Source organism: Colius striatus, chromosome 5 (genome assembly GCF_028858725.1).
Source record: "Colius striatus isolate bColStr4 chromosome 5, bColStr4.1.hap1, whole genome shotgun sequence".
In the NCBI taxonomy this organism is placed as follows: Eukaryota; Metazoa; Chordata; class Aves; order Coliiformes; family Coliidae; genus Colius; species Colius striatus.
Genome location: NC_084763.1, coordinates 33781652 through 33925830, shown reverse-complemented (window position 1 = coordinate 33925830; position 144179 = coordinate 33781652). Strand labels below are relative to the sequence as shown.

The 144179-nt window shown below is 39.8% G+C and overlaps 4 protein-coding genes across 5 annotated transcripts; 2 read left to right on the top strand and 2 right to left on the bottom strand.

Moving 5' to 3' along the window:
• Window positions 1-26299: 26299 nt before the first annotated feature.
• On the bottom strand, window positions 26300-32619 carry TFPI2 (tissue factor pathway inhibitor 2). Its single transcript, XM_061996839.1, has 5 exons — window positions 32423-32619; window positions 32147-32326; window positions 31527-31706; window positions 30147-30320; window positions 26300-27864 (listed from the first exon to the last, which is right to left on the bottom strand). Exons 1-5 carry the CDS (start codon window positions 32502-32504, stop codon window positions 27761-27763), a joined length of 720 nt encoding a protein of 239 aa, XP_061852823.1. The 5' UTR covers window positions 32505-32619; the 3' UTR covers window positions 26300-27760.
• A 3384-nt stretch (window positions 32620-36003) lies between these two features.
• LOC104560486 (guanine nucleotide-binding protein G(I)/G(S)/G(O) subunit gamma-11) lies at window positions 36004-39691 on the top strand. Of its 2 annotated transcripts, none has more exons than XM_061996624.1 (3): window positions 36004-36146; window positions 36278-36381; window positions 39254-39691. In XM_061996624.1, the coding sequence occupies exons 2-3, from the start codon at window positions 36286-36288 to the stop codon at window positions 39377-39379; spliced, it is 222 nt and encodes a 73-aa protein (XP_061852608.1). In that variant the 5' UTR covers window positions 36004-36146; window positions 36278-36285; the 3' UTR covers window positions 39380-39691. The 2 variants fall into 2 exon arrangements, with proteins under 2 accessions (XP_061852608.1, XP_061852607.1); XM_061996623.1 differs by having other exon boundaries at window positions 36005-36148; window positions 36283-36381.
• An 830-nt stretch (window positions 39692-40521) lies between these two features.
• Window positions 40522-123638, top strand: LOC104553535 (probable acyl-CoA dehydrogenase 6). The gene is given in 12 exon segments (XM_061997406.1): window positions 40522-40557; window positions 52314-52434; window positions 90232-90370; window positions 98454-98560; window positions 104323-104424; window positions 104427-104489; window positions 110716-110739; window positions 110742-110823; window positions 110825-110889; window positions 115027-115188; window positions 115331-115481; window positions 123548-123638. Coding segments are annotated over 12 exon segments (1143 nt in total).
• A 2799-nt stretch (window positions 123639-126437) lies between these two features.
• Window positions 126438-136182, bottom strand: BET1 (Bet1 golgi vesicular membrane trafficking protein). Its single transcript, XM_061997291.1, has 4 exons — window positions 136007-136182; window positions 132540-132649; window positions 128243-128299; window positions 126438-127672 (listed from the first exon to the last, which is right to left on the bottom strand). Exons 1-4 carry the CDS (start codon window positions 136023-136025, stop codon window positions 127517-127519), a joined length of 342 nt encoding a protein of 113 aa, XP_061853275.1. The 5' UTR covers window positions 136026-136182; the 3' UTR covers window positions 126438-127516.
• Window positions 136183-144179: the final 7997 nt, after the last annotated feature.

The window sequence follows — 144179 nt, the reverse complement described above, 5'->3', positions numbered from 1 at the left end:
CACAATTATCATGACCAGGAATGAACCACATCCCATCTAACCCTTTATTTTGCTCTTCATCTGAGGAAGGCAAGCATTCATCATGTGTTCAGAACTATGCATGGCACGGTGTTCCCCATGTTAATGCTTGAGGGACCTGGCCTGACACATCAGGACCAATGCAGCCATGTCACTGAGTTGAAAAGCTCTGCCAAGCAGCCAAGTGAAGTCATTCAGTTCTTCCTTGAGAATACTATGAAGTAAATAACACGACTGAATTTGGGCTGTGATTATTCTGGGCTTCCCTGAGACACTGGGATGAGGGGAGCCAGCAGCAGTCCCTGTGCTGTGGCTGAAATCCAATAGAGGATTTATCAGCAGAAGTTTGATCCAATATGCACATCCAGAGTGGTAGTTCTGTAATAAAAGATGCAGCATGGCTCCCTGTCAGGAACTGGCCGTCATCATTGGCAAAGACAAGTTAAGTCAGAGAAAAAAGTGCTGTTCTTCCTTGCCTCTAACTGCCTCATATTCCCTCATGGTCAGGTAATAACCAGGGAGAAATCAGCAAGGAGGAAATGTTATGTTCCCATGACCTTTGGCCTTATTCTGTGGACAGGGCTTTTCTGTCTCCCACTATCTGCATCTCTACAAGATCTAGGCAGAATCATTCCCTTACTACATGATTTTCCATGAAATAATAAGGTCAGTCTGTCAGTTACATCCCACTGATGACTCTGATGAAACTCAGATTTTCTTGTCATCTCTACTTCTTGCCAGCAGCAATTTTTACATGTTCAAAATGTTCACATTTGGCTGCCAAAACTGCATTCCTAAATTGAGACATAAATACCCAAATAAATACAGGCTCAGATACAGAGCTGTCACTTCTTTGGGGAGGGATGCTGTCAGTTTATGTCTGAGTTTATGTCACTTAGTAGTGAACCTCATGTAGAGTAGCCTGATTTCTTTGAACATATTGCCCTGTAGATGTAAGACCACTGCTAATGCAGTTAAAATATTATTCAAAAGACACAGGATAAATGTTACAGATCCTGGGTTTTTAAAACCTCTCTCCAAAACAAAATGTGACCTTTAACTTAAAAAAGTGACTATGTGTACTTGGACTCAGAATACCTAACATTTTTTTTTTCTTATAGGCTGCTTAAAGGGAGAATACACCTGTGTTTTTATTCTTTTCCTTTAGAGCTTAGGGAAAAAAAAACCCACTATATATAAATGGAAGGAAAAAAAAAAACCCAAAAACCTCAGCAAGCTTTGTAGATCCATCACATTGTTTCTGTTCTATAGACTCAGCTATTTATTTTTAGTGATGTCTTGTCTAGGTGACAGAAGACACAAAGTACAAATAACAACAAACAGCACAGAGATTGGCAGCTGTCTGCATCAAATATGACAAGGTTTTTGCAATCAGCTTTGGCTCTTTTCTCATTTTTCAAGAACTGTCACATATTGCACCTGTATGACTTCAGTGACCAGCAGGGTGCATTTGGATCATTGCCAGGGGCTGAGGACCAGGTCTGCAAGTCATCCAGGATGGCAAATCAGGAAGCTCAAATTCCATTTCCTTACTGTTTGTGCTTCCAGTTCCTTGTGGATGAGAGGGAATACAATAATTCTTACTGTTTGTGCTTCCAGTTCCTTGTGGATAAGAGGGAATACAATAATTCTTAAGTAATTTGTGCACTGAACGGGATTAAAATTGCAAATCCATATCCTTGGCAGTTGTGAGAAAGTACAAAATACAGCATTTTATTGTTCTTTATTTACCATTTTCCATTAAACAATACATGTTCATTGCTACAAGAACTTTTCCTACCAGGAAATATTTTTTACATGGAGATTTGGAGCAATTTCTTTTTAATATATACATATGGAAAGATGAAGAGAAGTGAAAAAAAGAGAACTGTGTTGACTTACCATAATCATAATATCTAATAATGCCCCCTAGATAAAATATCAGCAAAACAATTCTTCTGAAATTCAGTTTGTAGACTGGTTGATGGGGAATGGGCTGTACAGCTGAAGTGTCATAATATTACACGGAATTACTTACATATTTGGATAACTACTTGATGATTCAATGCAAGAAGCTATCTATATTTCATACCTGCCTTTCTTGGCCACAAATACATTCCGAGCTGGACCTAGCCCACAGGGTTGGATGTTGGCCAAGCACTGGATCCTGATGAAAAGTAAAATCTAAAATCATTCACCCTTTAACACATGAAGATGTTCAGGCAAAAAGTCTGTAAGGTACCCAAGTCAAGCTTCCTCCTTGACTTGTCTGGCATCATTTCCTGTCAGGAAGTGTATGTTTTGTAGTCAATGGGCTGCTAAAGTGCATAATCTCATACCCTATGTGATTTAGTCATTCTCAGACTCTCAGAGAATTGTAGACACAGTCAACAGTGGCTTAATGCTGCACTCAGCCTGAATCTCCATGTTTAACATAAAATACCTTTTTCTGCGTAGATCGTTTCTAGAGACTTGTACACTGATGCCAGCAGATAACAAATTGAGTCGCTTCAATATTTACAGATTCTGCTCCTTTAAGCCAGTTGCAGTGTGAAATGCAAATGCACACTGGCTTAACTTTTTGATCCCTAGTTGCATATTTGGTATGGTAGTCAAGGTCTGGAGTCCAAGAACAGTAGTATTTGCAGGCTTTGCCCCAGAGCTGTTCAACATCACTGAGTAGGTGGTGACATTACATTTGTAACATCCAATTAGTGTTAGCAGTGAACAGCAAGACCCACACAAGTGTATTAGAAAAGCAAAACAGAATGACTTGTTTTTAGAACAGTCTGGCTAGCAGGTCGAGGTGATTCTACCCCCCAGCCCTTGCTGTTCTGGCAAGACCCCACCTGGAGTAAAAGCTGCATCTAGATCTGTGGTCTTCAGCACAGGAAAGATATGGACATGTTGGAGTGGGTCCACGGGGCCCAAAAGGGATCAGAGGGCTGGGACATCTCACCTATGAAGACACGTTGAGAGATCTGTAGTTGCTCAGTCTGGAAAAAAGAAGGCTCCAAGAAGACCTTATTGAGGCCTTTCAATACATAAAGGCTGTTTATAAGTTGAAGAAAAACTTTCTTTTAGAGACTGGTGGGATAGGACAAGGGACAATGGCTTTAAATCAAAAGACAGTAGATTTAGATTAGAGGTAAGGAAGACATTTTTTACAATGAGGGTAGTGAGGGACTGGAATAGGTTTTGCAAAGAAGCTGTGGATGCCACATCCCTGGAAGTGTTCAAGGTCAGGTTAGATGAGGTTTTGCCCTGATTTTTCTACATTCTTGAAAACATTTTATCCCACTGTCATACAGATGAAAAACTATGACAAAATTTCAAGTGATCAGTATAATCCTCTGTGTTTGCAGCAGGAAATGACTTTTCTACATCAGAAATGTCATGAAAAGTATATGTGTGGAGAAAAAAATGTGTGCTGTCAGTCATCTGGTAAGCAGAGAAAGATCGTCAGACCTGTGGTCATGGATAATACTACATGCTGAAGAATTAAGCTTTGAGGTGAGAATGAAGAAAAGATTATATTTTATTTATGCATTCTCAGGTGCTGACTGATAACTGCGAAGCTTAAGTACATAAACATCATAGGTACAGGGAGGAGAGTTGAAAACGTCCCATGAGATTGCCAGCTTTGTGTTCCCTACCAACTATCGAACTCACGATTGCCCCCTGGTGCATAAGTCAATCCCTTCTTTCAAACCCCTCCAGGCCGCTACAACACTTCACAGGGTATTGAATGATCGTGATGAACTGAAGCTGTACCAAAGCATTGTCTACCGTGCCAGCAGCAGCTCCTATTGCTACTGCCAGGATAAGCCACTGATTTGGTCCAAATTTTTTCTCTTCATGATTTTCTTTTTTAAAACTTACACCTTAACGTAAAACAATTACATTATGTTATTTTGAGCCCTCTATGTACCATTGAGGCTTCAACAAATCTACTATACTGTTAGCAAGTTTCACTGAATCTAAGCAGGTGAATAAATATTTCCGATCACTCCTTGAGACCTAGCCTTGCCATGATTTTTTTGCAAGATGACAGAATTGCTCCAGCTTTACCTTTTCTCTAAGGTCAAAAGGTCTTTTTTTTTTTTTAATTTTCAGAGCTTTTTTGCCAGGGAGCTTCTGTTCATGGATCTTTTGTTCTGTGCCTTTGAGAGAATTTCAGAAGCAAAAAGAAACCGAGATGACTTAGCTCATTAGAAGAATCTTTCCTAAATAACTAGTGGGACTGATATTGTAAATCATGCTGCTGGTGTAAAATGCTTACGTAGTTCTGTTCTTTCACTCCTAATGTAAGATAAACCAGTGGTTCCTTATAGGCCTCAGTTAATGTAAAAGACTACTAGCAGTTGCCAAACATAAAACCTATGTTTGTATCAGCGCTCTAAGCTGTTTAGCATCATAGTTTAGAAGGTATTTTGTGGGAAAAATTACAGGAGGGATAAGAATTACCACGGAATGCCCTGAGGGGTGTCAGAGCTGAAGAAATAATGAGTAATCATAAAAATACTACAATTTCCTTCTCTCCTTGCTTGTTTTCCTAAGCAGGAGTGAGTTCAGCACTCACAGTTCCCATGACAGCTGCATTTGTGCAGCAGTGTTTTCTCCAAAATTGGACTTTTCGTTCTCAAAGGTGGTATCCCACTTATTGTCACACAACTGGTTTAAATGATGAGGCTCTTCTAACTCTGATCCCTTCTCTGAAAACCTAAATTGTTGCCATGAGAGAAGTAGTGATAACACCTTTACATCTGCCAGTTAAATGCAAGGTATGGATATAGTCCATGTTCTAGACTCTGTCTGTTCCAGCCAACTGCATTTTATCACTAAAGTTTTTTGTTATTATTTTGAAATTTAAGGCTTCTTAAGCTATTGTTGACCTACCATTTCCCAACAGGAAGCTGTTAAGAGTCACATTTATACAATGGGAAACAATCTGTTAATCTCTAGTCTGTCATTTCAAGAACAAATTAAATTTATCACTGATAAGACCCATCTCAGCATAATAAAACATCTAGGAAGATGGGCATATATATATTTTTCCCATGATTATGCTGACAAAAAAGGAAGTTATTTAATAAATCCTTCTTTTGCTCAGTTTACTGCAGCATTCAAATAAGCTGGTGGTCATGATTTTCTAGAAATTAAGTGCTTTTACAAAGTCCTACTTTTTCTTACTCAAAAGTCTTGAAGCATGTTCCTTCACCGATTTCCCTTGCATTGACTGTCATTTCATTTGTACTATTTTTCTTAGGTTTCCTGTACATCTGCAAAGAGTGCCTTCTGGGATATAATTCCTTTAACAGCCTTAACATCTGAAGTTGCTCCTTTGGTGGTTCTTGCCCTGTAGGACCTGTTTGCACCACTGGTGCTTGCTCACAATCCTTCACTTGCAAATCCAAGGAAACAGCATTGATCCTGCACTCCAACAAACCCTTGTAAATAAGTTCAGGAGCAGTACTGCAGGTCCTACTCACACAGATTCCTCTCTTCCAAGGTCCATAATGTAGTGTCCTCTGCTCCAGAAGGTGAAAGGCACAGAATCCAAGCTGGTATTTCTCTTATCTCTGCTAGCCTTTCCTCACATGTAAATACATAATTGTTCCTAACTCCCCTGATCATTGGCTCCTAGTAGCATATATACTCTCTAAATGATAATTCTCACTGACCTTAGCAAACCACGTCTCTCTTCTACCTTCTTCAGATGCTCTCCAGAACAAAATTTTGGGTGCAAAACAACTGGGCTTACACCAAAGCTGCTTTCTGTACTGTCCTTCTTCTGCTCTGTGTTGCTATATTATCCAAACAGTCTGTAAAATGTTAAGTCATTCTTCACTGTTTCACTAGTGACCACAAAGTTTATTTGGCTTTATAAAACAGGAGGAAACAAACATTCTTTTCATCTGCTCTGTTCATATTAAATATTTCTCTTGTTTTTCATATGCAAAGTTTTTCAATTTCGTATTTTCATCTTATTAATTCCTTAAACAGTTATAGCATTGACAAACAATACATTGAACCTCCTCCACATATTTGCTGGAAGCATTTTTTCAGGAAACCTATAAAACTGAAGTAGAAAAGTGGTCCCAGATCTAGTAAATGTAAGAAAGAATGCCTAAGGATATATCATTGTTTGCTATCAAATGGGAATTAATTTAATATTCAACATTCCTGTGGCTGGTTGTAGGGTTTTTTCAAGACTCTAGTGTGCCTTGGAGCTCTCACCAGAGCAGGGCACTGGTGTCAGAGGCACTGTATAAGCAAAAGAGAAAAACAACACCCCAAAAGCCAAGTCATAGAATACACTACTTGCAATTTGCATAGATGCAATTAGTGGAGAAAGAACACTCACTGTTTTGTCTGATTTTATCAAGTTGACACAGAGGCCCTACATCAAGAAGGCATAGTTTTTAACAGTACTGAGCATGAGCTCATTATACAAAATATATTCTTTAAGTCCAGTCTGAACTGTGAAATCCAACAATTGATGTTTTCTTTTTTTTCCAGTTGCTATCAAGATGACATTACAAAGCAAATCTACAAGAATGTACCTGTAGAAAAAAAAAATAAGAGTGACAATAAAAAATAATTCTACTTAGATGTGGACATTGCCATTGTGAGACCAGACTCCTTTACAGGACAAATGTGATAGCCTGGATAGAACCTACAACTGCTGGTGGCTGTGGTTTCCATCTACCCAGCAGTAATAGTGATGGGAAATGAAAGCCACTTCTATTTGGCAAACAATATTAGGGGTTGCAGGTGATGTTTGATACTAAGTATTTCAACAGCTTGATGTGGTTTGGTGTGGGTTGCCTCCTTGAGACCCAGAGCTAGATGTGAGTACTTTCTTGTCCAGCAAAAGAGACAAGCTGCTCTTCATTTAGAGTTAGAGGAAACTTTCAGTAGAAACAGCATCTTTCTTAGCCTTTTTTTCCCTCTGTTGTAGTTTGTTGGAGGTTTTTTCCTATTTGTACAAGTAAGCATGTTTTACTCTATTCAGTTTTTTCCTGTGAAAAAGAAAAGTTAAGAAAGATTTTTTTTATATACACAAGTCAATTAGTGACTGAGTGCAAGTTTTCTTGAAGAGCAAACTTCACAAAAGGTTTGCATCTACATATTAACTATCATTAGATATTTAAGTCTGTTCAGTTGTCAGACACAACCTTAGAGGTAGAAAGTTGTTTCCTCTTTCTTTTCTGCCTCCTTGTGCTTTAACACATGTCTCAGTTGAAGTAAAAACGTAATAGCATAAATGTGTATAAAGGAAGAAGGAAAGGGTAGAGAAGATTATTTCCATTCCTTCTCTAGATTAGTCCATAATAATATTTGTAGCAATGGCAGGATATTATTAAGAGCCCCACACACTCTGTTTCAGGCAACTTGTTGTGCTTAAGGTACAGAGCAAAACTACAGGGTTTGAAGGTCTGTGATTAGCAAGATAATTCCATTTCTGTCACCCCTCAGCTTCTGAGATAAACATTGAACTACTTTTTGTCTATCAAATTCATAACCATTTTACATACATTCATGATCATCAGCTTTCAAGACTGAACATAGGAATCAATCAGTAAGAAGGCATCTGGAGCCTGTTTGGACACATGAGGCAGTCAGCTTTCCTGGGAGCATGAAGAAACGAGGTGACTAAACCCAGACTGTGTGGATTGTATTCACCTGCTGCTTTCAATAGGAACATTTAATCCATGACCTTATTTCTGTACCAATAAATGTATTAATTACTTCACTAATCTTTATTTTAAAAGTCATTTGAGAAAAAAAATTAACTGGGACATTATTTGTGCCATTATTAGAAAGATGCTCTAGGATGAACTCATCATGGCAGTATTTCGTTTGCCAGAATGCTATTCTTAGGTATTTTATAACTTCTCTGTCTAACTCTAAGATAATTTGCCCAGTGAATACAGCTGGGACTACAGAATAATTTAAGAAACTATTAAAAAGATGTATTTTATACTATGCCAAATTATTTTACCCTTCAAAACCAAGAATCTTTCTTACAAAGATGTTGTGTTCAATAATTAAAATAAGTATCTCCATAAAGGGATCTGCACTCATCTAAACTCACTATCTTCTAAACTGATTCATTTAATCTTCCCTGAGTTCTCACAGCAGGCAGAGGTGCAGCCTAAGAGACAGTTCGCTGTGACATTGTAAAGTAATTGAAATCAAAACATAAGATGACTCTTCGTTTTCCATGGGACAAGGAATTGGTTTAGCAATTGTTCTGAGAATATTGCCATAAAAACAGACCTTTAAAGCATGATGAGGAATCCTCACATTAGCATAGTTGCCCTTACCTCTGGGAACTGATTAGCTGAAAATTTCCTTGGCTATTACTCTGCATTGTGTAACGGTTTAGTTAGAAAAAATAAAACAGAATTGCCTAGCAGCTGCAATTATTTAACCTATGGGATTTATTGCATTTGAAAACTGAAGTCAGTCTGATGATACTCTCTGCAGAGAACATGCAGTTATAGAGAAATACATGTGAAATATTTAGAGTGAAGTAATTCATCTGGCATGGTGAACACTTCACCTCTGTAATTTAGTACTTGATCTGTAACTGCACTTTGAGGGATTATTTTATTTGATAAGCAATATAGAAGTATTTTTAACCTGAAAATGTTAAGAAGAGGCTGATGCTGGAAAGAGGCTGATGCTGAAGGCATTCACTACAGAAGTACAACTGAAATAGATGTGACAGACTCTACCAGCCAAGTATACTGGTATAACAGCAATGGCTCCAAAGGAGCAGGTGAGCGGAAATCAGATCAGGAAAATGTGATGAGTAAGATTAAAGGACACAGACAAGAAAATGTTTACAGCTCTCTGCATTGCAAATTAAATTTTATTGATTTCTAGCTAACTTAGGAGAGTCTAAATTCTGTAGATAACTGCATTTTTTTTTTCTCCAAAGACTGTAAGCAAATAAAGATCTTTTGATTATGGTTGGAATTAAACTTACATCTCACTCATAAACAACCTGCCTCAAGACTAACTGCCTAGGCATTGACATTCTTCAACCACATACATGAGGAAATCCTTGAACATACAGGGCCCAGAAGAAATGAGATGAACTAGATGCTGGAATTTTACTGCGAAGTTGTTCTTTTTTTTTTTCTTAGAGGCAGAAATTCATATGGCAGACCCTTAAGTTTTTCACACAAAATGTTCCCCAAAGCAGGTTTCTGGAATCCAGGTCTCTCTTTTTTTGTGTATATTCTGTTGAAATATAGTCATTTTTAATAACAACTTTTTATTTCAAATAATACTGAAATATGGAATAATTTCAACAACAGAGATCGGGAGAAACTCAGCTACAAAGAGTATGTATTGTGAGGCTAGATTATTTATGAAGAATGTGTGGGTTCATAATTTCTTAACAAGGGAAGGAACTGACTGTGGGTCTTCACATCTAATGGCTATAAACATTGAACTGATGGATGAAAAAGTAGGAATAATATTATTGAGTACAGACTTCTCTCCTAGGAAAAGTTCAAGGAGAGGGCTCCTAACTGGAGTGATAGGCCAGTCCTCTGATGAGATGGAATCAAGTCCCTGGCTCATTTGCAGCTGACTTTTTACTGGCTAGCTTAAATATTGGCTTTGGTGGATGCTATTTACTGGCAGTTGTCCTTCCCTGTGTACAATTTGGGACTCTTAAGATTGCCATTTCAGGTTATTAGTTTCTATATTTGTACTGTGATGAAGCTGAACAAGTATGCTTGTGTTTATTTTTCTTTTTGTTTGGTGACTCACCTTTTAGCTAAAAATGAGAATTTTGAACATAGCTGAATCTTTCCTGTACACCTCAAAATGCAGACAAGCACTCATCATGGTATCTGGCCAGCCAGTCAGAAGGCTGGGACACACAGACCCCCCCAGTGGCAACATTCAGAGCACTTCATCACTTACTCGGCCAATGGTTGTAATGTGTTTGTGTTGTTTCTCTAGAATGATCTAAATCAGTTTCTAAATGTTCCCAAATTCTTTTACTTGGGGAGCAGAAATCTGACAGTGGCTCTGACAGACAAGCCTCTCACAGGACGTTATACTTCAGCCTGCCGTTGGGTTCTTTGGACGGAAGTGATTCTTGCTTGTTTGTCTTAAAGCTTTACATGGGCTTTTTGCAGTCAGTTCAGGTAGAAATGTTTATTTATCTGTTCAATACAATAAAGAGATCCAGGGTTAAACACTATACATAAAAAGGAGATTGAACTAGCCCGCATAGAGGTGCAGCTAATACCTCTAAGTAAATGTCATGTTGATAGGTTTCTGGGTGAAATGGCATTAACCAGAAGAGTGCAGTTGCTCTTATCTGTTCCCAATCACTGTTCCTTTCTAACCTAATATTCTTCCCATCCTCTTGTTCTTGCTCTTAGTGAGTCTGTAGCTCAGTAAACTATTAATTGTCCAGGCGTGCCCTCAGCAGAATTTCTTTAGGTGGGCTGTTTACAGATAAAAATAGATAAAAGAACAATTTTGTCTTACCTTACTGAAGCATTTCCCTCACTCTGCCTGTAATTCATCTGGGACAAACATGCAAGGGGTTGAAGTGAAGGGAGAGCATGGAAATGTCTTAGTACCTCTCCATCCTTGGCATATTTCTTGAGATCCTAGATGCAGTTACTCAGAAAATCAACAGTTCATGAAACAAAGAAAATGCAGCTTACATCTGGGAAAAGGCAGAAGCTCAGGTGCTATTACAAATTTTGAAGCCATCTGCTTTCAGAAGAGATCAAAATTATTCAAAACGATTAAGCCACTGAGTCACTAATTTCCTCATTAGCAGATGGGCTCCTCACCAGTCCTCCCTGCTCCAGAGCAGGGTCCCTCACAGGCCAGCCAACACTGCACGGGCTGCTCCAATGTGTGTTCATCCCAAGGGCTGCAGCTCCTCTTCGCCTCCTGCGTGGGTCCCTGCAGCCCTCAGGCTCTCCAGCATGGCCTGCGCCATGGCCACCTCTCCTCACAGTCTCCTGCCTGTCCAGGCGCCCTCACCCAGAGCTGCTTGTGGCTCTCAGTGCTGCCATTGCCCTCCATGGGTTGTAGGGGCACAGCCTGTGCTCTTGCCACAGGCTGAAGGGGGATCTCTGGTCTGTCACTCCTCCTTCCTTCCGCCTTCTCTGACTATGGGGTCCACATGGTCTCCTCCATCTTATATTACTCCTACACCTCCTCTTCTGGCTCAGATTTCCTTTCTTAAATTGATTGGCATGATTGGAAGATTGGCCCAGCTGGGCTGGAGGTAGGTCCACCTCAGAGCCAAAGACTGTTTCTATAACTGTTTACTGGGACAGCACTGCAGCTCCCTCCCCCTGTCACCAAGCAAAAAGTGGCTCCACACAAACGCATGACAATCCCTCACATGAAAAGAGGAATTTTATTTGTCTGTACAAAAATGACCTCAAAAGCTTTGGGACCTCTGAAGATAAACTTCTTGGTCTTTCTAACAAACTGGAAGGAGAGCAGGAGAAAAAAATTCTCTTAGTATAATTACAGTCTTGTCATTTTTAACTCCTTTCTCAAGCTGCTATGTCTCAAGATCCAGCAAATGTGGGCTTCACTTGTACAGCAGACACATGTGCAAGGAAGGAGTCTGTGGGACATACAGGGAAAGGTATATTTTCATCAGGTTTTGGAAAGTGTAGAACACGATCAGGATGGACACACATGATGGACACTGCAGAAGTTGGGGCCAGGTGCCTACTACGCTTTTTTGAGAAGCAGCATGTCTCACAGAATTCCTGCTCTGGAAAGGAAGGATACAGCCCAGCCCAAGACTTCTGGAAGGTTTACAATCCCTGCACATTGATAGAGAGGCACTACACAAGAAGCTGTATGTATAGGAAACTCGTCAGCTAAATACTTCTGAGGTTCTTGTTGTATTATAATGTGCACCTTGGATCCAACAGAAAATTAGCTTTCCTGGAAGATAAGGAAATTTGTGCTTGGCACTAGATCAGCATTTATCAAGAATCATCTCTGATTGTAATGAGCAATGAGATAAATCTACTTCTTAAATTATTTTAATGATTTATGCAATTGGGTTTCATTTTATAGTCTTAAAAACTTCTCAGTCAAGCTTATTGAGTGTAAGTTCCCCTTCTATTTTCTGGCAATTAACAGAATGGTATCTCATTGTTTTGTCACCTCTGACATCATGTCATCTCTGTGGGACATTGGAACCAGAATGGAAAAAAGAAGGAATTGTAACAGGGACAGGGCAAAGTCTGCTCCATAGTAGAAAATCAGATTGTGTGGTTATCCTGCAGTGCTGTGTGACTAGCCTGTCCAAATGCAGCCTAGCGTGATGCAAACCTTCTTTCTAATAACACAGATTATCACTTCCTCAGCCCAGCCTGCTACCAAACCCCAGCAGGACAGAAACAGTACCACAAGAGCTGAGCTTCAAGGTACTCACTGGCAGCAGGACCTGGGAAATCTGATGGACATCTTTTTCTAAAAGTGAATTTACCTCCCTTCTGAGTCCCAAAAATGGTTTCTCAAAAACATTAATGAAAAATAATGATTTATGGAAGGAAAAGATGTATTTTGGAGACTATGCTTTAAATCTTTTTGAATCACAACAATAAAAAAAGAAAGAAAATGGACAGTCCTCAAGACAATCCAAAGGACCTTTTGAACTCAGAAAGATAACCTTGTTACAGTACCAAAAGAGTTATTTTAGCACTTGTTTCTGCCTGCTATTTTTTAAGAACATTTCCTGGTTTAATCAGCATTGCTAAGTGGTTTTCAGTTTTTACCAAACATGTGGGAAGAGTTCTTAAGTAGTGTCTATCAATAGTAAAAGGCAGTAGAGTATGAGCTGAGTTGCAGTGGCTACAACAGTTCAAAGCAAAAATTTAGGGGAAGCAAGCTAATGGAGCAAAGCTAGTACGATTTTCTGAATGATGTTGTCATCGGGTTTGGTTGCAGTAGGACATGCCTGATATTAAAAATGCTGAAACAAATGGAAAAGTCAAATTAGCTGAAAAGATTTTAAAGCCTAATCCTACAGTATAAAGTTAGACTTTAGTCAACTGAAATTCCTAAGAGTTTCAGTAGGAGTATTGTCTGGAAGAGGGCTGTGGGGTTAGGTGTTTGGATAATAGGAAAAACATGATGGGATGGTTCTGGGTTAGTTTTACAAAACATTATAAAATAATGGGCTATAAAACCAGAGGTGCATAATGGAAGCAAATAGAAAATACTATAAACCAATATTTTTATTTTAACTTCGGGAGAAAAGGTGACTTAGGAGGTAAAGGAACCATCTATATTTCTTCCAAACACCTCTAACTAGCCAGTATTTTATACAGTAAAATAAGTGGGGGAAAATAGCTTCTTTCACACTAAAATAGAACCTAGGGGTGTTGATCGACAGCCAACTGAACATGAGCCAGTGTGCCCAAGTGGCCAAGAAGGCCAATGGCATCCTGGCCTGTATCAGAATCAATACACTCATGAACCTCCCTGCTGTTTTATTAGCATGAACCCAAATCTATGACCTTTCCCATAAACCACTACAATGCCACTCTGCAAGAAATTTCTGATTGAGCTCATGTTCCAGGAACTAATACAGGAACCACTACACAACACATAAAGTGTAGATACATTTTCCCATGCTACTCTCTACCCATCCCACTCACTAAGTATTAGGTATGACAGAAGACGTCTTGTCAGATATGGGCAACTGTGACATATTATTCATCTTCCTTGTCTTTACTTAAGCACTTATAGCTTCTTTTTTTCATCGGTCAATAGGATAATTTAGTTCTCAGAAACTGAAACCCTACAGATTTCCAAAATAAGCAAGGTAATGAAGAACACAGCTGGCATCTAAATTCTCTTTTGAGTTGAACTTTGAAAAAAACAATTGAGAAATAGTTTCCAGTTATATCACAATCTGTGCCAAAAACTGTTAGAAAATAAGTCAGTTAGAAAATAAGTCAAGAAGTCAGTACCAGAAAATAAAATCCTCCCTGTTGGATGATGACAAGGACTAATTTAGTGCAGGAGCACATCTATTATGTGAAAGGACTTAAAATGTGGGTGCCATGGCAGAGACCTTGACAATTACTATACGCTCACCTCAGTCTCATTTCTGAGATTTTGTGACATGACAACAGAGTTGGACATAAACAGGGAAAAAAGACAAGCCACAACCTAAGGGCTAGAATTATTAAAATAAGAGATTAAAACTAGCCCGTTTATGGTGGTTAATCTTTCTGAAATATTTAAATCTAATTGTATCACTGGGAATAGAATGGTAATGTTTCTTTTGAGTAATTTTTCTGGATTGTCTTTCAATTGGGTGGTAGATGTACTCAAAATTCAGCTTCAGGCCTGCTCTGCCCCGCCCCAAATATCACCTTTGCTTTACACTGCCTTCGGCCTCTTGCCATGGTATAGCTGCCTTAAATGAACTGACAGACCTGTCTCTGTTTACATTCTTTACCAGGCAGTCTGCTTCTCTCAGTTCTCCTCTTTCATGTACACAAATATATGTATGTATGGCATGAGTTACTGACTTCTTCACTGAGTTTTAGTGCTCATGAAGAGGACAAATGACAACACTCATATCTTTTAACATCTGCGTATTTTTCGGTCAACCATGTTTAGGGCTTCCAGCTAGAGACACTTGAAACTTCAACTTTCTGCAAAGAGATCTGTTCTTTGCATCCCAGCCTTGGACCATGAGTTCCTTCCATATTGTGTATGAAGTAACCTTCGAGAGCAAAGATGTTCTGATCTTGGGTCTTACTGGAATGGGAAGCAGCAAGTGAAAGGCTGTGTATTCACAGAAATCTGAACTATTCAGTATGTCAACACTATTTGAAGAGCCACATTTGCGTCATGTTCTTGTTTGCAAGCTAATTAGAGTACTCGTGTTGAAAGACGGATTCATGAATTAATCACAGGGTGTGGTGGATGTTTTTTCTTAATATTCGGAGACAAACTTATTATGAAAGCTTTTTTTTTTTCTTTTTTCTGTGTATGATTCATTTCAGAACTGGAAAACACAGAAAATAGAGATGTGAAAATATTGATAATCATGTTAAAAAAGGAAAATGATAATCACTGCCATCTTTGTCACAGCAAGCCTTCTTTTATGTTTCTGAAACTGTAGATAGTACAGGAAACCATGGAAAGAGGGAATGATATGAGAACTGGATGGAAAGAGGTGTGGTTTGGATTGCACAAAATGCCAGACAGGTTTCTGGTTTGCAAAACTGAAACCGGGAGTGGTTAACATCTTGATATCTTATCTTACTGCAGCATTTATGGAAACTCTGCATTTTTTTGTCTTTATTAAAATTAATTAAAATTTGCACAACTCCTAACATTAAAAAGTGCACTGAGCCAAATGTATTGATTCAAAGACAGAAGGCAGCAGAGACCAGAATCTGACCCTAGATTCTGCATAGGTGGAAACACTCATTTATGACTGGTTCACCAAGTCAGGCATTGATATGCGCACTTTTCACAGATTTTCCCGATTTTCAGCTTTTCCATTCTGGACGGCTGCCTACCTAATGGACCAAATTCTGTACATCCTTTTCTTGTTGACCTAACCCACTGAGCACTGCATGGTGTAAACCTGTCACTTGGCACACAAGAAGGGAAAGAGTCTCAGTGTTAGACAGCACCAAATTGTGTGATTCTGAGCAGGACGATTTGCATGTACTGTGAACCATCTGGTCTTCAATTGTTTTGACAATGAGAGGTGGAGACAGATTTTCAAATCTATTTACCTTAATAAATAGAGATAAGTGTCCAAGGAGAGAGTCAAGGTTCCCTAGACACTTTTTAAAAGCTCCTGGGAAATTCTTACTGTATCAATAGGAGTTAGGCAACTGAACACATTAAAAACTCACAAATCAAACACCATTGTAAATATGGTCTTTGCTTCCTGATCCCTTCTGTTTTCACCTTCAGCTGTACACTTACCCTCTGTACAGATACAGGATGTGCAGTTCCTTCCCCAACAACCTCCTTTTGGTTCTTCTACATTACTAAAACTAAGGAAATGACAGAGAACAAAGTAGAGACTGCAAAATCTGCATTACTAGTAAAATGAACATCGTACAGGCCAAACACATCCAATAAGGTTTCTCTGAGACAAGGCAGAGTCCCATACCCGTTGATTAGGAAAATAAGCATTTTTCTTGAACATTGGCTAAGTTTTAAATGGCAATTTCACAGACAAAACAAATAGAAACACGGAGTCCCCATATTTTGGGTTGTGACTATACAAGTGTCTGAAAGGCAATAGGATTTGGTTTGTCAACAGTATATGAATGCTACCAATAATCCATACCATTGCTAGGTATATGTTTAGTTACGTATCACAACTTTTCTTCACATCTGCTTAGTCTGAATGCAAAAAAATACAGAAAAGGGTGTCTCAGTCATTCAGTAGTTGCAAAAATCATGAAGACATGTTTTGATGTTCTTTACGGACCACTCCAGGAGTGATGAAATTTATTGCATCATCTGGAAAACAAAATAGTTATTATTTTATGGTTTTGCATGTCTGAAGGAGAAAAATACTACTTTTAGGCTGTTTCCCAGTACAGTGATGTATTTCAAAGCTATGTTAATAGTGTATGCTTCCACCTAAGAGGCCAGATAGTTAAAATTTTATTTCTTTTGCCTTTTGTACATAGTTGGTGTATGATAGTGCTGTAATGTGACCATGTAGCCAACAAGTTTATCATAACACTGTAAATCAATATTGGTCCTTAGAATAAAATCTGCTGCTTTCACCACAGACTGCACTGTACAGAAAAGGCAATGGGATGGATTTGCTGGAAGGTGCCAGAAAAGGAGGGCTGTTGCCAGCCTCAGCATACTGGCAGGCCAGGTCACATGGTGGGAGTCTCCTGCTCACTCCTGTTCTCCCCCTACTCATAGCCACCTCCCCATTCTCAACCAGAGTGATGCACCCAGTCTTGTGTCCCTCTCCATACCCTGCCCCTTTTGCTCTGTACCTCCAGCTCATGTACCCAGCAGGGAGCTGTCTGTTGCTCTGCATAACATTAGGACAGACATCATTCCCAATTCAAAGCAAAGGTCCCAACATGGGCTATGACTTGCATTGGGAACCGGGATTTCCCCAGGTAATGGCAATAGGAAGTGCTACAGGTGCTCAGAAGGATAAACTCAGAAGAATCCTTAGTTTTTCTGGAATGTTCTCCAAAACTTTATTTGCATTTCCAACATTCAATTACTCTTCACTTAAGACAGATATTCATACTCACAGGAAAAAATGGGCAGAAGGAGCTTGGAGATCATATGGCTAATAGCAGCAAGGACACAGTCAGATCCAGCATTTCCTGGCTCATGCACAAACTGGGTGTGAGCAGAAGCTGTTCATGAAGGCTAAGTGGGGACAAGTGAGGAAGAGCTCCCTTCCTCCTTCCGGCTTCGTATTGCCTAGCCAGGGAATGAACATCTCTGCACAACTTGGAAAAATGTTTCTCATGAACAGCAGAGAGCCTGCAAGAGTGTGACTGACTATTTTATTTTCCTCTGACTTATCTTTCTCAAACGCTTAAGATATGTGTTACCTCTTTTCTTTCCAAGGAGGCCTCCAAGTTGTTTCTCAGTGGTTTCTTTACAGGGCTAAGAGTTTCAGCAATAAACAGTTTGAGGGTGTTTTGTGGCACTGAGTTCTGGAACCTCATCTTTTGCAGCCAAGACTCAGTACACTCCTCCCTAACGTCTTTTGGGATGAAATGAAAAAGCAATAAACTGAGAAAAAAAAAATTAAATAAAATGAGGTTTCTAAAGCATAAAACCTCAATCCTAAATGCTACTGAGTGCTCACTATCACATTAAAATGCATAATTCAGTCTGATGGAGATAGAAATATTAATTACAGGCATCTGTTAAAAAATGAGGCAACAAAGAGTTGAATGGTTCTCTGTCAGCTCCATTGCAATAGGTTTAGAAAGAATTTCTTTATTATATATCTGGAGATCAAGAGCCAATTTCCATCAGCATAATTGCAGAGTACAGTCTGTAATCCTTTTTTGATCTGGGTTTAAAAAAGAAAATACAAAACTGAAAACCAAAATGAAATGACATATTTACTTTTTTTCTGGTGTTTGTAGCTTTAAACTACAAGAATTAGAACCTATTGTGATTCATACTGTACAGTTTTGTTTTAGAACTTCTTGGATTAACTCACACTAGAAGGATGGAAAATTACAGTTACAAGATCAGTTAAGGAACCCAGTTTAATTGCCAGTACAAAAGTGCCAGTTAGAAGTGTCTACTAATGTATAGTATATCAAAAGGAAGAATATCCAAGCATTCTGATGACTTTAAATCAATTTTTAAATCAATGTTTATTTTCTTGCACCCACTGATGAGCATTGACAAAGAAGAACTCAGACAAAGCAGCTACATGTGTGGCTGCAGGAGAACACTGCCATGTGCAAATTCATGTTTCTGCACTTAAAAGGAGGTAATGGAAGTGTTTGGATTTGCTTCAGGTCATGTTGAAAGCATGGTAGAGTCCCTCTGGCTAGCATAGTGAGAACTGCACAGACTCCTTGTGCTTCAGGGCAGCAGCCTGGATCTATGAGAGGGCAGTAAATACCATTTCTAATCTCCATTTTTGTCATCAGACTTCCCTCCTATTTTCAGAGACGAAAAAAAGGGAAAAAAAAAAAAATCACATCAGTCTTGCTACTTTCTAATGGAGGTATTTTTAGAAGGTATTCTTTTTTAACATCAGCAAAACTCAAGATTTGTCCTTGTTGAAAACTACTGTGGTGATTCAAAGCTATTTTTCTGGTTTGATAATGAGGGATATTTTTCACCCTTTACTGTCTTGACTCCTTAAATAGATTTATTATTATAATCTATCCTCTTTATCTTGCCTCCCATGCACAGAGAAAATTATCCCAAAGAGAACAGTGTTAATATGTCTTTATTAGTTACTTTAAGTTTCACTACTGCATTTCAGCTTAAGCTTTAAAAAAATTAAACTTGCATTGCCCTCTTAGAAAACATGCTGCACACTTTTTCAGTGAGTAGTACAGCAAGAAAGCTCACTGAGCAATATCACAAAATCTTAAGGGTTAGAAAGGACCTCGAAAGATCAGCTATCACTGTAATTCAATACACTAAGGTCTTTAATGAGGATCTACCATGAGAAAAAAATCAAGGCTTAATATAACGTCAGGTTCATCAGCTTGCATTTGACTCCCACCAAGACAATGTGATGTACTTTGAGTTCAAATTGCGTTTAAAATCCTTTACACAAAAGTAGTTAGTCACCTAAGCAGATGTGTCTGGTTTGTCCATACTCGTGAAATTTTTGTCAGCATTGCCAATTCAAAGGGAATCTTCAATAAAAGGGATTTGCTTTATCCCCACATAAGAAATACAGCGTTTTACGTTTCATTGTCAACTTGCCTGAACTCTTTCTTTTATGAATAGTTCAGACATGAACTAGGAATGATCATTTCTCTGACATTCATTTACAAATCATAGCTCATGATCATGTCAATTGCTAATACTTCAAACAGTATGCTTTTATTCATCTTGTTTACATTATCTTTTTGTAGTAGCATTGCTGTTAATTAAGCTTTATATACTTATATATACAGCAATTAGGTAATTTATCAGATGATAGCACTGTAAAGGACCACCACACACTGAAAAATCAAGCTAAATTCAATAAAAGCAAGGTTCTCTGTGCTAATTATAACCAATGATAGTCTTTCTAGAAAGATAATGAGACAGATTTTGCTTTCAATAACACTAACATAAATGTATAATAATTCTGACATATTTTCAATGTGGTTCTTCTAGATTTACATAGCTATAGCTGAACTACATTTATCTAGTGGAACAGAATTATTGTCCTTACCCGTATCCAGAATTATTCTGTGTCCCATCATGTCTAATAAATGATCTTTTAAAAATTGAAAACTCCATGTCTTTCGCCTTCTCAGCTGATGAGAGGACATGGACGAAAAGAGACACTTCTGGCAGTTAGTGATTTGACTCCAGGGATACAAGTCAAACTCAAATTATGCTCCTAAATTATGGAATTGTGAGAAAGAAATTTGTTAGGGCTAGTCACTGTTAAAATGAAATTAGGTTAAATTTTGCCTGCCATTATTTAGCTAATCTTGGCTGCAGTGACCATGAGATGATAAGAGTTCAAGATCCTGTGTGGAAGAAGCAGACCAGCAAGCAGGATTGTGACCTTGGACTTCAGGCGAGCTGACTTTCAAAGACCTACTTGAAGGAATCTCACAGGATAAGATCCTAGGTGGTAGAAGTGCCCATGAGAGCTGGTCGATCTTCATGTGCCACTTCCTCGAAGCCCAGGCTCAGTGTGTCCCCACAAGTAGAAAAGCAGGAAAAGGAGGCAGGAGGCCAACTCAGAGGGGAAGTAGAAATTTATGAGACATGGAAAAAGGGCCTAGTTTCTTGGGAAGAGTATAGGAACATTGCCAGAGCATGCAGGGGTGAAACCAGGAAGGCTGAGGCCCTTTGAGAATGAAACCTGACCAGGAAAATAAAGCAAAATAAGAAGTTTTTTTTCAGGTACATCAGCAGCAAAAGGAAGATTAGGGGGAACGTGGGCCCACTGCTGAGCACAGTGGATGACCTGGTGACAGAGGATGCAGAGAAGGCTGAACTAGTGAATGCCTTCTTTACTTCAGTCTGTAAAGCGCCAAGGCTGGCGCTCAGGAAGCTCAGTCCAGCAAGGATAGTAAGATAGTCTGGACAACAGAGGATCTTCCCTTTGTGGATGAAGATGAGGTTAAATCTTGTTGGGCAAGCTTAACTTTTGTGAGTCAAGGGGACCTGATGGGATGCATCCAAGAGTGGTGAGGGAGCTGGCTGATGTGATTGCTAAGCCTCTCTCCATCATTTTTGAACAATGGTGGAAGACAGGTGAGGTGTCTGAGGACTGAAGAAAGGCCAATGTCACTGTAGTCTTCAAAAAGGGCAGGAAGGATGACCCAGGAAACTACAGGTCGGTCAGCCTCACCTCCATCCCTGGTAAAGGGATGGAATAACTCATCCTCAATGTTGTTAATAAACATATGCAGGAAAAGATGGTTATCAGGGGGAGTCAACATGGATTCACCAAGGGAAAATCCTCTTTGACCAATCTAATAGCCTTCTATGAGTGCATAACCAGCTGGCTAGATGAGGGGAGAGCAGCGGATATCATCTACATTGACTTCAACAAAGTTTTTGACACTGTCTCCTGTAACATCCTCATCAGAAAGTTCAGGCAGTGTGGCTTGAATGAGTGGATGGTGAGGTGGATTGAGAACTGGCTGAATGACAGAGCCCAGAGGGTGGTGATCAATGGCACAGAATCGAGTTGGAGGCCTGTGGCCAGTGGAGTTCCACAGGGATCGGTTCTGGGGCCAGTCTTGTTCAACATCTTCATCAGCGACCTGGGTGAGGGGTCAGAGTGTATCCTCAGCAGGTTCACTGATGACACCTGTGCAGAAAAAGTGAAGGAGCATGGACATGGATCCCGGGGTATAATGCTAGGCCCGTTGGGGCAAGGCAGCCTGGGCTCTAGTTATATGGATTTGGTGCACAATCAAGACCAGAGTCAGAGACATGGTTGAAGTAGTTGCTGTCACGTAGACAGCAGGTCGCTTTCTGTTCCCTCAAGGTCAGACTGTTCTTGGCTAAAGGTAATAAACAACTTTGAGGAAAAACAAGATGTGAAAATATGAGGGAGCTTGCTTATCGCAGAAACCGTAAATAGGATGAACATGAAAATGTAATCTATTAGCTGCTGTTGCTGAGCTAGCTTGAAGCCTGCAGTGTATATAAGTTAGAGACTGCTTTTAATAAAGTTGAAGATTTCTGCTATCACTCACATTGAGTAGGACTGGATTTCTTCCCACCCAGTTGAGGATCGGACCCTAGGCTAAGAGCCACAAAACTTCGCAACAGACACCCAACTGAGAGGACTGGCTGATTCACCAGAAGGCTGAGCTGCTGTTCAGCATGACGTAGGAATAAAGAACTGGTAATTGGTAAAAAATGTATACTGACTTTTAGATTATGAGACTGATTGTGGGCAAATGAGGTAAAGTTACAGAATGTCCTGTTGCAAGTGTGAGAAGCAGCAGAGTAAGAGTGCTAAAAAGACAAAATCTGAAGGCCAGCAGAATGTAAAAACAAGAATAGGAATTATGTTATTCTTTATAATAAATTGAGAGCTTGCATACAGCATGGTAGCACTTGCTCATAGAAATGCTCTCCTTCAGCACATCTGAGTGGACTTGGTATGTTTCGGCACATTGCCCTGATCCTAAGTAGCCTTAGACTGACACAATGAGATCTCAACCAGCTTGAGGGTTTGTAGGCACAAATGTGACTTGGACTAGCCAGTTTGAATAAAGATGGTAGGGACAAGTTAATGCAGCTGACAAGCTACTTCTAATTATCAGAAACAGGTGCTGCAAGTTAATCAATTGGGCCCTGGCTGATCACAGGGGTAGAAGCAGCATATAAGGAAGTAGCTAGCAAAGGAAGGGTGGCTTTGAGTCAACTCTGTTGGTTATACTATGTTGCCTGTGTATGTCTCTGCATGTGCACTACCTAGCCTCTCTAAACCTTTGAATGAATACAGCTTGCACCACTACAAGAGTTGGGCGGGGAAGAACCTCATGAAGTTCAGAAGGGGCAAGTGCAGAGTCCTGCATCTGAGGAGGAACAACCTCATGCACCAGTACAGGCTGGGGATTGACCTGCTGGAGAACAGCTCCACAGAGAGACTTAGGATTTCTGGTTGATAATAACATGAGCCAGTAATGTGCCCTCATAGCCAAGAAGGCCAATGGCATTCTGGGATGCATCAAGAAGAGCGTGACCAGCAGGTCAAGGGAGGTTCTGCTCCCCATCTACTCTGCCCTGGTGAGGCCTGTATCCAGTTTTGGACTCCCCAGCTGAAGAGAGACAGAGAACTTCTGGAGTGAGTCCAGCGTAGGGCCATGAAGATGTTCAGGAGACTGGAACATCTTCCTTATGAGGAAAGACTGCAGGAACTGGGGCTGTTTAGTCTGGAGAAAAGGAGATTGCAGGGGGATCTCAATATTTACAAACTCATTAATATTTAGAAATATCTAAATGGTGGATGTCAGGAGGCTGTGGCATCACTTTTTTCTGTTGTACCCAGTGATAGGACAAGAGGTAATACAATGAAGCTGGAACACAAAAAGTTCCATTTAAACATAAGGAAAAACTATTTTACTGTGAAGGTGAGGGAGCCCTGGCACAAGCTGCCCAGGGAGAGTGTGGAGTCTCCTTCCTTGGAAGTTTACAAGAGCTACCTGGAAACATTCCTGTGTGACTTGATCTAGGTGAACCCGGTTCTGCAGGGGGGGTGGACTAGATGATCTCTAAAGGTCCCTTCTAACCCTACCATTCTGTGATTCTGTCTGCAGTCAGTAAAAAAGATTACATGTTTCCATATGGATTTTTTCTTTTATCTCTTTACCATTTTAAGATTCCACTGAAATATAAAGAGAAAGTCATTCTCCTGCTATTTAAATGTTTTATAAAGCAATTCCCTGAGTATTACCACAGCCTAAGGATGAAGAATCAGCACAGATTTTCATTTCTATAGAGTCTTTGTTATAGTTCTTCACAACATACCACTAAGAAAAGAACTGGAATTATGGATTGTAATTGAAAGTTAAAGAGCAGTGATGGTATTTGCAATGCAGTTTAGTTGAATCTGCATATTTTAGCAACCACTCTTCAGCAGCAGGTATGACTGTCTCATGCAAATTATTAGTCATTAGTTTCAGCGGCACTTTGCCTATGCAAGTCAAGATGCACCCAGCCAATTATAATCACAGCTTCACTCTTCTGCAGTAGGAGTTTGTGCCATGACACAATATCAGCTGCTGAACACTGGCTACTATAATAAAAGTTAATTTGCATGACGGTATGGGCTATATTAATGTTCAATGTAGCAAAATGCTACCAGTTGCCCTAACCTTGGGTCAATGTTGTTTCATCAGTAAACTGGAAAAGGAAGCAAGTAATGAGTCATAGAAAATACTCTAGATGATACAGAATTATTTAGATTAGTAAAACCCACAGGAATCTGGATGAATATTTGAATAACTTTACAGCATGAAGCAAAGCAGCCCAGTAGTAGATTAAACACTTTTCTGCTAAAAAAAAACAAAACAAAACAAAACAAAAAACTAGGGCATTTACCTGGAAAGTAGGTCCAGTTTATACAAAGTGGAATAGTTTCACTAAGGAACTCAAAAAAACTTTCATGGCCTACCTCCTTCCTCTTCCTCTCCAGTCTTCCAGAACACCCTACAGCCTCCTCAAAAGGAAAGCTGCAAGAATTATGCATGGTTTAGGTTAAATTTCTTATATCAGATAGGTAAGGGATTAAAAACCAAGTCTCTGTAACTACATCTAGTAGTAAGCCCTTGGATTTTGTGCTACGGTTTAGACCCATCAGGGAACAAAAGACCACGATTAGCCACAAGTACCAAAGACCTGAGGATTGCCAAAGGGCAGGGAGAGCTTAATTGCCACTTAAGGTTCAGGACAAAACAGACCAGGCTACTCGGCTTGGGGAAGGAAACAGAAAATAATTTAATGCAACATCAACTAAAGCATAACCTTAAAACCTCAAAACATAACCAAAATAAAACAACACAGAGTGGTACAAAAACAGAGAGTCCGACCAGCCTTTTAAGACCACCTTCTCCCCACTCCTCCCTTCTTCCCGGGCTCAGAGCCCTGATCCCTGTGTTTTTACCTACCTCCCCCCCACCCCCACCCCCGAACGGCCCAGGGGGGCAGGGAATGGGGGTTTCAGTCAGTCTATTCCTGATGGCTTCTGCCATTTGTCTCTCCTCAGGGCAAGTGGGCTCCTCAGTACCAGTCCTCCCTGCAAGTCCATGGGGTACCTCACACACATGGCAGCTCTGCACAGGCTGCTCCAAATATGCATTTATCCCAAAAGCTGCAGCTCCTCTCTGCCTCTCATGTGGATCTGCTCTGTGGTCCACAGGCTCTCCAGCACGGCCTGTGCCATGGCCATCTCCTCACACAGTCCCTCACCCGTCTGGGTGTGCTCTCAGTCCTACCATGGCCCTCCATGGGTTGCCTGCATTTTCGCCATGGCTTGCAGAGCGGTCTCTGGTCTAGTGCTCCTCCTTCCTTCCTCCTTCTCTGGCTTTGGGGGTCCACATGGTCGCCTCCATCTTTTATCACTCTTACACCTCCTGCCAGCACTTCAAATTCCCGTCCCTAAATAGTGATGGCAGAGGCGCCAGATTGGCCCAGCCAATTGACCCAGAGGTGGGTGTGAACCCAGGAGCTGGGAGAGAGTCCAAAACCTCTTTACCAGGTCTTCACTGCAACCCGCTCCCCCTGTTACCAGCCAGAAGCTGCTCCTTGCTAAACCATGACACTTTGAATTATATTTAAATGCAAAGAGCAGCCACACTGTAAAGAGCTGCAGTGGCCACTGTGGCATCCTGGCTGCAGCACAGTCCATCAAGAGGCTCTCGCTGAGCCCTGGATGGAGCATGAGCAGAAGATTATCAAACTCTTGGATTCCTTCCAGGATAATAGCTGGGTGTCACATTGCCCAAGCTCTGTCATTTATTGGGACCAGGCACCCAATTCTGAGATGAAAAAGTCAAGTGAGATGGAGCTGCTCTCACATTTTGGGCTCCCTTTAAATCACAGGTCCACTTGTGTACTGAACCCCAAAATGCTCCTAAAAAAGCTGAAGATCCAGAGGTGTAAGGACTTATAGTCCCTTTCTCAAATGCTAACTAAGATTATTCCCTACAATGACAGTTTAAAAATGGCCATGCACTACAGTTAAAAACAGTGTTTAAATTGAACTTCAACTTGTGAATGGGTTTGTGGGTTTTTAAACCATGGTCAAAAATCTGCAACAAAAGCAGCTGGAGTTCCCCAAATGATAGTGCTAGATATGAAAAAATATTCATCCATGGGTAGCATGCCCTGTCTCCTCCAGGAAGACTAAACTGGGCCCTTTCTGTTTGAAAGCTGGTTATCAGAGAAGAGATTTGGTATGAGACAAACACACAAAAGTGTGTTTGTCACTATTTGCTTGCAGTTTTCTGTCACAGAGTGTGCTCATTCATCTGCACCAAGAGATAGATAAATCAAAATAGAAAGGTTTATTGAGATCACAAACCAGAAATGGAGTTGTAGAAAGACAATGAAAGCAAGCCAACTGCTTTAACTGAAAATCCAGGGGTGAGAGAAAAATCAGTAATAAAAATCAAATCTTGACTACTTTCCCCATCATGTTCCCTCTCTGAAATATGGATAAAGCACACACTTGGATTTTTCTAACTGAAATTCAGTGCCATTTCAAGCAAATAGCCTACTGCCCTCACAAAAGCTCCTCAGGTATTGCAACATCAAAGAGGAGACCCACAAGCAGACAATCAGCTTAACTAAGCACCCCTTGGAGAGTGGTTCTTTAGGGAGTTGCAGCTGAGCCATAAAAACTGCTGGGGATGAATGACATCAATGCAATTTTATGGCTTTCTTCAAATAAAGACCTCAGTATAAGGAAATTATTTAAGAGATAATTAAACTCTGCTACAGCCATAATGAGCAAATAATAGGTACCATTACACATATTAGTGTGTACAACTAATTTAGGATAATGACAGAACAAGTTCTCCTTTTGTATTCAAAACCATTTTATTAACATTACCTATGAATTTAGAAAATATTGTAGTGAAATTTATTGAAACTCACACATGGCTCAAACACAAAACATAAAAGAAGGTGCAATAATACCACCATAGGTATAATCTACCATAAGAAATACAATAGCGCCTCAAAAGAGGGATTACATGAAATCTGAAGAAGATTCTGCTTTTCTGCTTCAACAGCCACTGCATAAATGCAAATATCAGGATCCTCAGGAGACGCAATCAGCATAACTCCATTAAAATCAATAAAAATATGCTGATCTATGCCATGCAAGGATCTGGACTATAACTTAGCAAAAATGTCAAATGTACATTTTAATACCTAAGTAGCTTATTCATTGTCTTTATCAGAGGTTTTATTAAAGTATCCCTATTCCCCATTTTCTCTTGTGGGATGAGCTAGATTTATGTTTATAGTTCTTTTACCATTATGAAGGTTTCTGAAAGCCTTGATTATGAACAGAACTGTAAAGGACAGTCTGCCTACATAATAGTGCCAAAGTATGTAAAATGGCAGGGCAATAAATCTCTTAAGACACTTATGAGAGGTACCTTTTCTTTAACAAGCAGAGGATGCCAGAAAAATCTATGGCAGAGATTTAGCTTAATACTCTCCTTAGGTATACTAAGAGATGAATGATTTTTCAAATCTTAATTGATTTGTAACTGCTGAAATATTCTCCCAAGGCAGTAGTAACATTCCCCCATAAAAACATGGAAATCTAAATACCTGGCTTTGCCAAGGTATTACTGAAAAGACAACAGAGCAGAAGAACCCAACTTAGGTTCACTCTCCTTACATTAAATGCAGTTCTTTATAAAAAATAAGTTGGAAATAAAAAGCAGTCCTGAAAGACAGAACTACACCAGTGTGTCAAACTATGTGGAAACCATCTTACAAAAGAAGAAAGCAGAATCATAAGGTGTTTCAAACAGCCAAGTGCACATCAGCTTTAAGACTTCGGGTTATACACTTGAGGTTTTTTAATCAGTTTTCTCATCATTTTTCTACGGAATACATTCATTGGCTTGTTGATTTTTGGTTTCGGAGTCCCTGCTAAGAAAACAAAGGAAGCAGTTAGGGAAACATATGACAACATTGTTGCTACTCTTTATTGTTTGATTTTGGTTTTTTTTTTTAATTGTGTTATGCTGTTTAAGCAGTTAATCCAATAACAACAAACACAAAAGAAACTGTGAAATGTGTTCTGAACACCCTATCCTCACACTCTTTAAGTTCTCCAGCTTGTCCACTCTTGGCATTAGAGTCCTACTTTGCTGTTCTTTTTCAGAGTAAACATTAAAGTCTTTTCTAGTTGTCCTGCAGTGACAACAGAATGGAAATAAACACACTGCTCTATCTGAAAAAGAAAACCCAACAGCCAAACTATTATTGCATTTCTTGAAAAACAGTGAGGTAAAGTCTAAAATATAACCAGTGCTTATGGCAGATGAAAAGGTAAAATGACTTGGGTTTCTGCAAAATACTGTGTTTCACACAGAAGCTGCAGATTGGCCAAAGATGGGATTATCTCCAGAAATGCATGAAGTCTGAATGAAGTGCATGAGTGCAGTTTAGAAAATAAGAACTTTGCAAATTTGTCTGAAAATATTCATCCTTATGCTACCTATTTACCAGTATGTGGAGTCTCTGGACAGTTTCCAGGCTTTTTGCTGTAGCCCCAAAGTGTCTATTTTCTTTTCCAATATATACTTTTAAAAATGAAATTAATCAGAAATGTTTGCACTCCAAAAGCTAAAGATCAATTTAAATAACAGTTGTATATTTGCACAAGGTCAACTGATTCAACTTGAGACTCCAGAAGGTAGCAGGAAAGATGCTGGGAAGGGAATTATGGGAGAGGAAGAGGAGTGACTTAAGTTGCTTGAAAGATTTGATTAATGTTGCTGTACATTCCCAAGCTATAGAAATGAATATGTATAGCACAACATTAATTATCACTAATTATGCTCTTAACTATGGGCTTTGGTAGTACCAAGACTTACTCAATCATGAAATCCACAAGTTGGTGAAAAAGATTGTAACTGATCCTTTCCATTTGGCTACCTGGTGCTGTCATCATGAGACAGACAGCATTTTCCTTACTTCATTCTTCCACAAAAAAAAAGATTGAGAAAGGGAGAATTTCCCAGGTGTATCTGCTGGGTGTGGGCAGGGGCAGAACGCAGAGGTGAGACACTGAAGAGGCAGTTTCCTTCCTCCTCTTTCTTTGCATACTTAGGCTAGAGCCTGGGCCCACCATTTCCCAGGTAGTAACAGATGCAAATTAGATAATCACAAGCATCTCAGACATAGCATGTTATTAAGGACTCCCTTACAATAGAGAGATACACTTAGACTTATCATCTAGAGAAATATTATGCCATGACTAACTGGCACACAGTATTTTTACTTCTGAGGACTGTGCCTGAGGTGCAGTCCTTGCCCCAGCCCTAGACTTCTAGCCCAGAAATGAAGAATCACTTCCTGACTTAAACATTTTGACTACACATCTTAAATCCTGAAGTACTCAGACCTTGTGCATGTCTCATGTTTAAAATAGAACTACATTTTGGCACTTTTTTTCCTTAAAGTACCTTAATTTTTTTCCCATTAGTATCCATATTTTTAAATATTGTGCTGTATCTGCTCCCTGAGTGCTCTGAAGGCCATCATATAATTAAGCTTTTCTCTCATTCATTTACTTATTAAATTAATTAGAGTATGGTATGAACACAGGACTGCAGGTACAAGCACAGCTGTTTTGACTTACAAGCATAGTCGGTAGCTGATTTTAATAAAACCATTAAGAAAAATCACTTATTATTCCCAGTCTTTTCTCCCATAGTCACAGAAAAAGTCAACTCAGTGCAACTGATGAGGCAGATAATCTTTAGTAATGGGAAATGAAGACAGGCAGCATGGAATCAAGGGAGGATGGTAACTGCTGAAAATACAAAGTAAAAAAGTAAATTGATTTCCCAACTCACTTTAATCCTACTTAATATCTAGAAGAAAATGATACTTTAACTAGCATTCATGCTGGTACTGAGTATTTTAGAGACTGATTCCTTTTAGCCTCTAGCAAGTCAGTTAGTCTTTTTGTGTGCCCTTCTCTACATTTTGCTTGAAAATGGTGTAACCACCTCGCATCACATTGTTCTTGTCAGGATTTAGTGTTTCATCTCAGTTTTCCCTGCCTTTGAAAACATCAAGTTTAAAACGCAAAAAGTATGCACGTGTAGCAAGCCAAGGTGAGTAAAGGAATACTGTGAACATGTTACTGGTATTTTGATTGCCTTATCCACTTGGAACTGACAAAATGTAGAAAATCTTACCTGTTCTGCAGACCTTGTAGCAGTCTGTTTCAGTAACAAAGTTATTGGCATTTCCACCACAGCCAGTATATTTGAACTCCTTACATGACTTAGTCTTGGAGTCATAGTAATAGCGAGGCACAGAAGAAGAACACAGTCCTTCATCTTTTGGGCTGTGGCACAGCAAGGGACCGGCTTAAAAAAAAAAAAGGTTAAAAAAAGAGAAAGACAAATTACATACATGTAATTTCTAGACCTGGCTTCTTAAAATTTACTCTGCAACAAATTTTGTGGCTAAACAGCTCTTGTTCCCATTGAATTGACATGACTGTTAATGATGACTTCAAAGACTTACTGTATCTTATTCCTGTGAGTTTTGAATCTGAGAAAGCAACAGCCAGTCCCAGAAAATTAGATGACTATTCAACAAGTGAAATTCAACAGCTTTCTCCTTTTGTGGTGCTATACATGGAGCAGATATTTACATAGTCTGACTAGAAGTCTTATTCCATATATATATGACTACAACTATAATTCCAGTGGAATTACCTCTGTAGAGGAAAAAGACACTATTTTGCTTTTCATTACTATGATTTTAATAGCAAATTCTGCCTGCCTGCAGTAAAAAGTACAAACCTCACCACTTTCCTTACAAGAATCATGTTTCATTTCACCTCAACTAGATTTTACTTTTACCTAAGAACAGGTTTGACAATCTATCATCAGCCCAAAATAGCTGTCTCATCAAGCACTAATAAAGCTTGGGCAGTGACAGCTTTTATTCATTCTGGTGCATTTCTCCTCTGCAAATATCCTATCTTGCATTGGATATTAATGTGCTGTTTATGAGAACACTTAGCTATAGTCACCTGCTCATAATTACTACCTCTCTTCTTTAAAGCTTATACGGAGAGACAGCAAAAAGTTACATCAGGCAAAAAACTTACATCAGAAGTTGAGCTGGCGAGAACCAAAAAACCAAGCCATCTGATACCTCCACTCAGGTCTGAATTTTAGAATGGTATTTCTGTTTTATCTTACACTATCACTGTCCTGAACCTGACTACCACAACATCTCAAACACCTGCCTCAACATTGAACCTCCAACTGTACACTCCTTCAGATTACACATGTACAGCTCTACAGAAGTCAAGAGACGGGTTGGATGTAGCTGTGGGCATATTTAAGGTCACAATATTAAAGTAACGCAGAATTTTTACTCTTTCAGTAACAACTGAGACAAGTTACATATGAAAGACTGCAGACAATATAAACATCTGTTTCACAAAAGTCTCCAAAGCCATCACTATATAGATATCCAGTGGAAAATATCAAACAAAGTATCATCTTTGTGTCGCTTTCAAAACATCTATTTCATTAAAAGTTTGGAACAACCATTACTTTTCTCTGGCAGACAGTGGTCCACACAAGATTGCAAGTCTCTGAAGTTGTTGCCATTTCCGTAACAGCCACCATAGATGAACTCCTCACACCTCATTGAGCTCAAGTTAAAGGCATATCTTTTCAGGTGACTCCTACAAGGTCCTCCATCAGCCTCCAACCGGCACAATTTGGGCACTTCTGCAAAAAAAAAAATTATCCTCTGTAAAATCAACTCTTCACGCTCCCTGTACTGAGAGCCATGGTGGTGTAGACAAAATGTTATTGCACGGGCAAGTCCCAGCTTGTTGCACTACTTTCACTCCTTAACAAAGTAAAGTAAGATTTACACGAGAAATCTGATGCATTAATTAGCAACTAGGTAGGATATTACATTGCATTTAAAATATTAATAGTTAAATTCGACATGTCACCTCTGTGACAACTCACTCCCGTTTCTCTGCATAAAACCGACACTAGCAAGGAGCTGCAAGAAGCCGGAGGGACAGAGAGGATAGATGCAAAAGCGTCCCGCTGGCAGCACAGCCTCTCCGGGTGCTCCCACTGTCCCTCTCCACCCGCAGGCACTCCGCGGAGCCAAGCCCGTCGGATTGGCCCTCGAGGCCAGTCCCCTGACTCACTCTTGATGGCCCAGCAGCTCTTCTCACAGTCGTCGAGGGTGAGGAAGTTGTTGGCGTTGCCGTGGCAGCCCCCATAGGTGAACTCCTGGCAGGTCTGCGTGTACCTGTCGTAGTACCAGCGCAGCACCAGGGCGCGGCAGGGGCCGTCCTCGGGAGGCAGCAGGCAGCCACGTTGCTTCTCTGCGGGAGACAGCGGCGACCGGGGCTGAAGCTACCTCGGCGGCGGAGGCGGCCCCGGCCCCGCTCGGCAGCCCGCGGAGTCGTGCCAGCTCCTACCTGTGGGGGTGCGCGGGGCCAGGGCCGCGCAGGCCAGCGGCAGCAGCAGCGCGGGCAGCGGCAGGCGGCGGTCGACGGCCATGTCGCGGCGGCAGACGGGAGGAAGGGAGGGAGGGCGGACGGGAGGGCAGGCAGGTGACAGCCGAGTGCCGGGAGCGAGGAGTGCTGCCTGACCCGACGGCAGCGCTTTATATGCTCCGAGACGGCTTCGCCGGGACACCTCCCTCCTTGCGCATGTGGTGGGAGGGGAAGGTCTGATTCAGCGGGGCAGCAGGTCCCCGCTGACCCAGCCGTCACTGGGGCCAGGCGGGCTGCACGCCTGTGTGAGCCCGAGCGTCGAGGGGGCACCGGCAGCACCCCGCCCAGCCGCTGTCGGGGGTCCTCACTGCCGAGAGGAGCATGCAGGGTAGGAGGAGCTGAGACGGACGCAGTAGTGGCTCGCTGTCCGGCTGTGTCGCCCATGGCGAGGCTACGGCGAGCTGGCCGGGATCCACGGCTGACCATCCAGTCCGTCTGCCCCCCCCCGTCCCTCACGTTACGGGATGATGCTCAAAGAGCATTTCCTGTTAATCACGGCGAAATCCGGGACGGGAGAAATCCGGGACGGATCACTTAGCGAAAGTCCTCTCCCGCCTCGCCCCGTAGCGGCCGCTCCCGGTTTGGAGGCTCCGTGCAGGGGGCGGCAGGAGGCTGAAAGTGAAAGGGAAGACTCCGGCAGGTCCTGATCCAGACGGGTCGGGCATAAGCCTCCTCGCGAGGGCTTCGAGAGATAACATCAACCTACCCGCCTCGTCAGTTTAGTGCCGTTGTGTATAACGCTGATGAAGTTGAGAAAACCGGATCACCGTCAGCAGATTTTAACTCCTGGGAAACCCGAGGGGCTGAACGGATGAAACCTCTGGCTAATTCAGAGAGCACTGTATTTCAGATGCCATGACTTGAGCTGTTCCGTAGATTTAACCCCATCAGGCAACCTGGCGTGACCTGAGGGAAGAGGGGGTGAGCAGCAAAACAGCGTACTTTCCCTCTCTAATCTATTAGAGCCATTAAATGAATCAGTGTTTACTTCAGATTTAACACAGCAAGAGAGATAAGAGTGGTTGCAAATTAGGCATGCCCTCTATAGATAACAACAAACTAATCTAATATCCTATTGTTCTTCTCCACTCCCTTTACCACCAACCTTGTTGAGCCCCAGTCCTTCAGACAGGTGCTGCAAGGGATTGGGATTGCAAAACAGGGCCCTGGAATTCTGTTGCTTGCAGGAAAGAAGCTACAGTCTGTACAGGCTGTAAAACAGAGGAACTTCATAGTAGCCTGAGTATTTCAGGAACTGCATTTCTCTCTGTGACTTCTTTGATTTTCTTATATCATGGAGGATTGTGACCCATTTTTTGGACATAATTTCATTTTTTCATGAAGGTAAAAAAAGAAAAAAACTTAATCCCTACCCCACCTACACAGCTTCTGAGAGGATATGAATGGAATGTCTTCTCCCTCCTTTTTCAGCACTGTTCCTTTTTTTTTCCCCAGAATCTCCAGTTACAAAATGATAAGTGGATGCTTTAATGACAAGAAGAAAACAAAAAACAAACAAACAAACAAAAAAACAACCCTTGCTACAGTTTCAGGCATCACCATAGCACAGATCTGTCATGTTTTACAATCTTACAACTGTTAGTAACAGGCATCCTCATTTTTAGGGGATTTATTCAGCTTACTAAGCACAGCAATTGTAATAAAGCCTACATCCCTCTGGTAGGAAAGAACAAACTAAAAAACAACACATATTTTCTATCTGCAGAAAAAAACCCCAAAAGGACATTTTTCTAATATAAGGAAACTTTCAAGTGATTTTAATATAACTAGACTGATATTTAGTTTTTATCAGATTTTGTATGAATTGTAAAGTCATTAAAATATCACTTTAAACAGTAGCAGAAAAATTAATGTTGTCATGCAAATAATCATTTTCCTATTTTCCATTTCTCTGTACACACACACATACAAATCAGTTTGAGCTAAACTCACCTATCCATCAATGCTGCAGCACAGTGCAGTATTTCTTTATCTGCTCCTTTGCTGCAACAGCAAATAAGTTCCCTTAGATTAAATATCTGTAAAAAAATATATGAACACAGTAAGTGGCAGAAAGTCCTTTACTTTCCATCAGTAGAGCTAGTCACATCAGTAGACAGCTCACTGCAGACTTTCCATTGCAGGTTTATTGACACCAAACTGTAGCTGCCCTCCCACTCTAACCATGTTAACCATGTGCCAGAGCCCACTCTCAGCGCACTCCCTCACCCATACACCTGACATCACCAGACCACATGCTCTCCCTGCCCCTCCACATAGCAATGCTACTACTTGCACCAACAGCCCTGGCTCCTCTGAGCCTCTGGCTGGCCACATCCTTCTATCTGTTTTGACTGGATCGGGGACCAGTAGCTGTTGGGGGTTGGTGATGCAGCTGCCAGTGTATATTATGAGGGTGTAGAAATTGCGTAGTAACAACAGGAAAGAGGGAGATAATAGCCAGAAGGAGGGGAAGGAGAACTGATTTTACTGAATTGGCTAAAACAAATACAAACCCGAGAGCATTTAACCCGAGCAGCACTGGAGAAGAAAGATGTAAATCTTACATATTGCTAACAGCTGCTAACAGCTGCTTGCCTATGCTAAGTGGGGAGAGGAGGAGATAGGAGTGTCTTTAAGGGGAAAAGACAGAGATAGAAAGAGGAAAGAGCGACTGCCTATAGGGACTTTTGTAGTGTCAGATAACAGAAGGACTCTTAAAGACCCATTTTAATGACTTGCAGTTGGGTTCAGTGTAAGAGTCCTGACTTCTGCTTCTGCTGGTATTGTAGGAAAGCAGCTGCTAGGATCAAGGATGCTAAGTGCTGTACAAGCACACACGGAGGAACCACCCTGTTCTAAAGACCATAGCATTCTATTTGGCATCAAGACCTCAAAAGTATATACAACTACTGGAGAAGTATCTCCTAGCTTCTCGTGTCTTCTGAACCCATCACTTCTTTTGCTCCATTCTTAACATCCATCATAACTCCATTACTCCAGAGACACTTAGTGCATAACCGAGCACAAGAGCTCTCACACAGATCTGCAATTTTACTTTGAAGACATACCACATAATTACCAACAAGAGTTGCTATGTCTTGCCATTGATGGGCTGGCCACTTACTGGGACACTTAATCCTCTCTTTTAGCCTGGTCCATTTGTAGTTGTAACTCACAAATATTGAGGAATCTACCTATGCAAACCACCTGCTGCTTGGCAGAGGAGCACAGAACCCAGGAATGCTGGTGGCTCAGGAAAACCAAGATCACTCAGCCAACCTCACTGCATTTGCCCCACTGTAGTGGCAAAGAGGTAGGGGAGAGGCCGTGACGGGAGAGTCCCTGCAGCTCCTTGGTCCTGCGCGTGGCTGCCCCTCGGGATGTCGGAACGATGCTGCCGTGGGGCTGAGCGCCCTGCCCGGTGCCGCACAGGGGCGGTGGGGCTCGGCGCGGCGCGACCCTCGCTGTGCAGGAAGGGCCCGTGTCAGCGCCTCGTAGCCCTGGCAGCGTCGCCAACTCGGGCGCGGGCTTTAATCCGGTTAGTGAGGATTAGCGCGGCAATTTAAAGGCCGGAACTGCGCGGGGAAGAGGTGCCCAGCTCTCCAGAGAGGAAGCGGCCGCCGTGAGCAGCCGGGACAGCACCGTGTGAGTGAGCCTGGGGCTTGGCTGAGGGTGGCTGTCCTGCCGCCCTGCTGCGCCCGCCCGGGAGCTCCTGCGCTCTGGCTATCCAGAGGTAACTTTTTGTTCTCTCTCCTACCCCCCACGTTTTGGCAGTGTAGACGATGCCAGCTATCAACATCGAGGACCTGAGCGAGAAGGACAAAATGAAAATGGAAGTAGAGCAACTCCGGAAAGAAGTGAAGCTGGAGAGGCAGCCGGTGAGTGGCTATGAGAAGGGACTCGGAGCTACTCGGCCGCAGGGGCCAGAGGGGAGACAACCCCGGTATTCCCTGGACAGGGTTGCGGGGTCTCAGGCCGTGGCACCCGAGTGCACGTCGGTCGGGCGGTGGGGCCGGGCGTGGCCGCCCAGTGCGGAGCGGGAGCGCCTCGTCCCATTATCAAGGGCCCGGCCGAGGCAGGACCAGTGGGATTTCGGGAGCCGCACTCCGGAGCTCCCCGGCTGGTTTGGGAGGACCGCAGTTTGCACCGACAACCCCGTCGGGACAGGGACTGGGATTGGCACTGGCGACATACCGCCGCTGGCAGCCTGTGGGAGCCCCGATCCCTCGCGAGGGCGCTGAGCAGCCCGGGGAAAGGGGCGCCCTGGGGGTCCGGCGCAGGCCCGCCGGCTGCGACTGCTCTCACTGCACTTGGCTTCACTTTCCCTGCGAGTTTCTGGACCCTGCTGCCCAGCAAAAGACAGCCTCACTTGGCGAGGGAGGAACACACCGAGTTCAGTTCTCCTCCGCTGTAAAACGCATTGTGGTCTGCCGGTGCCAGGCGAGGGCCGGCGGGCCGGCGGGAGGCCGCGCTGCGGCACGGCTCTCTGCCCCGGCCCGGACAGTCCCTCACCGTGCCTCGCCAGGCTGCGGGGTAACCATGGCCACCCGCTCGCCCCGGCACCGCTCCCCAGCTCCGTCTGCTGTGCAGTGCCCGGGCAGAGGGCGGGAGGCAAAGGGCCGCTGGGGCAGAGCCGTGAGCCATCCAGCCTTGTCCGATAGAAACGTTGTACTTGTAATCATTTACACTGATGGCTCGTTTCCACGAGTGAAGTCTTTTCTAGTGAAGTCTTTGTTTTTAGCATGTTTTCTAGACATGAAAGATATGCAGAACTCATCTTGCTCCATAATAAGACTAGTATTTTTTTATATTTGTACGTGGGAATCAGTAACATTAATCATGCTAATTGCATTGCAGGTCCTAGGTGTTTAGCCCAGAAAACAAGAAAGCCACAGCTATGTTTTAGCTGTCCATTAGGTATCAATGATTGTATATGTTATGATATAGTCTAAAGCTCCAGCAGTATTGAGAACTCCCCTTCAAAGTACTATAGACATCCCTCAGAGTTCCCAAGCAACAGAAATACACTGTGTAGAATGTACTGATTTTGATTTTAATAATAATAATAATTTTAAATCCTTCCTTAATTTTTTTTGGAATAAACTGAAAGCCTCATCACTTCAGGGAAATGCATATTTTCAAATCACCTGTAGTAAAGCACAGACAACATCCTCAATTTTACCAGTGTTTTGTAATAGAAGTTTAACTGTGAAATGAAAGCTGTGTTGTCACAGTCCCCTGGTACCTGTATGGGTGTTGCAAAGACAGGGAAATGCAGAAGCCACACTTCTGTCATCAGCAAAAGTAAAAACATTTAGCCAAAGTTTTCTTGACCCTTTCCTATACCTTTACAGTGCAAAGGGGAATCATCCTTTTGGATATTTTTAAATAGATAAAAATGTCTGAATGTGTATAATGTGTTTAAGGAGTCTTTTTTTTGTTGTTGTTGTTACATGTGAGAAAGATCCTGATAGTACTGAGTGAAGTGAAACAAATCCAGCTTCTGCAAATACTTTGGAACACAACTTTTGAGAGGCACAGAAGAGGCACAGAAGAGCTATGTGTAATGGCTTAAATCCCATGTGTGCATTTGTGCAAATTCTTCTTCGCTGTAAAAGGCAACTAGAGATAGAGCTTATTTGATACAATGTTTAATTGGGAATGAACTCTCACTTCCTTGTGATGCATTAAAGACCAAATTTGCACAGGTCCCGCTCTGTTGATCTGTGATACAGCAGTTATATTAATTGATTCTCTTGTCATAATTTTACCTACAGGATAAAATACAATTAATAAAGCAAGTCAGGGGTCTTAAATTAGAAATGCTAGTCATCTAGTGGCCTGGCCAACAGCTGGTTCCTGCTGCTGACTCTGCACTCCTGTACCTCCTGCCAGTTCTCAGATATCTCAGCTATTCAAGCACCTACGGACAGTTTTGGCTGACACAGAGAAGTGAAACAAGAGAGATGTGTATGGACAAGGACCCTCTGGAGCTGGTGGGATTTGCTTGTGCACCTTTAGGCTCAGCAGACACTATCACTGCATGTGCTGCACATGCTTCTGTGTCAATGGACACCAACTAAACTTGTTTCTTCACTGGTGGGTTCTGTGCAGGCTTACCTGGATCAGTGCTGTTTTGCTAAGAACGTCATGCAGAATGTCATGCATATCATGCTCTCTCATAGTACAACAGGCTGTGTTACTAACTGATGTGCAATATAACCCCAGGTAACTTGTCAGTAAATTGTTATTCCTAGTCAGATCTTTATTCCCATTCAAGATGCATGGTTGCTGTTGTAGAACTATAAGATGAGAATTTGTATTGCTGCTGAAGAATCATTACTGAATGTTTTGTTTGGGAAAATCACATGAAGTCACAAATATTTTGAAATTGAACTGAAATTTACTGACATCAAACCCATTGACTATAAGCCATGCTGATGCCAAGGGAAAGTATGATTTACAGCTTAGTAAAACTATATTGGCTAATTAAAAAAACCCTCACAAAACAAAGTTTAACTGCCCAGCAGCTGCTATTCAGTGGCATACACATTCCCTGTGAATATTCAAAATTTTCTGTGAATATTGGAAGCTGAGTCTGCACACACTTACTGCTGGCTCTATGGTCAGATATTTATATTTTATGGGAAGGTAAGTAAGGGCAATAACGTGAATTCATAGGTTTACTCTGCTGATGTGCACAGTGAGCTCTGGCCATAACACAGCCACTTCTCTGTTCTTTCTCTTGAGGTGTCCAAGTGCTCCGAAGAGATCAAGAACTATATCGAGGAGCGGTCGGGTGAGGATCCGCTAGTGAAGGGGGTTCCCGAGGACAAGAACCCCTTCAAGGAGAAAGGGGGTTGTGTCATCGCTTAGGAAAACAAACCCAGCACCTGCCACCGGAGCAGACACTCTCATCGTACCCGTAGGGAGTCACTAGTGTGTCCCCACCGCCGCCGGTCCTTGTTGAAAGAGCACAGGAGCGGATTGGTTTTTATTTTTTTTTCCTTAAAAAAATAAATAAACCAAGCAGAAAGTAGCTGAGACCCGCGTCGGTCGCTGGGCAGAGGCAGTTGTTAGCCGCTCCCCGGCATGGCTGACTCCTTTCGCTCCGCAGAGCTGCTTTTGCCATCCGTCTATTCATCGCTTCCTGGCTGTTTGCTGTCATTAAAGAAATCCTGCCTGTAACCCGAGTGCCTGCCACGGGCTCGCTGCAGGGGAGAGGAGCTGGAGGAGGGCCGGGCCTGGGTGGTGCAGGGGCCGCCGGGGCGACCCACGTCAGGCTGCAGGCCCTGTCTTAGGCCATGCCGGCGTGGCGGCGGCTATGACGCTGTGGTGTGGCGGGAACTGGGCACGCTGGGCTTGGGCTCTGCACGGCCCCGCGGCATAGCAGCAGCTCAGAGCTGCATGACGGTGGTGACACGCCGCAGACCGCTACTTGCGGGCGGGTCTCAGGAAGGTACCGAGGGAGGGAGGTGGGACAGTGGGACACTGGTGAAAGCAACAGCGGCAAGGCCACCATGCCGCCCAGAACGGCTCGGGATGGGTTGAAATAAGTAAACGGTGTGCCACAAGAGGACTCGTGCTGCTGCCCGAGGAGTTCTGGTTGTGAGCTCCCTCCCAGCTGCTGAAAAAGACAAGGTCACGGCCCGTTTGGAGATGCAAAGCACAAGAGACAGAACAGAGCCCGTAGGTCATTGCACCCTTTCTAGGACAGTAATGAGAAATTCCTGTGAAACTGAATCATAAATGAAGAGAGAAAGAGGCGCTTCTGGTAAGGTACCGTGTAAAGTGAATGCCGAATGGCAGTCTGCAAGTAATGGTGGCGTTGATGAACTCCCAGCATTATTCACAGTGAGGTGAACATCACCTGTAGAAGACTGCAGTGCAGTGAAGTACACCTGTTACAGAATTAGATGGTTAGATTCTAATTACAGTTAGAAAGCCCTGGCGAGGTGCACGCTGTGGGGCTGGGGCCAGCTGTGTGCCAGAGAAACCATCCTTTAGAGTACGAACTGATGAAAAAGATGCTGAAGTTCAGTACCTACTGCCAGGTAAACAACATGGTTGTGGCAGCCACATATAAACAAGTAGGATGTGCGTTTGTGGGTAGGTATTACAGAGCATGAGGATTCGTCCCTGACTTAGCTGGAGGTAAGTTTACAAGCCCTAGCTGGTGGTGCAGGGATCTGCTGTAGCTGTTTAAAAATAGTCTGCACTGGATTGCCAAATATTAACTAGTTTATGTGACTTTGGAGCTCTGCTGTCATATCTTTGATAGGCACTTTTTAAATTTACTTGAAGATTTTCATATATTCACAGATAAATGTAACCTTTTCCAAATTTCACTTCTTCCCAGTTCACTGAGGGAAAAAGAGAGTGAAACTACTACCAAGTCATGTGACGTTTACTTGTCTTTATTATTTTTTGAAGTAATTAACTTCCACACTTCTAGGGTTAAAACACAAAATCCATGTAATACTATTTAATTAATCAAGTTTTCTGATGCTGAGGCCTGTTGTCCTTGAGCTTTAGCCATTGGGGGGGGGGTCATCCTCTGTGCTACAAAAAAAAGGAACCTAAGCGGTAAGGAAAAGTGATGCATGGCCAGTCTGTTTCCTGAGAAATTAGTTCATTAGTCTAAATTGTTGGACCTTCTGCATAGCAGAAATGAGGTGACAGAAAGGATCAGCAGAAGAAGTTGAAAATTAATCCTCTTCTTTTACCTGGATTAATAATACCTGATTTAGTTGCTAGTTCTATAGTGTCAAATCCTGCCTGGAGCAAGCCTTTGCTGTGTGTATCTGCAGAGTCACCTGCACACTGAAATAGTTCTGTGGCACATTGCTCCCAATTTCCTGCTCGGACACTTGTGAAAAATCTATATCCATCTGAGAGAGAGAGGACAGGGTCCATACCTTGTCAAGACAGTAATCTGGAAGATTTTAAGAGTCCTGTTTTGTTTGGGATAGGTTAAGGCATACATTGTTTTCGTATCTTGGATATTTGCAGATATGTATTACTGGGGGTTCAGAGAATAGGGGCTGCTGTTGATGCAGTGTTTGCTGCTCTGCTGTGTGTCAGTTTTTTGGTTTTTTTTTTTTTACAAATACTTTTTTTCTTGTACCTTTGTTTTTGTTCTCCTCATGTCTGTTGAAGTGTAGCTAAGAGTACGCCCTACCTTGCTCGGTATAGTGCAGGTAATTGCATCATGTGCTAGGAGGGAATGTGATGCTACATATCAGATATAAATCCCTGAGATGAATATGTTGTAGAAGAAATTACAGCGAGTAACATAAACCAAATGTTATCATTGTCCTGTATTTTACAAAATATTTATATAGTGTGTATTTTAGATTTTATCTGATCATACAGAAAAAAAAATCATCAGTTTATGTCAAATCCAGTCTAATGTTGTTCACCCCAAAAGCTTCTAACAAGTGATGTTTGTTTTATTGTAAGTTAAATCTGTCCCCAGTGACTTCAGGATAAACTGCAAAGTAAATTCTTCAGCAGAGAATGATAACTCACCATTTGTAACACATTCTAAGTGGGCCTGTTGCATAAAGTGGGGCACTTTCTCCTCTAGCTAAATTCAAATGCAACTACCAGAGAAATTGGAGAAATGATCAATGTAATTCCAGGAGTGAGAAATGGGGGGGGTTTGTCTCCATTCATTTTAATTTTTTAATCTATGAAATTATTTTAAATGATCTGTGATTTTCCAATTGTTCTGAGCAGGATGAGGAAGAATCTCTTATAATTTCAGGCAATTGTTTTTAGCAAGGGTATTGAAATAAGCTTGTGAGTGGTTTCCTTTACAGCTTTGTAGGTCACCACCCTTCCTCTTTGATATTGAAAATACAACTTTTCCTTAACTTCTTGAACAATGCTTGCAATGCAGTAATATCCCACAGCTAGCTGCATTAATTAAATTATACTATTATTATCTTGAAGGAAAAGGAGGTAACCTACTGTCTGTATATAGATAACAGTATGCATATACATATAGGATACATATATGCTGTCTATTTTTCTTTTCCTCTGGCATTTGTAGTAAGAAGCTTTGCAAAATAGGTTTAAAAAGTCTTGGCATATATTTTGCTGGAGTCACGTGTAATATAAATGAAATTTCATTTTATATCCATGTTATGTTGTTGCATTACTGTCAGATAAGGAGGATTTCCCCTGTGACAGTGAGACTTCAACAAAGGACACTGCTACCTTATTTGCCACTCTTGGCTTGTATGTCTGGAGTTTCTATTTGTTAATATAGGTATTTTTTACAAGAATTAAAGCCCCTTCATATTAGAGCATGCAGAAACTGAATTAGGCATTGAGATTAACTTTCTAGTAAAATTACTGTATATTCTCTGTCAGAAGACTATGTCTTTCTTTGACCTTCTGCAAAATACTGAAGGGTGACCACCATTGCCACTGGAGCACATTGGATAGAATTGGTTTATAGCAGAGTTGTAGCAAGTTGTAAAAAACAGTTACAGAATAGCAAAGTAGCAGTTTGCTGGCATTACAAAAAAAAACACTCAAAAAATGGTTTCTTACTGAATCAGGATGGAAATGAATCTGCAAAATACTTGCATCTGTAATTGAGAAATTTTAGGTATCATGTACCCAAGGTAAAATTTTAGGAAGGAGACAGTTAATAAATGTGACATTGCCAAGGCTCACAGATTTTGCAGAGAGTACCCTTCTGCCTAAGGGAACCAAAACATATTCCTAGATTCTGGGGTATTTGCAATAGCCTTTGCCATTTGTGTCTGACAGAAGCATCATATAATAGTATGATTCAGGGGCTAGTTCTCTTGCTGATATAGATAAACACAGAAATATCCTTTACTACTGCCAAAAATTTTTGGTGACAATTTAACAGAGAGGAAATGTTCGTAATTGATTTTTGTTGCTATTGGAAAGTGCAGCTGGGATGTATCTCTGTAGTAGAAGGACTGTCCAATATTTTTAGTAGTGCCCTACCAAGAGTTGATTTTAAATCAGTTTAGGAGAGTAGAAGGGGGGGAAAAAATGAGCTTCAGTATAGTCAAGCATGCTCTGTAAAAAGCTTTTTCTGATAATCATAAAAATGGCACTTAATTTACAAGTGATTCATTGTGTAACAAAAATGCAGTAAAAGAAGTTTTGTAAACAATAATTTTATTTGTCATTCAATGTCAAAATAGTGCACACATCTGAGATTACAATTGCTGTGTCCAAACATTGGATTTTTTTCCTACTCCATATTCAAGTTAGAACAAATTTCCGGTGCATCTAGTTAGACTTTTCAATGACCATCTTTTAGTAGGAGAACTGGGCCTAAGGGATATTTCTGTGGCTTACATCTTGCTATTATATTGCTTTTTTATTGTCACACCTGATTGGATTAAGCAATACAGTTATGCACATCTGACAACTAAAATTGTGTCTTAATAAGCAGTTTATGACTGAGCAGATGTCTGGAGTTTATATAGATATTGACATGATTGTTCAGAAAATGTAAGTTTTAAAACTTTTTTAGGTCACATTTGCTTGGTAATGTGCAATTAAATCTCTCCCTCTGCCTGTGTACCCAGATTACTGGATGTGACATCTCCCAGTCAGGCATCAGAGTGCTCTGAAAGCTGGTCTGCATTTCGACTTGTCTTGCTCTGCACTTTGACTTTCTGTGATATTTCTTACTTTTTTCTCTCTCTGTTTGGGCTCAGAAGGAGTGTGAAAGTCTACAGTCAGCTCCAGTACTTGAAGTTGAAATTTGACAGATGAATGCTGACAGATTACATGTGGAGATTTCCAGGATACTAGGTGTGCTGGTTAAAATTATTTGCTGTCATGCAATCAGGCTTGTGCATCTAGACAGTGATTGTTATGTTTTTAACATCCTTTAAGAGCCAAAGATCTCTGGTCAGTAATGTTGGTAGCACCACCTGAGCTGTGTATTTCCTGAAATAGGTTTCAATGACTAAATTTTGAGTTCTCATTAAAAAATTAGAGCATTAGTTTCTCTGCAGCAGTAAGCTTAATAATTTTAAGTATTTCCAGAAATGCCATTATATCTGCAATCTGTCCTTTTACATATGGCAGCCTTCAAAATATGCCATTGGACAAAGTGCCATGGGCAGCATACTGCATTCCCGAAAGTGCCAGAAGTGTCTGAAATGGTGACATGCAGACATCCTAAGGAGAAGGGAGCAGTGAGGAAGCCAGATTGTTGCACCTAAAAGCTGTTCTTGGATAGTGAATGTTCTGCTCTTTGCCCTCGCCATGTGCCAGGCCACATGGGGAGAATGTGCTCTGTGAAAGCTGAAGGGTAGAAGGGCTGGAGTATGAAGTATACTCTGATGTGTTCTTGACTGTGCCTGCTGGTATCTGGTCTCTGGCACTGCTACAGAACAGGTAGGATTTTGTCTGTCAGCAGGGGCCTTCTTTCTACTCTGTCAGCATCCCCAAAGCCTGCTGTGGGCAGGAGGCAGGGTTGGAGAAACACTGCAGTGTTTGAAAGCAGAGCTTCTCTTAAGGCAATTTTGGGAGGGTTTCTTGGTAGAGAGTCCTCCCAGACTGCTTGTCACAGATATTGTAGTTAAAAGTGTACAGTGGAATAAGCACAATGGTGTATGTTGTGATGGCATTTTCCAAGGCAGAAAAGGAAATTATAAACTCCTGTCTTATTCCTGAAAATAAATCAAACTTTACTGGGGAAGCCAATAAAATCCTGGAGTACCAAGTGCTGTAGCAGCTTGTATGATTACTTTGTTGCCTGCAGCGTGGTTTGGTTGAAGGTGCAAAAAGGTCCTGTGGTGCTTTAGTTAGTCAATTTTAAATACATCTTACCATTTCAGCCATATATTTTCTAGCACTCAGGAATTTTTTCTGTTTTTCTTGTATGTAAGTCTACTGAATATTAATTTTGAATCCAGTGGAAGCTTCTCTGGATGCTCATCTCTGCAGCTATGTGCAATGGCAGTGGAGAAACCCAGAAGTGAATCATGCCTTTTTACTCTCACTTTACAGCATGGAACAAGAAAAATAGAAGTATCTTAAAGATAGTCAGGTTGGTAGTGATGGTATCTGCCCCTTTGAACTAGCTTTATAGTGCTTTTGTTCCTGAGTGTCTCAAGCTTACATACCCCCCACCGGTAAAAAGAAAAGGGGAAAGTTAAATAACCTGAATTCTCTGTGTATTTACATCTAAATGCTTATACACAGACAAGATAGATTCAGGATCTATCACATACTTGATGTAGCTGATGTGTTTCTTTCTTTATTCTTTCCAGTGCTTAGTACATGTACAAGCAAAATAAAAGGTCAGCCATGCAGTCCATGGTAGAAGAGGGTGCCTGCCATGGAGCCCATGCTCAACCAGTTACTTCAATGTGGTTCTTCACCTTATGTCTCTGTAATCCCACCAAACCACAGGAATTGGCAGGGCATTTAAATAGGCTAGATGGAATGGTTATTTTTGCTTTTAAACATCTGTTTAAAGTTTTGTAGATTTGAATATTTTACTATTTTTAAAATTTTTTATTTTTTTAAAGAAAATACAGTTACCTTTGATTTGACTTTCTTTTTTCTCCTCAGTGATTTCTTCTGGCTGGCTTGAGGTGTCCTTTTCATCCAACATTATTTTTTCACTGGGCTGGTCACATCTTGTCCTGCAGATGTCATACAGAGCCGTTAGGTTCTGCACATGAAATGCATAAAAATTTGAGGAGATTCAGAACTGAAAGGTAAACACAGGAGATCATCATCACCTTCTGGACCTCTTCAAGGGGTGGGCATTAGCAACCATCCTGCCTGGAATGTGTCACATTCTTCAAAGTTTGGGAATGAAGGGTGAAGTTTTGAGAGTGACTTTCTTACCTTTTCTTTTTAAGCAATCCTGTAACTGCTCATTTCTTGTTCAGAAGTGTTTATTTAGTGTTCAAAAAGATATTGACGGGAACAGCTCAGACCACTGTTAAATATAATTTATTTACCCAGGGCTTCTGTGTGATTACTTTTTAGTCCTTGAATTTGAGTCTGTATGTTTCTCCTCTACTTGGGAGAGCTTGTTTACTGTGCTTGGGGTGAGCTTGTTTACACATGCTAAATTAATCACATTTCAGATTAGACCTGTTAGCCCTCAATTCTAGTGGGGACAATGTAAAAAAATGAAATGAAGAGTAAACAAATGATACAACTTGGGGGACATTTTTCTCCTTCAAATGCAGTAAAGGCTTTTAAAAAGACATGGGTATGTGTGGTAATTCTTAATTTGTTTTTCATTTTCATAGAAGGGGAAATAAGATTGAAAATTCTAAGAAGAGTAACAAAATGTTTTGAAAAAAAAAAATGTTTCCAGTAATAGTAGAAAAATATGGAAAGAAATCAAATCAGGTTTATTTCTAACCTCTTTGTGAAAGTTTAGACCACATTCTCTAGATTCATTGCTGTTAGCTGTAAAGTTTTAAGTTAGAGCTTACACACTTTGGGGTTTTTTCTGCAGCTTCATGCATCTTTAAAAAAATTCATATATTTAACCCCCTCCCCCCCAAAAAAACCCCAACTCACCCCAAAACAAAAAACTAGACCCAATCCCCACTTAATGGTCTTACAAAACTTCCTGAAAATCTTCATCCTGTGGTGGTGATGCATCCTGAAACAGGAAGCAATGGGTTGCAGCTTTGTCTAGATCACTTCAGACCTCAGGCTAGCAGGTAATTTAGGATTTTAGTTGCCAGAAGAATGTGAACTGAATAACTGTGTATGACCAGGCAAAGTTAGCACTGCAGGAAAAATTTTCTTCTTGCTGTGTGGTTAAATTATCATCTTCTGTGATAGGGTTGTTTTTAATCTGTTGTGATCTTCCAAGTCACGTGCTGCCTCTGCTTCTGAACATTGGAAAGCGACCGATTTCCTCTTCTGTTGGAGTGCCGAACCCCTGCAGGCCCAGGCTCACCACCACCACATTGCGTGATCCTGGCACTTGGGCAGTTCCTGGCATCTGCTATGGTCTCCTAATTTGTGTTGTGGGGAGCGGAAGCACAGGGGCATCTGCCACCCTGCCAGCACTAGTGGAACCTCACAAGTGCAAGAGGGCAGCAGAACCCTGCTTTGCCCACCACATGACAGTAGACATCCTCATCAGCAATGAGCCATAGCAGAAGTGTCAGCCTCTCTGGTAAGTAGCAGCTACGAGGAGCTTACCTGCTTCACTCACCTGCCTATATTCACACCGATTCTGTCCTGAATATGATTCCACGTGCCAGTCTCCTTCCCTTGTGCCCTTTCTGAAGAGTATTACCAAGAGAGAACTGGCCACCAAATTTTGTCTAGGATTTTGGAAGAATTATGAGAGAGGGCCATGGCTGCAAAGCCCAGAAGTAAGAAGAAACAGGGAAAATTCATTCTGGGGCACTTGGGATGCATACCTTGGGGGGGCCCAAATGGAGACTGACCTCTGGGAAATGAACACCTGTGGTATGGATGTATAAGGCCTCCCTGAGGAGCAGCTGAGAAGACCTGTGCAAGGCTGTGGCATGGTGGTCAGCAAGGAGCTCATCAGTACGGTCTTGGCTCCTTGAACCTTTGGAGGGAGTTTTGGTAGACAGCTCTGGTAGCACCTGCAAGAGACCTGCAGGTCTGACCATCATATCGCTGCCTTACATCTTGGCAAAGCACTGCCTCATCATCAGAACCAGGGTCCTTAACATGCTGAGTTGTCTTGTAGTGTGGTCATTGCTGCCCGTGGTTGTGATTAGAACTGCAAAAGAAATGTTATTTTGCGGGCTGTTATTTTCTTGAGTTATTGTTGATGTAGAAGGCAAAGTGCTCTCTGGTCTGCAGCCTTCTTTCTCTCAAGTCAATGTTATGGTAATGTCTAGATATAACCACTGAAGAACTGCCATTTGTGGTTTGTTGATTATTTATTTGCTTTTGTTTACATTAAAGATCTCGTTATTGGGTCATCTATGGCTATTATCATAATAGTGCTAAAGTCCATTACTGTAACTTGATTTAAAGGGAAAAAAATGCTCCTCATAACATAATATGGTATAGTTATATGGTAACACTAAATCCATTTAATCTTCTTAATACAAAATATCTTTTTCTCAGATATTTTCTCTTGCTTTTCTAGTAAGTAAGTCTAATCTCAGCTTAGGTACAACTCCCAGGAAGCTTTAGTAAAAAAATCTGTCCTTTTGTAAGACTTCAGCTTATTGGTTTTTTTGCAAGATTCATCTTTTTAATTGTGTAATGAAATATACCACCACTGTACAGTATTATAAGGGGTAGATATGAGAGGTATTGTGTGTAGGAGCGATATGGACTTTCATTTCTGATTTGAATTTCTTGTTAGAAGGTAAACTTGATGGTTAATAATGGAGGAAATCCTTTAACTGCTATAAAGAACATTGGTACATGCTTCCAGCACCCGAACTAATGCAATTAGAATTTCTGCTGTTACAGAGATACTGTATTTATTTTAAAATACATTGAAAATTAAATGACAATTGCTAATGTTTCTGCATACAATATCAGCACAAAATACTGAGGATTATGTGAAGGAAAATCTTCAAACGTATGGTTTTGTTTCTCTTTCTCATTTAAATTGTATACCAACTTCCAGTGGAAAACAATCATAGCGTGGAACTATATGACAGTGTTTTGGGGAGATATTTTCTTTGATCCATTTTAGAGAGAGATTAGAATGATCTGTAACAAAAAAATCTTAATTTCTGTGTCTATCCCTTCCCCAACCCTGCCACTGCATTTTACCATTCCTGTGCAGGAAACTACAGGTGCTGTTTTCACAAAACTTTGTTGAGACCATTTGAAATGAGAACACTGTTATTTTTCTTACCATCATTTAACTCCAAGTGAGTTTGTTGATTTGATCATTTTGTGACTGGGCAAATATCCACAGTGTTTTTTGAAATAACTCACAGCTCATATCAGCCCTGAAGCCCTTCTTTTGGAGGCTTCCTAAAGAGCAGCTGGAGCTCTTGCTGGATGCAAACTGAACCAAGGCAACCTACAGAGCTGAATCCTTTAGGTTTACATCTTCATGGTTTGGATGAAGCAGCCTCAGAAAAACATAAGTCCCATACATGAGACTTACTGAACCCTCATTGTTAGGTAAACAACAAGAGTTTCTGTTGTGGTTTACTCATACTTTATCAGTGGCAAATCTAAATGCTATCACCCATGATTTCCACAATTCTCATGATAAAACACATAAAAATAAACTGACCAGGTGCTCACTTAATGCTAAAAGCTCACTTCTCTGTATTTGCCAAAAACTGTATACATACCTTGTGATTTAGGTTAAGGTGCCTGCATAATCTGTGCCTGCAGCTCTTAGTGTTTCATTCTAAAAGCTGTGTGCACTAAAAACAAAACAGCAAAAAACCTCTAATCAGTCAAAATTTAAAGTAATTCAAATGTGAACTGTTTCTCTAGGGGCACAGATGTGAGGAAGTTGCCAAAGCCATAGGAAGGGGAAAATCAAATGGTTAGGTAAGTAGCATTATATGACCTGCATTGAAATAGAGCTGTCTTTGTCAGCGTTTTAGGCACACATTATGTAATTGCTTGTGTTTGTTCAGTCACTGTTGACTTTACCTTAGAAAACATCTTTCTCTTTCATTTTATTTTTTTATGAAGGGATTATAATATTCAGTAGTCAGCACTGAAGTATCAGCCAGTGCCGAACTTGTCCAGCAATGTGGCTTTATGTTTCTATGTGGTAGTAGAAGTGAAGATGTTCCCCTAAATCCCCTTGTAAGTAGCATGTGTGATTTTTGCAAACAATTTGTGTCTACAGTGTAAAAGCTTTTGACAGGACTTGTGTAATTTCTTTGCAAAAATACAGTTTCAAGTCCAATGACTAAGAAAAAAACCTGTGGATATCAGTATCTGAGCTATGATATTTATTTTTTCTTGAACTCAGAGGTATTCACCATTTGTTCTTTCTGCAGTAAGGTTGTCTTTGGGTTTTTTTATTGTGTCATACAAGGAAGATCTTGTTCTACTTGATATGGCACACTTCACTTGATAATAACTAAACTTCATCTCTGTTAAAACATTTGAGTTTTATTTAAAGGCACAGGAGCAAGCATGTTAAAATCTGCAGAAATCATGTAAAATAACTTCTCATGACTTAGTCATTCTTCTGCCTCTGTTTAACTTCAAAGTTAGTTTTGTATGTAGACTATGAAACACTTGGCCCAGTACCAGCCATAACAAGCACAGAGCTCTGTTAGTACATTCACTCCATACTTCTGCCAAGACATGTCAAAACACTGGGATAACTTTCTGTATGCACTTCAGAACCTCTTTCAGGCATTTCCCTGGATGTCATCTGATGAGCATTACCAGATGTTATTACTAACAGTCAGAAAGATGTTTCAGCAGCTGTAACTCAATAGTTCAGCATTCTAGAATCTAAACATCTGACAATATAGAAGTTAAATGTGGGCTTTTCTAGATAGAGTACTGGTGAGTATTTTGTTACTATGATCATGAGAGTGAGAGAGATGATAATTACTGAATGAGCTGAACATTCATTAATCTGAGGACATTTCTCAGAATATGGTGAGATAAGTGAGAAAAGGATACTTCTGTTACCAACAGTGAAGTATACTTACTTCTGTGGCTGACTGGGGAGCAGAAAGTAGCCATATATGGGCTGAAATTCTCTGAAGAATGTGCAATAAATAGATAGTTCAGAGGAAGGCTCTGCAGGGTCTCATGAGCACAGCAGTTTGGGAAGCTGAAGAGCCTATTGCCAGCTAAAGAAATAGCGCCACAGGACTTGTTTATTTAGTGTGAAGAAAAGACTGAGGAGTGATTTCTTGACATAATAAATTTTTGTAAGAGTGCAGCAGCAAAATTGTGGTTATGGATTAATGATATTAACTTTCTATTGGGAACTGATGTTTGTCTGGGTAAGACTGGTTTGGGAGAAGGAGAGTGGCTTTTCTGCTTTGCATTTGGACCCCCTTGTGCAAACTGGCACAGGTAAACCGTGCATTTGGTGGCATGGATCTGGCTTGTGGAGGTAGGCAAAGGTGAGCACTCTACAACTGACTCCTTTTGAGAGCTATTGAAGCCATGTCTGCCTTGTGCTAGGTTGATAGGCAGCAAGAACCAGGTGGCAGGAGTACCAGCGCCTGGTGTACCCTTCGGCCTCGGCCTTTTTGGCCATGACCCAGCTCTCTTTGGGAGTTACTGCTGGGCTTAGAGGTCAGCTGGAAAATTGCAGATGGATTTTGCTCCCTTTCCATGGGCACAGAAGTCTGGGACTTTATGGGGTGAGAATGGCTGTACTCCGGATGTGTTTTGCTCACAATACCTGGAAGGAAAGGCAGCAGCTTGACTAGAGCAAGAGCTGACTTTTGGAAGGTGTGCAGCAAAAGCCCAGTTGAGAGTTGCTCAGGGGCTAGACTCGGAAATTATATAAATAATGGAAGCAGACCATCTTTTTCCAGTACATGTTTTGTCAGATCTTAGGGAAGGCTAAATGCTGACTAGACACAGTGCACTGAACAATGCTGACATTCTTGAGAGCATTTCAGGCTCAGAGAAGGGAAATGAAGACTCTCCTTTTTGTCTGTCTTATGTGTGGTCATTGTGAACAAATCATGAACCTTCTTTGGCAAGGTCCTTCTGAGGGGAATCCAGGTTTCCCTTCCTGTCACTTTCTAAAAGCTGTATCTTTTTTTTTTTTTTAATTAAAGGTTTTAGACAGAATTGGTTACAAGTACTTCTGTGGAATGTCTGTGTTAATACCTGTTTTTAATTTATTTTCCAAATCTAGATCATCAACAAGGAGATTAATACCTTTGTGGACAAGTGGGAAGAAGAGGGCCAGTTCCCAGCACACAGAGTGTTTAAAACCCTGGGACAGCCTGGATTCCTTGGTGTGAATAAGCCTACAGGTAGAAGGGTGTATATCTCCTGAGGGTTGATAGTGATAGTCTCATTACATTATCTCAAATCACTTTTGACCCAGGTCAAAACATGATTCGTAACTCATTGCAAAGTTTTCTTATATCCCTCAGTCACAGGAGTGCTGTTTACCACCTGTGCAAATACAGAAAATGTGTTGCTAAGTGCTGAAGTTGATATTAACCTAAATATAAATGTTAAAACCTGTCATTACTCTTATTTTAGTTATTGAAATGAACATCACTTCAATCTGTATAATGACATTTATTCTGGATCTGGACATGTCTGGAATAATATCTAATCTTCATTAGAGAAACCACAATTTGAAGGCACTGAAAGTGTTGCAAGACTTCGCATATTATACTTCTTCAACCTGTAACCTCTACATCATTGTAATGTATTCTGTCCTGCCATTCAAAGAATGAAGTTTGTGTTGGTTTTAGGCTGTTTTACTCCCAACTGTCTTTAAATTGGAGCATTGCAGCCCGCAGAAGCATGCACAGAACAAGCTGATGATGACAAATCAAGGACAGAGCAAGTCTCATGTATACATATATATTTTGTTGATGAAAAAAGTCCAAAAGTCCAGAGGAACAGGAGATATTTCTGCTCTTCAGCTAAAATATATATTCCTCTATAATTTTTTTGCATTTGAATGAGATGTAATACATAGCTTTTTTTTTCTTTTGAATTGCTACTGTTATGCATTCCTGTCAGAATTCTCTGGGGTTTTTTTTCCTTCATCTTCTTATTTGTGGTTAAAAATTGAAACCAAAAATGTTTGCATATGCAAAAAGCCTTTGCTAAAGGTTTTGCATAGGCAAACTTTTAGCAATCTTGGTGCATTCACAGCAGCCCAAAGTGGCAATGTTTGCAATGTTTGATCAGTTAACTGCAATAATGGTCTATGTGTGAAGCAGCTCACACAACCTTAGCTATGCCACACCATATCATTATGTTGCTAAGGGACAGGGTTTGAACAGTGGAACAAATTATGTCTTTTCACCACTTTCAGAGGAAAAAGTTCCTCTTGAAATGAACTTCCATGTTCTTACACGTTCCAATGTGGAAATTTATTTTCTATAGCTGTTTAGGTGCTGATGTTCACAGCGCTGTTTAGCTGTGACTGTCTGACAAATCCAATTAGGTCTTGAGCTGGTATTTCTTTGCAAAAATGCTGACAGATTGAGATTATACTTAAAATCTATTTAAAGGACAAACATGATTACTGAGGGAGGGAGAAAACCACCTCTACCTTCTGCTATAATTGTTTGATAGGAAGACTTGAAATGTGTCACAATGAGTTCTCATCACACTGCTAAGATTCACGTTGGCTGCAACAACGGTGTGTTTCATTAGTGCCAAGTTACAGCTTTGTCTTCATTACTCTCAGGACATATAGAGGCCTCGGCTGGGGTAAGGAACCTCAGTGGTGAGCATGCTGTGCATAAAACACTGTAGAGGTGGTAACTTTGTATAATGCTCACAAAATAGTTAGGACAAGAAATAAATGGAGTGAAATCTAGTGGAAAAGGGACTTGTGGAGGCAAAGATGGGCACAAAAGGTTGTATGCACTGACTCAACTTTTCATACTCATGGTTATTTTAGCTTTACTTGGACACTTGTATCTAGCTGTTAATCTAATTTGTTGGATCTCTGCAGCTCCATTTTATAAAACCTATTAAAAAAGCTGGATAAAGTTCTCAGCAACATGTAGTATGTCTCAGTTCGTCTTCTGGAACAAGGTATGGTTGAGTAGAGAAAATTCACTAACTCTCTGGAAGATGCTTCCTTTGAAATCTTCAGTTGTCACCAGATCCAGTTTTGCTCTGTTATGGTGTAGTACATCAGGCACATCCTGAAAGTCTGGGAACTTTCTCGTGGTGGTAAGTGAAACAGTCAGGTGTGTAACAGCTTGGACTTAACCACAGGACTTTGGCAAAGCCTAGAATTCTTTATATTCTGCAATTCTATAAAATGCTTATGCTTGCTGACCAATTAGTGTGTACTGATAGTACTAATTAAAAATAAAATTAAGAGATATACCTTTTATACTGTGCTCAGCCGCTTCTATTATTTAACTGCTATGTGCAGAGGAAGAGGTATTAATAGGCTTGAGGAAACCAAGAGCAGCTGGGAGTTTTGGAGGGATCTAAGGGGAGTTCTGGAGAAGAGAGGTTAAATTGATTTGAGAAGAGCAATTGGGACACAAAGCAATGTGAACAAGACCCTGACCTACTTTCTTCTTCCAGCAAAAACCAAAATTATAATTATCATGTTATATCCCTTCAAACCCAGATTATGAAGCATTCTCTTTAAAGAAGACTGAATTTTTCAAATTAATTCACTTTAGTAGCAGCTACAGTTTTGAAACAGAAGTTTTTCTGAATTTGTTTTCCAGGGTCATTTTGTTGAGTACACTTTTTCTTTTGCCTTTAAAATTAACTTTGAAGCTTTCTGATTGGGCAGAAAATGGTTTTAAACTTTTTTTGCTTAGAAGGAAACATCTGTTGGAAAGCACATTTGTTGAAACTGGACTTTTTCCTGTGTAAACACCATTCCCTTTATGAACAATAACCTGCTTAATGGGAGCCCATTTTTTAAAAGAAGATGCCTTACACGTGTCCCTTATCACTGGAAACTTTTTCTATCTGGAGAACTGATTTAGGGCACTGTTTGTATTGCAAAGTCTCTATCAGTTCCCACCGTATTCAGCTGTGGGCTACAAATTTATCCAGGTTTTTCCTGTGTAGGTTTTCACATTTGTTTACGAATGTAGTGAATATTGACTATAGTATAGTAGTTCAGGATGTTAGTTGGAGGGGTTATATAAATAGAGTGGGCAAAGCCCCGCCATACACCCAGTGGAGAATCCTTACAACACTATCTGATTAGTCCTCTGCCAGGGAAGGATTCTTTTTTTTGAACCATTTCTGTGCTCTGATATTCTTTGTGTGACTCAAAAATAGTGGGTACACTGGTCTTCCTTGGGAAAAAGTGTATGCTGCTCTGCTAGATTAGGAAATTCTTCCTACTAGTAAAATACACTTAAAAATGAACATCATTTATGGATCAAAAGAGTCTTTGTGCTCTGTGCAAAATACATTTTATGGAGTCACTCAGTTCAGCCTGAAGTATTTAGTTTGAGGGGGAAAATGAACTCAATGTCTCTATATACTTTTTGTTTGTTTGTTTGTGTTTACTGTGTATTTCTCCTTAAATTTTGGAGTTTCTGTGCTATTGAGGTACTGACAGTCCCAAAACTAGAACAGAAAATATCAGAACGGGCAGCAAAAGTGTTTTAAACAATCTTAGTAGTTGTCCACTGTCTGTCTTGCTAAGGGAAGTGGGCAAGACATATTCTTTGGAGTGTTTGACGTGCAGATTAGATGTGATACTACAGTAAAAAATGAAAACATCTATGTCGTCATCTGTGATCTTATGGTTTATGAGTTAAAGCCTTGGCTGATGCCAAATTTTAGGATGTGTTGCCAAAGGGACAGGCTCAAAATGTACTGTTATGTGCCTGCACATGTCAATGCAGATGATTAAAAGCCGTTTTTATCAGCTGATGCAGAAGTACAGAAGTCCTCCTTTAAAGGCTCAGGGAAAAGAAAGAGGAGGGAGGAGGAAGGTTTGTAAGAAGGTAGTGTCTGCTCTCCTGCATATCTACATAGCTTCACTGTGAGACATGAGTGATAATGATGCCCACTCTGGGTATTTCATGAGTGTTTTCACTGGCAGTCCTGTAGAAGTGTCTAGCAGAGTGCATTAACATGTAGAAATAATTATGACAAGTATGTCCAAATAGTAGCCTTCACTTATTCCTGTCAAATGCTTAGCAGTGCATTTGCAGAAATACATCCTTAAATATATGAGGAAAAATCATGAAACTGTGTAGTTAGACTTATACGTGGATAGGAAAGTATAGTTTTATCCTATCTCCTTCCCTTACTGCTAGGATATGGGCTGGATATATGCTGGAGAAAGTAATAAACACGTTCTTGTCACTTGAGAAAGATAAGCAAATGATGAAGCAAAACATTATTTCAAATGATTGATTGCACTGCAATTGGAAAATGATGCAATATATTTTCTTAAAAAGGCATGTTTATTGCAAAGGTCTGTATGCTGAATGTGGGATCTACTCTGTCCTCAAGGGTTAATTTTGTTTTCTTCACAAATATACATTTCTTTGTTAAAACGAGACCTTATGAGAGTTTGGTGGTGGAGAGTCACTGTGAAAGAGTGTGTGGGGTTCTTTCTTTTCCCCTTTGTGTAATACTTTGCCTCGTTATTATATGGAATGAGCAAAAGAAGGACCTGAGAGGAACAGCGAATCCTGTTGCTAGAAAGGAATTTAGTAGCTCAGGTGAAACAGGGTTTTATGGCCTGTAAGAGAGTAACTGAAACAAACTTTTTCAGGTTTATCTATGGGTAGGAGTTAAAAGCAATATATTTGTCAAAAGGCAATTCATTTGCCCCAAACCGTTTCTGTAGAGTAGCAGCAGACCAGTTGGGTATATCTGTGCTTGGTTTAGTAGATTTAAGCAAAAACAGCTAAAATAAAATAACTGAGTAAATAAGTAAAGCTAAATGGGAGTACTTAATTCTTGGTGGCTAGTTAGGAACTGCAGCAGTACTGCTGGGAATAGCTTGTTCAGCTATCAGCAGCAGTATTTTAGGAACACCCAGCAGAGAACAGACTTACTGAAGGACAAGAAGTCTTTGTGGAAGAGATAATCTTCCTTTAAATGTTGTGTTGATAGGGGGATTGGATTAGCTCCTGGGATTCTGCCTTTGTACTTGAGATAAGACAAATCCTGGAACTTGTGACTTGTAGTGCTGGGCACAGCAGAAACTCAGCTGATTCAGGTATGTGTATACCAATATCTTAGGGTCAGACAAGGAATTTCTGAAAGTTGATAACTATACCACAAGTTATGTATTGGGAAAGAAACTAAAAATGCCTCCTTCCTGGAAGAAGTTAGAAATACCTAGTTTGGAACAAATGCTCAGCTACCTGCACACAGTTCCCTCATAACATACCTACCATGCCAAATTCTGTTCTGCATATCACAGGCTTTGTCCCAACTGGCAGATTCACATGCTGTCTTGAAGCTGATGAAGACCTTTTAAGTCCCTGTAGATGAGAGAGTTTCAAGTGGCTGTCACTGTTTCATCTCCATTCTGGGTGATGCAGGAGAGTCTGTCCTTATTGTACGTTAGGTTAAGCATTACACCAACTTGAGTGCTTTTATGAAGCTTGTTAATAAGATTTTAAAGTTGTGCAAAACTGAACAGATTCACATACCAAGTAAGTGTTTCTAAGGGAACACAGTCCAGAAATGCAGATGGAAAAGCAAGGGGGGAAAAAGTAAAGGTACAGGTGTGAGGTTGTTGGAACATCTTATAAAAATGTAGTGTCAGAGTGAGAACCTTGGTTTCCAGCATCCAAGCTGTGTTTCTGTCTATTGCCTAACTGGTTCTGACTTTATGTGCAACTAATGTCTCAAGTTTCAGGACAGATGACTAGCGAGGGTTTTCTCTTCTCCCTAATGCTGAAGTTGCAAGAATAACAGTTTTCCTGCTCCAAGTAAAAACATGAGGCAGACCTGCATACTACTCTGATTGATTTCTATCCTGTGGCTGAAATGGGGAAAAATATTATGAAACAGTCATTCTGAGGCTGACATGGAAAGTCTCTGAAGAACTATTGACTTGTCAACATTTGCACATCTCGTAGGTCAATAACCAGATCACAAATTTTGAATAACATGTGTCTTGAAGATTGCAGTAAAACTGTGCTGTTAAGTAACTGTGTATATCCCAAACAGTTGAAGCTTGATAAGAAGTTGGTATTCAGACAGTGCAAACCTGAACTTGTGTAGCTAAATAAAAATAAATTAAACAACTCAAACAAAAAATTTTTTTAGTTTTGATTCTCCCATTCCAAATGAACTTTTCTAATCCCTAGGGACTCAGTTCATGCAAAACCATAAGCATCACTAATTTTCTAATCCCTGAATATCTTGTATAAGGCCTTAGTGACTCTGGCATCTATGAGGAAGTTCAGAGGTTCCAATCCCATTGAAATGTCTTTTTGTACAAATGAAAAATAGGTCATGGCAATAGCTTTCTCCCTTTCTGACAGGTGGCCAACAATTATCTAAATGGTGGATGTTAGAAGGCTGGGGCATTGCTTTTTTATGTTGTATCTAGCAACAGGACAAGGGGTAATGGGATGAAGCTGGAATACAAAAACTTCCATTTAAATATAAGAAAAAACTATTTTACTGTGAGGGTGATGGAGCAGTGGAACAAGCTGCCCAGAGGGGTTGTGGAGTCTCCTTCTCTGGAGGTCTTCAAGACCCACCTGGATGTGTTCCTATGTGACCTGATCTAGGTGGACCTGCTTCTGCAGGGGAGTTTGAACTAGATGATCTCTAAAGGTCTTTTCCAACCCCTACCATTCTATGATTCTGTAATTGCAGCCACCTCTTCGAATCTTGTTGTTACCCTTGCAACACAACTGCACTGCTGCTGCTGCTGTATACTGGGCTCCTAGGGATAACACTAATCCTTTTTGGCATTGGTCCCAGAAAAGAGGACAGGCAAAGACATGGACCCAGTGTTTGTGAATCTGTGTGTCAGGCAGCCTGGTTACAGGTTAAGTAATGCACACAACTCTTAATAACTTTGTATGCTACACAGTAATAAAAAATGTCAGGGAAAGGTAGCAATATAATTAATTTAGCTCCTTGAGGCTTAATACTTACAGTAAGATTAGAGCCGTTTTCAACTTTCTCATTTAATGAACTAGAACTAATAAGTTTTGAGGTCAAGATTCTAAGAACTGAAACTGCAGTGATTTTAGTCATGCTGTATTGTGTGGAATACATAGCACCATTTCTGGATGTTAATCACACTGAGTTATGTGGCGTGGGTCTTGTGTTTATAGTGCTTTTAGATCTACTTTGATTTCATTGTTTACCCTCGTGTAATACTGATATGCACATCAGAGACTGCATGATATCCTCAAGTGAATGAAGTAGGAAATGAAGAAGTTTGTTTTATTCTGAAATATTTCTGAAGTCTGTTACACTGCTCTGAGAAATATTTGGAGCCTACACTCTGGTGTATTGGCACAATCATGTTGAAAGTCTTTTACTGGCATATTCTAAATAATGCACTGGTTTGTAGATTTGTGGTCAGTCCAAACAGTCAATCAATCTATCTACTCTCAGTTTCTCCGTTGATTAGTAAATGTGAAAAAACATGTGAATTGTTTTTAAAGTGAAGATGTGTTGGAGGCAGGAGTGAATGATGTTTTAAAACTTCAAAATCTTGCATTTTGACTGACTGATGTAACAGTGCTGACTAGTTCATTTGGAGGGTGGCAAGAAGGTATTTGGTGCCATCATAAATTGAATTGTGTTGTTTACTGTATTGTCTGCAACTCTGGGGATTATGTAAATTCCCAAGTGGGGTGTGGAAACCAAGCTGGAGGCTCAGGTGTGTGTAATGCTCTGTCCAGGTCTAATGCATACCACGTATGGAAAAGTATTCTGGTGTTTTATCTTGATAAGCATGATTGTGTATAAGTTGTACGTTTACATATATATACAATACAGTGAAGTAAGCTTCATTTTATACATATATTTGTATATGTACAAAGTAAGAGATTTGTATTAGCCACTCCATGCCTGTGGTTCCCTCGAGCAGAGGATAGCCACCAGGTTGTAACCCAGCTGTGAAGTTTGGTCCAGAGAGCACTATGCCCCTCCATCTACCCTTCTGACTCCAGAGCTTTGGCAGTCACAGACTGCTTGTACTGGTCATCTTTTTAGGGCACTTCAATCTTTAGCTGAACAGACTTCGTGGACTCTTGCTGTCTTATTCACAGGCATAAACAAAAGTGATAAATGGGCTGATTACTCACTAGTTCTGATCATAATTTTTTATTCTTTTCTGGATCCACTATTTTCATAACTTTTTATTCTCTCCAGAGGAATTGAGTCACATTGTGCCTCCAATGGATGAAACAGCAACTGTAAATTAGTGTTCAAAAAACACCACTGTGATTGTTATCCATACCATCTCCTTATAACCTCATACAGCCGTACATACATACAGCAGAGGAAAAGTATGGGCTCAGCTTCTTCTGTGCCACTGTTGCAAGATGTAGCATCCCATTCCCCAGCATTGCTCTGAAGTGTGTCGGCAGTTGCTCAATTGTGTAACATTTCCCAGGAGCTGAGGGATTTGGTGGTGCCTTAGGGATGGCAGTCTCTCAGGGTGGCCAGGCTGAACTGTGCCTGGAACTTGGACCTAACAGCAAGTTATCTGTTTATCTATCTGACCTACAAGGTTTCTGTCCTAGTCAGTGCTCAGTTTTCCTGCCTGATGCTTAAAGTTATTTAATCTGGAGTCTTCTGTACACCACTAAATGAGCAATAATTATTTTGACTTACTTTCACATGAGTAAGGATTATTCATGGGTCAGAGAGATTTACAAATCAGGTTCATCACCCTATTACTAGAAACCATAAATGGTCTGCCAAGCAGAAAACTTCTCAGCAAACAGTTAGATGTGTACTTAAATGTTGGACTTTAAGAAAATAAGATTCAAGAGTGTCCTTTGCTAAAAGAAGAAAAAAATCTAGAATGTAACTTTATTCAGTGTTTTAAAATCTATTATAAGATAAATATTTGGACTTTTTCTCTTGGAGGTCCCTTCCAACCTTCAAGATTCTGTGATTCTGTGATTTTGTAACAGTGTACTCCTAGCAGTCGACAGAGCTGACCAGAAAAGCTGGTGTTCTTTGGCCTGTTAGCTATTCCTCAAACCTTTGATCATGCAGCACAAGATATCTAAAACATAAAATACATGTTTAAGTGCATGTAATGACTGGTCTTACTGCTTTAGTTCCTAAAGGACATGGCTGTGAAGTTGTTGCCACTTGACATCAAATACATTTATTCTATTTTTTCTAACATAGTCTATATTGTCCAAGGAAATCAACACAAATGTTTCCTGCAAACTGTGATCCTAGAAACAATGTAGAGAGGAAATTCGTAAGTTATGATGAGTTGATAGCTATTTTTTTTAGAATTTTGAATGAAAGCGAAGGAAATTATTTGTGCTCAGATTTTTCAGATTTGCCTTTTTGAAGCTGCTATGGGATTGTTTATTTGGGTTTGAGCTTTTTTTTGTTTGGTTGGTTGGTTTGGTTTTTTTTAAGTCTTGCTTAGGTAAGATGCTTTCTCAGTAGACTAGCATCAACATGCAAGAAGTTCAATGTGGCATTTGGTTTTATTTATCTGGTCTCCTATATGTTTTAAAACAATGGTGCAGAGATCATCTTTAGGTGGAAACACTCACAGTTAACATTCTGGGCAAAATGGGTCAGGTGTCACTGCAGTCTCCATGGGGAATGGGTCTGCAATGCAATGTAAAAACAAAAGGTGGGAAAAGATCCCAACTCTAAGACTCTGTGAAACAGTATTGCTCTTTGAGGGTGGAAGGAGGACTGAGCAGGACTGGTGGATTAGGTGTGCTGGCAGAGTTTGTTGCAGTCTTTCCTCTGAGATGTGGTGACAGTGAAATCTGAGTAGCTGTCTCAGTTATTTTGGAGGTGACCTTGTTGGCCGTGCAGGGAGATATGTCAAAAATTTATTGGGCAGAGGTTGGGGAGTAGGTATGGGACAATGGGTTTCAGGAGGAAATGGGAAAAAACCTGCAAGATGGTGTGAAGATTAATTTTAACACTTACTTATCAGGTATGTTTGGTTTTGTGCTGTCATTTGAAAGTCACAGTCATCTGGAGGCAATTCAGCTTGAGAAACAAACAAAAAATATGTAAAGTGTGTGTCAGTTAAAAACAATTGTGAAAAGGAAGGCTGAATTAAAACCTCATATATTTTGCTATTTTCCTTCTGTCCACTCAGGAAACCCACTGACTACCTTAGCCTTCCAGGGTTTTCTTCAGTAATAAAAAAATCTAGGTGCCATTTTGGAATGCAGAGAGTTATTAAAAAGTATCTATTTAAGTGTTTGAAGTGTTGGCCAACTGTGAAGGACAGTGTGGTAAGGAAAATGTTCTTCTAAATGCCAGAATTTTAGATACACTTAAATGTAATATAACTTTTCTGTTTCCCAGAATCAGTTTTGAAAGCACTTCAATGTCAGATTTTAGGGTTTTCTTGTTTTGTTTCTCGAGCAGATGCATGGGGTACCATTTGGGACAAAGTACTTTGCGCAGGACAGGGGTATTTGCTGAAGAACATGCCTGTTTGTTACTGTTCTGCCTTTCCTGAGGTAGCCTACAAGAGCTGCTTTCTCAGTCATCTTTAGTGTAATGGCTATTTTTTCCATAAGACCACAAACCTGTTATGTGGTGTTTGCTCTGGGAAATGTCTTCAGTACTGGGAAACGTCAGCCAGGATGGCTCTGGAGGAGAACATGGACTTTTTTTTTTTGCATAGGACCTTTAAAAACACCCTGACCTGTGTATATGCACTTCCCTTGGGCTTGTGAAGCTTGCCCAGAACCTCAAGCATTTACAAATTAGCTTCACTGGTAGAGCTGAATGGGGAAACAAAGGGTAGAATTAATGGAAAACTTTTTTGAATGAGTATCACAGGGGCAGGTATTTGAGTTTTTGTAGTATCATTAAATGGTTAAAAAAAAACCTCTGAAGGTGACTTTAGCCGGCATTTCTTCTGCTTCCTATTCTGTACGCCAGAGGAAACAAATAAGACTGTTACACTCACCCTCGTTTTATTATTCAGGAGTGAAGGTGTCTCAGCAGAGTGGAAGATCAGTGAGTAATAAGCTGCTGAAAGGAATTAATTTTTTTTTGTCCTTTTTACATTATGTATAACATGAGAAGCTCACCCTGTGGAAATTACAAGGAACAAAGTTTAATAGGAATGCCAAAGCTAATACTTACTTTAATGGATGGTGGGACCATTCACAGTTACTTCAAGGAAAGTAATTGTATTTCTGATCATCGGCCACTCACTCAGCTGGTGCATACACCATTTCACACCTGCTTTAAACTCTGTGGCCTCTACTGGACATTAATACCCCTGAATGGCACATCTAGCACTGCTCCCTGTGCTGGAGTCTAAGTCTGGTGTGGGTAAAGTAGCACATAGATGGATAGTTGCAAGTAGGTGGATCAGAGATTTAGTCGTAAGTCATGGTTGAGAGGAACCACTTTTGCTTGGTAATGGGGTGGGGGGGTGTTGCAATGCAGACCTGATAAAGAGTTCTTGGATTCTCCTCGGCTCTTGGGTTCAGACCCACCTCCGGCCTGGTTGGGCCAATCTGGCACCTCTGCCAGCACTATTTAAGGACAGAAATTTGAAGTGCTTGGGAGGAGATATAACAGTGATACAAGATGTACAGGGCCACCAAGATGGTCAGGGGGTTGGAGCATCTTCCTTGTGAAGAAAGGCTACAGGAACTGGGGCTATTTAGTGTAGAGAAGACTGAGGGGGGATCTCATTAATATTTACAAGTATATAAATGATGGATGTCAGGATGTTGGGACATCCCTTTTTTCTACTGTGTCTAGCAACAGGACAAGGGGTAATGGGATGAAGCTGGAACACAAAAAGCTCAATTTAAACATAAGAAAAAACAAAATGATTTCACTGTGAGGGTGAGGGAGCCCTGGCACAAGGTGCCCAGGGAGGATGTAGAGTCTCCTTCCTTGTAGATTTCTAAAACCCGCATGGACACGTTCCTTTGTGACCTGATCTAGGCGGACCTGCTTTTCCAGAGGGGTTGGACTAGATGATCCTTTCCAACTCCTATGATTTCTCTCTACCTGTTGATCCATGGGGAGCTTTGCAGCTGCAGGACTATGACAGAGAGGACTGAATGCTCTTACCTGCTGTATGGTGAGCCCTGTACAAGGCCAGGCTGACACGGACACCCCACTGGAGCCTTCTCTGTGTGCTGGTGCAGCACCAGAGGGAATAGGGCATTAGGCTTCAGCCAGCTGGAGTTCAGGTCGAGCATGGCAGAGCCAGGCCTCCTGTGGAAGAAAACAATTTCTTTGGATACTACTTCTAGCAGGAAGAGATTCACTATAGGCTCAATGTTGCTAGGAATGAAAAGCTCAAGTAATTTAAAAAAAAAGTACTACAATTAATATTTTGGCTTTTCAGGATACTCTCTCATCCCAAGGGAGGAAACTTTTATTTGCACTTCCCTCCATCTTCATATATTGGAATGGTTATGATCACATTTTTTACGAGTCACTGCTATCTATATTTGTTTTCTAAACCATACTAGTTGTTTTCAGGCACCTCTGTCTACTCATGTTTTCCTACTCAGCTTCTTCCCTCTTTCTTCTTGCAATTTTTCTCCTCTTAAGAGGATTTAGGTGGATCCTCGTGTTACTTCTCTACCTGCTATTTGCTGTTTCTTCTTTTTTAACTTACTTTAGAAGGACTGAGGATAATAAAAATATTTTGTGAAAAACTAATGAAATTCTGGGCATAGGAAGAAAAAAAAGGCTTTTATGGTCAGATTTTCATGGCATTACTAAATATCTTAAGGTCCAGAAAGCTGAGAAAATTAGAGACTTTTTTATCACTTACTTGCTGAGGATTTATTCTTGAAAGCCTGTGCGATTGAAAAAACGTTAGACAGGGTTTGCTTTGCAGGGAAAGCTTATTAAAGATTAAATTGCATATTTTTTCTTCAAGCTGGTAACATGCTGTGTTTCTTTTACCCGGCCTTTTGTTTGTTCTTGTTCAATAACCTTTTCAGGAGTTTTATTTTGGAAGATAAATAGACTATGTTATTCATTCAGCATTCTAATAGGGAATTTGCTTTCCAAGTCTCTCTTCTTATAGTTGAGCAGTTTAGCTGAAGTCCTGATATTGTTGGAAGTACATGTTTACAAACCAAAACAGAAAAACCTGTGGATCTTTTTTACATGTGTTTTGGGAGCTGGTTTGTTTGTTTTAAGTAGAATACTGTGGCGGTTTTTTCCTCGTGTCTTCTAAAGGAAGCAACACAGGAGTAATTTGCCCTCTGATGAAAATAATCTATTAGCAGAGCTTGTCACTTACAGTGAGTCAGGAAATTCTTTCCAGAGTGTCCAGATGCTTCCTGTGCACAAGGGTGGTGTCATATTTAGCACGTCATTAAAAAAAATAAAAAACAACACCCAAAACACAAAAAAAAAATCACACCCAGGCTGGTTTTTATTTGTCGTTTAACCAGGTCCTTTGGCACCACAGAGGATTGTCTTGCTGTTTGGACAGTGTCACTGTGCTTAGGGTTGTTTAGAAGAACAAAAAGGAACTGTGTAAAATGTGGGGTTTTTTCCGTATTTTTAGCTGTTTAAAGCCTCCCGTGGCTTTCTTATTCGTGCCACCTGTATGCTCTTCTCCTTGAAGTGATTGATGAACCCCTATTGTGGACATGTAAGGTTCTGCATTCCTTAAAAAAAATTGTTATGACAGCTGATGCTTGTAGCAGTGCTGCATATCAAAGGGGCAGGAGATGTTGGCATCTTTGCACTCCGTGGGAGATTTGAACTGGCCATGATACATCCTCTGAATCCTTTGTAGATTGTATTGTTCTCTTTGCATGCTTTTCTGTGGACAAAGTTGTGTAAACTGTGTGTCTTGGTTTGTGCCTGTCAAACTTGTCTACTGGTGGACCTGTAAAAGAAAGTATGATGCATTTGCTGCCTTTGGATGGGTCTCCTCTAGACTCACAGTCCATGTTCATGAGATATCTGGATAAATGAGATTCTCTGAAGAGTAAAAGCAGTTTCTTACGGTTTCTCCTTATCTCCTTTCAAATACACTGTTGGGAATCCTGTCCTGTCTCTCTGCCCATGTTGTAGCTGGATGTCATCATGTCTCATGGTCCCAGAGGAGGATGTAGATAGAAGAGAATACAGAGGAAACAAATGCCAGGAGGAAAATTTTTTAAGTAGGAATCATTTTAACAGGAAATGTTCTTCTCCTTTCAGCAAACTTGTTTTGTTACTATTTTCAAAATGCTAATTTAATTTTATTCCAGTTTTGTATTTATTTCTTGCTGCTGAGAATCCATTTTCTTCTCTCCTGGAAAAGAGATGTGTATTTTGGTCTTTGCAAACTTTGTCTGTTATTACTGATCATCCACTTTGAGTGATTAGTAGATCTTTAACCTACAAAAAGATGTTCTGAGTTCTTCTGGGTAGTACTTGTAAAACCGAAGGAACTCTCAGTTTTGGAGATGCCCACTGAACATGCTTATGCAAACTGATGTGCACAAGAACCGATCTGGCCCATAGACTCACTGCACTCTCTAACCCCTATGCAGCTACAGGGATTTCAAAGTTGTGTATGTCTGTGGTAGATCAGAATCTAGATAATGCATAATTTCTGTGGTGGTGCCTGCTAAATTAGGGAAAGGAGGGCGTTTTCTGTTTGAAAACAAGAAAGAGTAGAAGAAAATGAACTGAACTTTCCCTGAGGATATTTTCAAAGAAGTTTAGCTATGTGTTTGAAACATAAAACTTATAAATGTACAGAATTCTAAAATCTTTCAACTGTGATCTTGCTAAAGTTTAAACAGATTTTAATTGCCCCCAGGTTTAAGGGAAGTTACTTTTAAACAATCTAAGATCCTAAAATTAAAAATAAGAGATTATTAACATTGGAGATTTTTAGCATTGTGGTGGCCATTATCTAGATCTATAGCATAATGTGGTTTCTGCAAGGAATAGCGTGGAGGAAAGTTGAGAAGGTGGAGGGGGGGGATGTGCTACAGTGTACCTTGGGACTGCATGATGGGGAGTCAGGAGACAGCATCAGGTCTTCTGTCCTCCTTCTGAGCTGTCTGGGGCTCATATTGAGTACTGTGGATACAGCTGCCCTGCATGGCTTTAAAATGTTTTGCCTGGATTTGGGTAGATTTGTATTTGTATTTGGGTAGATTTGTATGATGTGTCTTGTCTTTCACTGTTAGATTTAGTGAGGAGAAATTGAATAGAAAGTGAGTATGTTGACATGGCTGGTAGCTTTGAGAGGTGAACCTGCCCCCTTACCTGTGATCAGGCACTATAACAAGGTCATCTGTTTTCAGCAGAAACTTTCACTGTCCTGATGTGGAGATGGAGCAGCACAGGAAGACAGTGATCTCTAACACCAGCTACCATCATCTCCTTTGCTGTATTTTGAATGAAAACAGTTAATGTGCTTAAAGGGAAAAATTAGTCGATACTTTAAAATAATTTTTTTCTTTAAGTATTTTCTTGATTCAATGAGTAGCAGTGAACTGTATTCTCTAAATGCCTCCACATGCTGAATGATCTAATTTTCCATGTGGGAGTACAGAATAAACTTCAGAACACAAAAGACTTCATGAAAAAAATCGACATAATTATAAAAAATTACCAGCAGAAGGCAGGTTGTTATACAGAACATTGTTTCTGAAGTTGTGAAACAGCTTTTAATTTAATATTAATTTTAACCTGACAACAGTGAGAAATAACCACAAGACTTTGCAATTTAATTTCTGGCAAGGGAATATGGGTTCTTGAATCAGCTTCTCTGGAGACATTCAAAACCCACCTGGATGAGCTCCTCTGTGACATACTCTAGGTGGTCCTGCTCTGGCAGGGGAATTGGACTGGATAATCTTTCAAAGTCCCTTCCAACCCTTAAGTTTGTGTGAATATCCTTAAAGTTAGTTACTAAAGCATGCTAGCAGTTTTTTGGGTAAAAGAAATGTAAATATAAGTTCTGCTGAGTAATATATAATATAATATACCTGCTTCTGCAGAGGAGTTGGACTAGATGATCTCTAAAGGTCCCTTCCAACTCCTACCATTCTATGAATCTCTGATTCTAAGATTCTATAGCATAATATAATATAGCATAATATAATATAGCATAATATAATGTGATGTGATATGATATAGCAAAACAATATCCAAATTTGAACAAGTCCCAAATATCTACTAGCTGTGAAGTAGTTAACATCATGGACATGTAAATGCAAGCATAAAAATTTTTTGGGGAAAAAAAAGGTGGTTGATGTATTGTTTAAAAAGAAAGAGGAAAATTAACACAACAAATAAGAGGAAATATCAAAACATAATGTAGATAGCAGGCATCAATTTGCCTGCGTCCACAATTGCAAAATGTGCAGTAAAGCAAACGGCAATTTTGCAATTGTCCCTGGCTTCGGAGCTGCACAAGCTCTTACATGATTCCTTTTAATCTGTATTTATGCCAGAGAAATACTGCCTTATTTTATAAGGAAAAAAAAAAAAAACCCCAAAAAAACCCTAAGACCTACACTTGCAGGGCTATGAAAGTGCAATGGAAACTGTCACATCGTCGTAATTATTTTTTCTTGTCTGGCAGCCATCACTGTAAGCAGTGATGATACTGGATGGTGAGTAGGTGCCCACCCAAAGCTCATCACCAGTGTGAGCCAGCTGCCAGGAGGAGCACAGCTACGGAGGTGGTAAGGGCAATCTGGAGCTGAACCAAAAAATTGACCCTAATTTCAGGAGGCTGGCTAGCTGTGATGAATGTGGAAGATAGTGAATTCCTGATCAAGATGGTTTGTGTTTGCTTTCGGAAAATCTTGGAAGAACTACTGTAGTCCAAATTTTGAAAGACCCCATCAGACAAACCATGCAGAGAAGTGCTTACCTCCAGCATCTTCTTACCCATTCAGCTTGCTTTCTCCCTTGTCTCTCCTCTCTGTGATATTTTTCAGAAAAGTTCATTTTGCTGTGAGAGTGGTTAATTTTGGAAATATGAGGAATGTTTTTAAAACATTAAAAAGTGTTGGTGATCAGACAGCAGGCTGTGAAATCACTTGGCAGGGGTGTTTTTATTTCAGCAGACCCTGTAGAATCTGAAGGATACCACAAATAGCCAGCTGCGATTTTACTCATAAGTAATAAGGCACAACCAATTTTTTAGGGGGTGAAAAATAGCTTAACAACATGAAGTCATTCTTAAGTGCAAGGATGGATGAAAGTATCCATGTTCAACCTAGGCTTTGAACTCATCATGTTTATGAAAATGGGAAATGAAAAGCATAGTCAAAGTGCTGCTTTATAATTTTTGCTGTGAGATGTGTGTCACAGCCTGCTCTGCAAAGGACACAAACTTGAGGAATTATACTTAAGCTCATTTTCAAGACAATACTCAGTGAAGACCGTATGTCAGCATTGTATCTTGCTGTTGCAGCAGTGCTTTAAACACTCAGGATGCTTGCTGAGACTCTCAGATAATGGAATTTAGTATCCCTGGTGCTTACCTGGGCTTTTTATCTGCTTAGGCCTGAATATCACCTCTGTTTAAATAATCTCTGTGCAAGATAAACTTGAAAGGTCTGAGTGCTGGCATTGTATTTTTCCTCTTGAACATCAGTGAGAGCTGGGTATGTATTTGCAACTTTAGTTTTTTGAAAACTGGCCTTGTAATGAGAAAAAGGAAGCAATATGATGAATATACTTCCTCTTTCTTTACTTCCTTAGCACATCTTTCCTTGTTGATTTCTAACAAAGCCTTCAAGCTGCCTTGAACCACAGAACCAGATCTGTCTACCTGTTGTGTTTAACTGCTGTAGAGCTTTCCTCTCTTCCTGAGCAATTATGCCGGTGCAATGCAGACTAAGGGGAAGACAAGACAGGTGGTGAGACCTGCTCACAGTGGTTTTAAAGACAGCATCCTCACCGACTTTAATAAGCCCTGGATTACAGGGCAGAAAACCTTTCCTGCAACTTGTCTGTAACTCAGGGAAGCTCCCTGAGCCACCTCCGGATATGCCAGCTCTGAGGACAGGCAGAAATCACTGTACCAATTTTCTTGTCAAGAACAGCATTTAAATGGGTCAGAGTTTCACCCATGATGAAATAACACTTCAACCGGGGCTGTGGCATTGTTCTTCAGGAAGACAGAGAGGCACTGAGGACTGTTGTGAGGAAGCTGTGATGTGTTCTAGCTTGGTTTATTAAAATAGAAAAAGCTCTTAGGACTTTAAGTACTTAGTTTCCTTTAATATTTTGGGTATTACCAAGCTTAGCCAAATTAATTCAAGATCCCAAAGATGAGAAGTGTGTGAGAAGGTTGCCTTTAATAAGGGTGAGAGAAGCAATGCAGGAACGAATGCTACCAAGGAGAGAACCACAGTAACATGAGCTAAAGTCATCCACTCATTTGGCCTCATACGCATCTTACCTGTGGTCTTGATACCAGCTCAGGCAGCTGTGTTTGGAGCTGCATACCCCACATGCTGCCTCTTGCCCTGCCACTGCCGGGGAGCATGGAGGGGGAAGTTGGTGCAGAGCCTTGAGGAGCACAGAATGGTGGGCGAAGAGCACATGGAGCTCTGCTTGTCCAACACTTTCCCTTGACATGATGGCAAAAGATGCCACAATCTAATTAATTTTTCCTTTAATGGGCCACCAGAGTAGGCAGAGTAATGATCATATACTGATGTCATATATATTTATGAAAAAAAACCCAAAACATCCCATCTTCTGCATTCTCTGTGTTTTATCCTCTCTGTTTCCCTGCTTATTGTCAAATTACCCACCTGGTTCATATTTCATCATATATACTGCTCACTCTGTGCTTGTGGGCTGCTGTAATATTGCATATATTGAAATAATTGTGAGAAGAACTATTGTAATATTTTTTGAGGAGTGGGGTTTTTTACTACATATTTTGCACACTGGTAATTCTCTATTGTTTTGAGATGGTATGTTACTATTGTCAAATGTACTTTTCTCTAGAACAATGAAGCTGTTTTTACATTTTGAAAAAAGTTGGGTTTTTTTTAAGGAAATCTTTATAAAGCCATTTTCAGTAGCTATGCTTTACATATACATGCACTTATACATATTTTATACAACCTAAATATGTTCAAGAAAAGCTAAGGGTCAAGCAGAAGATCATAGATCCAATGGCTGTAATTCTCAGTGAGTTTTAAACAGATTTAATATAAAACTAATTGGACTAATGCACTGACTGTTCATTACCCAGACCTGCTGAGGTAGGAATGGTAGGAAGCTGGGCTCTGTGAAGATGCTGGGTGTGGTTCTAGGTCAGGACTGAAGCTCAGGTGTGTCTGCATAGACTTAGGGAAATCTCTTCCGCTTTCTCTCTACCGCTTTTTGTCATCTGCAGAGAGAGAAGAGGTGCAACAGCCTTGATGTTATGCTTGGTGTTTGTCCTACAAGTCCTAAGCAGAGATCTTAGCCCTGTTGTCTGTAATGTAATAGTGTTAGGATGCATTGCTGGTGTGTATATGTGCACATACTTTGTATGCAAATGTATGTCATAAATATATCTGTGTGTATGTATAAGACATATTAAGACACACCATAGAATCACAGAATGTCTCAAGTTGCAAGAGACTTGCAAGGATCATAGAGTCCAAGTCCCTTCCCTTCACACTAAAACTAAACTATGTGACTAAGAGCATCATCCAGACATGCATCTATTTTCTGGGATTTAAAGAAGTACTAATGAACAGTTTTTATTTTTAAATTTAAAATTTAATTTTAAAAGGTGAAAGAACTCCGGTGCTTGGGGAAAATCATCTTTTTTGCTGAGGTCCTTTCCTGATTGGTTTTCCAGATATAGGAGAGGCCTTATTTCATACAGGGTCAGGGCTCTTTTCATTTGGCTAGTAGACATAATCCTAGTTGGAGTGCTTATCTTGTTAATCAGCAGGTGAAATTTAAGTGAAACACTACAAACTCTTTAAGTTTTGCATTCTCACTACTGGGTAGATACTGTAAATTTGCAATAAATGTGTCATTTTGGAATCTGAGAATGCACCAGTTCGGTTCAAGTGAGGAAGCCTGCTCATGTTTTATAACTGTTGCAGTTCTGTGTCAGTATTTCTTGAGTGATCTCAATTGCTCATGAAGAGCATACACCTGAGTCTCTTTGTTAGGTCAGAAATAATATGAAGTGGAGGCTCTCAGGTTTTGATGAATAAAATATAAAATGGTGAATGTTTTAGTTTGTTTTTTTATTCTTACATTTCCTTAAACAATCTTGTCCATTTTTTCTGCTTATAACTTGGTTCTTGCCTGAGTTGTTAGTCTGAGGTCTTATATCTTACCAAGTGTTCAGACATTACTTGTTAGCAGTGTACTTGCAGGTACAGAAGCACTGCTGAGGTGTGCTGTGCAAATCCCACCTGGCTATTGCTTCTTCCATGTACCTGCAACCCTGCCAGGAAGCAAAACATATGAGTGGCAGAGCAGAGAGCTTGTTGTCTCAGAAACTGCCCCACTGCTGTGGGGTCTGGTCATATGGGGATTAGACTTCTCTGTGCATTATTCTATTTGAACAGCAGCATGAACACACTTTCTGCCTGATTAAAAAGAACATAGTAGTTAACTGTGATGGGAAAATATTACCAAGGCTGTTTTCTGCAAGTTGCTTACATGCAATAAAATTGGCTATTGGGTCTCCATGTACCAGCTGCTCCAAATCCAAAGCAGCAGTTGAGGATATTCCTAAGCGAATTGTCCTTTAGTCAACTAGCTATAGTTAATGCAGTATATGTTATTGACTAGGAAAGCTGTATTTTATTTGATTAAGAGCTTAGACACAACAGAACCTTTTTCTTGGTAAGTGCCATGTCTAGTGCAATAAAAAGAATTTAGATTTGTTTTCAACTTATCTTTTTAATTTCTTATGCTCCTTTTGTTTTTCCCAAATAAAAGATACTGAAAAATGGCCATCTCTTTTTTACATGCTGCCAAAGACAGGATGTAGTTGTATTTAGTCTGTGGTCTTCATTTCAAACTTTTTAAAAAAACATCTTTCCATGAGCAAGAGATTCATTTTTGAAAGCTGATCATGTAACACCAAACTGCTTTCTACTGTCAGAACTTTGCAGCTATCCTATTTGTAGCTGTAAGCAAAATTTGATCCCCTCTTCATTGTAAGAAATTGATTTCTTTTTTTTTCTCTTCATTACAAGTCTGCTTTCTGTAGCTGTTTACCACATGTCACAAAAGTCATTGCAGTAGTTACTAGTGAAAGCTCAAAACACAAGGAATTGACCTTTCCAGTGTCTAAGGGAATTTTCATCTACAACACATTGCCCAGCTCCAAAATTAACTGCATATTTTACCAACACTGAGATGTATTTGGAATGGAAGGTCTTAGCTGGGCATGTCTTGACATGAAATTTTTTGGCAAACTAATGAGTTCAGAGAAGAAACAAAGACAGCTCAAAGGATTGATTTGTAGAAGCAATTAAAGAGCTCAGTAGTTGAGCTAGGGAGTGATTAAAGGGGGGGGTGTGTGTGATTATGATGTATGTGTCTGGTACAAATGAGGAAAGTAGGAATTGTTTAGGAGAGTCGAAGAAGAGGAGAAATATAGGCTGAAAAACTATCATCAAATAAAACTGAGATGATCAGTTGTGACCAAAAGTTGAAAACTTTACCGCTGGAAACATGCCAATTGTGTTAATTGGTCAGGAGAAGCTATGCAGCTGAGACACATTTTGATGCTTTTATTCGGACTTAGTGGCAAGCAGGACTGCTTGAGCATGTTGTCTGACTTCTGGCTTAATATGGGTAATTAAATTCCATTCAGTAATCAAATGATCAAATGCGGTACTTGTGGATCAATTAGAGAAGTAGGTTTCGGTTTATGGATCATTGTAGATTGCTTCCAAGATGAATGTAAAAAGTTAATGACAACAGCAAGCTTCTTGTCAGTAGACTTGAATATTTACTGAAGAAAAAAGAAATTGTATCTCTGAAAGGGGAGGGTAAACCCAAAGAAAAGAAAGGAAAGTAGTAAAATATGGCATATGTCTGTATATGCTTTAAAAGATATTGGATTTAAATTTTTACAGTAAGTGCACTATTTGGCAAGATTGTTAGAGCAGTTAGCTATACTCACCAATGAAAATGTATGTCTTGTTTCAAGACTGAATTTTGCTATTTTCAGCTTCTGACTGTTGGATCATGTATTGTATACTTTCTCCTAAGTCATTACTTTGGTCATGAAGCCAAGGTGAAAGCAGGGAGACCAAAAATTACCACAGAGGTATCAAAAAGTAACATACCAGTGTAAGTTGCTAGCAAATATTTGAAAGGGTAACATCTACAGTAGATTTCAGGCCAGATCAGCCTGCCTTTCATTTTTGGAGTCAGTGTGTAGAGTGGGTAACCTCATACTGTGTGCTCTGGCTAACATGACAAAGACATGCTCATGCCTGACCCAAGATGTATTTTTACTGTGATGCAGCTGCTAAAGCACTGACTAATATCAGTGACTGGGGAGTCCTGACTTCTACTAATCTTCAATGGTGCAACTATCTATGAAGCTTTCTGTGTTATGGTGCTATCCAACTTTTTATGGTTTTTTTAAAAGATTTTTTTAAAAAAACTCTTGAATTAAAGTAGTTATCTCTATATATTTTTTTTCCATTGAACTCAGGAAGTGGTTTTACATTTGAAATAACACTGGAATGAGTCATTTTAAATCTGATTTTTGTAACTTAGTGTAGGAATGTCAGAAAGTCAACATAAAAACAGATGTGATCCTATGGTCAATATTAATACTTATATATGAAATATATAAGAAGGAATTCAATAAATAAATGTTCTTTTATTTATAGACAGACTTTTTACAATTCCTATGTCTGTAGAGTTACTTGAGTTATAGCTCATGTCCTCAAGTCTTTATTGTTTCATCTTCAGTGAGACCATCTTTCTTTATAGATAAAATAACAAATAGAAATAAGATTCTTCCAGTTACAGCATGAATAATGAAAAGGGAATAAGGTTGGTATTGACAACAGGTAGTTTGTCTTCATAATCTTCATTAATTCATTTAGAGAAAGTGTTTATAAAACAATTTCAAATACATATTTATAAGTTTGTTTTCTATTAACAAACAGGCAGAAATACCATCCATTCCTGACTGCAAACTACATGCTAGGAATATTTCAGTCACATACATAACTCTAAAGTGGTGAATTCTCTTGTTGTCTTTTTTTTTTAGTTTGTTTTTTTTTTTTTTTTAATTTGCTATGTCTGTGAAAAGAAACCTGAATTGTGGTATAATTGAAAGTACTGAAAAGTCTGAAGTCATTTATCACAAAACTAATGAAGAGCTAATCTCAGCTGTAAACACAAAATGATAAACAAGAAAAACATTAGTCTTCAGTTTTCTTGTTACTCCCTCTCTAGACAGCTCATTAAACCATATTGAAGTTAGAGAGTATATGTGATGTAAGGAGTGTTAGAGTAAACTTTACGGAACAAACCACCAAAATCAGTCTGATTTTGTTAATGCCTTTTGCTATTCTGTCAACTAAAAGACCTGAGCAGGATATTAAACAAATAAGTATGAAACTTGCTATCTGTGTTTGGATATAGGACAGGCTTTTCATATACAACTAGTTTGACTTTGCATTGTTCAAAGAGTCCTTCTCTTGTGGATAATCAAATATTGAAAAGTGTGTAGTGTGGCTATTAGTATTGGAAAAAGAGAGTTTTTAAGTGGAAGCGAATTTTCTTGCCACAAAGGTTCTTTGAAAGCTGATATAAATATTACCAGTCCATTAAAAAAAAGAAAGTCCTCCTAAGAATTAAAAGCAGGCAGAGTAACCACTGAAGTGTACTGCAGTGTAATTTAAACCACTCTGCTACTTTTTAGTAGCAGTTGTTTCCTAACTCTCAGATCCATTCAAAAAGTTGTGATTGTATAGATAAGGGATGGGGAAACAAGCAGAGGCAAATTATGATTAGGCTGAAATAACAGTGGTGCTGCTAACAGCAGGGCAGTGTGTTGGTCACCAGTGCTCCAGGAGGCAGAAATTCTCCTTCTGCTGTCTTGTACTTGCAGAAGAGGCAATGGTTTAATACTTAAGGATAAGCTGCTTTCTTCAAACCAGTCTTCGCAGGGGGATGAGGGAAATTACAGTCTCAGTTGGCAGAAGTTCCATGTTTGGGGTGGCAGCCTCTGCAGGGCTGTGTGCCCTTGCTCTGTGGTTAGGTCTGGCCTGTGTCTGTCCCTTTCCATGGAGGCCACTCTTATACCAGATGAAGTTATGGGATGGTAATAAGAAAGCTTTTTCAAAGTGTGCAACTAAATGTATGTCTGCAAAATCAGAAATTCACAAGAGCTTTTTATATTTTAAATTCTGGATTTAACGTAGCAAGAAGATGTGAGTGGTGGCCATATCACTGCTCCGGACACTGGACTCTGGGAGCCTGAGGGCAGGTTTGCTCTAGAAGCCTCCATCTTGTATCCTGCCCTGCTGGTATTTGAGGAGTTCCTCTGAGTTACTCTGAGTAGGGTTGTGTTTCTCCACGGTCTCCATCTGTCCCAACCTCCTGACACCCACCCTTTAGATATCTGTAAATGTTAATAAGATCTCCTCTCAGTCTCCTCTTCTCCAGACTAAACAGCCCCAGTTCCTGCAGCCTTTCCTCTTATCAAAGATGTTCCTGTCCCCTGATCATCTTGGTGGCCCTGCGCTGGACTCTCTCCAGCACTTCCCTGTCCCTCTTGAGCTGAGGAGCCCAGAACTGGACACAGTACTCCAGATGAGGCCTCATCATGGCAGAGTAGAGGGGGAGAAGATTCTCCCTTGACCTGCTGGACACTCTCTTCTCGATGCATCCCAGGATGGCAGCACAGCCTTCTGGGGAATCAGCCAGTCCTCCCAGTTTGGTGTTATCAGGGAACTTACTGAGGGTACACTCTGTCCCCTCATCCAGGTTGTTGATGAAGATGCTGAACAAGACTGGCCCCAGAACCGATCCCTGTGGAACTCCACTGGCCACAGGCCTCCAACTCGATTCTGTGCTATTGATCACCACCCTCTGTGCTCTGTCGTTCAGCCAGCTTTCGATCCACCTCACTGTGCACTCATCCAAGCCACATTGCTTGAGCTTTCTGATCTCTCTCCCCTCATCTAGCCAGCTGGTTATGCACTCATAGAAGGCTATCAGGTTCGTCAAACAGGATTTCCCCTTGGTGAAGCCATGTTGACTCCCCCAGATAACCATCTTTTCCTTCATATGTTCAGGAACATAACATTGTTGTTGTACATTCTCCATTGCTGGCAGGATAAACAGAGAAAATCCTGATTCAACTGTAATATCTGCATGAATTTGTTTTGGGTTTTTTCCATTTTTTCTGTGTTTGTAGTCAACAAAACAATCAGATCAGCAGTGTGCTTTCATCTCTGTAGAATATTTTAAAAGCATCCTGAATGTAGAAAAAAAAGAAGATAAACCTTCACTAGCATAAGGAATGGGTCTGCACAGCACCTAAAGTTGGGTTTATACTGATGAAGACCTTTCAACCAGGGAGAAATTTAGAAGGAGTTTCATCACTAGTCAGAATGAGAAACGCAACCAGAAGACAGGGTTTGTCTGGAGACTCATCCTAGCTCTGGAAAGTCATCATGGAAGAGCACACTGAGAGATGGAAAACAAACAGAAGAAATTAAAAATATATCATAGGGTGTTGTTACATTTCATAAATAAATTTCAATTTCATAAAGCTCTTCATTCCAATGAAATTAAGTTTTATTTATTTTTTTAATTTAGCCTTAAGACTAACTTTTCTGGAAGTTGACAGGCTGCACACATCTTTTAAAGTTGCAGGCTTGGGCTAAACAGGACTTCAACCACACCAGTGGCTCTGGAACAAAATCAGAAAGAAGACAAATCTTGCAGAGTGAATTGCAATTAAATTGCAAGTGGGAGATATTTTCTAGTGGTAAAACATTAGCCAAGGTAACCTCAGTCTGCAGCAGCAATGCTCCCAAACACAGGAATTTCCCCAAAATGGTAATAGGTTGAGGTTTCTTTTTCTGTTTGTTGGTGTTTGGGGTTTTTTTCCTCTTCACAACAGTACTTCTAACACATAAAAAGAATCTATGCAATAAGGAAATTTACCTGATTTTTTTTTTTTTTGTGTAAACCTCCTTAAAAGACAACAGTGATTTGGTTTGACAGGAAAGTGTAATTGCTAAGGTCTGTGCTTTAGCATACCATTTAGGTGAGTTTGTCTTTGGTTCATTTTCCAAGTCTTGCTTTAATTAATCACTCTGTTTAGTCCATACTCTGAAATTTAGAAAACAGCATTAGCCACAGACACAGTGTGAGAAGGATTTCTAACAAGCCTTCACTGACACTTAGTATTGTAAGAAAATGAAAAATCTGTAGCCCAGTGATTACAGTTACCATGTTTTCATAAATATGAGCAAAAGGAACGAGCCATTTCTTTCCTTTGTTTCTGGGTCAGTTGTTTTTTTTTTTTTTAAGTAGAAGATACGCATTAAATGTTTGACTTGTTTTATGCCTCTTGACTTGAAGATAATTTTGTTTTACCCTTCATCCCCTCTCCCTCACTTCTCTTTTAATGGAAAGAGAATTTCAGATTTACACTTGAGGATTAGCTCATGAACTTTTCATTGTTTCGGTGAAGTATAGCTTAGTCTTAAATCTTATTGCTAATTTTGAGGTCATTCAATATCCAATGAAAAATGTTTTTGTTCTTTCCTCACCTATTTTAAACACACCGTGAGAGCTGAGCATAAATTGGTGTCTTTGATGTGGCCTTTCTCATTCTTCATGATTGACTACAATGATGTACTTGAGAGAAAGAAGGCACAGTCACTGCTGCATTGTTTGCTATTAATTTAGAGTTGCCAGAATCTCTCAGTCTGGGACTACCTAATGCTGGGTGATGCTATAAATTCGTTTTTCGTTACACATAATGAGGTTGGAAATAGTTGTAATCCTTAAAACAAGGAGAGAAAACATGATAATGATGAAGCACTAAAAGAGTATGTAGGGTGCTCAAAGTTGTGAAGCTAATGAGTTTTAATACAGTTAATATAATTTTATGTGAGACATAGAAGAAGTTTCAGAATGGGTCATTAATTAAAATCTATGGCTGCTTATATATCTCTTTCCTGCTTCTGCATCTAACTCTGGACTTTGATCATGTTGACATTGCTGAAAAAGCTGCTTCAGAAACTTGAACAACTGATCTGGCTCTTGCACAGTTTATGGAGGAAGTCTGTAGTTGGTGAGGGATTGGTGTCTCCACCAGACTAAGGATATGCAGAGACCTCAAACTATGTTTTTCTATGGGTGTGATGTACAAGCTTTGTACTGGAATTGCATCTTTAAGCCTGAGGCATTGAGGGACAGACTCCTGCACATCTGCTGCCTTTGCTGAGCAGTGTGGAAATCCCAAAGCACCTCACTGCAGGTGAACTCCATAGGTCCAGCAGCAGTGGGCTCCTTGTGTGGTCCAATGGGTTGATCCCAGCATGCCCAACCATCTCCTGTGTCATGCACTGTCTGTAAGTGAGAAAACAAGTTTAGCCTAGCACCTTAGGGTGTCTCTGAAATATTAAAAAGCTTATCAGCCAGTTCTTTGGAGGTCTGGCTTAAGAGTAACAGGAAGGTGGTGGAAAATATTTCTCTCTCCAAGTAGAAAGAGTGTCTAGGAGGCTGTGGGAAAACAAAGGATGCATCAGCAACTTTAGTAAAGTGGCTAAATAGTAATAATACATAGATTTGACAAATGCTTTTTCCTTCATAAAAAAACTACCTTTCTCTCATCCACTCTCCCCCAGCTTCTGTCTATTTACAGGTGTGTGGGAGAGATGTGGGCAACGTGATGGCTCTGGAACATTTTTGTCTTCAGGAGGTGGAGAAGACTTCAGCTTCACTGATATTTTTCTTCTGATTTGAAAGGAGGGTATGTTGTTGGCTAGGTTATTAATCTGTGAAGATAATTACTCAGGTATTTGGTAGTACTTCCAAGATTGCTTCTCAAACATCTCCTGGAATAATTTCTTAATCTGGCAAGAAGTATTTCCTCCCCACACCCCCAAACATATGAAGTTGTTTTGCTGCTTTTATTTTCAAATATGAATTACTTAAATCTCAGTTTCAGAGCTATCCTATGAGGATGACTATAAAGATAGTATATGTAATATGTATAATATACTTTCCCCTTCATAATTATTCAGTGTATGCAATAAAACTTAATTCCTCTGCAAATATACTATGTGACTCTATATTCAAGGTATTCTTCTCCTGAAGAATACTTTAATTGCCGTGTAGCTCTAGTGTGATATTTTAAGAACAAGAGTTTAGGCTGTAGTTTGTTGTATAGGTACTTATATAAACCCAAATGGCTGAGATGAATAGCCAGCGTCTGATATTCTTGGAGCTCCTGAGTGGTAGCTGAATACATGATTGCTCAGGTTCCTGCATGGTTTATAAATAGCAGAGACAGTACTCACAATGAGGAAAGATCTGACTTTAGCTGCAAATGTTCATGCAGTCAACAGTACAAATGCACTTTTGCTATAGACTAATTTGCTATGACTAAGTGTATTTGTTCTTTCTGTTGTAAAAAATTAGAGATGAATTGTATAATAAAGGATAGGTACACTGGTGGATAAATGCTTAGGGTCATTGGTTATTATTCAGGTAGGTCTGGGAATCAGGGAATGTGGAAAGGATTTTCTGTGTTTTTTTATGGAAACTGAAAATTTGGGGTTTGTCTTAAACAGCTATTCACACTCTCTTGATCAGAAGTAGAGATGTTCTTTTATTGCTTTACGTTTGCCAACTCAGAGTTGTTTCAAAACCAAGTGGATTTCATAAACGATCACAAAACACAGGAGACGCTCTCCCTTGGTCTCTGCTGCACTTGGGAGATGAAACACTTGGAGATGCTCCAGCAGCACAACAGGCTGTCATGCGAGGTGAGGGCTTGGGGGCTGCTGGGGATGGGGAGATAGGGAACTGATGGTCTCAGCCCTGCCTGTGCTGATGACTGTGTCAGCCTGTGAATGCAGATGTTGCCACCTAAAGAGACCTTTGCCTTTTAATACTTATAAACAAGGAAATTATCTTACAATAGAGGAGTCTACTTCTAGCTCCAGCATTAGTAGATAGATGTCTCTTGAATAATTTGTTGAATAATTGCTGTGACTGTCCTTAACAACATGTTGATCTGCAATGTGGTAGGTATTCTGAGAAGGCATGGCATGTTTTTATCAATATCTGGTCCAACTCCTCAAGAACTTAGGGAGTCAGCCACTGGAAAATCACGTGGTCCTGTATGCCTGTGCTGATCAGAAATTCCTGTGGAAGACTCCCTTGATATGTTTCTGTTCCAAGTTCACTGCTGCTGAACTAAACCCCTTGTGCTAGCCAGGCTAGCCCCAGAGCATGTCTGAAATTCATTTAATTATTCACTGCACACATTCTGAAACCTGTTTTCTGGAATTTATTCAAAACCAGCATTTGTCAAATTTTTCACCTCATGGACACAATGTTAATTCTCAATTTATAACCCCACTTGGAGACTACAAGCTTTGGAATTTGTGATCTGGTAAAATTTATGCATTTGGATGTGACATCTTGAGTCATCAGTTTTCCATGTCAGAAAATCTGAATTTCCAGTAAGCTATTTATCAGCTTGGACCAGAATAAAAGATCTTGTAAGAAAGAAAGTTAAATATAGCTTTCAGCTGATAAATAGTCAGCTGTTGAATTAAATCTTAGGGTAGAAATTTTAAGAAGTAGCAAATGTAGTAAATATGTTTGATCTCTGAATCACATTATATTGCTTTTCAGTTTATTTATTTATGTGGAATTGAGAAGAAACAGGGATCTGGATCTTTTGAATATTGATGCTATATGCTGATGCCTTGAAGAAATTGAAGTAATTTGGCTGCTTTTTGTTCATAGGATTTGCTATGAAACCAAGTACAATTTCTTCTGATTTCAGATCTTGACCTCTTTTCATCCAGCTTTTAAATTCTTGCAAATGTACATACTTGTATTCAGTCGTGTTACTTGTCTTTCTCTCTCTGTTATGCTTTAACTAGAGAATGTTCTTTGGGCTCTATCTTTTACCTGTTAATGTCTATTTCCATTTTCTTTCCCAGTTCACCTATGGGATGTTGATCATCTGTACATTACTGTAGATTCCTTGTAATAGCTGTTTCTGTGTTCATATTTCAGATCCTGTTGGAGGAAAATTTGCTGTGGTGCAGAGTAATGTAAACTTTGTGTAGTAGTAGTTTGTGGTAGTTCACATGAGAGTCCTGAATACGAGCACCAGCAGCACATAAAGATGATATACCTGCTCTATTCTTGTGAGACTAATTGTTTTATCATCTATTGAAAAATGAGTGAAAATATTTAGAAGAATCTAGCTGGATAATTATTTTCTTGGGAGGAAGAGCATGTTTTACATAGGGCTGACAGATGCCTCATGGAGCCTGAAAACAGATTTCGGTGCCTCTGAGGATTGACTCACAGTGATGTCAGGAGGACTGCGGTGGACACGTACTGTGTCGAGGGATGTTGATGCAAAGTTGGCCTGTTCATCAGAAGGGTTGCAACCTTCAAGGTGGAAAGAAGCACAATACCCTGCTGGATAAGCCTTGACTCAGAGAATGAAACTTAGCACCCAAAAACAAAGCTTAAACCAGGTGAACATGCAACAGGTGGTAGGAACATATATGTTCAATACATATAAGGAGATTGACAGTTGTTGCTAATTGACTGACCTCCAGCAGTGAAGAAGTTGCAGAGATTATATTCTTGAAATCTGGGCTATGGTTTGTTTATAGGTTTGCCTAAAGAGAAGCCCCATGAGCAGTAGAAGGCTTTCTACTGCAGTTCACAAGGTGTGAAATTCAGCTTACATGCTTCTTGATTTTGTTTTTCCACATGTTTTTTTTTGTCTTGTTTTCTTCATTCTGTGATGTTCGGTTTGACTGACATTTTACAATAGTTGAGATCTGTGCTTTTTAAACTTATAGATAAAAATTTGTAGTATGGCTTAACTAGGCTTCTGTGGAATTGATGTTGGATCAGAGCTGGGGTGCAAAAATATCAGTGTAAAAGCAGGCAGAAGAGGACTGAGGAATCTGTGATGAGTGACTGCATAAAATTCTTCTCTGAGTTGGAGCTGATGCAATAGCTGATTCTTGGGAACATGTGCAATCTTGGATTTTTCTTTTTCTTTTTTTCTTTTTTTGTGACTACTGTATCTTTTTACACTGTTGATGTTTCTTGTGTTGCCATGTGGACATTGTACTGTGCAGCTTAGCTTTTCCTTCCTTGTAACGGTGTTTGTATACAGCTGTAGAGGTTTGTGTGATGATTTTGTTTTTTAAAGAGGTCTAATATCCTTCTGAGTGTGAAGATTTATGCAGATGTAATTCCTGACTCAGAGGGCACTTGATGACACTGCATAACCATTTAGAAAAGAAAGCTTGCAAATTTGTGAGGGAGGGTTTTGGAAGAAAGACAGTACCAAATGTATATCTTGACAACTAGTGGCTTAGAATATACTGCCCTGGCTCTCTAAAGCAGTGTTCTGTACAACTTTAACCCACTTTAAAATGTGTCCATGCTGCACCCTTCTAGGGCCAGGTTTATGTGGTGCATTTATCTGCTCCGTAGCAGGCAGTGATTAGCTTTTACTTGGAATTTTCTGGTTTTATGGGATTTTTTAAATTCTTAAACTGTGGGGAAACTTCTCTAGTGTAGCCCTGTCTTAATCTAAATTGGTGCTAGACAGATCAAATCATCATCTCAGCAAATTTAGTTTCTAAAGTGGAAACCATGATGAGTTCTATAGCAATTATTACAGGAACACACAGTTTGCATTGTTAATTACTTAGGGCTTGTACTTGAGATTGTGCTACTATCTATATATGTTTAAAAGAAATGAGCAGCCAATCTATATTTTTACTTTTCCAAAGAGTACTGGATCACAACAGTGATATTAACATGTAAAACTTTATTTTTTTGATGAACTAGTGAATATCTGTGAGAGATCAAGTGGTCATGATCTTTCAAGGATTGACCAAACAAAATAATAAAGCACTATAATTCTTCCTGGTTTGGGACATACTTTCACCCAGACTGAGGGACTTTGATCTGTCTGACTAAGGTAATCTGTTAAGGGAAACTTTGCATCCAGTACAGGAGGTTTATTTGTTTATTTTGAAGGGGAGGTGGTAGTGATGATGGTGAATTGATCCAGAGGAAATAGTAAAAAATTATTTTTTTATGTGTGTGTATATATATATATATATATATATATATATATATGGGGGGGGGTGTTAATCTCAACAAGACTAAAGTGGATTCACAATGTTCCTGTTACACAAAATCAGAATTTTTCCAACTGTACCCAGCAAGAAGGAAATAACAAGAAGGCAGGAGATGTTTTCTGAGCTGAATCACCCTCAACTTTTCAGAATGGGTTCATGGGAAATTGCACAACACAAGAGTATACCTTTGGTAATTTTTCAAATTCCTTATACATAAAGAAGAGGAAAGGAATTATGGTAGGATTTCTGCACTGTCCTACCTGATGACATTTGCAGTTATGTAACTTCAGGGCTTTTTGTAGTCCTCTGGAGTTGAACTATATTTATGATGGATGAGTAAGGTTTGAACACTTAAATTTTGCTTCCGTGATTTAAAATTGTAGGCTGTGATGAAAACTGGCAATTAGCTGTGTCATCCTGGTGTCAGACGTAGGAATCTCTCAAACTTACCTTCAAAATGAGAGTTAATTCATGTTTTATTTGTCTTTCTAGTCACTAGAACATGTTTGTTTTTTTTCTTGCACTGTGTTAGGCGCCAACAATAGAAATAGTGCTGTGTGATTTCCTTTCGTGTAGACACCTTATGGGAACCTTCAACTTCCCCTTTGCCTTTGTTATGGTTTAGCAAGGAGCAGCTTTTGGTTGGTAACAGGGGGAGGGGGTTGCAGTGAAGATCGGGTAAAGAGTTTTTGGACTCTTCCCTGGCTCCTGGGTTTAGACCCACCTCCAGCCTGGCTGGGCCAATCTGACACCTCTACCATCACTAGCTAGGGACGGGAATTTGAAGTGCTAGCAGGAGGTGTAAGAGTGATGCAAGATGGAGGAGACCATGCAGACCCCCAGAGTTAGAGAAGGAGGAAGGAGCACTAGACCAGAGACCACTCTGCAAGCCGTGACGAGAATGCGGGCTGTACCACTGCAACCCATGCAGGGCCATGGCAAGACTGAGAGCCACCAGCAGCTCTGTGTGAGTACACCCAGACGGGCAGGAGACTGTGTGAGGAGGCAGCCATGATGCAGGCCATGCTGGAGAGCCTGCGCACCACAGGTAGAGAGGAGCTGCAGCCTTTGGGATAAATGCATGTTGGAGCAGCCCGTACAGGGCTGCTGTGTGTGTGAGGTACCCCACGGACTTGCAGGGAGGACTGGTGCAGAGCCCAGTTGCCCTGAGGAGAGACAAATGGCAGAAGCCATCAGGAATAGACTGACTGGAACTCCCCACTCCCTGCCCCCCTGAGCCGTTCAGGGAGGCTGGAGGTTAAAACACCGGGAACAGGACTCTGAGTCCGGGAAGAAGGGAAGAATGGGAAGAAGGTGGTCTTAAAGGGCTGGTTGGACACTTCATTGTTGTACCACTCTGTGTTGTGTGTTATGTTTTGGGGTTTTATGGTTATGCTTTCAATTGCATTAAGTTATTTTCTGTTCTCTTCCCCAAGCCAAGTAGCCTGGTCTGTTTTGTCCTGGACCTTAAGCGGCAATTAAGCTCTCCCTGCCCTTTGGCAATCCTCAGGTCTTTGGTACTTGAGGCTAATGGTGGTCTTTTGTTCCCTGCTGGGCCTAAACCAGGACAGCCTTATAAGTCCTTTTTCATGGACATTCTTTATCTCTGTTACACCAACTTCTCAGCAGTGTTTCTGATTTTACATGTTGCAGCTGAAGATCAAATAGTCTTGCTCCTTCATTTGTATTTTTGAGCATCATCTTTGTTGTCTGTCAATATTAATATATAGAAGTCCAGATGTCCTAAATGATCAGATTAGGTAGAATGTATGTCTGCATCTTTTAAAAACAATGTTTTAAAAAACTTGTTTTTTCTTGGACCCCCATGCCACTGACAGTGTCATGGATTTACCATGTAGAAATAACCCGGTCTATATAAAATAAGGAACTTTTTGGGAGTGAGTGGGGTGTTAGAATAGCCTGGTGATCAGTAGAAAAACACAGAGATTATTTAAAAGAAAAATATATTGACCATGGTGTGGTGGGCTCACCTTGGTCAGCAGCCGTACACCCACCCAGACACAGTCACTCACTCCTCCTCAGGACCAGAACAGCAGAGAAAATATGATGGCAAGGCTCTGCTGCTGAGATGAAGTCAGGGAGACTGCTCACCAGTCACCATCATAGGCAAAGCAGACTTGGCTTGGGGAAATTTAATTTAATTCCCTGTCAGTTGAAATAGATTTGTGTAGTGAGAAAAAAAAATTAAAAAAAAGGCAACTTAAAACAAGTTTCCTCTCATTCTCTCCTTTTCTTCCCAGAATCAGCTTCAGTACTTCATTCTTGAGTCATCTAACTGCCTCTTCATCCAGAGCAGCACAGGGACATTGTGATGGGGAGTTGTGGTCAGTCCATAGCACCTCCTCTCTGAAGCTCCTTCCTCCACACTCTGTTGCCTTATTCCAGCATGGGGTTCAGCCCATGGTCTGCATTGCAGAATATTTATTTGCGTGTTCAAATGTTCTTATTTTGGGCTTTGAAATTTAATTTCTTTGTAAAATAACCTAAAAATGAACAACGGATAAGGTATCAAGTTTTAAGCATTTTAACAGTGGGAAGTTGTGATACTGTCAGCAAAACAGTAACAATTTGAATATAGCAGAGTTGCCTTTTTCTGCCTGTTTTGAATTATAAATGCATTAATGCATTAGGCTTTCTGACTAGTTTTACTTTCCTTTGTTCTTGTAATATTTCTTACAAATTAAAAACTGAAATGTAGCCAAAGGATCACTGATTTAATTTTAAAGTGAAATTAAATATTTAGCATGTAAAAATGTGACTATTTAACATAAGGTGTTTTTTTTTTCTTTAAGTGATCAAATATGAAATTTATGAATTATGAATTTTTCACTAAAAATTATGTCAGGAGTGGTTTTTACTTTTCTGAATTAAAATTAAATTGACCTATTAGCATTACATCATTGCACAGATGCTTCCAGGAGCTGATGTGTGTTGACAAGACTGGTGAGCGCAACCTTCCTACCATCAACTTATTCCCTTACTGCAAATAAGGGTTATACTGCAAATAAGAAAGACTAAGTCCTGATAAAAAATAAACTTTCATTTCGTAAAGCATTCACCGTCATTATTGTAGCAGGTGGAAGTAAGAACAGCCCAGTAGTTTTGTCTCATTTTGAGCAGAGTCAGGTTTGAAAGCCAGGTTGCAACTGTGATCTGGAGAGAAAATAAAGTTATACTGGTGCTCAGACCCAGTGCAGCCTGCTCTTGCTGTTTGTGACACTGCTGACCATGTTTCAGTACACACATCCAGTTCCTGTGAGACGAGATATAGCTGTCCTTGTCCATGGTGTAAATTGCTCAGATTATTTGGGAATATAGCTTCAAGGTCTGTACTGACAAGTGAATCTCTGTCTTGATCATGTACTTTGGGCTCAAAAGAGGTATTATCTATGGCTGTCCAACAAACCACTCACATTTCCCCCTAGATTTTCTCCTTGACTTCTGAAACAGAACTGAAGAAAAGTTAGATGTTTAATTGTTTACCATTAGATGATTAGGTAATTAGGTGATTAGGTAATTAGGTGATTAATTATTTACCATTTACCTTCTGGCCTTCATGCCTGTCTGCATCAGTGGATGTCTCTTGCATTATCTATCCCCAGATTAGAAAATCTTCACAGGATGCATCATCCCTTTGCCTGATAGGGCTTCCCCCCACTACCTTCTCAGCTCCTAAGGCTTTCTTCTGATTGTTTCCTCCCTTTGGTAGAAAATTCCTTCAGTGTCATCACTTTGAGAGCTGGCTTTTTGCAGCATTTTGTTCTTAAATGTATGGCCTTGTAACTAATCTCAAATGACAGCAAGGCAAGTTTGTTTTTTAGTAATATATAAATGAACTGTGGTATGAACAAAGAATGTATGTAAGCTCTACACTTGTATAAAATGGTCCTTCTTTGGGTCAGTTTTGTGCACAATATACCTCCTGTGAAGTTGCTCTGGGTAAATCAAGAGACTAAGCTTTTTTTTTGTGAAATTAAGTGGGATATAACTGCTTGGTAGACAAAACCAAAGAGAAAATTATTAACACCTGTAGTTTGGCAAGGAAATGTTTGATCTTAAAAAAATAAAATCAAATGTGCAGCACTACAACTGAGATTATCTTTTAAAACTCTGCTATAATTTCATATAAAATTAACAAAAACCTTCTCATCTTTAAAGAGTTTGCCTTTGCATACACATATGTTCCTTAGTCTTCCTCAGAGCATTTATTTATTGGTGGGGACTTTGTAATATATTATATTATAAACTCATTCCACTATTACTATTGTTTCCACTGTACTGTTTAAGCTCCCAGTAAGAGTTTTGATTTTGTTAAGAAACATTATTTATTTTTAGGTAAAAGTTTGTAAAAATAGCTAATAGCCTAAGAACAAACGTTGTTTGAAAACTGAAGTTCACACTTACTCTTTTCCATTTTTATTTTCCATTCTTTCTGCAAGAAAAAGGAATCACAAAGATAGTTTCAACGGGTTTAGGAAACAGATTGTAACTCACAAAGCCCTGTATTTATATGCACTGTATGGTGTTTTTATTTTTAATTAATGATGTTTTTTAAAAACTTCAAATAGAGAGTGAGCTCAGAAAGTGTTTGATATCAACAAGTGAAAATGGGAGAGGGTTATCTGCCCCTTTGTATGTGAGAGGTGGGGAATTGTATTCATTTATTTATAATTTTTTTACTTGTTCTTCAGAGAAGTAAAAAACAAAAATGGAGGAAAACATTTAATCAAAGCTTCTTAGTCAACTAGTGTCATCAAGCAGTAACCTCATCTTTCTTGCCATATTTCCTTTAAACTATAAACTATTTAATACGGCTAGAAATTACCTCATCCATCACAGGAATGTAGCCCTTTTCTGTGTTTTGCTATATAGTGGGTTTGCCAGTGCTGGGAATGGGAAGGATGTGAAGAATAATATCCTCTTTAATTGAATTTGCGGATTGGAATGTGGGGAGGAAGAATGGCCCATGCTGAGGCCTGGCCAGCACCTTGGGTTGTCATCCTCCTGCTAATGAAAAATACTTTAATGACTGCACAGACCAGGTGCAGGGATGCAAAATACGCATGTTTAATATTGTACTCGTGTCCAACGTGGATGTTGAGCTAAGGCAGTAACTTCACACAGGAACACAATCTGCATATGGACAGTGCTGACTTGTCTGCAGTCTGTGAGAATGATGAGTGCGTTGAAGGATGAGAGTGATGTCAGGTGTTACCATGCAGAAAGAAAAGCACTTCTTCCTTTTTGATGATTTGTTCCTATGACCTTACTGTTAGAAAGAATAATTTTTGCCTTCTGATGTCATTATCAGCAGCATGTCCATTTTTCCTGCTGTTTCCAGTAAAAGTAATGATGCTACATAGGATATTTAGAGGTGACCTGATGTACGCACAGGTAATTAGAACGGCTGTAATTTTAAATTCAGCTTTTATCAAGAATGGTGTGGCATTGCTTTTCTGAAGGGAAAGCTGATAGCTGTCAAATATTAAAAAAAAAAAAAAAGCAGTGTAATTGCAGTTGACAAGTCCTTGCAGTAGCAATATTTCTTTTTTTTTTCATTTCTTGTTGTATATATCAGTCCAGAATGTGAATGTCATAGATTAGTTTTTTCCTCAAAATATGGCGGGGTGAGCTTGGACTTCTATAACATTGCAGTGGCAGAAGAGCTGGGAAAAATCCGCTGCGGAGGTATCTCTATGGCTATTGGAGCGCAAGCTAGCATTGCTACTCCTGCTCTTACAAGGTAATTTTCAGACTGTTTTATCCTAAAATCCTAATCAGCATATGTTTAGACCTAAAACTTTGTATAAAAGTATAGAAAAGCATTACTGAGCAAATTTACTTTCTAGTTACTCTTCAGTAACACTTGAGTATTGAAACTGGTTCTCCCAGTTTGGTTTAGAGGAGGAAATACATTTCTTTTTAATGTTAAAATATTATATATTAAAATATAGGTCTTGTTTAATAGTAGATTATATGTTTACAAACACAGAACCTTGGTGCCAAAAGCAATAAAACAATTATAATTCCAGAATCGCCCAATTAATATTTGTGTTTTTCTTAGCCCAGTGCAGCCACACTAGGGTGGTATTTAGTTGTAATGAGGAGAATCAACCTAATTATATTTTATAATTTACTTGCTTTTTTCCAGCTTTACAAGGTGCTCCTTGCTGACTGTGACTTTTCAGAAATAATGATTGATGTTGTTGTAAGTCTGAAGTTGTAACACATGTATCATACTTCCTAAATATGCCCATTCCGGGCAATTACTCATTTTGCTTTTTCTCATCTGCTTGTGTCAATTCCTCTTTTACCATTTGTTATCATTCAGGCTCCCATCCTTTCTGAATCCGTTTGTTTGGGGTTTTTTTCCCTCCCTCATTAAAAGTGACAGTTACTAACTTCTTTATGTAATAGTTTCAGAGGCATTCTGCATCAAAAGAGTTTGCCAAACTAGAGGGAGGTGATAGGCTGGTCCATCAGTTTACCCCTGGAGTATGGATCTGCCTAAAATTCTGGAAGGTGATGGTAGAGATTAAATTCAAATGATGGTGGGGAAGTCAGGAATTTCTCCACACAAAACAGACACGAGGGAGGATTTTTTTCACAGAAGAACATTTTAGGGTTGGATTGTTGGTGGGTTTTGTTTGGTTTTCTTTGGTTTTTTTGTCCTATTCTGAATGAAAATGCCTATATAAAGGCCACTGTAGAGTCTGGAATGTAGCCTCTGTTCCCTTGTCCTTCTGACATGAAGGACATATATGTTCCACTGACAGTATGAAGGAAAAGATGGTTATCAGGGGGAGTCAACATGGCTTCACCAAGGGGAAATCCCCTTTGACCAACCTGATATCCTTCTATGAGTGCATAACCGGCTGGCTAGATGAAGGGAGAGCAGTGGATGTCGTCTACCTTGACTTCAGCAAGGCTTTTGACACTGTCTCCCATAACATCCTCATCAGAAAGCTCAAGCAGTGTGGCTTGGATGAGTGCACAGTGAGGTGGATCAAGAACTGGCTGGATGACAGAGCCCAGAGGGTGGGGATCAATGGCACAGAATTGAGTTGGAGGCCTGTGACCAGTGGAGTTCCACAGGGATCAGTTCTGGGGCCAGTCTTGTTCAACATCTTCATCAACAACCTGGATGAGGGGACAGAGTGTACCCTCAGCAAGTTGGCTGATGACACCAAACTGGGAGGACTGGCTGATTCCCCAGAAGGCTGTGCTGCCATTCAGTGAGATCGCAACCGGCTTGAGAGTTGGGCAGAGAGGAACCTCATGAGGTTCAACAAGGACAAGTGCAGAGTCCTGCATCTGGGAAGGAACAACCCCATCCACCAGGACAGGCTAGGGGTCAAACTACTGAAGCTCTGCAGAGACCTGGGAGTCCTGTTTGTTAATAAACTAACCATGAGCCAGCAATGTGCCCTCGTGGCCAAGAAGGCCAATGGCATCCTGGGATGCATCGAGAGTGTGGCCAGCAGGTCAAGGGAGGTTCTCTTCCCTCTCTCCTCTACCCTGGTGAGGCCTCATCTGGAGTCCTGTGTCCAGGTCTGGACTCCTCAGCTCAAGAGGGACAGAGAACTTCTGGAGATAGTCCAGCGCAGGGCCACCAAGATGATCAGGGGACTGGAACATCTTTCATATGAGGAAAGGCTGCGGGAACTGGGGCTGTTTAGTCTGGAGAAGAGGAGGTTGAGGGGTGATGTTATTAACATTTACAAATATCTAAAGGGTGGGTGTCAGGAGGTTGGGACATTCATTTTTTCTGTAGTAGCTAGCAGCAGGACAAGGGGTAATGGGATGAAGCTGGAACAAAAAAAGTTACACTTAAATATAAGAAAGAACTATTTCACTGTGAGGGTGAGGGAGCCCTGGCACAGGCTGCCCGGAGGGGTTGTGGAGTCTCCTTCCTTGGAGGTCTTCAGGACCTGCCTGGACATGTTCCTGTGTGACCTGATCTAGGTTAACCTACTTCTGCAGGGAGGTTGGACTAGATGAGCTCTAAAGGTCCCTTCCAACCCTACCATTCTATGATTCTACTAGGCATGTGCAACTTTGGAGGTATCAACCACTGGAAATTTTTCTAAAATCTTTGTTTTCCTTTGTGTAATACACTAAAAGCTTACTTAAAACATGGAGTTCAGTGTGACTTTCGTAACAGTAGCTTATATTCCAACTGAGAATAAAACTAACATTTTAAAAGATTCTAGAGAATAGAGAAATGCTCCTGTGATAGCCTTTAATTCCCAGAGGTTTAAAACAAAATCTGTGGTAAACAAAATTGGGATTTTGTTGACTGCAGTTCTTCAGCCTTTTCTTACTCTGTTCTACGATCATGTTAGTGAAATCCTAAAGTGAATGTTGTTGGAAAATAAATTTGAAAAAATCATTAACATGGTGAAATTTGTAATTGAATTTGTATTTTTATTAGTGATCTTTCCGTCCACCATGAAGTCAGTTCCACCACGTAGTTATACAGTGCCATGTCCCACCAACAGGACATTAAAGTGAAAGTTGTTAATGAAAAGGGAAAGCTGGTTGCTACAGGAGGTTTTGCACAAATGCAGCTTTCTTTCATGCAGTATAGTGAGAGGCCTAACTGGTTGTCATGGCTTATGAATTTAAATTGCATTCACAATCTAGATGGTTTACTTAAAGACATCTGTGTAATATGGTGATGGTAAACAAGTTCAGAAAGATAATCCAGATTTTGCATCTTATCTGTGCATTGTTACATGATGCATCAGATATGCACAATGTAAACAATAATATGGAAAACTGTCATCTTCTAAAACAACTTCAAAAAAGAAGTCTGGAGCCCTCTGGCTTTCTTTGCTTTGGGCATTATGTAGCATACATCAAGCTTATATTTAGTGCACCTGCAAACCTACTCAGTGAATGTGATATGCCGCAAAGATGCTCTGCCACTGTAAATAAGAATTGTCCCCTCTGTTAGACATATAAACAGTGCAGTAGTTTGAACAGATGGATACACATATGCACACACACAGATTTTAAAATTTTCATACTTTAGGAAAATAAAGTCATAAAAGATGTAGAGTTAGGATGCTCTTTCTGCAACTTCCATGCATTTCTTGCTTCAATGCCAAACTGTCACAAGGCTGTTTGTAAAGATTCTTGAGATATTCAGTTAAATGGGAAGTATATTATAGTAACAGTTTTAATTATATAAACAATGATTCACTGTTCACTGTTCCTGCGCATTTTTACTTCATTCTTTATGATTTTTTTGACAGCTTTCAGATGGTTATATTCATGGTCATACTTGGAAGCAACCGTGCAGGTTTTGATTTGTATGCATTTCTATTGTGTAGATAAGTATAGGAGAAAACATTTGTTTCACTTGGAGATGCCCAGACTACTCTATTTTTTCCCACAGACTGCTCTAAGTGAAGTTGTAGCACTTTCTAAATTTGAGAACTATATGCAAAGTGTTTTGTCAGCAGTGATCTGATCTTTAATGTACTTGATTCTGAACATAACTCTCTGCCACGTCTTTCAAATGCATTCAGCTATAACACTTCACTTGCTTTCATACTTATGAGAAGAGAAATCACCCCTCAGCTGAGGTAGTGAATAAGATACATTTCTCTGGGCTTGGAAATAAATCTGCAGGGTGACACATCCATCGTGACACCAGATCAGTGTAGAGCTCCTTTATCTCAGCAGTAGGCAATAAATTTTCCTCTTCTTCCAGTGCTCCCCGCTTTGCCTCCCTCTCCCCCCTTTATTTGTAGGAAAATAGTAAGGATAATTATTATTTAGTGGGAAGAGAGTGCTTTTCTATTTCATCACCTTAGTCATCACTCTTTTTTCTCCACTAACAGTAGCATACCTGAGAATTAATGTCCAAAAAGTTAGTTTGACTGTCTCTTTTTCTGTTTGCTGTAAGGGAGAGAAGCTGCAGCTGACAATCAGAACAGCAATTGTGAAAAGCAGGATAATCCACTTGATAGCTGAGAAAAGGGTGAAAAGGGAAGAGGTAATTCAAGAACCAAAATCCCACTGGCATAGCATAAGGGAAGCTTGCTTTTGTGCTTCTTTAAGAACATAAATACTGAGTTGTCTATCACATTCAGTGCTTAATTTATATGGTGAGCATAACGTAGGCCAGGTCTTGCCTTGAGATATAGCAGAGACTGTTATAGGTGCAGCTTTCAATACATCATTGCATCCACAGCCAGCTGTCCTGCTTTGTGATTTTGAATACCTGTGAGGGCCTAACATGGCCAGACCAATACGGTGAATCAATGTGAAATCAAGCAGCTGCTTCTGAACTAGCTTTCCTCAAAACAGCTTCACACTGCTCCCATAGCTTTGGGGCTTCTCCAGCTCCTGTGACAGCCTGGCTATGCTATGGTGGCAAGTTGTCTAGTGGGCAGCCTTGAGGTCTCCAAAGATGGCATGGTAGCAGTGGGACCACTTGAGTAGCTCTTCAAAACTGAATGATCTGAAGAGGATAGTCTTTAATATGTTAATATATAACAATACCCACATTCTAGTGCAAAATGCATTCCTAAATCAATAGAAGAGTGACATAATTATTCTTAATCAGAGCTCTTCAGGTAGCCTCAACTGCAGAAGGCAGTAAAACCTATCAGATAGCCTCATGGAGGCTTCTCATCTGTAGTCTTTTCAGAATGTAGCAATAGCTCAAACTGAGCGATTTATTTCATGAAATCTTCAAGTAATTGAAGCTTAAAGGCTTGATAAAAACTAGGAGCCAGAGCACTTATTGCTTTTTTCTTCTGCTGTCTTTCACAAGAAGTAAATAAGTTTTCTAAATGCAGGTTTTTTAAACTTGCTTGTCTTCTTATCTTTACCAATATAGAGACTTAAAGAAAGAAGGCTGATTGCAATGTAGATTCTTTTATATCTAGCTTATGTAAATCACTGAACTTAATGAAGCTTCCTTGCTGCTCAAAGGTTGCTTGCTGTTGTTCACCATGCATTTCTAAGCTTTTTTGTGCCTGTAAAGAGCATCTTTTTCCTTTTGTTTTTTGTTGATTTTTTTTTTCTTGCATCTTTTCCTGTATGTTGAAGATCCAAGGAGTACTTCTAAGCTGAACATGGACATCAGATGGAAGGATGCCTGTGCAGGACTACACCGAAGCAAAAACATGGCACATGGCTACTGCATTATTGGTAGTTTAAGTCTAGGAGGAGAATTGAGAGAAAATTGGGAGAAATTCACCTCTTGCTTGTATGTAAGAAGAAAAGTGACAGTGTGTCAGAGTTGCTCTCTTCTTTATTTAAAGACAATCTTTATATTCCCAGGAAGTCCATGTGTAAACTATTGTGTTGTAGAATTCTGTATAATAATGCTGTACAATAATGCATAGATTGTCTGAAACCTGAATAGGTGAGCTCCAGTGCAAGAAAACTTGAGCTGATAAAATACTAGAAGCAGTGTTAGAACTGCCTGCAGCTGTTCATAGTCAGAATTTCAATTTGCACCATAATAGTGTATCATATTAGTGTATCTGTCATTTCTATTCACAACTTTCCTTACTAGTTTAATTAATTCACTTCAGCTCAACTTTTTCACCAGAAGAAGAAGAAACAAACGTTAATAAAATCAGTGATTCTACCAAGATGATTATCAGCCCAGTTCAGTCAGAATAGTGATGTGCAGTAGACATATTTTCATTCAATGTCGCAATATAATCTTTCAGAACCAGATTTTTATATATGTATATGATGAATAAAGATGTCTTAAAAGTTTTAATTGACAGAGCATGTAAACAGAACTAAGTGGATAAAGTGTTCTTACATCTATATTTTACTATAGTTTCATTTTCCTTTCACCCGCCATTTAAAAGATTGTGTACTGTTGTTGATTTTGTGTTTACATTTACCAGTGTTACTCAAAGTGTGGACCAAGGAAGGAGAGACCACTTTCAAACTGTTCTTAATGGGTCAGTATCTCACTCTTGGGACTTCTGGGTTACCTTGCATCAGCAAGGAGCTCTGGTTTACTGACTGTAGATTTGTGTGTCTATATACATACACACATGCATGAAATACATTTTAGAGTGATGCTAAGGCTATGCAGTTAATCACATGGGAAAATATGCTTTGGGGTATGGCCCCAGTCCAGAAAGCAGACATAGTCTGGTCTGTCTTTGTCTTTAGCTAGATCATGATCTCATTCCAAACAGAGTTTTCTAATTCCAGAACCTTTAAACTGGAAAGAAGTAAGTATTGCATTTATGCAAACCTGAGATTTTTCTAGGATGCATTTAAGACGAGTAGAATTTTACAGAAACAACATCACACAATAGCTATCTGCTTGCTGAATTGCATGTCCTTCCTGCAAGGCATAGAGACCCATGATCTTCTGAAGGTAGTGTTGCCAGAACTTTTTTAATTGCAAAATAACTTCTATAGTCTCATTTTTGGGAAGAGCTGAGCTGTTTTCTGGAACTTAAGCCAACCAAACAAAGATATCAAAACAAAACATTATTCTGAGAAAAGTTCTCCTCTGTTAAAATAACTAAAAGTTGGCAAACTTTTAAGCATCAGAAAGTATTGCCAAAAATCCCTGCTAGCTCCTCTCATAATCTGATTTTTCATGTTGTTGGTTGGAGTTTTTCGTCTGATGAATGTTCATCTGTCCATACTTGATAACGTCCCAAGGAAAAGAAAAAAAAGTACACTGCATAATAGACCAAGGGACTTTGTTCCAGTATGCTAGAGAAAGAAGTAAACAGTCCAAGCTTGCTTCTTCTGTTTATTTAGGATAGTTACCATGATTATCAGCAAGGACAGGACTAGGAACTGAGCTTGCTGTCTGCACAAAGTGAAAGTGCCTTCCAGCTCCCAGTCTGTTCTTTGGCCATCCTGTGTCCTTTGGCTGTTTCAAGTCAGAGTTGGAGTGGAGGGGAAGGGTTAGAGTCTTAGCTAAAATTTCATCACCCCTTTAGAAGTACTGTGACAGTGCTTTAGAGGGAGAGCCCAGATTACTGCAAATTGCTTAGGTAGCCAGTAATCCAAAGATGTGGAGTGGAGATGCTGACCTTAGAAGTCTTACACCAAAGAGAAGGCTGAGGAGGAACTTGACTTTTATGGATTTCTGCTCACAAAAGAGATATCTTGTGACCTGAGGAATTTTTCAGTCTAGCAAAAGAGAGGTTCAAGATCTAGACAACAAGCTCACCATTCACTCTTCAAGACCAGCTCAGTTAATGTTAAGTAGGACACAATCAATCATGAAGTGAAATTGCTTTAAATCCATGAAAGCAGCTAATTGTTGGGGGGAAAAAAAGTGCCTCTTGATAGGTTTAGCTGTGTGATTTAATTGCAAATGTGAAATATTAATAATGTAAAGACAGATATTTGCAGAGGATGGTCATCACATGATATAACTTTTCAGTCACCACTAAAACCTCGCAAAGAGCTGATGCAAAAGTCAGCAAGTCCTCCACCCTGACAGACTGCAGGCTCGTGAAGGAGCATTGAGGGAAAAACCCAGGGACTACATTTATTTAGATCTCATAGCTCTCAAAAAAACAAAGATCAGATTTTGGACATTTAGACCACATGTTTCTGTGGGAGTAAGATGCTTGAACACTTGTGAAAGTCTTGTTTAAAATGATTGTGGATAAATTTTTAGTAAAGGCTCTGAATCATAGCTTTGGAGAGTATCTGTTCTGTCTTTTGACTCTGGGACAGGTTTTACCTAGTCACAGGAAAATTGATCACTGTGTGGGTAAAAAAAACAAACAAAATTGCCTAAACTGTAAATAAAAATCACCTTCAAGAGCTTTTAATATCCTATCTTTTTCATTATATTGTTACAGGTTTGGTTCTGATGAGTTGAAAAAAAAGTTTCTTGTACCAAATATAGCTGGAGATTTTGTAGTTTGTTTGGGAATCAGTGAAGCTGGAGCTGGATCTGATGTCGTAAGTAAGTTAACCTAGGAAATTTACAGTTTTAGACAGCTTGGTATTTTAATGGGAGGAATCTGGTTTTCCTGACCCTTCCGTTTACCACTATCATTTGTAAGGAATACAAAGAAAGGAAAGGCTGATGTGGTGATGGCAAAAAGCAGTATTCCAGTAACATGTGTCTCTGTTACATCCAAAAGCAATCAAATTGAATGTGTTTGTTGGTGAATAAGTTACTGCAGCCATAACAGTTCAGCTGTATAGGCTGAGCACAACAGGTGAATATGCAGCTGTTGGATTGGCCTTAGATTTTTCCTAGTGTTCCTCCTGCTGCCACCCTTACTCATTGTCTCCAAGCTCACCTCTGGCAGGGAGCACTCCAGCACCTCCTGTAGTTGCACAGCTACCATCAGTTGTGCAAACCTGAGACAAGTGTGACAGGGCTGTGTTGCCTGTTCAGCTGTACTTAAACTTGCACTTCCTTAAGGCACATCTGCCCACCGAGTGTGGACAAATTGCAGTACTAGTCTCATCTGAAAATGATGTCATCACTTTCACAATGGGTTCCTCTCGCTCATTCTTACCTCTTCCATCATTCCTGTGCAGCAAAAATGTCTGTGAACTGATGATTGTTTTACTTAAGGCTAATAAAGAATTTACCATGTCAAATCAATTAGCTTTGTGTTTTAGTTACTTTGCATGCAATTGTTTTTCTTGTTTTAGTGCAAGAATATGTTTAAATACATGAACAAATGAAACTGTTATTCTGGAGTGCCTGAGGCAGTAGATAATTGGAACAACTAAAACAGATCATGTAGAAAAAGTAAAAGATGTCTCCTCAGACTGTCAATCATGGACTTCAAGGAAAAGGGAATTATAAGAAACCACTGTTAGTTAGCTTGTGTCAAACAATAAAACCTGTGAGTTGAACGTACTGTGCCTTTAAAAACTGCTAAGACAACATCTTCCTGCAGAAAAACCTGCCAAGTTTGGCACAGGTTTTTTGATCACCACTCCTATGTCCATCTGCTCGACAAAGCTCATGTTGGTTTCTCAGGACAAATAGAAAATGATTCACTTTTAGAGCACGAGTGCAGCAGGCAGTTTTCGAGAGATTTAATAGGAATAATGAAATAATGGGACTAAATATTTCTGCATGATCCAATGCTTTTTTCCTTTCTAGTTAATTGATTTTGTTTGCAAGAAAAAAATCCATATTTTATAGACTTTTTTTAAAATGAAAATCATTTGAAATTTTAATTTTGCTAATGTAAAGGAAGTACAACATGATTTTAATCTATGCTTCTCTAGTTTAATTTGATGATTACCAGAATGTTCTAAATATTATTTTGATTTCCTGATGCAGTGTTCCAGATAATAAGTAACATGATTATTTTTTTAGCTGCATGCTGTTTATCATCTAGTTTAACTGGTATGATAGACTTGGATGAATACAGTTAAACAGAAATTTAGAATCAACTAGAATTATCTGCTGAGCCCAGGCTGGAGCTAGGAGGCAGACTGCATGAAAGAATTGATGATAATTTTTCACCTGTCCTGGACAATCTAATCCATGGTGTAAATCCAGAAACCTGTCTACAGTGCTTCTAAAGGGTAATTAAATGGACAACTTAGGCGTGAGCAGCAGTAGCTTATGTTCTGAGTAGCACTAGTTTGCATAAGACAAAGAGAACCCTGTAATCTCCAGGTGGCCAAGTATAAAGTTTTACTGAACCATGTGAAACTGCGCTTGATACTTCCTTTGATTTCTCATGCTGTTGGGGGGTTTGTCTCACTTAGATAAGTGAAGGGCTAGTAAAACATATCAACTTCCTCATGTGAAGGTTGGGGATATGTTTCTGCCATGTGAGTTGTTATATTTTAAACTGAAGAATGACACAGAGTATTTGATTCTGCCAGTTCCAAAACTACTGAGGGTGATATGAACACAGAAGATAAGAACCCAAAGTGTTTCTCTATGTAAGAAGTGAAACATACCTGGAATTAATTTATTGAAAACTCAACAGAACAAAAAGGACTGTGTATATTAGTCTAACATAAATTTCAAGTAAATTTGAAGAAGCTGTCTGCTTTCAAATCAAGTGCTAGTTTAATGGTTGGACTTGATAGTCTTAAAGGTCTTTTTTAATCTAAATATTTTTATGATTCTATATAGTATTGACCATATATAACAAAACTAGCACAGAGATGACTTGAGAGGTAGAACAGTACAGAACATTTGGTATAGAAAGTGTCTAATTTTGGGATTCTTGGTATCGAAAAAGATACACATTTGTGTCAGTTTTAATGATTTTACCTCGTTCAGTCTCACTATTCTGCAATATATATAATGTTTTGCTGGCAGTCTGTTGGAAATATGTAAGAACACACCATGGAAGACACTTACTCTTTTTTCAATTTATGTCTTCCAGGCAACTGCATCAATTAGCCCTGTCCATGTCTAACTCTCCCACATAGACACCTTGCCCCATTTTGTCTCAGTGGAATCCAGCCTTCTTGCTTTTCTGGATTTAGGTCATCCTTTGAAAAAACATCCATGAAAAACAAAATTGCACATGGTATCCACAATGACACAAATATATCTCCAACTCTAGTAGAAATTTTTACCCTCCAATATGTTACACAACAGTTTACTGGCTTGCTTATCCCATGATTAACTATGCAGATCATTTTCATTTCATGCTATTGAAATATTCTAAGGTACAGCAATTATTCCTATTGTTTTGTGCATAAGTACTTGCACTTTACATGCTGAATTTGAAAACTCAAGATCATTCCTTTCTTGCTGGGCAATACCTCAGTTGTTTGTGTTGGTGGTGTCTCCCAAGTTTGTGTCAACAACAAATCTCATTACTGTATTCCTATGTTTTTAAAGGTGGAAATATTCAACAGGTTTTTGTCCCAAGGCGGAGCTACGATATCCTCTCTGCACATCCACGCTTCCTCTTTTAATGCAACCTGGTGCAATTTCCCCTTTGACAAGTTCCTTACTTTACATTTCCATTTTTGTCCTAATTCTTATCTTTTCAAAATTTTGATTTTTAGTTACCTAGTAGCATCAATTTTAGTTTGCTTGAATCTAACAGGATTTTTCCTGTTATGCTTTTCTCTAGAAAATTAATTTTCATAATAAACACATCAGGTTATTTTTAAATAAGATACCCCATGTAAATTGAGTTATCTTTTGTTCCATATGAGCCTGTGCAGATTGCCAAAGCCAGCAACCTCTGTTTTCACTAATTTTTATTTCTATGCAATTCTTCCTGTAGATGTCTGTCAGCCACAATGTGAATGTTTTTGTAATCTCCTGTGAAATAGTTCCTTAGTTTTGAGGCATATTCTCTACACCTCTTGTTTTTTATCATTCTCTTTTCAGTTCTGTGGCTGAAAGATTTTTATTTGTAGCCTCAGTATACTTCCTCTGTTTTGTTTTCAAGATTTGCATGATTTAACTTTGACCTATGGAAGTTCTTACCTTCTGACCTCCAAACTGTAGCTCACTTTGCTGATTAATCTTTTTCCTTTCCTGCAGGCCATCTCCTGTTTTTTGAAGTGATTATTCCTTCAGTTACACTTGAAGCTATTTTATGCAAGTTCGGCATTTTTTTTCCTGTACTGATGACCTTAAAAGTTGAAGCTAAGCTTGCTTTTATTCAAATCTACTTAGATGCATGACTGGACTTGAGCACAGTGGGGAAGAAAACTTGAGTCTCAATGCATTTGTGATTTGAATGATGCAATGGCCAGCCCTGGTTGCTTAGATAGCACTAGCCATGTCATATACCTTTCAATGATGCCTTGTGTTCTTTCCCAGAAAGGGCCCTCACAGTATGCTCTGTAAATTATGGGAGCTGTAGGCACTACAGGGCTAGTAGTGTGAACCTGGTAAAAATGACTTTCAGAGCAACTACTGAAGTAACCTTTTCCCTGGAGCTGTGCTGTATCAGGGAGAGTAAGTACAGTCAAATATTCCAGATTATCTTCATGGACTGAGTCTAAATTGTTTACTGACTTTACTAAATTGTAAAGTATTTTAAGCATTAAACTTTCATATTGACTTGAGAATTTTTCAACTTCAAGAGAATCATCTCTTCAGAAGTTGAATTTAAAGCATTGTTTATCAAGTGTTTGAAGCAAACTGTCAGCCATCACATCTGGGAGTACTTGAACATTCCCATTAGTAAGGAATTTGGTATTTAATCTGTGTTTGTGTGGTTAGTTCCCTGTGATGTCATGCTCTCAAGAACCGTTTACATTTATGATAACATCACAGTGTTCATTGTTCCTCTGTAAACCTTCCATGGGACCAATATCTAATCTCTTCAGTAGCTGTTTCACAATAAAGAGAGTTGTGATGTAAATCACTGTGTATGTTCCCATCCTTTTTACACTACTTCAGTACAGTGTGACATTTCTTATTATGACTCTTGTGTGTCCTTCACTTATTATTAAGTCTCCATGTATATGATTGTCTAGTGTCTGTGTCTGTGTATTATGAGCATCAGTACTTAAGATTCTTGCACTTTGTTGGCCTTTGTTATTACACAAATTTCATATCAAGTCCCTTGTATAGATTTGCCACAGTCCTTTAATTGGCTGAATAGCTATATGGCTACTGTTTTTGTCCATATTAGTATTATCTCTGTCCTTTGCTGTTCATCATTGTCTCCTTGTAAGTTCCTTTAGCCACAGCTATATCTAAATTTGCTTGTCTTATACTTTGTACAATTTTCTCCCATCATTTTTCCCCAATCCTTTCCTTGACAAGGCCTCTTTTCTGCCATGCTGACCTCAGTTCCAGTTTATCTTAGAAATGAAGATCAGACACTTGTTTTTTCTTTGATTTGTATTCAGAGTCTTTTGGAAGAAGGTTCATGTGCAAATTGAGGTGGGGGTGTGTGACTTAAAATATATCTGCCTACTTGATGTAGTGCCTGACTCCACTTTTACTCCACTTTTACTGTCTCTCTCAGTAGGTGGTCTCTTACAAACTTTATAGTCTCATCACATTTACAGGTGCCATTAGCGGTGTGGGAGGGTTCCCTTCACCTACTTATAGCTGGAGAAAGAAGCCCTTTGGAAATTCTGCTGGAGTATAAACAATAACTATGGATTCACTCCAGCTGTCTGTTGCAGCTAGGGCTGCTTGCAGCATGATGTGAACACTCATGCATGAAAACAAAGCTGTTTTTTTGTCAGAGCGTATAAATACCAGGTGTTTTGAACTCCTTAATTTGCAGACATTTTTAGCATTTAGACTTGGCCTTTTGGAAGTTTGCTAGCTTTGAATTCGTTTGCCATTCTGTTCAAAGATGTGCAGGAAGCACCTGTATGTATATCTTTATGCTTACACAGATATTGAAGCTTATGTTTGTCCAACTCAGGACTCCGAAACTAATGGCCTCCCCAGTGAATAATGTGCACAATAACAGAAATGTGTAAGAGACCATCTCTGACTGAAAGGTCTCTGGCAGGAGGTTTTCACAACAGAGTTTACTTAGTGAAAGTTTCCTGCATTTATCCACTGGGATGAAGACTCCACCTAAAGGAGGGTGAGAGAAGTGGTCTGGCTTCTCTGGCTTGCCTTCCAAGTGTTGCCTAGATGGTTCTACATTGTGTAGCCTAGAAGGGTTAGAGGATTTGAGGGATACGAAGGGAGAACCAAATAGTAGTTGTCTGTCCAAGAGTAAGTGACTCTCCGGGTTGCACAGTGATCAGCTTATCCATCCTTCACAAGAATAACCTGTGTTTTTGAAATAGGTATCAAGATGACAGTTGATAGAAAAGGCGATGAATACGTTGTAAATGGTGGTAAGATGTGGACTACATCCGGGTGCCAAGCAGACTGGACGTGCCTACTGGCAAAGCTTGTGAAGGACCTCCACATCGAAATAAATCTCTGATGTGTCTGCCAATGAATCTGCCCGGTAATAAAACAAGAGTCTTTCATCTTATACTTTTATTTTATTGGTGGCTTTTTGTATGCCAAATACAGAAAGGATGGCACCCATGAATGCTCAGAATTCTAAATTAGGTCTTTCACTGTTATATAAAGTTGGTTCTGAAATGCATTTACACACTTCCACAAAAAAGTAGGGGATAAGAGGAAATGAGAACGAAGTTAACTGTTTTGAGAACTTCAGCTCATGATTCCAAAATAATTTTATATGTAGAGTCTTTTTCTATAAAAATTAATTTATAAAAGTTGTTCAGATACATTTGCATGGGAATATTTCATAACCTTCTGTGAAAATGAATAAACAATCAATGCCAAGGACAAAATGCCTCAAAGAAATCCTATGATTCTATGAAAGAAATCATTAAAAATACAGCCAACATTTTAAAAAATGTTGTAGCATCCAGTGTCATTTAGTTTTGGAAAAGTTCCACAGAACTTTTTTCTTGGTTTTCTGTCTCCAAAAGTCACGAAAATGCAAATAGTCCACAGAGTAAATAACATATTACATAGATCTGTTTACATAGATCTTTGCTACAGGTGAGCTATATGTGAAATGTTCTTAAATTAGCTTTCCAAAATAGCATTTAAACTCTTTCCTGATTTGTGTGAGGACAATAGAACAGAATACACACTTCTCTTTTCAATGCACGGAGAAGTATTTTTAGGCTTACTGTCTTATTTCTTCAGAAAATATTGAAAGTGGTTCTAAAACATGTGGAAATAAAAGTATAAAGAGTTTAGAGACTTCAAACTTGGGAAACATGTAGTTAATACCTGCCAAAACAATCTTGTCCCATATGCCAACATCTGCCTCCCAGGAACTTGGAGGCAGAAACTTGGGCATTGTCTGACTGTTACATTTGGTTTGCTGACCAGCTGTATCGAATACTAGAAGGATGCAATGCTGTGCTGTGATTGTGTCAATCCTGATTCTTCTCTGATAACCTTCCTCCACCACCCAACCCGGTGGGCTTGCTGAAGAGAAGGGCCGGCATATACATTGTGCTTGATGGCTGTGCTGTGCAAAGGGTTTGGTTTTTTTCCACAGAAATCATCTGTGAATTAAGTGTGGGCTGGAGTGAAGGCTTTCAAAGATATTAGAAGTAGAGATTTGTTTTTGAAGACTAGTAATTTAGGTGAAGACACTGAAGAAATACATCCTGACCTGAGAGTACAAGTTGCAGTGGTACAGTTCACACCGCTCCTGTTCCTGAGTAGTCTGCAGACATTGCAGCAATGATGTACTGTGTGCATAAAGCACATCAGAGAGGATACTCTTCAAATTATGTTGGCAGGGTTAACACCCGTTCATGTTTTTAAACCTTTTCAGTTTAAGCTCATTTTTGTATTTTTAAAAAGATGTAATATATTAATTTATTTCACATATAATGTATAATATGTTTGTACATGCATTTTCAATATATAATAGCTATTTAATATAGAATACTATATTAATGTATTTATATACTAATATACAGTATTTGTCTTCATTCAATTTCGAGTACTTTACATACAAAATATATGTCATTGTCAGCATTTCACATGTAGGGACACCACCATGGCAGTGAAGGTCCATATGTTTGCTTAAGGAAGCAGAGTAAGAACAAAACCCAGGTCTCTAGCATTGCAAAGGAGAGTGTTGAGAGCTACTTAGGGGAATGTCTTGTAAGTGAATTTCAGTATAGAGTAAGTCAAGTGCATAAGCAAGCTATCTTGGGAATTAGGCAATTTCTGAGTGGGCTGTGAGTTTCTACAACCTCTATTTATGCAAGACAAGTTTTGAATGGGAGCTCACAGAAGGTGGGCCTTAACTGCTACAGTAGCTGTTTACTATCCTTAGTGATATATTATGAGCAAACATGTAACTCCAAGCCAGAATCTCCCTGAATTTCCAGGTAAACTCACTTATCAGCCATCTACATGAAGTCCTCTGTGATTTGTCACAAAAGGATCAGACTGAAAATGCAATGCTACTTCTCTGAGATTAGTTGCAAAAACAACAGGGCAGCCAAGCCACTGTTAGAGGCAGATCAAATATACAGAAATGGACTTGAAGGTTTTAAGTTACTTTGATTATTCCAAAAAGACACGTGGGTTATTGTAGCTTTGGTGGGGTGGGATGAGAGGGGTGTTGTTACACTCAGTCTATACACAGATGCTCTTTACCTGTGGTAAATAGATTTTGAGTAGAAAAACTTGCCCAAATCACCTGAAGCCAATCTTCAGAAGTGTAGAAGTCTTCTTAGACACAAAAATTGTACTCCTCAAAGCATATATACTTTCATTCTTCTGTGTGATACACAGATAGTGACCTCCAAAAGGATCATTGTAACTTTTGGTGACCTTTTGAAGTGAAGAATTAAGATATTAAGATGATTGATGGTGCTCAGTGAGTGGGTCATCACAAGTGTGATTTTTTCAGAAAGACAGGAAAAGCATGAAAAAGGCTGCCATTTGACACAGATGCGAGAAGGAAGCAACAGCTGTTTTGATGCATCCTAAGGATGTCTTTCTGCCAAAGACTGTGATCCTTGGAAAGCAGCATTCCTGTATGGGAAGTGTCTGGAGTACATCACCAAATGATCCACTATCTAGCATCTGTAGATGCATATGTGTCAAAGGTCAAGAACGAGTGTAGAGGTGAATGAGTGTGTTATGTCTGACTCACCGCTGCAGTCACCAGTCTGTGTGACAGGGTAAGGAAGGGATCTGTGGTGCAACAGTAACCCGTTCCTTGCTAGCAGCTGGGAGGACATGGGAGACTAGTCCAACATTTTTCACAAAAATCTTAGTTGTTTTGTATAATGTATTCATAAAAAAAACTAAAAGAATAAAGAAGTTCCATCTCTGAAAGCAAATTGATAACTTCAACTGGCAGTTTGTGAAGCGGAATTTACTTCTAATTTTAGGTGTGTATAGTATCTGTTCTGAGGCAAAGCAAATAATGATCTAGATTTGACAGACACTGCTGAATACTTTTCTCATGAACAGAATTTGGATAATGGCAGTGTGGATTCACAGTAGATCTCCAAATTGGGTGAATATTCCCTATACTGATGAGATCTTTAAAAACAAATTGAATTTCTCACATTATGAAAGAGAATGTAACAAGCCATAAAATGTCTGTGTGTAAGATATCTAGAACAATGGCTTGCAGCCCTAATCCAGGAACTATTTCTGCAATGGTTTGTTCTCTGAGTCCTCAGGTAGAAGTAGGGTAGATTGCAAGGAGGAGATACTATAATGAGGAGCATCCAGGAAAGGGGTAAGAGTGTGTTTCTCAGGTTGCAATTTAAAATGTGTCTTTTGCCATTTGTAATGGCATTAAATGGTGTCAGGAGAGATAATTGCCTTTCTCTTGAGATAGAATATAAGAAATAAAAGAGATTGTCAGAAGGCTGGGGAAGTGAGAGAAAAGGAAAAATCAAAGACACCTGGGATGATCTGCCCAGGAAGAGATACAGCAATCCATCCTAGTGATGCTGGTGTAAGTACCACAAATTACCCTGTTGGAATGACTTTAGTAAATCAGATACTTATTCTTGCTAGATTGAGATTTGTGTGTTATAGGATGACTTGTGACGTATTTAATACAAACCCCAGGACTTACCTGGGCGGATGACTTCTACTGGTGCTGGTAATTTTTAGTATAGAGTACCCCTTATGAAGAGAATGAAGATTATTAAAACAAGTAAAGGAAGATTTTGGTGCCCATATTGCAGCCAAAGAGATGATTCTGTATCATTATCTTCAAAACAGAGAAAATGTAAAGCATATGCCAGTAACAGAGGGGGCACTATGTGAGGCTCAGGCAGTTTGGCCTCCTGAATGAGGAATATGAATTAATCTAACAGCAAGTGAAACTAGTAAGGCATAACAAAAGGAGAATGCTGCTGGAGTCAGGAAACTTGAGCACACAACCCAGTCTGGAAGAAGTATGGATAGAAATTATTAACACATTTGACTCCTCTAACCAAACCTGTTAGAGGTTTATTTAATAGTAGTTGTATGTCAAGCAAGCAACAGGGTTGATTTAGCAATGTAAAGAACTGGCAGGCAGCAGCTGTACTTTTCCAGCAGAATCCTTAGTAAACCACCTATTAACAAGAGCAGTAAGAGCATCTTCATGTGAGCAAGAAGCAGTGATTGCCTTAAACCAGCAGGAAGCAGACCAAGGATATGATCTCCGAGACTCTCTTTCTTTCTCAAAGAAATCATGCAATAATATTCCAACAGATGTTCCAGAAATTTTTTGTTCCTGTAAGTGATTCGATGTGTGTTTGTTTAGCTCTGATTTTAATACAGAAACAAGTCATAAATGCTTTTTTGCAATGACTAGGTTCAATTTGCCGGATAATTCTTAGCCCACAAGTCAACAATTTTTATACAGCTGTCCTGACTTTCTTCCTGTGTTAAGCACATATCAAAGCAAGTGTTCCTAACACAGAATCTGTTTATAAGTTGGCTGGTGGAGAAAAGTCTGGAGAGGAAGGTATGGAAGTTTTTTGTAGTCTGAGAGTAGTCTTGGCATTTGGAAAGTGTCAGAATTTTTTCTCAGCAGAGAGATGAAACTTTACATAACCTTATTCAATGCAGCCAGAGAAGGGAATTTGGAGGGAATGACTGTCAACTTCTTCTGCCTGTAAAACCAAAGTAATTTTCACATGAATGTAGGCCTCCTGTCAGTAGAAGTTGAGATATCTGTATTAGTTCAGAAAGAGATGTTCACTGAAAGCCATGAAGGAGAGCAAGATACAACCAAGTAGCGAGAGGAAGCACAACATTCCGTGCAGTGACCAGTTCTGCGAATCCACTTTAGAGAGTAGAGGAATGTAAAAAAAAAAAAGTAAAAAAGCAGAATAGAGAGGAAAATATTACCAGAATACTTGCTTATCCCAAAACTAGTAAGAATACCATGTATGTGGGTAGTAAAATCTTTAGTTTTGTACAAAGACATATATGCTGACTTGGAGGACTGCTTTTCTAGGTATATTGACTTGGCAGATGTAATCAGCTTGTTTTGCACAAATCCTTATACCTGGCTGCTGATCCCAGTTTACCAGTTTACTTCTGAAACATTCTTGACTTCCATTCTGAATATTTGCATTAGCCACAGAGCAACAAGGATGTAAAAACTGAAAACAAGGGAATTGCCACCAAAAAAAAAAAAAAAGAAAGAAAAAAAAAAGAAAAAAGAAATGTCAGTGGATGTCTGTTGAACGGCCATGGCACGATGGTAAGCCCTGCTGCCATCTGAACAACAGCAAGAGAGACCTTGTGGCTAGAAAAAAAAAAAAACCAACAGAGGAAGGAGTCCTAGCTGGTGTGATCACGTAGCTGAAGTCTTATGGGGCCAAACCTGAAGGAACCAGATTCATCTCCAAAAGCGGGGTTAGTCAGTGCTGCATAGGTAATTCAGGACAAGCCAGCCCTTCTCACAAGCATGTCCACATGAAAACTCAGAGGAATAAATTCTGACCACTATGAACCCTTCTATTACTTATAGAAACTAAAGAGTGTTTTGTGGCCCATTGTAAAATGCATTGTTTTAATAAAATTTGGAGTTGATACAAAATTTTTGGATATATGTAGCAGTTATGAATTTCAGTCTAACTTTTTATTATTAAGAAAAGGTGGTGTGGTGCAATTATAAACTCTTCTACAGGTACCAGAAAAAAATCAGGAGAGGCTAGAAAGAGGAGGATAAATGTGGAAGAGAGAAAAGGAAGAGAATTTCCCGGAGGAGAAATTATCTAGCTGCAGCTTAAAACATAGCTCTGTTTTAGTCATCATTAAATATTCCTCTACTGTTTCACAGCAGTGCAGGCACTCAGCAAATACTGCTAAATTGAATTCCAGCTTTTTATTACTGTGCACTAGAAATCAAATATAAGTAAGTCTATATTGCATTATTTAAAGATGTGCATAAGGTAAGATTATTACTACTAGTAAATAATTATTATTTGGGGACATAATGAAAAGTGGGACCTTTACAAGTGCAGTTTCTGGTTTGTTGGTTAAATAAAATGGAAAAACTCATAAAAATAGGATGTGAGACTTTTTACCCTTAAATTCCAGGATACTGTTACATTTTTCCTAAAAGTAGATTTTACTATAGTTCTGACCACATACTTTCACATCTGCATGTAGTGCTTCTATTTTTTGTGGCCTTTCTAATGCTCCTTTTTCTCCAGGCTTTCATGTTGCTAAAAAGATAGACCGGGCATGAAGTCATCGGACACAGCTCACATCTTTTTTGAAGACATAAGAGTTGAGTTCCCTGCAAAAACCTCATTGCAAGAAAGGAAAGGGTTTTACATATCAGATGTTGCAATTCCAAGAAGAGTGACTGTGGGTAATAGCCACTGGTAAGTCATCATTTGTGTTTCTGGGGCCAGGCAGGGCAGCTTCTCATGACTAACAGCACTTTCCTTTATTGCAAATTGCAATGAGCTTTAACAATCTGTTTTTGAAATCTGTCATAGCCTGGATACACACAAGCTTCCCTTTCTGCAGGAAAACCTGAAATAGGAAATATTTTGTGAGGCATCGCAGAGGCTGGTTTTGCCTTGTTTCTCTTTCTCAGTGCTCTTCTGCTGATAAGAAATATGGCATCACGTTGTCTGCTACAAATATAGTAAAAGGCTATCAAAATACTGTAATGAAATAGGAGGATGATGACTTTTCCTGTAGTACAGTAGGCTATGATGTTTATCCAGGATTTTAAAACATTAACTTGATGGCTATGTAAAGGAGTGGCTCTCACAGGATGTAAGAGTTTATATTGCGGATCTGTTTTAGCCCTGTACACTTTGAGCGTAAGTGATACAGCACAAAGCTCCTTTGTCTGAAGTTACAGTGTCACAGGGTCACTGCTCCTCTAAACTCATGTGCTACTGTTTGATTTATATAGATTCTGGGTATTTCGAGTAACCAGATAAAGTTTGAGGTGTCCATTTTCAGCCTCCCAGCCTCCACACATCACCACAGTATTTGCTTCTTCAACCAGAGTGACCAAAAAAAAGAAAATCACTCCCTATTGTGGGTTGATCCCAGACCAAATATTTTAGAGTTCAAGTGCTTTAGAAAGTCTTTTGTTTGGGCCAGAATTCTTAGTTCAACCTGAGATAAATAGTAAATGTTAGAGTAATTTTAGCAAGGAACAGGAGATTAGACTTACAAGGGATGACACTGCAGACTCAGGCAAGCGGGGAATGTGGTCCTGCTTTAACTGAGGCATGTAAAGACAGCAAGGGATGTGCATTGTGCATTTTTATGTTCAGTTTAAAGTCTAAGTTAAACAAAAGAATCATAAACTCTGGGCTGCAGTGACACTCCCCAGGCAGCGGAGTAGCCTGCAGCCTTAATCAAGGCCCAGGCAAAAGTGACACACACTGATGCATCATGACACAAAGCCTGTCAGGTTAGATCACTCCTGTTCAAACCACTGGCAGCTTGGTACTGTCCAGCCTTGCACAACTGTGCTCTGCCAGGAAGTGGGACACCAGGTTTGAATTCTTTTTGCTCACAACAGCACATCAGGAGCAGGCAAACCCTCGCCCTGGATGAGCAACCTGGGAAGGGCATCTCCACTCCGCCTGGGCAGCGGCCATCAGGGAGGAAGAGCCTTGGAGCTCACCAAAGGAGAGGGAGCTGCTTCCTGCAGCACGATCATGAATGTTATGCCTTACTGGGCCCTTCATCTTCTTTTGTTCACTATCTGATATAAAATGTATAAAAGCACTGAGATCTGGGACAAGACCCATGGTGTGGGCAGGGTTGCAAACTTGTGGAAGTTGTAGCAACCAGTTGTAGTAAATAAGACAAAAACAATGTTCAGAAGCAACTGATGTACAGAAGAGAACCAGGTACTTGATAGATGCTGTATGTTGCACCTTGACATCAAGCTGTTAAATTCCAGTCCTGCAAATGGTTTTACATATGTTCAACTACAAGTGTTTTGCTGAAGATTTAGATGTGTAAAACTATATACATGCCTTCAGTAGTTTTGCAATTAGATCTGCAATTCTTATCCTCATTTCTGGCTCTCAGAAGGACATTTCTATTCCTTCTGAGTTGGTAACCATATATGTGACATTTGAAATAATCAGTCTGCTTTTAAACACTTTAGAGACTAGTCCTTCACCTTTTTCTTTTTACATTTAGTTTTCAGTAAAACAAATGTAAAATATAAATGGCAAACTAATTTCCTGGAATTGCAAAATTTGGTCACAGGTGTTGTCTTCTCTTCTGAGTGACATGTTATCAAAGGCATTGCTAAAAGTATCTCTGTTTCTTGCTTCATTGAAAGAGAAGAGATGCCACACATCTATCCTGCGTTGTGACACTTGGTAAACACCATCCATTTGTGGACCTGTTGTACTGATCACAGGAGAGGACTGTTACTATGGCAAGAAAGCAAAGAGGTTTTTTTGTGAATTGCTTAACTTGGAGGCAAAGAGGGACTTCAGGATGTATGAGAGAGTAGAACAGTACTTTTTTAATGACTTCTATCTGCTCTGTAGTCTCAGTTTTATGAGCACCACTGAGTCACGACCAGTAACCAGGATGACAGATCCTTTTGCATGGGAAATACACATCCTTCAGAGACATTGCTCAGCTTGGTGCTCACTAGAGAGTGATCATCCACAGCCTAATAAAAACGTATTCATTTCCTTCTGTTTTGAGAGGAGAGGTAGTAAGGCAAAGTATGTTTACTATGAGCAGAATTTTGAAGTGGATAAATCTATATCAGATGGAGGTATGAGGGAAAGCTTATTCTGCATCTGGCAACTTCACTTGCTTTCACAATTCCTGACTCTGTGTTAGACCATACATTCCACAGGCTGCTCCATAGTAACACTTGCCGTGTGTGCTGTCAGTTAAAACCTTTGAGGCAAAGTTAGCCTGAGGATGTGGAGAAAACGGTATGACAAAAGGTGAAAAAAATATATGAGGGAGTGTGAAGTTCAGAGAGAAAATGAGTTTCACTGTTAAGAATCAGACTCGGCTGGATGTTTCCCAAGTATCAATTTGGGGGCCAGGAACAAGAGGTTCCTAGAAATTTCTTGCTCATTCTTCAGCATATCTCAAGGTGGATGGAGTAGATATACAAGTTAAAAAGCTATTCAGTGTTATACATGCTATAGAGATGCTGTGTTACACAGCCTTTTGGAAGAACAGGGATGTTCCTCTGTACAAGAGATGTCCCTGAAAACAGCAATTTATTTTCCTGTCCAGAAAACCAGCATTAGGATGGCAGCTCTTTTGAAAAACAAGTGTTGAATCTAGTTGTTTGGGAAAGGAGGGGAAAATACTTAAGGAATGAGAATGGGGGGGATAGCATTTGAAAAATAACTCTCCTTGGAAGAGCTGGTGAATGATTGTGGCAGGGGCAATCGGTGGCATGCAGTCTGCATTATAGGGATGAAGTTTAAATAGCGGTGATCTTAAAAGTGATGCATAAAGGAAAACGGAAGCACACTAGGCTCCTTTAAGGAGCTGTCATGGAAATAACTGGCAGGTGGGAAAAGGGATTTTGTAGTAGTCTGGGGCTTGGTTGTATTCTGCATTTCAGATTCACAGTTTTGTGATTTAGGTTCTAAATGTGAGTGGATCTGGATAACCATATTTTGAAAAGAGAAGCTGTGACCCTTGTCATACAGATGGATTTGTGCTCTCTCCCTCTCCTTACTGCTTGCCATAATGACATGGATCCACATTTACCAATCAAAACTCTCCACAAATTCAGCACTGACTGTTGTCCTTGCTAAGCTGCAAGAAACTGATAGCCTAGCCCTTCACTTCAAGCCTGGTTTGCTGTGAAAAAAAAAGACTTTTCCCTTGTCTTCTTGTTTAAAAGGAATATCTCTAAGTTTGCACAAAAAGTAACTGAATTAATTAGTTTTCTTGTGTTAAAGCAGTGTCTGCTATCTTTCTCATTGGTGTTCCAACAGTATCCTATTTCAATTCTGTTTCCATTAGAAGCACTGTAATTTTTTAAAAGTGTGTGGTCCTCTTCCTTAAATCTCTGCATAGGTTTCTGCCTTCTTCCTGAAAGTTGCCTCAAATTCACATTTCTACAGCATTCCTCTGTGAGCACACTGCCTGCCCTCAGATTTTCTTTCAGGATTGTAACAGACCTTCAGGACACAGGTAGCATGGAAAGCAGGAGTTGCCACAAGCTTTTGAAGGGGTCCCAAATAAGGCATTAGGGATAAAGTTTACATACTCTCCCTGACTTTCCTTTTCTCCTCCCCACTCCCCTCCTCCTCTTCTGAATTTCGCAGTTCAGAGCTCAGGTGGAATAGGGATAAAGAGGTCTTGAAGGTACAAGGAAACACCAAACTTTTTTTTCAGAATTGAAGCAGCACCCCAAACTGAGCATATGAAATAATTTAATTCAGAAAACATAATGCATTGTTTGCACAATGTGAAAAGGAATCTTTTTCATCAAGAACTGAAAAACTAAAACGACGTCTATTCCTGTGCTTTGCTTTTTCAAGTCCTGACACTGTTGGAAACTATAATAAAAGAAACTATTGAGTACACCCACCAGCGGAAGGTGTTTGAGCAGCCAGTCCTGCACAACCAAGCCATGCGCTTTCACCTGGCTGAGCTGGCAACCGGAGTGGAGCTCCTCCATTCGCTGCTGTACCGCACCATAGGTGAGCTCCCACACCAGAGGTCTGCTGCTCCCTGTGCAGAGAACATTGTCAGCCTAAAGGAACATTGGGAGGTGATTGCCAGAGAGGCAGGCTGTGATCAGTGACTCTGTGTATAATGTGCTTTTTTATTTCTTTCTTTTAGCTCTCTATTTGGAAAGTAATGATGTGACAAAATTTGCTTCCATGAGTAAGCTAAAGGCAGGTCATCTGGCCTGTGAAGTGACTGACAACTGTCTCCAGTTTTGAGGAGGAATGGGATTCACCAGTGAGGTTCTGATGAGCAGGTTTTACAGGTAATCGAGTGAGTGGTGAAAATAGGAAATGGCTTCACTGAAATTTGTCCTCTTAAATGTCCTGCTAAAAGACCACCCACTCAAAAAGGAACCAACTCGTGTCAATAAATTGTTCCACTGGTGCAGCGACATACACAAAGTCTCATTGACTTTGGAGTGACATGTGAGTTAGGATGTAGGTTGACTATTCTTCTGCCAAATCTTGGCTTTACATTATACTTGTGTAGTTTGAAATACCTAGAGGTTAGCTTGAATGTCAGGTGAAAAAAGTAAACTCCATGTTTTCCCTAATGGCCCTCTGGTACCTCCCAGACAATAGGACAAGAGAAAAAGGGAAAGCCTACCAACAAGTGTGGGTTTTTTCCTTTTCTCTTTGCTTGTAATCTGGATTATGGAACAGAATGAAAAAAAAACCCCAGAAGCTTTTTTCTAAAACCAATGAAAGCAGCATACATGTATGAAACTGAAATTCACCATCAGGCTTCTGCAGTATTCTTTTCTGAAGGCAGTCTCCACCTGACTAGTCACACCAGATACTGTGTGAGATGTGGAAAAGATGTAGCTGCTTCCAGCAACTTGTTAGATCATTAAAATGAGGCTTTTTTTGCAAAGTAATTCAATTTCCTTTAAATTTTACCATATATCTGCTTAGAGTGAAACACTTTTCTTGTCAGCTGTTAGGAAAATTCTGGCCTCAGTATCTTATGTTCTGTAGAAGGACCAAAATGTAATTTGCATTTCCTTGCAGTAACAGATTGCAGTTCAACCCTAATATATATATGATATCTAATTAAAAGTTAGCAAAAGTACTTAATGGTTCAGTTAGTTGACAGTTTTGGTGAAAGTATCGTGTAAAGTGAGAGCAGAACAATTTAAAAAAAACAAATCAGCTGTAAAAAGCTTGTTTCTTTTTAGTAGGTTGATTTACTTTTCCTCTTTTTAATAGCATTTTATGAACAAGAATGCTGTTGTGGTAAATCAGAGAGATCTTCAACCTTTTTTGTCTTGCAGATTCCTGAAATTCTCAGGTGAAGGTACAGACTGCTCTACAGTGGTAGTTTTAAGCTATGCTCTAGATATGATTTTTCTTAGTTCTTTCTTTCACAGCCACTTTATTAGCATCTAATGGTTCCTGGTGATGCAGATGTTAAAAGCCACTGCAGTAGGCACTCTGAAGGAAATGGGTCCTCATCTTGAAGCACTTACTGTCAGCACAGTAATCATAGAATCACAGAACGGTTTGGGTTGGAAGGGACTTTAAAGATCATCTTTCCCCGAGACCAGTTTGCTCAAAGCCACACCCAATATGACCTTGAACGCTTCCAGGGATGGGTTGTCTCCAGCCTCTCTGGGCAACATGTTTCAGTGCCTCACCACCCTCATAGGGAAGAACTACTTCCTTAATCTAACCTGGATCTACCCTCTTTCAGTTTGGAGTCATTACCCTTCATCCTATCACTACATGCCTTGTAAAAAGCTCCTCTCCATCTATCTTGTAGAGCCTCTTTAGGTATTGGAAGGCTGCCATGGTTAATGTGCTTTCATATAGTTTTTAAATTTTTATTTCGATTTCCTAGCCCTCTATATTAGTGCTAACTGAGGGCAGGGCTTTTCTATGTGAATTCCAGAGTGGTTTCTACATATACCAACACAGTCACATTTTTCTGGAGAAGAAATTCAGAGTATTTCCTGGTGGTATAAACTGTGTCAGCTGGCTAAAAAAAACATATCTTTCTGTCTCTAAAATAAATATTGTTATAAATTAGGCTAAAGGTGGTGTGATATTTATACTCTGAAATTTTCTGTGAATCAATAGAATTCCATCATTGAGTAACCATAAGCTCCAGGAAGGGTGAGGTAGAGCATTACCTAAGTAAACAATTACAGTTTCAAGTCAGAATCTTGTTAATCTGTAATGATAAGAAAAGCAGCAACTTTCCTAAAGCCATTCTTTTTTTGTACAGTAGTCTGAGTAACCATTCACGTCACTATGATATTTGTCAAGTAGCAAGCAGCATAACTGCACAGCTTGACAACTAGTCATAACGTACAGAGGGGTTTTTTTGCAGCATAATGCTTAATGGGTTTGAAAAAAAGTTTTAACCCCTAGTATCGAAGGGTTTGATAGAAGAATATAAGCCAATATAAAAACCAATGAGTGGACTGCTACCAGAATTCTGGAGAAGGAGAGAACCAGACTAGAGTTGTGTTTGTTTATTTTTCTTTTCCCATATGAAACACCTCTAAGACATCATAACTTGCAAAAAACCAATTATTGAATAAATCCACAGTCTATACAAAAACCCCAGGTTGTGAGAGATCAGTGGGAGAAGAACTTTTTGTACCAAGAATATTGCAATTTTTCAGACTTCACGAGTGTTAAAAAAATTTCAGGTGCTGATCTATATGTTTAATAGTAATTATTCACACTTCAGTTGTTGTAGGAAGAACTTGTCTGGCCTGAAAGTTTGGAGTTTTTAAAAATTAAGGTTATTTCTATGTACTAAACAGTGTGTGTAATTACTGCCGGTTCTTACAAGTTTTATTCTTGTGGGTGTGATGGATCGAATGCTATGATTTCTTTACTTTCTGCACTGTTAAAGACTTAGGAAAGTGGTACTGAAATATATTGACTACTTACATGAAACAGATAAAGGTAAATAGCATTGCAAATGCACATAGCTGAAGAAAAACAGATTCCTTTTTTCCCCTCAATTCTCACCTAGGTATTGTGAAATGAAGTATTATATGTAATTCAAGACAGTTAAAAAACAAACTTCTACATACTTTTAAGTGGATTTTTTTAAGTACTGCATTTCCATCATTTTTTTTTTTATTCCTCACCTTTAAAAATCCAGTTAAAACATACTATTCACTTTCATTATTTCTTTTTTTTATATTCTTTGATTCTGAACAAAGCATGTCTAAACTAGAATGAGTCTAGATAGCTGTGGGAGTGTTAATCAGTCTTTGTCATTATGACAATTTATGATTGTACCACATGAATTCAAACCTACCAGTTTCTGCTGACAAAATCTTCAAAAACCCTCTGCTGACAAAAACTTCAAATTTGCTTTGAAGTCAATAGCTAACTGTTGGGACTTACTAACAATTCCTCAGTCATCTGTGAAAACAAATCCATAGTTTCAAACTCTTTCTGCAGAGGTTTTGGGACAAATGTCTACAACTTTGACTATTACGGGTCTCTTGAGAGGAAATTTAGGAGATGCAGTACATGACATATAGCTCTAATATGGCAAATCAAGGTAGGTAACTGTACAGTAACAACTTTAAAGTGGAGCTACAGCAAGCCAAGCTAATGCCCACTCCTGCTTGGCTGTCCCTTCACAATGCCCCTTCAGGGCAACGGCCGGGGCCATGTGAACTGGTTTTTACTGATGGCTGAGTTGTGCCAGCCTGGCCAGAGACCTGCCTGCCGTTGGCTCAAATTTCTCCCTCTGGCACACAGAATCATAGAACCAGTTTAGTTGTAAAAGACCTTTAAGACCATCAAGTCCAACCACTAATGTAATACTGCCAAGCCCATCACTAAACCACATCCTTCAGCACCTCATCTACATGCCTTTGAAATACCTTTGAGGATGGTGACTTCACCACTTCCCTGGACAGCCCCGTATCTAACAACCCTCTCAGTGAAAAAGTTCTTCCTCATCTCCAACCCAAACCTCCCTTGGTGAAACTTGAGGCCATTTCTCTTTGTCCTGTCACTTGTTACCTTGGAGACCGACCCCCACCCCACTACAACCTCCTTTCAGGCATTTGTAGAAAGTGATCATGTCTCCTCCAAGCTAAACATCCCCGGCTCTCTCAGCCACTTCTCATAAGACTTATGGTCCAAAGGCTTCACCAGCTTTGTTGCCCTTCTCTGGACATGCTCCAGCACCTCAATGTCCTTCTTGTAGTGAGGGGCCCAGAACTGAACACAATATTTGAGATGCAGCCTTACCAGTGCCAAGTACAGGGGAACAATCACTTCTTTGGTCCTGCTGGCCACATTATTTCTGATCCAAGCCAGAATGCTATTGGCCTTCTTGGCCACCTGGGCACACTGCTGGCTCATGTTCAGTCAGCTATTGATGGACATCCCCATGTCCTTTTCCACAGGACAGCTTTCCAGTTACTCTGCCCCAAGTCTGTAGCATTGCATGGGGTTTTGTGGCCCAAGTGCAGGACCTAATAATTGGCTTTGTTGAACCTCAAGTAATCGACTCATCAACCCAGTCTGTCAAAGTCTTCTCTAGATGCAGCTTAATTTGGACAGTCTACAAACAATCTAGCTGAGCCTGAGAAGCCACAAAAATTAAACTTGAGGGTACATCAGTGTATGTAAATAATAACTGTGAGGAAAAAAAAGTGTAAATGGTTTTTTATAAAGTGCAATTTGTGCTGAAATGAAGCAGTGTGTAAATGACCTTCTGGGAAGTTGTGATACTGTGAGCCACGGAAACTTGGGGGAGGATTTCCCAATGGTGTCTTAAAACAGGGATGCAGGGAGCAGCATCTCTGAAGGACTGCTACTATGAAACCACGCTGCTAAGGAAAACCAGAGTCAGAATTACCAAAATTCACCTTCTTCCCCATGTCTGACTGGTACTGATCACTGCCAGAAAAGACACTATGGCTTTCAAGAGGAAAATGTAGCATAGAGCTATAGGTATTAAATGGTAGTGGGTTGCACAACTGCAAGTATTGCAACATTTTGTCAGCTTGAGGCTACAGTCAGATTTAGCTGTGGCCTTAACACCTATATAGCATGTTACAAGACCAAAAGTGTTCCTGGTGCTGTGAGATAGGTGCCCATCGCTACTAGTGAAATTGCATGCAAAGGAGACTTCAGGTTGGAGCAAGGACCAGCCCTGATGTTCAAGATACCTGGGACCAAAAGGTTCACAGGCAGGGTGATGGACATACTTTGGCTTATGCAAACAAGGGCTCAATGGTGCCCTGGATGCAGAGGGGTCAATGCCAGTCCAAAGAGGAATGTTAAACTAAAGGACTATACTGGATTATACTCAGGAACACATTCAGGCTGGAAATTAGAGGGTTCCTAATCATTATAACAACTTTGTTATGTGACAGCCTTTAAATTAGAATAGTTCAAGATTGAAAGGAGCTTGTTTGTTCTCCTTAAAGTCATGCTTGATATGTTTCTGAGGGAGGATATATGACATGGTACCTATGGAGACGGGAAACTTGCATGTTATGACGTACAGGGTCCTTTTTGCTTCTTTTGCTGCCTAACTAAAAATTATTGCTAACCTGGATTGAGTTTGGTGAGTGAGAAGGGCTCTTCACCCTCCACCATAAGTGCAGATTTTTAACTAAGCATTGAAGAAATTATTTCTATTTTTTAATCCATCAAAAAGTGGATTGCTTTTTAACATTGACATCTCTTGATTTGGTTGAGTAGAATAAGCCTTATCATGTACAGTGGCTTCTTCGGGTGCATGAGATGTCCTGAATAACAGTGTATGTTTTAAGGGAGCAGAACACATCAGTCAGGATTTATCTCTTTCCTCAGGCAAACTCCCACTCTCCAAGGAAAATAGCATTGAACAAGCAGCTTGAGGTCTGGTCCCTCAAAACGAGACCTTTTCATAACTGTATGGTGCATTGCAGGCTGATTCCTCCCTTCCTTGGTCAGTGTGAAACCATCACAGATTGGTGCACACCTCAGCAGGGCTGCAGGGGGTGATGCTCTGTCATGGGGCAGCGACAAGGCAATGGAGAAAGCACAGTGTTGCTGTGCCAGATCTAAAGTATTCCAGGAGTAGCCTTACCTAAAGCAACAAATGTCCTATATTTATATCTATTAACATAGTTATATGATGTATTAATAATGAATTACTGATATAATATGAACTATCAAACCATAAACTTATGTATCAGCTATTTAAGCTTTCTTTACTTTGGATCTTCCCCAGCATCCTCCAAGAGTTCCCGGCAGGATTATCAGCCTCATGGTTTTGTTTTCTTATGCTGATAGCAACTCTCTTTTCCAGAAGAAGGCTGCTAGATTAAAATCACTGAAGTTGTCATCTCAATCCTTTTAAACTGGGTGAAAACTTTCTGTCGTATTCATCTGGAGGAGAGACCAGCACTAGTCACCTGCCTGTTGGTTCTGTAGGAAGTACTCCTTATACCACCCAGAGGCAAAATGTTATCACCAAGAATTTTTTGAAGACACACACATACGTATATATACACACACAAAAAAATGTGAAAGGTGTTTTGGTTCTTTAAAACATGTATTTCTATGCGATAACCTCACGTCTGTCACACACCACCAAAGCCAGTTCTCTCTACCCATTTGGAGCTTCAGATAAGTAAGCCATGTGTCCTGGATTGGACACATAAAAATGAAGGATTTTTATGGGTATCACAGAGGAGTTCTGAGGATTAATTGCTAACTGTTGCTATAGTGCTGTGAAGATGCAAGACACTGGGCATTGGCAGGGGCATTCTGCAGCTTGAAAAAGCAGATGGTATCTCAGCAAGAACTAGTAACCTACCATTGTTCCAGCTCTGCTGCCTTCAGCAAGGCACATAGGAAGGTGGAGATCTTCCCATTGCTGAATTAAGTAGAGGTAGTTCAGTGGAACTGTTTCAGTGCTTTGGGTTTGTGTTGGCTTGTTGTTTAGTTTTGGGGTTTTTTTCTTCCCCAAAGGAGAAAATAAACTTGTGAAGAAAATTGCTTAAGGTTGCAGTAGTTTGCAGGCAGGCTAGCACAAGGAATTTAGGCAATGCTGTTAGGGATGATTGTGTTATTAATGGCAACTTTTAAATGAGTAACAGATCTCCTGTAGGCAGTAGGGAGACGGGGGCTTTTTGGTTAAAGAATTTGAATGAAAATTGTACCTTCTTCAATACCTCACATATCAATTGGCTAATACTGCTTCTAACCATCAAGTGCTGCTGGTCTTCCAAAAACTCCCTCTCTCACCTCCTAAAACTCAGCTGCAGGCTTAGGCACCTAGAAATTTGGCAAAGCAACATCAGGGATGCTGGGGGAAGTGCTGGAGAGCATCTCCCCAGGAGGCAGGGGACGGGGTGTTCTGCAGCCAAACGGCACTATTACGTGCAGCAGAGGCAATTTGAGCAGGCAGTTCAGCAGAAAACCCTGGGAAAGGCCTGCAATGCTTTCCGTACCAGCCCATGGCAACACAACCTAAACAGAAGTCTGTATGGAGTTAAATAGAGGCAGCTGCATGCTAGGAGAAGTTTTAACTTATTTCAGGATGAAAATCCAGTGCTATGCCAACTTATTTTTTGAAAGACTCTGAACATTGCATGTACCGAATGATATATTAAGCTTTTCGATTTTTGAATCAACAACATCCCTGTACACAAAAAGGTATTTCTGGAGTACTGAGACCAGTTCTGGGCTCCCCAGCTCAAGAGGAACAGGGAACTTCTGGAGAGTCCAGCACAGGGCCACCAAGATGATCAGGGGACTGAAGCATGTTCCTGATGAGGAAAGGCTGTGAGAACTGGAGTTGTTTGGATAGGACGAGACCGCAGGGAGATCTCATTAATATTTACAAAGATCTAAATGGTGGATGTCAGGAGGTTGGGGCATCACTTTTCTTTCTGTTGTATCTGGTGACAGGACAAGGGGTAATGGGATGAAGATGGAACACAACAACTTCCATTTAAAAACAAGAAAAAACTATTTCACTATGAGGGTGAGGGAGCCCTGGCACAGGCTGCCCAGGGAGGTGTGGAGTCTCCTGCTCTGGAGGTTTTTAAAACTCACCTGGACATGTTCCTGGGTGACCTGATCTAGGTGGACATACTTTTGCAGAGGGGTTGGACTAGATGATGTCTGAAGGTCCCTTCCAACCCCTACCATTCTGTGATTCTATGATACAATACTGACAACACAGTTGCCCACACCATGTATGTACTTCTGAAAACAATGGGTTTCAATGTTATAAAAGCAGCTCCATAGTAAATGCATAGAACCAGTGGATATGTTACAATTCTGTACTTGTGTCATCAGTATAGCAAGCAAATGTTTAAATCCAGTCTTTATCTTTCTACAGAGACTTGAGATTAACATCAATAGGAGTTGGTACAGATGAACCAATGCTTTCCATCATATGCAAATACATGGAAACACTTCCAAGCAAGTGACACATCTCCACTCTTCCTTGAAAATTAAGCAAGAGTAAGGCTTGTATTTCACACTGAAGGTAACAGCCAGAACACATTTCAAGGGTAAAAAATGTAATTTTGCCAATGAACTGCTTATCTGTTTCTTAAACCATTATTCTACCTGTTCTCCAATATAAAATTTCTGTTGCTACAAAGCAGTTTGACATCATGTGCCTCCTGCAAATTTTTTTACATTTTTTTTAGTGGGTCATTTTTTGGGGGGTCTAGTGATTCACACTAAGCACCTAGGAAAAAATGTCTTCTTTAATCAAGACATATCTTTTTTTTAGAGCATCTAAGCCATCAGTGAAGAAAAATAAGGTCCTCAGAGATACAGCTATGAGAGTTCACGAGCAGCTTAGTCTGTGTAACTTTGCTTTCATGATCAGTAATTATGGAACAAATTATCCCCTGCCATATTCAGATACTGGAACAGTGATTTTGCTCTCAATTACGAGTGCCTTCCCTATCTTTCACTTTTAGCAAGTCATCATCCAAATGAGCTCTTGTCACTTTGCCAAGTTCCCATTGACTACGCTCTCTCATGGCTGTTTGGTGGTGGCAGGAATTGCTGATCATTATTGTTGAATTCTACAAACAACTGTTTAACTCTGTCTAAAGATTTCAGAGGTTTGAACTTGAGCAGTAACATATGTTTTGTGTGTAATTATTAAAAAATATTTTTAAACCCCATGTTATTATGAAAAAAATGTTGCTACTTAAAGGAGATGGTACAATTTATGTTATGTGCTACAGTCACCTTAAAGCAGATGCACATACTAAGGATTTCAAAATTACTGTGATTTGTTGCAAAAGAAACTCTTATGTGTAAATTTGCTAAGCATAAATTCTTAATTTGATCTTCTTTAAAAATTATTCTTTACATTTACTTGCCTATCAGCCATACCTTCAAAAGCAACAGCAGTAACTCTTCCTAAAGCAGCCATTTCAGTCAGAAGAGACAACCTACCTTATTGCAAATCAAAAAACGCTTCAGTGGAATTTTCCTTCTAAGTAAATGGCTGTGTTAAGCATTTTCTAAGGAATCTCCATAATACTGCAAGAATAACAGTTTGTTAGTATTTTCTTCAACTTGGAAATAACTTCTATGGTTGCTGGATAGAATTTAAGTTACATTAAATTGATAAACATAGTAGATAGATATCATGTAAAAAAAATGTACAAGGTTTCAAACCAAAGAAAAAGCATAATTGCAGTATTCTTATAGCAGATGCTACTATCTGCAACTTTGTAAAAGTGCAATTAAATGTTATTAGTATCTTCCTATCATATACACTGTATAGTGTATGATATTCTACAAGAGCATCCTGAAATTTTACTTCTGAATTTTAACAACTGTCACAATAATACTTTTCTACCAGAAAATAACCCGTGAAGCAAGTGCAGATGCTGAGGAAATTCTCAGGCTGCAATGCATGCTTCTCACCACTTCCCATTCCCCTTCCAGAGTGAAGTATTCTCAAAGCAGTTTCACCTTTACACAAGTTGCCATAACCATTCTGAGCAAACGTGCAGGATTTCAGTTCAGATTTTAAACTGAAAATTGACCTCATACTGGAATGGAAGAAAGGGAAATGTGCTACATCCTGTACTTGCTCCAAAGGAAAAGTAACAAAAAGCATACAGAGATATGTCACAGTTTTGACTATGGAACTTCCAATTACCTCTTGGTTCAGAAAGCGCATGTTTAACAAGCCTAACAGCATTCTGGTTTAGCACTTAATTAAAAAAGCCCTGGTGTGTTTTTCTAATAAACAGAAGTGTAGAAAGTTCCTTGGAGCCTTCATATATTCTTTTGTTTATGCTTTCTCCCCATTTCCTGACATATCTAGACAACTACAAAAAAAATGACAACTATCCTTAAATGAAGCAGCACAGAAAGGAATACAAAGGCTTAGGATTCCTCCTGCAATTAATTTCCACTCACTCCTTTGCACCACTAAAGAACAGGGAAGGAGAGAGAGGAGAAGGAGACATAGTTGTTATTCTGCATTAATTACCTTTTAATCTTGTTTGACATTTTAAAAGAAAATCCTGATTTTTTATACGTGATCTGAAGGACTAGTAAAAATGTTTTACCAATACGTGCTCAAGACTTAGGGACATCCTAGCATACTTTTCAGAATAAAGACAAGAAATGTACCAGCATCCACTCATGTTTTACTTTATATTAGGTCGTTAGAAACTTTTTCCATGTATTGGTAATGCAGATTGATTGCTAAAAAAAAAGTTTGGAAATTGTTCAGACACCATGTTTAAAAGTCAGAAATTCTGGTTTAAGAGCCAGAATTCTAGATGATCAACTGTCAGGGGAGTGTGGTTGTCAAACATATGTCAGTAATTATCATCTCACTTGTTGGGTAACTTACACTCCCTGGTCTCATTAAAATGATACAATTGCATCAATTGGGATGGCAAACCACATCCTAGTGACTAGCTTTGGGAATGCTGTACTTGTTTAACAAGCCTAGCAATTGTCATGTAAAGATGCATTATTCTTCTCTGAGTACTTAGATGTTCTGTTACTTGTGGAGGTAGTGTAGGCCTTTTAACAAAGAAATATTTGAGCTTTAATTACTTTTAGAAATTATGTGTGTTTTAAATTAGGTGATTTACATGTCATACTTTGGTTATACATGAAATCTAACATGAAAGAAAGGCGCTACCCACACAAGTATAGTCCCTTAAATGCAGCACTACTTGTAAAAACTACATAGGTATTCTATGGTAAAAAGAATGTATACAAACAACACTAGCTACAATACTATAGGACACTTTATTTGTCAGTTTGTAAGGAGTTATTGATGGCAGTATCTTATACAGTGTTTCTAGAAAAAATTTTCAAAACTGTTTACAATTTCAATATCTGGGAAAATTAATTTCTCCAATGTTCAACTCAGCAATGTAATAGCTTCAACTATTAGAAACTACTTGGTCAGCCAAAGTAAAAGTAAAAAAACCTTAATATGACAGCACCTCTAACAGGTGCACCATAATATACTTCAATAGAAAATTCTTATTTCAGACACCATGCAATGTAGGTTTAGGAATCATCACAGACTGAAAAGTGAACATTACTAATAGTAAAAGTTCTAGTGATTCAATGGAATAATTAAGTTTTAGATACTTTAAATATAAAGAAAACATTTGTACTGTGTCCATACTGGTTGATCCCAATGACCAAAGGCATTTGCGTAAAAGAGTGGAGGCATAAGCACAATTTGTAAATTAAAAAAAAAATTAATCCAGTTTTAAGTGACTTCTTCATAAACCACAGTTTAAGCTACTTCAACAAGTACAGCATCAAACCTATCCACAAAGCTGATTTTTAAGGGTACCACTATTATATTTGTTAGATTCAGGCCAATCAACCTTTTAACAATCCAGGTACAACTGATTTAAAAAGGTCCAGGTATTCCTCATGCTTTTGCAATCCAGAAATTACTACATGCCTGAAACTGGAGCTCTAATTTAGAGCATGGCCCAGAATAAAAAGCAGAAAGAGAAAAGCCTTCTAATTCTGCAATTGCTTCATATCCAAACAACTATTGTTTTCTCTATTTTTAAAAATCAATTCTAAAAACTATTTTCCCTTAAAAAACCAACCTACTATGCTAGCAGTTTCTGCAATTTACAAACTATCCCCCCAAAATAGGGGATGATGGGAAAAATTCTGCTACATTAAGAAAACAATATATAACATTGCATTAATAGCTAATGCAAATTACAACAATTTCACTGTGTTTTATCAACAAAATATGCCTCTTTAGATCAATGTCTTCATTAAGACTGCTTTATAGTTGAAATTACACAATTTAAACCAAAGGTAACATGCATCACCTCAGTTTAATAATCCAGTATATAACCAAAAAAACAAACATTGCAAAGAGCATCATGTAGCATAACAGCTTTGTCTGGCTTCCTCTGGACAGTGTTCTCAGTCTGCTCATAGTTGCACCTAGGAGTCCACCCGTAGAGTCAAAATCATTATCCTATGTTTTAAAAAACAACAAAAAAAATTAAGCAAACAAAACAACAAAATAACATGTTACTCTGATTACCCCTAAAGCTTGCCAGTTGTAGTTTTTCCTGTTAGACCTTTTTTTGGCTTTTTTTCAAATTCCATGTAATGAAAATTATTTCAGTGGCAGTTTCTGAAAATTAGCCCAGATAAACTTTTGTCCATTTATCCAGAAATATTTTTTTTACCAAGTCAAAGTGAAATGTAAGCAAAAGAAGGCATTTGTGACTTGTTTTTTGCTTCCCTTTTCTATTCTTAATTAAATATACAACTGCCTTTTTAATAATAATATATATTTGCTAATTGAGAACAAATAGTTGTATCTGAAGTATAAAGACCTTGGTTGTGCCTTGGAATTGATGAACTTGCACATCTGTCTTTTCAAACAGAAATATTGCTGCTGAATTAGTCACATTTTACAGTCAACAGTAAGATGTCAATATTTTCATACAAATGCTCATGCTAGGAGAGGGAATGCTTTACATTACTAACTTCTTAATCCTGCCCCATATTTAAACAAAGTTAGTGACTAAATACTTACCATTTCTGATAACATCTTATTTTGGTTTTTAACTTCTGTTCCAATTTCAATGGAAAGCTATTCAAAGAAAACCCAAGAAGTATTAAATATGAATAATCAGTTATACACAGATTAGAGAAACCAGGCTAAACACATGACATGACTAGCATTTCCCCAGGTAAAATATGAAAATGCTACCTGGTATTTTCAAAAAACAAAATAACATGCACAATATTCTGTCAATAACAATTAGAAAAGTAAATAATTGTCATCTGACTAGATGAGTCTAAAGAGTGGGTAAGTACTCAATGAGTTGAGAAGGTATACAATGTTCCTTCTCTGCTTTTCTAGAGAATTCCTTACTAGAATTATTGCATGGACTTTAAAGAATTCAAGTCTAGTCAAGTCTAGGTCTTAACTACTGGCACACAGCACAGAGGACCACAAGCACTCGTTTTGATTTTGCTGGAGTTGCCACCTCTACCATGACAAAACATCTGTTTTGACAAGTTGCTACTATACTATAAATGGCATTTTATTTTGTGAACTTATCTACTGCTTCTTTGCTTCATGTCATGAAACAGCAAGGGTGCAGCAGGACAGGAAGGCAAGCCATGTAGGCAAGTGAGACTCAGTCCAGAAAGTAACCAGTGTCAGCAACAGCCTGGTGATGGCCCACCACATCCACAGCTATGAGACATGTCCAAGGTCAACCCAGAAAGTCATATAATCATAGAATCTCAAGGGCTGGAAGGGACTTCAACAGATCATCTAGTCCAAACACACTGCCAAAACAGGCCACCTAGAGTAGGTCACATAGGAATTCATCCAGGTGGGTTTTGAATGTCTACAGAGGAGACTCAACAACCCACCTGGGCAGCCCATTCCAGTGCTCCGTCACCCTCACAGTGAAGAAATTCTTCCTTGTGTTTCTTTGGAACCTCTTTTGTTCCAGCTTGTACCCCTTGCCCCTTGTCCTGTCCTTGGAAATCACTGAGAACAGCCTGGCTCCATCCTCCTGACATCCACCCTTTATGTACTTGTAAACGTTAATGAGGTCACCACTCAGTCTCCTCCAAGCTGAAGAGCCCCAGGTCCGTCAGCCTTTCATCATAAGGGAGATGCTCCACTCCATCATCTTTGTAGCCCTGCACTGAACTCTCTTCAGCAGCTCCCTGTCCTTCTTGAACAGAGGGGCCCAGAACTGGACACAATATTCCCTACGTGGTCTCACAAGGGCAGAGTAGAGGGGGAGGAGAATCTCTCTTGACCTACTAACCACAGCACTTCTAATACACCCCAGGATGCCACTGGCCTTCTTGGCCACGAGGGCACATTGGTGGTCATCCTGCTGCCCATCAGGATTCCTAGGTCCCTTTCCCCTACACTACTCTTTAAGAGTTCATTCCCCAACCTATATTGGTACATGGAATTCTTCTTTCCCAGATGCAAGATTCTACACTTGCCCCACCCAACCCTTCAGCCTGTCCAGGTCTCACTGAATGGCAGCACAACCTTCTGGTGTGTCAGCCACTCCCCTCAGTTTTAGATCATCAGAAAACTTGCTGAAAGTGCCCTCTGTTCCTTCAGCTAGGTCATTAGTGAATATATTGAACAGTACTGGTCCCAGAACCAGCCCTTGAGGGACTCCACTAGATACAGGCTTCCAGCTAGACCCTGGCCCATTGATCATCACTTTCTGCCTTCTTCCCTTCAACCAGTTAACAATCCACCTCATGATCTGATTATCCAGCCCACATTTTCTCATTTTTGCTGCCATGATGCTGTGGGAGACGATGTCAAATGCTTTACTGAAATCAAGATAAACCATATCCACTGTACTACCACCATCTATCCACCTGGTAACATTTTCATAAAAGGCTATCAGGTTGATCAAACATGACTTTCCTTTGGTAAAGCCATGTTGACTGCTCCTAATGACCCTCTTGTCCTTTAAATGCCTGGAGATCAGGATAAGTTGTTCCATCACCGTTCCAGGGATGGAGGTCAAGTCAGGTTAGGGTCAGAATTAGAAAGGTGTGAGACCAGGCATAGACAGAGCTGCAACACAGCAAAGGCAGAGGCCAGCCACGAGAGCCTTGGATTAAAAGCAGCTCCCAAATGAAACAGGAGAAAACCCACAGGGAGGCTTCTTAGCAGCTTTTCCTCTGTAACAGTTAGCAGCACTCTGCCCTTGATCAACCAACCTGAATCCTAGGAAGGAGAGAAATGTGCTCCAGGTCTCCATGCTTTGGGTTACCCAAAACCTGTATGGTTTTTGTGACACAACCTACATCTTGTTATTTCTTACTGCTGCATTTCACTGCAACCTATGAGGAATTCAAGAGTGATTTTACATAAGGCTTCTAGGAAGATTATCTGAAAACTATTCCATATTTCAAGATTATGTTGCACATTAAGAAGCAACTGCAGAAAAAGCACACATGCAATTCCATGGGGCATTGTAGTCAACATACACTGATCATACCAGAGAAGAAGAAAAATGAAATTCTGTAACAAAGGTCAAAGTTTTTCTTTTTACTCCTTTTACCTACATTAGTATTCTAAACCTAAGATTTTAGTTTCTATTGGAGACTAAAGAAGTTGCTTTTAAGCAGCAGTATTAGCAATATCAGTTTGAATGAGTTTAGGCCTAAGAATTAATTGGCCTCCTATGGTACTATATAAAACCAGCATTTATTGCTAAAAACATATTTTACTAAATCTTAAGTTGTTAAGGAAAGAAAAAGCACACAACTTTAATCACAGAGCTGGCATTCAGTTAGACTTGCTTAAAAGAAGTCCTCAATCTCTGGAAGGAATCGGAATCATTAAAACAACGAAATTCTCTTTCAGAGGCTAATGGAAATAGTGTGCTATTAGCTGTTTTCACATTACAGATTTATCAGCAGGTACAACAGAAACTGAGAAGCCTCAATATCATTTTCTTAAATGAAACAGTTTACTGACCTCAACCCAAAGTTTCTAGTTTCTGTGGGGACAGCAGTTAATTCTGTAGGACATCAAGCTTAAAGGAACACCTCATTTATCCTCAAAATAAGGGAAAAATTACACCTCTGGCTTAAAAATCTAACTAAAGAATCAGTTATACAAATGAATGATTGTGCATTTTGGCTGATGATAATTCTTTCTCATATTTGCACTGGGTTTGTGTGGCAAAGTTTTGGTAGTCAAGGAGGCTACAAGGGTGGCTTCCATGGAAAATGCCAAAAGCTTCTCCTATGTCCAACAGAGCCAATGCCAGCTGAGCCCAAGATGGACCCACTGCTGGCCAAGGCTGAGTCCATCAGTGATGGTGGTAGTGCCTCTGGGATAACAAATTTAAGAAGTGGAAAGAACTGTGTAACAGCAGCTGGAAGAGAAGAATGAAAATACGTAAGAGAAACAATCCTGCAGACACCAATGTCAGTGAAGAAGGAGGAAGAGGTGCTCCAGGAATGGAGCAGATTCCCCTGCAGCCTGTGGTGATGCCTGTGATGCAGCCCATGGTGAGGCAGGCCCTGCCCTTGCAGCCATTGGGGCCACAGTGGAGCAGAGATCCACCTGCAGCCCAGGGAAGATCAGAGCGGGTGGATAGCCAGAGCAGGATGTGACCCCATGGGAAGCCTATGCTGGAGCAGATCCTGGAAGGACCTGTGACCCCATGGAGAGATGGACCTAAGTTGCAGCAGGTTTGCTGGCAGCACTTGTGACCTCACTGGGGACCCACACTGGAGCAGCAGTTCATGAAAAACATTACAGACTGCGGGAAGGACTCATGTTGGAAAAGTTGATGGAGGACTGTCTCCTAAGGGAAGGACCACATGCTGGAGCAGGGGAAAAGCATAAAGAGCAAGGAGAAGAACAAATGTATGATGAACTAACTGCAGATCCCGTTCTCCATATCCCTGTGCTGCCTGAGGGGAAGAGGCAGAGAAAATAAGGAGTGAAGTTGAGCCCAAGCAATAAAGGAAGGATAGGGGAAAGGTGTTTAAAGGTTTGATTTTATTTCTTAGCTCCTACTCTGATTTAATTGGCAATAAATTTAATTCCTCTCCCTGAGTCAAGTCTGCTTTGCCCACAACAGTAATTGCTGAGCAATGTGTCTCTCCTTATCTCAATTCACAAGTCTTTCAGTGTATTTTGTCTCTTTGTCCAGTTGAGGATGGGGAAGTGATAGAGCAGCTTTAGTGGGCACCTGGCACACATTCAGGATCAACCCACCAAAGTATTAAATGAATGTCTTAAACTATTTCTTCACTGGTCCTTATAATTTAATTCATTAAAAGTGATGATATCAGTGTAATTAAATACTTACCGATTTAATGGCACTAACTTTTGTACGCAGACTTTCTGTTAACCTTTCATTTTCTTCTTCATAAACACTGTATCCACTGTTAGTGTACCCATAGGTACCAACTCCATCACCTGTAAACACAACAGTCAGCAATTACAGACAGAAAACACACCACTGGAGGGAGCGCTCTTGACATGAGAAAAGCACTCCTTCCAATTACAAATGCCTTTCTTGAAGTCCCCCTTGACAATCAGGAAGGGGTATTGCATGTTCCTGAGACAGAGATTTAGTCTTTTCAAATGAGTAAGTTATCTTTCAAATATTGTGTCCAGTTCTGGGCCCCTCTGTTCAAGAAGGACAGGGAGTTGCTGAAGAGAGTTCAGTGCAGGGCTACAAAGATGATGGAGTGGAGCATCTCCCTTATGATGAAAGGCTGACGGACCTGGGGCTCTTCAGCTTGGAGGAGACTGAGTGGTGACCTCATTAATGTTTACAAGTACATAAAGGGTGCATGTCAGGAGGATGGAGCCAGGCTGTTCTCAGTGATTTCCAAGGACAGGACAAGGGGCAAGGGGTACAAGCTGGAACACAAGAGGTTCCAAAGAAACACAAGGAAGAATTTCTTCACTGTGAGGGTGACGGAGCACTGGAATGGGCTGCCCAGGTGGGTTGTTGAGTCTCCTCTGTAGACATTCAAAACCCACTTGGATGAATTCCTGTGTGACCTACTCTAGGTGGCCTGTTTTGGCAGGGTGTTTGGACTAGATGATCTGTTGAAGTCCCTTCCAGTCCTTGAGATTCTGTGATGGAAACCTGAGGAATGTCTATAATTTAGTACTACCAAATTTTCCACCCCATACAGTGTTTACAGATGACTTCTATGTAAATCAACCTCGGCTTTACATGGAGATGTGAAGGCTGCATTGAGGCCACCACAGAGTGGGAAACCTAAATGAAAATTGGAAAGTTGAGACCCTTGTCTAACAAAGACAAATACCACAGATTGGTCACACATTTAAAGTAGAGAGCATACTCTGATCCTTACACATGTTTCTCAAAAAAAAAAAAGACTTCAGATTAGAAGCCAGGCATTACTTCTGTCACCATTCTGCAGTTGTATCCCCACTCCCACCTTTGTTTTCTGGGTGACAGAGCTTCAGGACAGTTATGTAGATAACTACCTCAGCAGAGAATGCAGGACAGAAGGGAACAGACAGCTCGTCAGCTCTACACACTCGGTTCCTCCAACCTCTACAAAAAGACATCCTACAGACATTAGTTGGACAGCATCACGGGCAAAGGAAATTAAAGCTGTATCTAGTCTAAGCAAAAAATCAGTCTTAGACCTCAAATCTAAGACTTGAAACCAATGAAGACTGAGAAAAGCAAACAGAAAAGAAGTATTATACACTTTATGATAAAGATCTCACTAGATTAATTCAACTAACAATCCAGTTATAACATTAATCAATGTATGGCTAGTCAGATTGCCACACTAAAACTGTCTAAATGCCTTTGGTTAATTGTTCTTCAATGCACTTGAAAGGTTTACTTGTTTGGGTGCCTTTTTTCTTTTTCAGGAAAAAAGATAAGACATCAACCACATTCAGATAAAGCTCTGTCTCAAATGGTTTCACTGTCTGCTTGGCATACATTTCCTCCAAGTTTTTTATTGTTATTCTACAAGTTAAGCTAATGACAAATTCTCAACATGACCATGTTTTTGTTTCATCACAGTGAGAATCAAGAAGTTTTCTCCTCCAGCTTAAATCAAAACTAAAAATACCAAATACAAGAAGTTTATTAAAATGACATAATTTAGAGAGTCAAGAGTTGTTCTCACTGTTCTTGTTTTAGAAATGCATGTAACTACAGTACTTCCTACTAGGTGATGCACAATTTTGAGTGCAAGTTTTGAGTATAAGTTAATGACTCTTACACAGACTGTGACATAAAAGATATGAACCACTGTTCCTAAGTTTTTAAACTGGTACAGCTACGTCTATACATGTTAACAGCAGAATGAAGAAACCTGGCTACAACTGTTTAGAGGAAGGACAGAAATTTCAGCATGGCAGTTCTGTGGGCTGTCTTGCAGAGCTGCTCATTGACATGCAATACAGATATGACCATAACATAACAGCAGGCTACAAAAGAGGTACCAGGTAGCTGGTGCCAACAGTTACAGAAGTACAGAAGTGCTGGTGCCCAGCTTCTATTTCGAGCTTACTAAAGTAAATATGGACTGACAGTTCAAATGTGAAGGTAAAGCAGCATATTTTACTGCAGCTGATAACAGACATTTAAGCGTTCTGCTTGATCTTACAGAAGGTTTTTAAAGAAGCAGTTTCAGGACATTCTTTAAGGCATTGTTTGCCAGAGATGAGCTAAAAGAAAGCAGGCTCTTTCCCCTCCAGTTCTTCCAGAAACATTTGTCACTGCTTTTTCAGAAACAGCATACCGAGCTGCATGAATTTCAGTCTAAGCCATCTCCGTCCATACCCAAGAGCAAGATGTTAGTCTGACAGAGAAAAGGATTTAAGACCTAAGCATTACCAAATTGCCTACATAGTATTGAGAAACATCCCAACATCTCTCTTGATCTAGTAAGAAGCATATTCAAGAGTTGTTTTATCTTGTCAAAATACTTTTATACAACACAGATCAAAAGCACATAAGTAAATCTACAAAACAACTGGTTTTGTCATATGGCATTTATCAGCCCCTAAATACTCACTGTCTAGGAAGTACCAGAACTCAGTATAAACTTCTGAAATTTAAACATTGTCAAAGGTTTACAGTGAGGCAACAGCACCTACATGGTTCTAGAATACCAAATGTGAGTTCAAAGTTTCTTCACACTCATCAATGTGGTTATTGGTTCAAAACATGAGGCCTAAGTTTCTCAAAACACCCAGTGGGAACTGCAGAGATTTCTGTGTTTGTACCAGATTATATTTGTAATACATTGGCAACAGTTGGGCTGCCTTCCTCCCAAAACATAGAATGAAAACACATAGAAGTACTAAAATCCAAAAATAACTCGGAATTTGACTGAAGTGACAAATTTGTCCATCCATGGAAACATGGCTCAAACTGACACTGCCTTAGAACCATTCACAAACACAGTTAAATACAAATCCCTCTGCTGCTCTGCAAATCCATCTGAGAAGAAAGACAAAAGTATGAGGAATGGCTTTTCCCATCCAAAGTTCCCGGGTTCTGCTGCAGGCCGACACCACCGGCGCGGCCCCTCTCCAGTAGGGACCCCTGGCGGAGCCCCTGCCCGAGCCGGTCGGGTCGGGCCAGGCCCTGTCCACTGCGGCTGCTTCCAGGCGCGCAGCGCGGCCCCCACGAGAGGACGGGCTACCCTGGCACGGCCCTCTCCCCTCTCCGCTTGGCCCTCCGGTACCACCAGGCCGGGCGGCTGTGGCGGCCCGGCCTGCGGGGCGGCTGCAGGCCCCGCCACCGAGGAGCGCCGCGCTTACCCAGCCCCGCGCGCCTCATGGCCGTGCCCGGAACTGCCGAGAGAGCAGGAGGAGCAGGGGGACGGGAGCAACGCCTGCGGGAAGCGTGGCTCAGCGGGGCAGCCACAGCTTAGCTATGGCTCCCCCTTACCCACCCGGCTCATCCACCCGCCCAGCGCCACGGCAGCGCCGCGCGGCACGGCGGGCCCGGAGGGGCGGGGCGGAGCCGGGGCTGATGGGAGCTGTAGTCCCGGCCAACGCAGCCGTCCGTGGGGCCTAGTGTGACACACCGGCAACGGGTCCAGCAGACCCTGACAATGGCATTATGCACCACGAATGTGCATCGCAGGAGCTGGACTGTGAGGGAATGGTTTTAGGGGTCAGAAGACGATGGCAGGGGCAGCATTGTAGGTCTTCAGGAGAAGAGTTTGGTGTTCCCCAGGAATCAGTGTTGGGGCCAATTTTGCTCAATATCTTTATCACTATCTGGATGGAGTGCACCCTCAGTTTTTTGACAACACCAAGCTGGGTGGGTGTGCAGACCTGCTTGAGGGCAGAAAAGCTCTTCTGAAGGATCTCGACAGGCTGGATCAGTGAGCTGAGGCCAATCGCATGAGGTTCAACAAAGCCAAGTGCTAGGTTCTGCACTTGGGCCACAACAACCCCATGCAATGCTACAGGCTGGGGGCAGAGTGGCTGGAAAGCTGTTCAGTGGAGGAGGACTTTCTGGTGTTGTTAATCAACACTCAACAGAACATGAACCAACAATGTGCCCAGGAAGGCCAACAGCATCCTTGCTTGCATCAAAAATAGTGTGACCAGCAGGATCAGGGCAGCGATTGTCCCCTGTACTCAACATTTGTGAGGCTGCACCTCAAATACTGTGTTGAATTCTGGGCTCCTCACTACAACAAAGACATTGAGGTGTTGGAGCATTTCCAGAGATGGGCCGTAAAGCTAGTAAAGAGCCTAGAGAACAAGTTTTATGAGAAATGTCTGAGGGAGCTGGGGCTGTTTAGCTTAGAGGACACTGAGAGGAGACATGATCACTCTCTCCAACTACTTGAAAGGAGATTACAGCAAGGTGGTGTATTTCTCCCAAGTAACATGCAATAGGACAGGAGGAAACAGCCTCAGGTTGTGCCAAGGGAGGTCTGGATTGGAGATTAGGAAGAACTTTTTCACTGAGAGTATTGTTAAACACTGGCACAGGCTGCCCAGGGAGGAGGTGGAATCACCAGTCCTGGAGATAATTAAAAGTCAAAGAGATGAAGTGCTGTTGGACATGGTTTAGTGGTGAACTTGGCAGTATTAGGTTAATGGTTGGACTCAGTAACCTTAGAAGTATTTTCTAACCAACCAATTGTATGATTCTAAGAGCAAATTCTATTAAATATGGGCAGCTGTGCATTAACTCAATATGCTGCCTATTTTGTCTTGCATTAAACTTTCAAGAATTGATTCTAGAAGGTAAAAAAAAATCTCAGCCTTTATTTCAGGAGGCCATCAATACATTTTCATTTTATTATTTGAAAAAGGAAGATTCTCAGTGGTTGTCTTGTAACATGTAGTCAAAAGAATTAAAATTCAGTACTGAGTGGTGCTTTACCACCCTTTATTTCCCCATTATTATTTATTTAAAGGTATCAGGCACACTACTGCAGTATACAGCAACTCGAACCAGAAACCTGCAGACTTCGTTATTATTTACTTCTCTGAATGATTTAAATTCCATTTGCAATGATAATTTCTGCTTCATTCTTTAACCCCTTGCTTTATCAGAAATGGGTTTTATTTGCTTTTATTAAAAACATGACTCACTCTGTGTACCATTTGATTGAATTTATTTCCCTAGATGGTACCAGAATGATTTATCAGTACTCTCTGTGTAAAACAAACAACATCATGGAATCAATTCAGAGTTTGGTATTTCAGATGTGGCATCCACTGGACTAAAGAAGCTTCATTGGCTTTTCCAATTACAACGTGCTACTATTATTTTCATATTTATGTTCTGGTAGGAACCAGACCAAGACCCATTTCTTTCATACAAGCTATACAAATACAGATCAAAGCTCCTTCTTCAATGAGCTTTTAGGCAGGTAAAGTCATAGAAGGAGGAATAAAATAACTCTTGCCAATAGGAAGTTCTATATCCACCTGCTGACATCCTGTGTAATTGCTGTATCTTTGCAGTGCATAAAAATGCAAATAGTTGCAGCATTTCTTTCCTCTGTGCTTGCTGAAGTTCAATTGAGTCTTTAGTCTTGTGACAGCCTAACTTTAGGACAGACATCAAAAAGCTGTTCATTTATTTAATTCTTAGTCACATCTGGATGCCTATATCCCAAGCAGCGTCATAAAGAATAAAATTATTATAATGTAGAAACTGGCCCTTTAGCTTATTTAATATATTATAATTTAAGCATCTTATTCAAAATTTCACATACAAAACAAGAGAGAAGGCCAAGGAGACACAATTAATTGAAGAACTGCCACCTACGTGTACAATGTAAAGCTATGGGATTTTGCTGGGAACTCGGCAATTCTTACAGGAGTTTGCCAGCTGCCATTACTGGTGACTTGAGGCTAGATTTACATCAATTCAGGGAAATACATCAGTTATTTTAAAGACGGAAAAGTACTATACTAAAACCATCTGAGTTTCACAGATAGGCCTGTTTCTTACCTTACCAGGGCAAAGATTAAAGGATTACATGCTTAAAACAGATAAACTTTGATGTTGTAAAGTTTACAAAAAATTATCAGATTCTCATAAAACCTTTTTCATGAGTATCTCAGGTTTGAACCAGATCTCTGCTAGGAGCAATATCCTCGTCATACACAGTTGTTGAAGGAGAGCTAGGTTGACAGTAACTAAATAACCAGAGAGCAAAATTGAGGCTTCAGGAGTAGGAGTTGTATTTTAGTAACAGCTGGGCTGAGTTTCTCATTGTTATGTATAATTTTATTGACATTTTTTCCTTTGTACACCATCCAAGAAAATGATTGCTTTTGGTGGCATTGCTATATGAAAAGATTTTTCTTTACAGTATTTGCATATTCTGTGTTGCCTTTCTAATTTTTCACTCCATGACTCTTCTTCCATTTATCAATGACCACAGATTTATACAAAACTAGGTAAAAAAAAGGTTATTGTCAGACACCTTGCTTAGGCAATATATATGTCAATCTCCTTTGCCAAAAGTACTAGTGAGCAATCAGACCTTCTTTTAAAACAAAAGATATCTTTATAAAAGGGGTATTTCACATGTCCTACCAACTGTCATACCACTGCTGACATGTTTTGTTTCTCTTTAGGGTCACCAATTAAACTAGATAAATACATTTACATAACAAACAGCCTATATATTTTAGCAGTATATTACTCCATTATTCTGTCGCAAAAGCAATAAAAAAAGGAAATGGGGAAAAAACCAAACAGGGGAGTTGTCTGAGAAGATCTTGTGTAATCAAGCTTCCAATACACAACTCAAAGCCCAGGAATCTTATTAACATGATTAATAATAATGACATGATTATAATTAAATAATTAAATAAGTAACCAAAATGTCCATGTTTTTACATGTTTGATAAACAGGTTTTTACAGTCACCATTATTAACTTGTGACTTTCAACAATTATAGGCTATGAAAACAACCTGCCAAATAACAGGCAACATTAGAGTTGAGAAGCTGATATTGCATGATATTTAATAGTTAGTATCAAATATTTCAATCCCTGTTTTGTTAGCTAGTAAGCTTCAATAGTTAAAAAAAAAAGCTAGTTAAATCTTATTCCATGTTACAATTAGTAACAACCGACAAGACGTTTCTAAATAAAATTACTACATTAGCTACATAGAATCAGAGCTAGTTTACAGAATATTTTTAATTAGGATTTGATATGTTCAAAAAGGAATAACAATGGCATCTTTCGTTGGTGTTCTTGACAATATCCTGCTTTATCCTAATGCTATTGAGCAAAATAGCATTTTGCTCAAAATGCTCAAAATGCTTCTGTTCCAACAAACTCAGATCACTCACATGTTTCCTCCCATATTCTGAAAGATGACAAAATTGATCCTGGACTAAGAGTGCAATCAGCCTTGTTCTTTGTGATTGTAGTCTCTAAATAGTACTGTCATGAAAAACAGAAGGTGCCATGTAAAACCACACCTTCCCCAAGTCTTTAAATGGCTGAAGGAGGCTAATCACAGCTACTGCTCATTGCCCCCTAGATTGTTGTGAAGAGTTAATGGTGCAATTCACAAGTGGAATCGCGTGTGCTGTTGTTATTCAACTTCTTTAATGCTGAGAAATATGTACACCACTGCAAGCACCAAGAAAGCTACCAGTTTCCCCCCATCACAATGATTCAAAACTTTATTAAATGTTGTCAGATAGATAGAAACATGACTGTTTCTGGTCTCAATGTGCTTCCATTGTAGGTGGCAAGTGCTTTCTGAGATAAGGTTTGGAGTTATTTTGTCTCATTGTATATTCAAACTACTTTGCTGTTGTTGTTGTTGATGTTCTTTTAGTAACCTCCTTACCAAGTATCTGCCAAAATAACTTTTTCTTGCATTTAGAAGATAAACAAGTAGATACTTGAACAAGATTCTGGGAACTGTTATCTTTGATAAAACCATGTTTCTAGATATTGGTGGAGCTTACTTGAACATGTGTAATTGTACTCATCCATGACTAGTCATCCATTACAGGTTTAAAGGATCCTTAGTACTTTTTACCTATAAAAACTTCTATCTCATAGCTTAGCATGTGTATTTGATTACAGGTTGAAAAATCATGTAAACTCGTAAGATTTTACAGCTCAGTAAATATGCTTACAACAAAATCTGTGGTGTATGTTTATATAAAGTCGTGTCTGTAATGCATTTCATGTTACTTTTCTGTACCTGACTTCAGTATCACCTCAGTTTTTCCATGCATGGCAACTGTTATCTTGAGGGAGGGCTCAGGAAGCTTGGTTGATCAGACGTGTGTCAGCAGTGAAGAACCAGCTGAGGGAAGGAAAAACAATGTGTACGGTTGCATCAAAAGATAGTATCTAGTAATAAAGTACCATCTTTTTCACCTTTACAACACTTTAAAAAATTTATTAACAGTGAAGACATCTTTCTCCTCACTTTGATATAAGATGTTTGGGAAGTATTGAGGTTTTTATTAGCTCATGGATAATATAATTTAAATACACTTCTAATTTATTTAATTATTGTTGCTAAATATTGTGATTCTACTTATTCTTTCATTTAGTTACCTTTTAGTAAAATAAGCTACTCCATCTCTTTTTTGATTCTACAGGGAATACACAGAGAAATCTCTGCTGTATTTTTATAGATTTCTTGTCAGCGCTGTTAAATTATGCCAGAACAGAGAAAGAAGGCTATGGACACACCTGCTGTTCTTCCTCCTAATTTTCATTATGTAGGGCTACAATCAAAATTTACTGAAGCCATTGAGAATTTTATATTGACTTTGGATCAGGCTATACATTTTTTAAAGAAAAACCCTATTTCTGCTGATTCTGTGTCTTCCAAGGAGTGTATGTTGTGTAATCTGTGAAGAATTCCAGTCATGATTTCTTTCTCTAGTATTAAGGTACCATTTCTGGTGTCAACATTGACTGGGTAATAATATCAGCTGAATGAGTGATAAGAATTCTGAGCCATTGCAGCAGCCTGAGCTGTAATGTCTAAAAAGAAGGACTAATACATTTAAAATGAAAAGTGGAAGTGAAAGTAATTTTTCATTTCAGTAAAACAAATTAATGGAGCATACAGGTCCAATGCTTCCTAAGATGTGATTAAATAGTAGTTTGATGATTTGCATTCTGTTTATTTTGACCTTCCAGACACATGAGAAAGGCTTTCACCGATCAAAGCAAAGTTCAATAAAAATAGAGACTTTGAGTGCAATGAACTTCAGTGAGGGAAGAGCTGTATTGCAGATCTGTGTCTAGGCAGAGCATTTTTTTTGTAGCCCATTTCTCAAGATGAATGGGGCAAGCGTCATCCTTTTTTCCTTGTACAGCAAGCCAAAACTAAGAATGTGAATTAAGGTTTCTAGATGCTGGAGCTAGCTTTATGTGAGCTTTGTGCTTAGCCACTGGAGAGCTGCTTAAATAAACACCCACAAAACCATCATATACTTCTTTAATTCTCCTTAGTTTTCTTATAGGTCAACAAATTATGCACAAAAGAATTTGTTTTATGACTAGTTAGGGAGGCTAATGCCTGAACATAAATCTGGAAAAGCTTTTGCAAGTCCCTTATTTTCCGAAAGACCATTACAAATAAATTACCCATTCAAAGCACTTTTATATAGATCATTTTCTTAAGCTTTTGCACGGACTGCAGCAGCAGAGCTAATTGCCTGTATTGGATAGAGTATGGTGCTAATGAGATGATGTCATTCCCTGTACTGTGATGGCTTGTTCAGAATTTATTTGTGTGTTTCTGCTTTCTACATTATGCCTTAAGAATATGTGTTTAATATCTGTGTTTGCATTATTTATCAGATGCAGTATAGCATCTGGGGAAGAAGTGTAACATTGTTCTCCATCAAGGTGCATCAATATACTTCCAAGAACAAGCTCTTTTAACTTACTAAAAAAAAAACCTTTACCAAAAACTGAGCACCTTATCTAGCATTTAATGAAGTCAGCAACAAAATTTCATCTGTTTTTATGGCATAGTTGAAGACTGAAGTAATTATAGTGTGGAAAGGATCATTAACTATAGTGTAGAAAGGTTCATTGTATTTCAGAATCAAAAGTCATAGGTTCTTTTCTTGGTTTTCTGTAAATGTTGATAAAAGCATATTTAGGTTATGTTTTATGATATACCTTTGTGGGAAGTGTTAATGTTTTTGCAGGATGGAGCCAAGGGAATTAAGACAAAAAAATTCTTCCCATAACTGTTTCTTTGTATTGTTAATTAGATGCCCTATGAGTTTTAAATTTTAAATTTTTGGCAAGATAAGATCTTGGAGGTATGGGTGACAAGATAAGATCTTGACAAAGAACTAGACATCCCCTGAGGGGACTGTAGGCGTCTCAGAAAGTTGTAAACCTTGGATTACCTAATCAATGGGGAAACAAGGGAGGGACCTTGTGGACAGGATAGGGAATAAAAAGCTGAATATTGTACCTATCAAGTGTGCCTACTAGCTAGAACACCTGCTCTTGCAAGGATGCTTAATAAAAGTGCTTCACTGCAGCGTCTGACCTGAGTCTTTCATGAGAAAACTTGTTTTGTTTCTTCCACTTTGAAGAAAGATTTCATCTCCTACAGCCCAGTCACCAACAGGACTAATTTTTGCTTGAAAGTAACCTGAAAAGTCATTGCTGCTTGTACAGGCAAAAAGGACATAAGACTTAGAGTTAAATGTCAGCCTGCACATTTATGCCACCTAATAAAAATATTTACTGTATTGATTCAAGCCATACTCTTAAACCCATAATCTGACAACAGCCAGAATCCTCTATCCTTTTAGAGATCCGATTAGGCAAGAGGTCTGAGAACAGCCTACAGGATAAAGAGGTTTCTACCCTATTTAACACCGGTTCAAGCCCATGTTCAATGGTGGGTTGCTCCTTGGTTCAAGGGCTACCTGCGAGTTCTGTGTTGTGGGCTGGATTCTGACTCAGTCTGCCAAACTGCTTTTCCAACTTTTACCTCTGAGTGCAGGCCTTGGCCTGATGGAACTCTATACCCTGCTGCTTGATTTATATTAAGCAGTTATTTTATCCATCCGTCATGGTTTAGCAAGGAGCTGGTTTTGCTTGGTAACAGGGGAGCAGGTTGCAGTGAAGACCCGGTAAAGAGTATTTGGACTCTCCTCTGGCTCCTGGGTTCACACCCACCTCCGTCTCGGCTGGGCCAATCTGGCGCCTCTGCCATCACTATTTAGGGGATGGGAATTTGAAGTGCTGGCAGGAGGTGTAAGAGTGATACAAGATGGAGGCAACCACGCAGACCCCACAGTCAGAGAAAGAGGAAGGAAGGAGGAGCACTAGACCAGAGACTCCTCTGCAAGCCGTGGTAAGAGCGGCAGGCTGTACCCCTGCAACCCGTGCAGGGCCATGGCAGGACTGAGAGCCACCAGCAGCTCCATGTGAGTGCACTCGGACAGGCAGGAGACTGTGTGAGAAGGTGGCCATGGCGCAGGCC

Excerpts from the sequence above, each read along its gene's own strand:
- TFPI2 (XM_061996839.1), bottom strand. The coding sequence starts at position 32,504 with ATGGCCGTCGACCGCCGCCTGCCGCTGCCCGCGCTGCTGCTGCCGCTG. Across the intron at positions 31,707-32,146 it reads GAGCTGCTGGGCCATCAAGA|AAGTGCCCAAATTGTGCCGG; the intron begins GTGAGTCAGGGG and ends TTTTTTTTGCAG. Across the intron at positions 27,865-30,146 it reads CTACAAGGTCTGCAGAACAG|CAGGGACTCCGAAACCAAAA; the intron begins GTAAGATTTTCT and ends TTGTTTTCTTAG.
- LOC104560486 (XM_061996624.1), top strand. The coding sequence starts at position 36,286 with ATGCCAGCTATCAACATCGAGGACCTGAGCGAGAAGGACAAAATGAAA. Across the intron at positions 36,382-39,253 it reads TGAAGCTGGAGAGGCAGCCG|GTGTCCAAGTGCTCCGAAGA; the intron begins GTGAGTGGCTAT and ends CTTTCTCTTGAG.
- BET1 (XM_061997291.1), bottom strand. Across the intron at positions 128,300-132,539 it reads AAGTTAGTGCCATTAAATCG|CTTTCCATTGAAATTGGAAC; the intron begins GTAAGTATTTAA and ends TTCTTTGAATAG. Across the intron at positions 127,673-128,242 it reads ATAAGATGTTATCAGAAATG|GATAATGATTTTGACTCTAC; the intron begins GTAAGTATTTAG and ends TTTAAAACATAG.